Here is a 121,896-nt window from a genome sequence, read left to right on the forward strand (position 1 = left end):
CAAACTGTGCTGTATTTATGGATTTCAAGCAAGATCGACATTTCCTCCAGAGTGCATGACTATAATAAAGCAGAAAATACTGTGTATTTGTCTTGATTTTCAGTATCTGACAATCTGCTATTTTACCTCAGATTGCAAATAAAAACAATGATTATTCTTGTTTCCCGTTGTTTCTTATATCTGTTTTGACTCTTCCATAATCTGGCTTCAACATTGTGATAGATGAAGGGAGCCCATGTAAAGGTTAACTGAAAGCAAATGCAATTTATTAAAACTAAAACTCACAGAAGCAAAGACTGCGACGTGGAGAACAGAAATACTAAATGATGGCAGGAGTGGAGATGCATTCCGTGTGTTGTAGAGGTGTTGAAGGGGCAAAAGCAAAAGAAGGTGATGCGGAGAGAGCACATGTGCCAGCTTTTAAAGCGTGTAAGGCCCAAGTAAACAAGACCAACTACTCTTCCATGGTAGCCAGGTTTCTGCTGAGGTCAGCCAGGACAGCATCCAATACAAAAGGGGAGGGCATCACATAAACCCTTTGGCCATAAGAAACCAAGCAGCAATATTCTTCAGTAGTGTTTATGACTCACTAGTGTTGATAGATAGAACACCAGCAGACACAGTATAGTGTTTAAGAAAATGTCACAGTTGAATTGATCTCTTCAGATAAGTCTTTGTATAAAGTGGAGCTGGGTCCTTTATGTAAGCCCATTCAGAGATTTTTTTTTTTTAATTGACATTGAATAAGGCACGTTGGTTTGAGCCAGTGACGCTGCAGCAAATATTAAAAAGAGTTAAATATCTTAATGTTCCTCTCCATGGCTCTCAAGAGTTTGACTTCAACCTTGAGGCAATGTTGTGCAGATGAAATTTGTAGTTTCGACGGCTGCTGATTTTAGATGGCAAATGACTTCAGGCTCAGGACTCACCTAAGGTGCTGTACCAGCATTTTAACAAGGACTCAGAAGCCAGTTAAGAAAACACAATGTTGTTGTAGTAACAGCTAGGTCATTTATCAAGTGTTATCTACTCTGTTAAAGGTAAGAGCTGGGGCTCATATATACCTATCAGTGTTATTATTTGTTTTAAATCTGTGTTTCTATCATGTTTTGCTTGTTCTATATTAATTTTGTTTTGTTTGCTATATACTATTTGTGTCCTGCTTGATATCTAATTATCAAGAAGCAACATTAATTTAGTTTTTTGATTGTTGTCAGAGAACCCAGGAAGAACATTATAATTATTACTGTAATCCATTTCTCGCATGTATATGGTAAATGGTAAATGGCCTGTATTTGTATAGCGCTTTACTTAGTCCCTAAGGACCCCAAAGCGCTTTACACTACATTCAGTCATCCACCCATTCACACACTGGTGATGGCAAGCTACATTGTAGCCACAGCTGCCCTGGGGCGCACTGACAGAGGCAAGGCTGCCAGACACTGGCGCTGCCGGGCCCTCTGACCACCACCAGTAGGCAACGGGTGAAGTGTCTTGCCCAAGGACACAATGACCGAGACTGTCGGAGCCAGGGCTCGAACCAGCAACCTTCTGATTACAAGACGAACTGCCAACTCTTGAGCCACGAACACATGTATATGTTTGTATAAAGAAACCATCAGCTTTCTGGGACCCTGATTTTAAGTCTTGCAATCATCATCACTATATAATGTGGACATTCATTGCAGATATAGGTAACCTTGTTACTTTGTGTCCCATTTTTAGCTTCAACATTTTTCAGCACGGTGTTGCAACATAAATAGTGACATGGTGAGATTTAAGTGTTGCATTCAAACGTCTGAAAGTTGGTTGCTTTTGTATTGCTTTTGCCTTTTCAGCTGCCTGATTGTGAGTGCGCATTACACACAGCACGCACAATTTAATATAGTCTTATTTGTAGTCTGTGTTTTGAGTGAAGGCTTGGCGCACTTTAGATCTCATTATGCTTCCAAAACAATGTCAAAGAAAATGACAGAGTTGTTAATACACAATGAGCAATGAAATTGACTGAAAATACAAGGTTTCTTCACAACACTGTATACCATTTGCTGCATCTGCCATAGCTGGCTTTAACAGGACACCCAGGGTACAATATAGTAAAAGGCATTTGCATAAATATTATTTTTCTGTAGTGCTATTCTCAAGCACAAATTAGATTTCTGTGTTTTTTGGTTGCATATTTGCTCTCTTGTTGCAAGTATTCCACTGCACAGTATGCTTTAACCCAAGGTTCAAATACCCTGCACTGAAAATTACCATGGGCTTCTTCTCTACTATAATTGCTTGAGATGCTAATTGGGCTGTGGAAATGGCCTCCTGAGTTCATTTAGGAATCCCACAACCTGAATTCAAAAATAAGAAGCAAAAAGGTTTTCCAATTGCCACAAGACATCTGGATGGCCTTGCCCTGAAAGCATATTCATAATTAATACACAAAGTCTGGTGGAAGGTGGCTTTTTTTTTCTTTCTTTTTTTTGATTGAAAGGTCTTTCAGTCTTACCCAAGCTAAATATGAAAAGAAGATGCAAGAATGTGACATTTGAATTAGAGCATGCAGCATTCCTCATTAAAATTGAAAAATATAGAGACCAAATGTAATTTCTCTGTGCACAGCCTTGTCAGTAGATATACATACATGGTCATGAAACCTCATCACAAAAAATCTAAATGCCTGAAATCTTTGCTCAAGTAATGTGCATCTCAGGTTGCAGCTAAATCTAAACATAAAAACTGTTTAAACTGGAAGTAGCCAGGCTGTTGTAGCATTTTTTAAATTTTCATATTTTATAATGCCTAAATAATAAGGGATTGCAAATAAGATCATGCTCTCAATTTTATTGTATTATGTGGAAAAATAAAAAAATATGAGCGAAATGAAGGAATAGATCAATGTGAAGACACTGCCTTTGTATGACAGTCATGCAGCCTCAGACATAAAGGTCATATAGTGTTTTGCTGACATTGTTATGCTTTGAAAAGTGTAGCAATCTGAAAGCGATGGCTGCCTTGGATGACTATGTTACAGAAAGGGAAAGCTGCTAATGGAGACAAGCTCATTCCATTACAACACCATCTGTTCCACTGAAACATTCTGCTGGCAGCTGCACAGATGTTGGAGCTGTACCTTGAAACCAGACAGAAAGGTCTGAGTCCATGTGCCCTGTGAAAACCTGACAGTTATTTTATGGCGAAGATTTTAATTAGCTCAACTTAAGAGTGAAAGTCCTTTGATTCCACTGCTTGATGCGTTTTGTGACACCACACCATGAGCTAACCTTTTCAGAAGCTCTGATGTTAATTTGATTGAATAAGGTGAAGTATTAAAGACAGCAAACAATTACAGAATATTAATGTTTCTGCTATCATAACAATGTGTTTAACCAAAGTAAATGAAAGATTTTATCTACACTAAAGGAAAAGACTAGACTGAGCAAATCTAACATTTAAAAAAAGTAAAGTAATATAAAAAATAATATAAGTAATAAGGTACATTCCACACAGTGCATTTTTGTCATTGCTGCTCTATAAAATAAATGAAAGCAATAAACTGCGGCTGTTGATTTGGTCAGAAGGATTCACTGTGAAGCTATCCTTCCACATGAAACATTTATTTCTCCTAATTCTCCTTGTAGAACCTTTGAGTGGTAATAACATGTTTCTTTCCGCTTGGTCGTGCCAGACGAGCGACAGGAAGACTGTAGGCCATAATTATCCTGTTTGTTCAGAGGCCCAGTGCTTTTTATTATTTAAATCTCCTAGGGCTGTGAAAGTGCTGGGAGGCAATTCTTTCTCCCATTTTTCGCCATGCTGTGTTAGTCAGTGTTAATGCTGCTCTGTAATTTTTTGATGTTCTGTTTGCACAGTGTTCATCAAGAATGTGAAAGATGCCTTAAACAAGAAAAAGAAGTGGCATGACAGTGTAAACAAATAACTTGAACAAATTGCTTTATGCAGGCATAAGTACTGATGATAAAGGACATCAAATACCCCTATTATTATGAGGAATTAACTTTGGCGCTGAATGTACAATAAACCGATTCCTTTCAGCAGTGCAAACATTTCTGCCTTACAAAGACGGCACCATTTTTCTCCCGTCCCCCACACAGTTGTCACTCTATGTGATTGTTGCAGTACAACATTTATGAATTCTTATGACAAATACATCGGTCTTAACATGTGTGAGTATTAAAGTTTTATATGATGGCAACATGTCATCATGGCTAACTTTCCCTTTATAATTAACTAGATATAACAAAAACTCCCATTTTTAGTTTATCAGTGTCAAAATGCTTCTAACTCTATCAGCTACTACTACTACTAGTATCAAAACTGGTGTTTACCAGTACTATAAGGGCTCAGGGCATTATACACCGTTTCCCCCAACAATTCTTAATGTTATGGTAAAACTTTTATCAGATTTTAGGCAAAAAATATGAAATAATAAAAAACAAAATTGTTTAATAAATAAAATATCAAAATTGGTAAAGGTTAGAAATTTGTTAACTTTGTTACCAAGTTAAAAATACCCCAAGTGCTATAAAACAGCTTTCTGATGAGACTGTATGTTTGAGTTTAAAGTCTCGTGTTGTTTTTTAATCCATCTATCCTTTTTTCAGTGTTGCCCTGTACAGCACAACAGTGGATTTTAAATCAAAAAATCAAGTTGTAATTGAAGTGAAGACGTTCAGATTTAAATCAAGTGGCTTTAATATATAAGCTGTTGTCACATCATGACAGCACAGTAGCTTTTCCCCACAAATAAATGGACATCATGGACCTGAAATATGAGCAAGTAGGCATCAACTGGCAATCTATAAGTATTATATCTGTTCTATGTCATGCAACACAAAAAATTCAACAAATTCAGTTTAAGGTTTTGCAGAGAATGCACATCACAGGTAATCAAATTTACATAATAGGCTTTAGTAACAGCAATACTTGTTCATCTATCTTTGTTACTGTTTATCTTTAACAAGAAAAAAACATGCATTGACTTTAGCCATTACAGCCATTTTTATATACAGTGCTTAAATAACTTAGTGGTTGCGTACACGGTGCTGTGGAGGAGGAGGAGATCTGGCTGTTCTCATTAATATCCTGGTTATATAGGGCAAATTAGCACAATTCCTTATATTAACATGGCTTCAGCAGCAGAGAGTTGTCTGTCCAGACAAATATGATATAAGGAGTTTAAAAGGTTGGCACCAAGGATCATTGTCTCCAATTAAGTATCTAGCTAAATGTAATACTTTGTAACAATTCTCCTTCTTGTTCCTAAATCATGGCATTGAGTAACTGCAAGACTTCATCATCTTATCCTACTATATTTTGAGTCTTAATTAGCAAATGAATTCTTGAATTATGACGAAAAGCATTTCTCATTTAACCACCAGATTGTAATGAATAATCTAATTAGAAAATTGTCACCATAATCTAATTTACAAATTTTTCCTTGTGTACGAGGGAATGCTTGTATCAGAATCAATGAAATTTCCTGAACGTCTTTGTATGCACAAGAGTGGAACGGGTATGAGGTAACATGACTTTGACCTTTAAGTCACAAATCCAATCATTTCAACATTTAATCCAAAGGGACATGTGCCAGACTTGAAAGAATTCCCTGGATGTGAGGTCACTGTCACCATGACCTTTGACTACTGACCGCTAAAATCTAATTGGTTCCTTGTGTCTACATTAACATTTGCGCTAAATTTGAAGTGATTTCCTCCAGGCACTCAATCACGAGAACAGGTAAACAGGCAGACAGACTGGCTTGCTTGTATTTATTTAACTCAATCAAAGTTATCTTCGGCACATGGATTTCAAAATGATGGATCATAAAAGAAAAAAAAAAAGAAATGGCTACTATAAAATGTTCAGCAGTGACACTGCTACCTTATGTATATTGCTATCATTTGTATTACCGACAATAACTACATAACTTGAGTAGAATGTCATGTGAGTATTCATCTATTGGCAGTCTTATGTCCGCAGACCACATCTGTTGAGACACAAACTTTCAAGACAGTTGTTGTTCCTCTTCACATGACCTTGTTGTTGTCAATTATTAGTGACACTTAAGTGTAAATATATATTGTCAGTGAATCTTGCCGAACGCACCGATCCTATCATCTTTCTAAGCAGTTAGTAGGAGAGATTTTAAATGTAACACATTCCTAAATAATGCACTTATCTTTTATCCGCTAGTCCTGTACATTTTTGGAATAATACATGAAAAAAAAACAAAAAAAAAAAAAAACAACTCATATTATATGCAGCAGCTGCTGCTTTGATCTCCACCCCTTTAATCATTCCATGTCATGCTACCTAAGTATTTCACTTTTTATGTCTCTATAAATTGCCATGCGTTTCTGATTAAGATTTTGCAGTAAGTAAAATATGATATGAGCTTGTAAAACACTTTTTAAGATAAAACAAGTGCTTTCCACCCTTTTAGTATCACTTAATTGGACTCACTGTCATTGATTTTAAATGTTTACGATTTTTTGAACTTCTATAGGGGCTCTACTCTTAGAATGGAAATCAGGGGATGCCCATAAGCATTCAGTAAAATTATCTCCTCATCAACTATTTCTGTGCTTATGTGCTTGTGCTGTCCTGCATTCATATTAACAACATACCTTGATTATAATGTTGTTTGCAGTTATTTTGGTAATAATCAATCAGTACCCTTACAGAGATCTATTTTTTTCCTGTACTTGAAGAACAGAAAGCCATAATTCAATCCTACGTAAGATAAGATAAGAACATGTCACGTTTCTAATTTTAGCATTTAATTATCTCCTTGGCAAATCAGCAAATGTCCTTCTTCTGCCACCGTGAATAAACACTTCTGTACTGACACTTCCAAGAAATGCTATCAGACACTTTTGATTTTTGAAATCTTCCCATTGTTTTAACACAACATTTAATATACACTGTTAAAATATTTCTTTTCACCATGCCAAATCCCCCACAGACTTTCTATGAGCATTTGTTTAGAGCTGATTGTGGGCAGTCGTGCTTAGCACACAAGCTCATGCCAGACAATTGTACGCAAGACAGCCGAAAGAGAAAGAACCCAGAGCATTAGAGAGCAGGGATATTTGAGCAAACCTAGAGTCTTGCTGCAGCTTATGGTGCTTGGAATGAGAACCCAGCACAGTAGTACTGTATTCTCTGTTAACTCAAGTGTGTACCAGAAAGGGAAAATGACATAAAAGGTGAACTGGTTAAGCTGTTCCCATCATTTCTAGTCATGTGTGTCTTCCTATCCCACTGAGTGCTGTTTTATTCCTCTCCAGACAACACTTTGCAAGTTTTCAACAAACTGATTTCAACACTTGTTCTGCCGTGAAAGAAATTCATGCTTTGTTGCCCCTCATTAAGGGTTATTCTTCTGTCTCTTGTCTGTATCAGAGTCTAACCAGCATCAGCATTTTATTGCACATCAGTAAATTAGTAATGCCGAGGTACAGTCACACAACAATAATAAAACCTGCTCATAGATACATGTTTACTGGATCGTGTATGTGGGATAAAATGCACACTATTTCGAGTTTGTCTGCAACACATTTTATCAACACCTTTGTCAAACAAACTGTTTTTTGTTTGTTTTTCTGTATTTAATTTTTGGTAAACTGTATTTGGTTTATTTCATTTAAATATGTAGGTGTTATAAAAATGCTATTTTTACTTTTTTACATAAAAGCAAAAATGTTCACAAAATGGCCATCTAGTGGCTTTATACTACACGTACTGACCTTAAACTATGCTTCAACATTATAGCGGGTCTAGCTAAATATTGTGAAGTGGCTGATTATTTTTGTCTTGCATTGCTATATATTAGTACAGGATGTTTCAACTGAACTAAGATCCTGTAGTTAAAGGAGATATATATATATATATGTGTGTGTGTGTGTGTGTGTGTGTGTGTGTGTATGTGTGTATATATATATATATATTAGTCGTAAATAAATAAATAAAATTGTTTCTAGAATGTAAAGAAACAGCAGTTTTGAAATCATTCCAAACATGTGGCTTGGCTCATTATGGGATATGTTGTATCCCAAGAGCCGAAATGTAGTTTTTGTACTGTCCAGTCTGTCCACAGTCCAATATAAGGGGAGGAAGAGGTAGCATTGCTAGTAATCACATAAAACTTTCCCGCCCCTAAAAATCCATGTGGATAAATAAACTCTGACTTTCTCCACTGTCCATACGTCAATTGATCAGAGGGTAGATTTCATAAATCCTTGAATAAGGCCAAATTGAACAGTACTGTGCTTCAGGCTCCTCTATATGTATGCAAGATTAATGGCATTATATCAGACACATTTATGCATTGTGTTTCAGAAATATCTACTAAAGCCAGCATGCTAACCAGCATGTCCTACCCTTGCTCCTCACTACTCACACTTATACTACTATATACCTTAAAATAGGACATGTCAGTGTAATTTCCAAATGAAGAAGAATTCTAGAATCTGTGTTTGTGATTCTTTTCAATCATGTTTGAAAGAAATTCTGGAAAAAAAAAAAAAAAAAAACAGTAGACAGTGGTTGAACACCTTGGCAAGTAAACATTAAGGAGTAGGATTAACAGGAGAACTGACCCTTATTAGGATCGGTTTTACTTACAAATCCTTTCCCGGCCATCTCCATCAGTTCATATCAAAGAGTGCATGCCTCATTCCTACAACAAGCCAAGATAGTGTAGCTTCTGCAGGAGATCATCACAGGATGATTCTTATTCTGTTGCAGTCTGGAGCGCTTGTAGAAAATACAAAAATCTTAGTCTAAGAAAGAAAAGTAGCAATGCTTTGGAACCAGATCAGACTTTTTTGTGCTTTTTTGTCAGATAATAGCGACTTCTTCTAGAGTAACAGTCTCCCTCTTTTCTTTCATTTTTTTTTTAAAGTACAACCATTTATTTGTTAAGATCTCAATAATGAAATAAAATTAAACCTACATTTAGTTGCTCCAATATTCACAAAGGATCACCAGAGGGGGTAGCTCTTTTGATTTGCTTTGGGATATATTTACTCTGGATGCCTTCCTGACACAACCCCAAATTATTTTCTGTCTCCTCATGGGATCAAACTCACAATCTTTAGCTTTTTAGGTGAATTTGTAATTCACTACACTATGGATCTACTTTAAAAAAAAAATGATATCATAATATCAAATCCATATATTCAAATCAAATCAAATCAATTTATTTATATAGCACTTTTCACAGGATAAAAACCACAAAGTGCTTCACAGTAATATAAAACAGAAATACATAAAATACATTAATAATCAAACATACAGCACAAATCTAATTAAAAGCCAATCTAAATAAATGAGTCTTAAGCTGCTTTTTAAAAGAATAAATACAATCAAGACAACGTAAAGATGCAGGGAGAGCATTCCACAACCTGGGGGCCACCGCTCTAAAAGATCTATCACCTCTAGTCTTAAAACGAGTTCGTGGGACTACCAACAGCCTTTGATTAGAAGATCTCAGGCTGCGAGAGGGAGTGTGGGATTCTAAAAGATCGGAAATGTAGGCAGGGGCATCACAATTCAAAGCTTTAAAAGTCAGTACCAAGATTTTAAAATGAATTCTAAAATGTACTGGAAGCCAGTGTAATGAGCGTAACACTGGTGTAATGTGCTCTCTTTTTCGTGTCTTAGTTAAAAGCCTTGCAGCAGCATTCTGGACCAACTGGAGACGGTCAAGATTCCTTTTGCTCAAACAAAGAAAAAGGCTGTTACAATAATCTAAGCGAGATGAAATAAAAGCATGAATAACCATTTCTAACTCAGATTTAGACAGCAAAGTTCGCAGTTTGGAGATGTTTCTTAGCTGAAAAAGGCAATTCCTAATCAACTGGCGAGAGTGTTGTTCTAGGGACATGGCAGAATCAAAGATCACACCAAGGTACCTGAGGCTCAAGTGAACAGATGAGCCAAGAGAACCAAGATGCTGTTTGATTAGAGATATCTGGTTGTCGGGGGCAATAATTAATGTTTCTGACTTCTCAGAGTTCAACTGTAAGTAGTTGTCACCAAGCCACTGTTCAATGGAAGCTAAACAATTAATTAAAGAGGACAGTTTATGGACTTCCATCGGCTTAAAAGAGCAATAGAGCTGAATATCATCAGCATAGAAGTGATAAGACACCTCAGGGAACTGCCTAATTATAAGTCCTAGAGGTAACATGTACAAAAGAAAAACAATAGGACCCAGAACTGAATCCTGCGGTACCCCACATGTCAGATCCTTAGAATGTGACATAAACCGATTCGCAAAAACACTAAAAGATCTGTTGGAGAGGTACGACCGAAACCACTCCAGAGCAAGACCGGACACACCGACTATGTCCCGGAGCCTGTTAATCAGGATGGTATGGTCAATGGTGTCAAAGGCAGATGTCAAGTCCAACAAAACCATGACTGAGGATGCTCCGGAGTCAGCTGACATCATAATGTCACTAGAGACTTTAAGTAATGCGGTTTCTGTTGAGTGCCTTTTACGGAAACCTGACTGAAATTTGTCATAAATTTCATGTTTTTCTAAAAAAGTGGTAAGTTGATCTGCAACTACTTTTTCCAGAATTTTCAATAATAATGGAAGCTTAGAGATAGGCCTATAATTCTTAAGCTGAGTTGGATCCAAACTGCTCTTTTTTAATATTGGCTCAACAACAGCATGCTTACAGAACCTAGGAACCACACCTGTTAAAAGAGAGGCATTGCATATCTCTACAATAGAGGGGCCAATGACAGAGAGAGCATTTTTGAAAAGCCCAGCAGGTAGAATGTCATTTGCACAAGTGGTAATTTTCATTTTATCCACCAGGAGTGAAAGGTCATGTACGGTCATTGGGTTAAACGCTGACAGTAAATGAGGGGGAGGTGGCCCAGAGACACAAACAGATGATATTGGAGAACCAATGCTCATACGGACATGATCAACTTTATCCACAAAGAAATTCAGAAACTCATCACTCTCAGATATAGAGGTCACGGCTACTGGGTGGACCACGGGGGAAACAATAGAGTTTATGGAGTCAAACAGTACCTTGGAATTTCTCTTGCTTGATGAGATTAACTGAGAAAAATATCCTGATCTGGCTGTTTTTATGGTTTCATTTAAGGAAACCCAAAGTTCCCTAAGGTGGAGCCTGTGAACTTCGAGATTAGTTGCTTTCCAAAGCGTTCTACTTTTCTACAGAATCTTTTGACCTTCCTGACGTCATCATTTATCCATGGATGCGCTCTTTTTGAGGCAGCAATGACAGATTTCATAGGTGCCACTGAATTTAAAATCTCCAAGCAATGATTGTTAAAACACTGTGTAGCAGCATCAGCATCAGTGCAGCCACTGATCACATGAGGGTCCAACATATTAGAAAACTTCAAAGCAACATCCTGATTTATGAACCGCTTATGGAACATGAGATTAGAAGGTGGTGTGTACAGAGGGAAGCTAAGACTAAAAGTAACACAGGAATGGTCACTCACTTGTATGTCCTTAACACAGACATTAGTTATGTCTAAGCCAAGGGAAAACACAAGGTCCAAGGTGTGGCCTTTAACATGGGTGGGTCCAGAGACATGCTGAATAAAATTAAAAGAGTCTGTAATCGATAGAAAGTCAGAGGCCATACTACAGCTAAGATCATCCACGCGGAGGTTGAAATCCCCAATCAATAAGACTTTCTCCAGTTTAATAATGGAAGATAAAAAGTCCGTAAAATCTTGAATAAAAACACCAGCGGGGCCGGGAGGGCGGTAAATTAAAACACAAAATATATCTGAAGAACCAACCTTAAGAAGTTGTGACTCAAAGGAAGGGAAAAACTCAGAGTCCATAGTCCTGCAAGCGAGATTGTCTCGGTGAACAGTGACCAGACCACCACCACGACGGTCCAAGCGCGGAGTCCCGATGAAGCGACAGCTGACCGGGCAGAGCTCATTAAGGTGGATAAATTCATTCTCCCGCTGCCAAGATTCCGTGAGAAACATGAAGTCCAGACTGTTACTGCTAAAAAAGTCATTCAGTACAAATGATTTGTTGGCTATGGAGCGAGCGTTTAGGAGAGCGATCCGAAGCGGAGGTGACAGGCTGACGTCATCAACAGCTGATTGACGGGGAATTGACAGCAGACACCTGGAAAGAGGACGTAGTCTCCCGGTACCCCTAGCTGTGGAACTGTGGTCTTGTAGAATGAAAGGCCAAGGTGAAAACATCCCGCATATCCAGACAAGACGCCGATCCAGGTAATCGTTCTGTTCGCCCGTGATGAAAAGCCGAGTAGGCGGTAACCGATCGGCCTTATCCGCGTCCTGGAGGGGAACCGGTACCAAATACCGGAGACGTTCTCTACCATGGAGCGGAGGAAATCCCCTCTGTCGGGCGCGTTTCCGTTTAGCCTGGACACCAGACCTACAGCCCCTTCTAGACGATCTCCTTAACCTTGTTTTTGCTCCTAGGTTATTGTTTGGAGCTAAGAACAGATACCGGTAGTCGGGAGAGGGAGGAGGGCAGACAAACGGCGGAGGGAAAGCCTGGTGGTAGCTCTGCCAGCTGTCAAAAGTTTTTTCCATACATATTTTGATACTCAACAATGTATGTGAACTGTAGATCCAAGTAGCAAATAGACCTTCAGGATATAACACAAATGAGATGACAAGATAAAATACAATATACTGAAGCAGTCGACGAAAGCACGGAGCAGCAACAGCGGCCAAGCCGAACACAGGCGCCATGTTGCTCTGTCTGTCAAAGACCAATATTCTGTTAGGACTGTTTAATAACCCAATATTTCTTATATTTTAAGTTATGTTAAAGCTATAAAACAAGTGTTTAAGGTCTAGTGTCTAGTGTTATCTTTATTCCTACAAAATCTAGAGATACGTGCATGTCCCTACTAGGGATAGGAATCGAGAACCGATTCTTGTAGAAAATCAGTTCCTAGTAGTCTAGTTCCTGGGAATGGTTAGTCTGGCTATCGACTATTGATCCTGCTTATTGGTTTTTGCACTCCCACTGAAATCAGCTGAAAATGGTGATGCAGTCTACATCATGAACATGGACATTTATTACAAAAAAGGATGAGGGCACAATGGTAAAGGGGAGAACTGCATCCAGGAAAGAAACAGCTTGATTAACTGTTGCTAACACAACTTTGGTTCTTTGCAAACATCGGCACACACCACTATGCTAATGCTAAGCTAGCCAAGAACCCAGAGTGAAAGCTGGAAGCTCAACCCCAGCAGCCAGACAGTTTCTAAAGCAGAATCACTTTTTGTGCTGGTTTTCATCTTTGCTTTGTGGTCAGCTTTGTATTCTACTAAGAGAAACATCTTAGAGATGTGTGTCCTCATTATGGATTTATGGTGGTGTGGGGGGTTGTAGCCTCAGGTTTATATTGTTAAATGGTGATTATGAGGCAGTTTATTTCAGCTATTTTACAGAACAACATGACAATAATGTAACTAGTATTATAACAAATTACTTTTTGCTGGGAGTCCGCCAATGATTGCAACAAAGAGGAGAAATATTTCAAGACACATAAAAAAACATTTTACCTGCAGCATGCACTTAATTTGCATGAATCGAATTTCTTTATTGCTGCTTAGCAATGAAGGTTATTATCAAAATAGAGCCAATGAGAACCAAATGAGAATTGATTAGTGGTATCAGAAATGGAATTGGAATAGCTAAATTCTTATCAATCCCTATCCCTAGTCCCTATATGGCCACAGCCAGTACATAAGAATGCTTAATAAGTAGCAGAGCTTGCCTACTGTCGTAATGGTGGTCTAAGGAGCTTGGAAAGAAAAGCATCTGGACTTCTTTAAGTTGCTTGAAGACGTTTCACCTCTCATCCGAGAAGCTTCTTCAGTTCTAGGGTCAAATGGTGGAGAGTCCCAGATTTAAGCTCTGTGGGAGTAACCCACCGAGAGGGACAATGGACCCCTTAATGATCCTCTACCTAATCACATGAGCCAAGGTGTGAAAATGGGTGTGGGTCACAATCAGCCAAGGTTTCGGGTGAGCTCATTGTGAAACCTAGCCCCACCCTATCATGTGATTTCCTGAGGTCAGATGGCCTAGGATGTGAGTGGGCGTTAAGGAGTCTGGGAAGGTATCTCAAAACTGGATTATAGATGGCAGACAGTTGGTGTCGTAAACCACCGCCTCTGTTCAAAGAAGGTCCCTCACAGTGGACATAAATGGGTTCTTTTACTCCTCTTTCAAACCATCTGTCCTCTCTGTCCAAAATGTGAACATTGGCATCCTCGAAAGAGTGACCTTTGTCCTTTAGAGGCAGATGGACCGCTGAGTCTTGTCCCGTGGAGGTGGCTCTTCTATGTTGTGCCATACGTTTGTGAAGTGGCTGTTTGGTCTCTCCAATTTAGAGGTCTGGGCATTCCTCGCTGCACTGTACAGCATACACCACAATGGTGTATGCCGTTGTCGTCATCTGTTGCTGATCTACAAGAGCATCATGCTGAAAATGATAAATAAACCCTCAGCGGTGTAAATATTTGACATTTTTCCTATTTCAAACCTAACAAAAGAGCAAACTTGTATCTAATTTATATGTGGTAAGTTCTGGCAAATCCTAGAAGCTACTAAGAAGTTGCTAAGGAAACATCAGAATATTCTGCATTATTCTATCTGCCTCTTAAGTCTGACATCATTGGCCGTTTCCGGGTCCAAACTTCTCTTCACTTCCCAAAGTCACTATGGCATCTCTGAAAGTTTAATACTGTCTAACTGTAATATAACTTTAACATAATGATCTGTTGTGAAATCTGTTTATGTTGTCCTAGTAAGGCTACCATGGGGGCAGCCACTAGAGGTCGCTAGAATACTGGTGTGTTTATGTTTCGTTCGTGCAGCACTGCGAGTTCGGCGGCAGTAAAGACGAGCAGATCAGGGACCGTATCGTCATTGGATTAATTGACAAAGATGTTTCACAAAAACTGCAGCTCGAGACGGACTTAACTCTGGATAGAGCCATTCAACTAGCACGCCAGAGTGAACAAGTCAAACAGCAGAGTGCGGAGCGAGTGGAAAGCACTGTGAATGAGGTGAAACAGAGGCATTATAACAGCATGAGAAGGAGTTACTACCAACCTCGTCAGGTACGTGAGCAACAACATGGTGAGAGTAACCCAAAATGCCAAAGATGCAACAGGGTGCATGACAAAAGAGAAAACTGCCCAGCCCGCAATAAAAGATGCAGAAAGTGCAATAAGTTGGGACACTTTGAAGTTGTATGCAAAACCAAAATACTAAAAGAGGTCAGGGCTGAGACTGTAGAGGATTCAGATGAGGATTCATTCTTCATAGGGGAGCTTTTCCTGGGAGCAGTAACTGAGCCAAAAACAACAGTCATTGAGGAGTCAGGCTCAGATGCCGACTGGGAGCTACTGGTAAATGGCAGTCCAGTTGATTTCAAAATTGATACAGGCGCAGACACCACTGTTATGACAGAAACGACCTTTAATAAGCTACAGCAGAGACCTAAGCTTATCCAGTGTAAGCCAACTGTGTACAGCCCTGGTGGAAAAGTCAAGTGCATGGGTAAATTCCTTGCTACTACAGTGTACAAAGGCCAAAAGTACCAGTACTGGATTACAGTTATAAAAGGGCAATACGCAAGTAACCTACTGGGAAAGACAGTGGCGAAGCGCATGGGACTAGTCGCCAGAGTTAACAAAATCAGTAGTGACTTAACAGAGGATGTGTTCGGAGAAATTGGCCTGCTGAACTGTGAACCTGTAAAAATCGAGCTGACCGAAGATGCAGTGCCGTACAGTGTAACCACCCCACACCGGGTGCCTTTTCCTCTCCTCCCAAAGGTGGAAAAGGAAATAAAGCGCATGCTCAAACTTGGCATCATTGAGGAAGTCACCGAGCCAACAGGCTGGTGTGCACCCATGGTGCCTGCTCCAAAGCGCAACAAGGATGAGGTCAGAGTGTGTGTGGACTTAAAACGTTTGAATAAGGGTGTAAAGCGCGAACGGTACATCTTGCCCACATTGGCTGACATAACTCCCAAGTTAGCAGGGGCTAAAGTTTTCTCCACTTTGGATGCCTCCAGTGGGTTCTGGCAAATACCACTGGACCCCAGCTGCCAAAAACTAACCACGTTCATAACTCCCATGGGCAGGTTTTACTTCAGACGCCTGCCATTTGGCATAACTTCAGCACCCGAGATCTTTCAGCGGCTCATGAGCACCTTGCTCAAGGGCCTAGAGGGGACTGTCGTCATGATGGACGACATACTGGTTTTCGGGGCTAATAAAGAGGAGCATGACCAACGCTTAGATGCAGTATTACAGACAATCAAAGCATCAGGCCTTAAGCTCAACAGGTCCAAGTGCCACTTCGGAAAGAATGAACTACAGTTCTTCGGTCACATCATCAGTGCGGATGGTGTGAAACCTGATGATGGCAAGGTGGAGGCTATTGCTTGGATGCCCAGCCCCACCAATGTAGAACAACTCAGGCAGGTACTCGGATTAATAAACTATGTTGGAAAATTCCTGCCGGGCCTGTCCACGGTGCTGCACCCCCTCTCCAACCTACTCAAAAAAGAGACTGTATGGGCGTGGGGCGAGCCTCAGGAGCAAGCATTCAACAAAGCAAAAGCAATGCTCGTGGCTGCACCAGCACTTTGTTATTATGATGCAGGCCGACCAACAGTTGTCAGTGCAGACGCCAGCAGCTATGGCCTGGGTGCTGCACTGTTACAGGACCATGAGGGGGAGTTACGGCCCGTTGCTTTTTGTTCTCGCACGCTCACAGACGCAGAGAAAAGATATTCGCAGATCGAAAAAGAGTGTTTAGCATCTGTCTGGGCCTGCGAACGATTTGCCCGCTACATCCAAGGCATCGGTCATGTACGTCTACAAACTGACCATAAGCCCTTGGTGCCTTTGATCAACTCATACGACCTTGATAAAACACCACTGAGATGTCAGAGACTGCTGATGCGACTGATGCGATTCAATGTCACTGCTGAGCATGTTCCCGGTAAACAGTTAGTGGTGGCAGACGCACTCTCCAGACATCCACTGCACGGATGCTACCCGTCCGAGACAGACAGCCAGGTCAAGGCATATGTGAGCAACGTAGTGACAAGCAAACCTATCAAGTCACATAAGTTGGAGGAAATTCGTAGAGCTACACAGAGGGACCCAGCGCTTCAAAAAGCAATCATCTTCATCAGACAAGGGTGGCCTCGGAGAATGGCAAAGAGCTCACCACTGCAAGGCTTTTATGCAGCCAGAAGCCACCTTTCAGAATCAGATGGTCTAGTGCTCTACCACGATCGCATCATAATTCCCACAGCACTCAGACCCAGTGTCCTTGACCAATTACATGAAGGCCACCAAGGACTAACTAAATGTAGAGAGCGCACAAGATCAACAGTGTGGTGGCCCAACATTGGACTTCAAATAACACACAAGGTGAGGTCATGCATCTTTTGCAGAGCGCACAAGCCTACACAGCAACGGGAACCCCTCGTGACTACTCCTCTGCCCAATAGCCCCTGGCAAAAGATTGCAGCTGATCTGTGCGAGCTCGAGGGTAAGAACTTTCTTGTCGTTGTTGACTATTTTTCAAGAGACATTGAGATTGCTTCCCTCACTACAACAACAAGAAGACAGGTCATTAACAAGCTTAAACACATGTTCGTTAGATGGGGCATCCCGTTAGAACTGGTCAGTGATAATGGGACGCAGTTCACATCATCAGAGTTCCAAGACTTCAAACTGAGTTATGGCTTCACCCACACTACGTCGAGCCCTCATTATCCCCAGTCAAATGGAGCTGCTGAAAGAGCCGTCCAAACGGCCAAGTACATTCTCAAACAGCCTGACCCCTGCTTAGCCTTAATGAGTTACGGCTCTACACCAATTGCAGCAACCGGTGCAAGCCCAGCTCAACTTATGACAGGACGTCAAATCCACACCACCGTCCCAGTACTCGAAAAGACATTGCTGCCCAGTCCAGTCAATAGGGACACGGTGTGCCAAAGGGATGCTGCAGCTAAGGACTCTTACAGATTCTTCTACAACCGCAGACATTCAGCTCGTCCACTTCCTGAGCTTCTCCCAGGCCAGGATGTTGTAGTGAAGCTTGACGGGGAAAACGGGTGGACGACTCCAGCCAAGGTCCTCAGTAAGTCTAAAGAGCCGAGATCCTACTTGGTGGAGATGGCGAATGGGAACGTGACTCGCCGCAACAGACGACACCTTCAGCCTGTCCCAGGCACCGCTGATCCTGAGGAGCAGCAGCAGAGCACTGTTCCAGCTACACCGACTACTCCAACTAAAGGGGCGGCTGCTTCCCAAGAACCACCAGTAAGGCAGGCATTGCCAGTCCCTGTCCCGGGGTCTCCTCTCCGCCCTACCACACCTGTGAGAGTGACTTCCAGGGGGCAGGAGATTAAAGTACCTCTCAGATTTAGAGACTGAGGGCTATCTCCTTTCTATGTTCTAAGGGCAGAATAATCCCTTATCAGGACTGAGGGCAGTCTACCCCTGTGATGTCCTGCGTTCTGTCAACACTGTTTTATGTTGAAAGTACTTTTGTTAAAGGGGGAGATGTTGTGAAATCTGTTTATGTTGTCCTAGTAAGGCTACCATGGGGGCAGCCACTAGAGGTCGCTAGAATACTGGTGTGTATATGTTTCTTCAGAAATTGATGTAGCCACGTACACTGCTGCTACAATTCAATAAAAGCGGTTCGTGCTTGAGAACCCTGCGTCTTATTGCCTCCGATCATGACATGGTCAGTGTGGCAGCTCTACCAGGTGTAACAATAAAGTTTAACATCCAGGCATCTATGAAAAACTGGATATAAGAAGTTTAATAGAGTTAGAAGTTAGCAGGGAGTTAGCTCGCTAAAGATGATCTACCATGTTCCAACTGAGGGATTTCTGAAAAATTAATTAAATTAAAATGTATAGCTCTGCTATCACTTCAGACATACACAAAGACAGAAAACTAAAGAGCAGTGACTGTTTGTAGGGTTACTGAAGTTGGACTAGCTGCCATATAATTGTGTGCTACGTGATGGCTAGCTACAGAGCTATGGTTAGGATAATATAAACACATTAGCACAGTGAAGCTAAAGGACAAACGGTATCCCTTTTTCCCTTCAATAAAAGTTAACATGAGAGTCCTGGATGAGCAGAGACAAATGCAATCATAGGGCAGGAAAAATATGCTGAAAACCAACCTTCAGTCAAAGGAACATGTGAGCTGATTTGTCCTCAGCACTAGGTTAGTCATTAATGCATGGTTTGGATTACTCACTATGAAAACTGTCCAATCCTCATCTTGATGTACCCATTAAAGTCTTCCTTAGCCCCAAAGTGATTCTTTTCTAATCGTTAAAATATGTGGTGTCTGGCAAACCATGAGCCAGTGGGCTGTAGTTACATCATAAGGTTTAAAAAACTGAACTTTAAAACATGCTGCAGATGTATAGTGATATTAAAAACCCAGACAGGCTGATAGTGACCACTGACTATTTTTAGGGCCTTGTTCAGATTAAATAGAACAAGATACAAAGCATTAGAACACATTATAAAGACGATAGCCTTAATGAGCACAGTAAAGCTTGGACCTGGAAGGAGTTTATATGTCATCACTTAACAACCAGATTAGGCTAGTGCCCTCTTACTTCTCAAAATAAATAAACATGTGTAAGTAATTATAGCACAAAAAATATTAACAGATTTATAAAATTAATTATGTAAGGTATGATTTGTTTTTTAGTATCAGTTTAAATGTACCATCTGCTAATGTAATACCTACAGCATTTTTCTGAAATATATGACATTACAAGACATTATTTGTTCTTGATTTTATTTTCAGACTTCAGAACCACAAGTGTTTTACACATTGCACCTTTAAAAGCATAAGATGTGTTTTTTACAGACATACCTTCACACTAAACAGGCTAAACTAGAAATTACCTTCTAAAGAAATCCTGTCCTCCTGTCTTTTGACCCTTTTCCTCACCCACTCTGTGTAGCTGTCTCCAAAATGTTGCAGTCTGATATTTATAACCCTTAAAAGCCATTTGACAGTTCACCATAAATTAATAAGACATATTTATCAGCAGTACCAGGCCACTCATGGCATATTAAGTAAATAATCCTAGAAAGATGGAGCCATATTTGTTCTATGTATGTGACTGAGCTATGATGATAATAATTCCCAAAATAGTGTACCATACATTTAAACTTATGGGGGGGATTATCATTCCCATTTGAATTATGACATTGATGCAAATATCACAATAAAATAAACCTAACCTTCACAATATGAAAGCTACTGTTTGTCATAGATACACACTCCATATTTGTTTTTAGTCCTAAGACTCTAAATTACAGTATGACATTAAAGTACAAGTACCTGAGGGTAGCACTGTCCTTTGGTAAATGCTGAGGAAGCACAACAGCATCTCTTTCCCTCCGATTCTGGTTGTTTACAGTGGGCTCAGTAACAGAGTTTGAGATTTATAGGCAGTTGTGATATGTGCGAGCACAAAGACATGAAAATGTCACAGTTTGTCAAATGGTTTGCGACCTGGAAAAAGGAGCACTGTTTATAAAACAGAATAAACCAATACAATGTACAATATAGCATGCATAACAGTGTCTAATTTTCAAATAATCTTCAGTAATATCCTAACATACATTATAACAAATGTTCATAAATGCAAACTTCAGTTATTGGACCTTTTAGGCATTGTTTAAACTTGTTATAATTTACAATGTGCAACAAGATAAAAGAATCATCAACCATCTGCACAGGACCTTTGCTTTCAAAGCCTTTTATCCTAATAACAAATAAATATTATTTTACCTTCTAGGAACAGATTAAAAGTTTCTTTGAAGGTAGATGTAAATGTAACAGGGTGAGAGACCGTTTTTTTTAACTGGTCAGGGGAAAAGCAGAGGAAGTAAAGTCTGCACAGATACAGTATATCAACAAAGATGTGGCATAAATTGTTACATGAAAATCAACGTTGAAAATTAAAGCAACATTATATAATCTAACTACTGTTATTCAGCTGAAGAACACATTCGATAACACTAATACTGCCTATTGCTGTGGACATTAAAAGTGTTTAGAGCATAAGATGACACACCAGCTTTTTGTAGTAAACACTTGAGGCCAAGATGCCACTGCCAAATGCTACATTGTCATGGTTATGTTAAGTTTGTGATCTTAAAGAGGAAAAAAAAATCAACTACATGCAGTAATCATGTGTTCAGCAGCTCACTGTAAGTCAATAACTTGATGCTTGTCACCTTGATCGGGTTTGTGTTGACAGTCTGATTATGCACAGGAGATTAAAAGTACCCTGTCAGGTTAATTTCCAGCTCCATATTTTATTTCTGGGGCTATGTGCAGCCCTTCAGCTCATGCACTGTCTGCAAAAAGATGTTATAGTTCCAGTTCCCATTCCTTTCAGCCAACTTTTTTTTCTGATTTGCTGCTTCCCATAAAAAGATGTTTTGAACTGGGTAGTTGTAGATCTGGTATGTTCAGATCTACAGTGCCTGAGGTGACCAGATCAAGTATGTGACCTAAATTCACACACACACACATGCACACACACACTGTGACAATGTGACAATGCATACATCCGTTGATATTTTCCTGGATAGTACAAGTACTCGTTATGGAAGACGCTTTGGTAATTTGTTACATAAATTGAGTGTATTTTCTATACTGTAACTTGTGTATAAATACATATATATAATTAATATATCATGAGCGCTATCTTAATATGAACGCATTGTGCTTTAAGAGCCTATTACCAAGAAAACTTTCATTTAACTGATACTCTCACACTGGTGTCATAAATGCTCTGGCACATTTCTTAATTTCCTTGTGGTGATCCAATATGGTTAATGAATCTTGCTGAGTGGATTGTGGAACTTAATGGGAGCCAGCTGTGCAAATCTTCAGTTTTAATAGCTGATTGTTCAGATGGTTGTTTGCCTACTTTAAAATAAACCATTATCATTTTTATCATTATTATTCTGTGATGTAAATATTCACTTAAGCAATTTCCTAAATTAGATTTAATTGAATAGCAAAAAAAGAACTTGGAATAAGGAATCACTTCATGTTAAACTCTGGATGAACTATAACGGTGGCACGTCACGCTCACACCTCAAGGACGAGGAATTTGACTGAAAAGAAACTATTGCACTGGAGCAGAGGTGGACCTTATTAAGTTGGATGCCAATTACCAACATTTGTCAACAATGCAGAGGCACTGCCAGATAGCACCTCAATATACGTTTTCAAAGCTAGACGAGCCAGTGGCTAAAGAAGCAAAGAGGCTAAATCATCTGTGGTCAGCCTGAAGGCGAGCTGGTCCACCTGTACGGCTTTCATGAAATATTTATGTTATTTACCTCTGTATATTACTGGTCTAACATATTTAATAGGGCAATATTTTCAGTTGTCAGTTCCAATTGCTTTCTCCCCCTATCCCCTCGTCCTTACATCTAAACCAAATACCTTCTGCGTCCCACTTGAGTTAAAAGGCAATTAAACGTCAAAACAACAATCAACCTCCTAGTTATGAATGCTGCCCTCAAGGGAACCCCCTGCTGCATGTTTGGCTGGATTTGTGCGTGGTTGTCAACAGCCCTTACCAAACTTGTCTGCTGCAGTGATGCAGCATGAAAAGATCTGAGGTAAAAGGTCAAGGCTATATGACTGAGTTTAATAGAATATATTGAAGTACTGCACACAGCCTGTAGGAACTGCCTTGTTTTGCACCAATGAAATAATAACATTTTTGATCATTTCTTAGCTATTTCTGCTCTATGTATATGTGTGAATATGCGTATATGATTGAAATTGAGTAATAGAGTGTAATAAAATGAAATTATTTACCTGAACTATGTATCATACTTGCACCAAACACAGTCTTAATCTTTTTTCACATGTAATTCTTGGTCAACTGCAGTCCCACAGCATGTGTTTTGCAAGGTCAAACCAAAGGAATACAAAATGGAAGTTCCAAATTTCAGATATGCGGGCAGCAGAAGTACAAAATCCAACTTGTATGTCGAATCTCACTGCTTCAAGGTTTGGCACAACTCTCTCTTTAAACAATGGCTCAAGCCCAGCATGTAAACACTGAAACTGTATACGCTGCCTTCGAGCCTTATCGTTAATAGGACTTGGAATTGAGTTTCAAGTTGTGGTGTGGCGAGGGGCTTACACTTAATTCGGATGTTCAAACACTAAACAAATCAAGTCTGTCACTGCTGCAACTACTGTTTCTCTGGTAACTAGCTTCAGCCTTTTGCACATTGTATCATTCCAGTGGATTGAGACCAATAGCAAAGTGCATTTTTCAAAAGTAGAGCAAATAAGTATGGATTTGGCTGCTCAATGTTCCCTAACAGAGCACATTTATGAAAGCAAAGTCAATATTGTATTAAATGGGGCAAATGTGTTATATTACCTGCAATGAGGTGATGTTACCAGGAGATGGCAGCAAAACTCATTCATGCGCCAGATCAAAACAATTTCCTCTTGCTTGTTTTGACTAGTGTGTGATGAGAGAGGCGGCTCTCCATGTGTTGTTCATTTATTGTTTTTATTGTTTTATCACAACCTAGTGTTTCTTAGTTGAACTCACTGCACAGTAGCGACAGTGTAAGGCTCAAATGCATGCCAAACTCTATATCTGAACATTTTCTTTCATCTGCCATATTCCAATTTAGTTAATTCCTATTCAAATAAACCTCACTAGTATGTTTTTCCTTTCCTCTGCCTTCAGTGCAAGAATAATGATTTAGTCACATGAAATGACTTCCAAAATAAAATTAAAAAAATGTTGCTTTTCACCACTTGATGGCAGTGTAACTGTGGACATTTGATTTTCTTCATTTGATTAAAGCAATATATTAGATCAGATAAGGGGGGATATGCACCCTGTTTAATTCACAGTTTAATTAAAAAACAAAAAACCCTCATCTACACATGGAATAGGAATGATGTGTCCTAGAGATGTCAAAGAGTACCTCAGGAGATCTGGATCTACTGCCTATTGACCCAAAACAGAAGAAGAACTTTTGATTTTTGAGGAGATCTCTATGTGTCTGTACTTTGCCACTAAATCTGTGTGCCACAAAAATATTAAAAGCTGCATATATACTGATATACTCTTCGTTCTTTAGTGGAATCTGTCTTGTTTAGTTGAGCAGGAAGAAGTCTGAAATGGTTAACAGCCTGTTGTGAAGAAGTGTTAGGAGAACTAGAGGCAGCCTGCTGGCAAAGTTTTAATGCTTTAAAAAAACCACTGTGTATTGTGCTAAGATGAATATTTCATTATGAATGTCACAGCATGTAATGATGTGACCCCAGCTTTGTATATAGCCATCACCATTCTGTTGCTATCCGTGCAGTGCTTCGGGAGAGATAATTAGATGGTTCTATGCCCTGAAGTTGTTGGGCTGTTCTGGGGGCAAAGTGGAGTCCACTCCACTCCTAGATGAATGCAATGTAATTATGTACCTTGTATGCAACCTAGCAAATGTTTTTAGCTCTTAATGCTCTTATGTAGACAACCTGTGGGCATTTTAAGGTCACCAACTTTTCATCTGTGTGCTTTAGACTAAACCAGCATTTTTGGTCTTGTCAACAATAAGTAGACTGCCTGCATCAAATAAATACAAAATTATTTTTTTCTTGCACCTTGATGCATTGAGACCCCATATTCTGTTTTGTCAAAATTGTCAACCAATGTTGCTGTTGGGAAAAAATGCATTGTGGTGTGTCCTGCTGTGGAAGCTGCACAGAGTGCTTTTTCCTTTGCTTCTTAGTGAGTGACACTTAACGCTGAGGGAGAGCCTCGGCACAAAGTTCAGCTCTTAAAATACCCAGCACCTGGTCATGCTTGAAGAGAGAGTCAAATTGGCAGCATCTGCAACAAGGAAGGCACTCTGAATGAGGCGGGTTTTTAATAGTATAGCTCTCCTCACTACTTTCCTATTATTGTCATCCTTGATGTCCATTAAACTGAGTTGTGTTTACTTTTCTCTGTATAGTGTCTTCATATTATGTGGTCTGCCCCAGGAGAGTTCAACTGATTTCCCCTGTTTTCTTCCATTTCTTATTTCTTGGTCCCTGTCCTGCCACCTGAGACCGAGACTGAAGTTACCACTTTTTTATCTACGTGTATGTTACATCCACCATCTGTTTGTCTTTTCCTCTCTGTTATTGCTCCTCATTGTAAGCCTCAAAATATATATATTTTTCCCAGTCCTTGCTGTGTTGTTGTGTTGGGTTCTTTGGAAGCCTAATTTTCTCACTGTATATAGCTTTTGCACTTTTAAAACTGTGCACGATGAGCACTATAAACCCGAAACACACCACAAAAACTGGTCATTTGGGCTTAACAGATTGCAAAAATGATAATCAAGTGTCCAGAGCAATGCTAGGAACTTTATGAAGCTGTATTTGTCCATAACATTAAAATTCACAGTACGACAATAGTGACACACTTGCTTAGCAAGTAAAGTCATTACTAATTCATCTTGTAGGTAATGCAAATACCTACCAACTACCCGATAATTCAGGCGGTGAACATTTTACTCAAGATTAAAAGGACTAATCATGAAACTGGGAAAGGAATGAATATTTTTGTTTGCTTGTTTGTTTGTTTGTTTGTTTGTTTGATTTGGTTTTTTTAAGTTAAAATTGCAAAAAACAATAAATAAATAAATAAAATAAAACCAATTCAGAAAATAAAATCTGCTGGAAATTAAGGAGAGTATTGTGTGAGCATAAAGAAAAATATATGTGATTTTTACTAAGATATGCTAAGAGAAAAATGATGAGTGAGTCAGTTAAATGTTCTGAACCTGCATGTATTGGGGCTTAGGCATGCAGAGTTATTGCTTATTAGGATATGAGAATGTGACTTTGTCCATTTTAGTGGGTTCATTTGATTAAAAGATGCCCTATATTATTACATTTCCTATATAACCACTATAGCAGAAATGTAACACCCCAATGAGTCATTAACCACAGAGCTAGCAAATGAAGGCAACGTCGCTGAAATATTCATGCCCTCTGCAAGCCAAACTTTGCCACTTGAAAAAAAATAAAGCTATGTAAGAACTACATCTAATGTCACATAACTTCATATCCTCCTTTCAGCATTGCATTTCTGCTGGTAGCTCGCTCATCATAATACATACGAAAAATGCACGTTGCTCTGTGCCAACTTCTGTCAAATATATATCACTTGAGGAAAATTAAATCACAAGGAGACACGGCTGGATATGGATGGTTCACTTGCATCAGTGTTAATATTGTGTAAAATTACATCAGCCAGGAATGAAAGTGTCTACATCTCCTTTCCAATTAAGCTCCCTTTACGACATATTAAGAGCTCAACTTAAGCTGTGGGCAGCAGAGGATGCATTTCAGCAGATCTGGATTTCCCTTCATTCCGTCTGGCGTAGTGTATATGTGAAGAAATTACTAAGCCCCACAAGATTTTAGTTTTTGGAATAGAAAAAATACTGCAGCCAATTTGAGACTCTTCATCTGTAAGCTGCTTTAAGCCTCACTAAGAGCTTAGCTTTTCCTTATTAGTGCTGGCTGCTATATTCAACAGATATTCCTTTTACCTCTCTTTGCCACCCATCTATTTACCTCGGATGCAGTATTATGTGCTGATGACTTAAAGCAGACACCTTAAGCTCACTCCTGTCACAGAGTTGCATGTTAAATTCAGGGCATAGTGGTGATAACACTACAGGAGGTAGATCTTACTGACTGTTGGTTCAGCATGCAATGTACTGTATGTTCTTCAGCTATAGCTTTCAGTCTCAGAGTTTGCCTAAGAGTCCAGTGAAGGAGAATGTCCTTTATTTTAAGGAGTCTGTTCAAGGATGGATATTTTTTGTTTTGTTTTGTTTTGTTTTTAACATTTAAGGTGACATTACTCGGCATGAATATTACTTGCTCCTGAAGACAGCACCATATTTTATGTATGTGAAAGGAACTTTTTTTCCCTCCCTCTAAGAATCTAAGAATAGGCTGATTTTCCAACTAGATGTGCAGTGCGCAGCACCTCTCCAGGGAATGAATGCAAATCTGTTGGATATATTCCTTTGTAACTCTGCTGTCTTGAGAGTGCCATCTATAGTATATTATGTATCCGCTTTTCTTCCTTTTCTTCTGTCTGTTTGACACTCAAAACAATAGCACTGAATAACAAGTGTCTAGAGGCTGCTAGAGACACTGACGGCCTCTCTCATTTTTACTTTTGTAGATTTTTTTAGAATAGAATAGACTTCTTTTTTCTGAAAATGGGAAGTTATTTGAATATTTTAAAAAGTGCAAACAAAAATGCATAAACATTTTTTCAACTTAGTGAACAGTGGGTGTTGGAGTGGCAGCAAATGTGCAGTTTTGTAGAAACAGATGTCTTTGTAACATACCGTACTGTATTAAAAAAAGAGCGCATTGAATACCTCCTAGAAGGTTTATTTACCACAGCCCATAAGTAGGGGGCAGTAGTGCAATACAAACAATTAGTAATTGCTACAAAGGCAATAATCAAAACAACTGCAGAGGCAGACAAAGCTGTGGTAGAGGTTGGATAAACATAGTGTGTGCTTCTGTGCAGCTCAAAATTGTAAACACCTGTAAATACCTCTTAAATGTGCAGGCAAACTAGACTGACTGTGATACTGTGATATTCAGAGCTGGCCTATGGAGGAAATGTTGTGCTTTGATTATAAATATACACCGGCAGCATAGCAGGAAATATGATTTGTCTGAACGGAGAAGGAAAAAAGAACACTAAGCTGACGGTTGCCACAAATATTTCAATATTTTTTAGTACTTCAACAGCTGCTTAGCACTCTGCCACAATCTCTTTGATTGCTTACACTGTACTCAGTGTGTTACATAAACATACTAAAAATAAAAAATTAAAAAACATAAGATGTTAAAAAATTCTTTCCAGACATAAGTCTAAGCAACTAGGTAGGCTCAGTTGAGGATCCCGTCCAGCTCACTGGGTGGTTTTGTGAGATGGTTTATTATAAAGGGATTACAACATACAGGTATATATTAATTGTTCATTGTTGTTCCACATTATGTGGCATTTCTGATCTAGTGGTCTTCATCCATCCATTCATCCAACTTCAGACTTCCAAGGACAGTTCCACAGCTTCATGATGTCCTGGATCTTCCAGTGCAGAAGCAAAATTAAGGAGAACGCTAACAAGAGCGTGTTAAATAGTCACAAACAGCAAAGTTATGCAGTAAAATAGCTATAAAATAGAATTAAACTTGTCACAACAATTAATACCTTTAACATACAGTGTCACTCCCTCTTTGTTCACGTCTGCATAGCCTCGGGCAGTTCAAAATCATCTTAATCCACACTGTCAGCTCTCCACTGACACCAAGGGAAACTTTTCCCCATTATTCAAGCTGACATGACTGATATCTTTGCAAACTTTTGGATCTCCATTTGAATTTAAAATAAAGTTGTGTGGGTTTTAGAAACGGAACACACTGTGTTTGTGGCAGAGGTCTTGTCTAACATACAGAGAAAGCCACTATATTTCCTTATGTCATTCAAACATATGGAACTGAACAAAGTCTCAGACCAGCTTTTAGGATGAAAAACTGTGTTTGGAACAAAAGAAGCTACAGAAGCTAGTCTACTCAACCTGCTACAAAGTCATCAAAAAGGCTCCTTATGCTCAGCAGCAGAGAATGGCCTCTTACTCTGACTGCCATGATGACTGCAGCAAGTCACAATACTGGTGTCAGAGAGAGTGGTTTTAAATTTCTTGTATTGCTTTTTGGAAAACATAAATTACAACTCGATCATTTGGGGAAAAATGTGAGGCAATCTCCAGTGACAGATATATGACACACAAGCAACAGAGGTCACAAAACAATTTTCACAACAGTTCAAGAGCGATATCTACAGTTGGTTATGTTTTTTCTAGACCTAAAAAAAATGGCACATAGATCTGTGTGTGTAGCTTTTAGGTCTTAAGAGTACCAGCTGTCACCATAAATCTGCATAAGGCCTATTTCCAATGCATGCAAATGTTCTTCAAAACACTGGAATTTAGCCCAGAATCCCAGCACCTGGAAAGTGGTATGATTGCAGCAGGGATGCATACTTTCTTCCCTACTATTCACACTGTTGATATGAGTATTCAGTGCAGGGTTACAGTGACCAAAGGGTATTTAGGGCCACAGGAATCAACGTTCTTGGGTACAATTTTGGTATGAGTTGTCTTTAAACTAAAACATGTCATTATGCCATATTCTTATTATTAATTGGTTCCTTTGTAGACATGTATATCAGAGAAATATCCTAATCCATACAATCTATATGATTAAAATGACTTTGTAGTATTCGGATATAAACCATAATGTATTGTAAACTGCCTAAAGATTTAATTCAGAAGTGTAGAATAAAAAGCTATACAGGCCTATCTGTCCTTCAGTAATGGAGATATTGCTATTGGCTATTTCCCAACATTGTTTCTTGCTAAAAAATATTGAAAAATACAATTTTCCAACATAAATGTCCAATTTCATTCCCTTTTTTCAAATATTTACACAAAGTAAACTAATCTCATTTATACCAAGCCCTGAGGTCACTGCTTTGTTTTCAGGTTGCTGTGGATTACCAGAATTTAACACAGCAATAGCGCATTAGGCCTTATTACAGCTACAGAAATAATCCACCTGCCTGCTCATATTAGCATCATCTCTCACAGGAATATCTGAACAAAAATATCTCTCGTCCGACAAATCAACAAAGTTGTATTACAAGAAATGCACAGAAGTGCATACTTATTACAAGAATTCACCCAGCCAGTATGAAAATTTGTGTACAGTGTTAGAGACTGCAGCATGTAATATTAACAATACTTGACAGTGATCTCTATACACGTAGCCAACAGTTACCGCCGCCATTCACTGTAGGAATATCACTATAGCTAGGTCTTCAGTTAGAGTTGACAAATGAAGCTATAACAAGTTCAAGAGCAACAACTAATTTGGCAAATTAAAATTCCTTTACCAGCATCTCCTCATCAAATGTCTCACTTCTGTTCTCAGGCAGACAGCTTCTCAAGCCTGTATTCTTCTCTACCTAATCGCTCTCCATTCAATCTGAGTGTATTACCTGATTTAGCCACAAATAATGAGCTTCTCCTTGGACATTGATCCATTTAATGAAGATCTACCAAGACCTGTCTAATCCCTACTGGCTGTTCACAATCCGCAGTCTGTACTACCTTAGTGATCAGACTTGTCTGGTACATATCCCCCCACCCAAAAAAAGGGGGACATGATTGAAAGACATAGCCCAATTAGATGCCTTTGTTTCTCCAATAAAAACCCAACTATTTTACAAAATATGCCCTATATGCAGTGTACAGTGGCATTGCTGTAAAAGCTACATATCTGAGAATTCCTTTTCCTGATTTCCAAGAAATCCAAGGCCATTCTCTAACATATACTGAAATTTTAAAAAAAGAAATCTATATAACACACTATTTATGGAAAGGTAATTCTAAGTAACTTGCTTGGCCAATCATTACCAGCTTCATATTACTGAGAAGCTAATACATTGTATAGCTGTTTTCATTTGAGTATAAATCTGATATTTCTCTCACATACAACAGCCTTGTACAACATGACCCTCTCAGCTGTGTATTGCATATTTTTTAAGGATTAGAAGTATTTTTAATACTATGTGAGTAATATAAGACTATAATATGTATGCAGCAAAATTCGAGCAGGCTGCTGTATCCCATTTCCTTCAAGGTTCAATGTGCTGTGTGTTCAGAAAAACTGCATACCTTGATTGTAACGAGTGGTTATTTGAGTTACCGCTGCTTTCATATCAGCTTCAAGCACTCTGACCATTCTCCTCTGGCCTCTAGAATCAACAAGGCATTTTCACCCAAAGATCTGTCACTCACACAAAATTTTATTTTCTTTTTCGGACCATTCTCGGTAAACCCCAGAGGTGATCGTGCTGGAAAATCCTTGTAGATCTGCAGTTTCTAAAATACTCAGACCAGCCTATCCAGCAGCATTAAACATGCCACATTCAAAATCATTTAAACCACCTTTCTTCCCCATTCTGATGCTCAGTTTAAAATTCAGCCGTTTGTCTTGGCCATGTCCATATTCCTAAATGCAATTTAGGGATGTAGACATGAGTCAATATTTCATCCAATATAAATTCATATTACACTATAACAATTTATTGTAGAATTCTTCTTATTGGACCTGTTGAGTGACTTTCAGTACCATCACAACTGAAATGTAAAAGCAGCAGTTTTTGTCTTGTTTGTGTTATTTTAAAGGTGTTAAAAGCTGGGGTGTTTTAAAAAAATTTATTTTATTTTTTTTTTTTTATTTTGTTTTGGGGGGGGGGGGGGGTTAAGGTTATGGTTATGGTTTCCTATTTCTTACATAGGCATAAGAATGGCACACATTTTTTTAGCCAATGCTTCTTAAGAAGGCAGAAAATATTTTATTAGATTTTGAACCTTTTCTGTAAGAAAATAGGTTTCATAATAACAAACTTCACAAAGAGCGTTTTTTTTTACATTCATGAATAAAATGTTTTTAGTACATTTTCTATTAAACTTGGCGAAGGCTCCAGGGAGAAGCCTGAACAACCTCCTGCCAATGTGAGGGAGCAACAACAATATCAAAGTCTTTTTGGATCACTAAATCCCTTACCCAGTCACGCAAAGTCAAGCCTTAAACCTTCAGTGACTTATATCCACTGGCTCATTCTTTCGGTCACTACCCAGAAGCCTTATGACCGCAGGTCAGTGGCATAGAGAAGACTGACCAGAAAACAGAGTTTCATTTGATGCTCAAAACCAGCAAACTCACTGTTCCTCTTACTCCTGTTTCCTGACAAACCCGCACTGCTCTGCATGGATCATATCACCCCATTAATCGAGCGGCCCGCCATTTATCTAGGAGAGAACTTTTCCCTCAGAAGTAGAGGAGCTGTGTAAACTCGATAGAGTAAAATGAATGCATTTTTTTACTCAAAGAAATGCAAATTTATGCAGGAAAGTCATCCAAAATCTAATCAGATCATCTAGTATGGAGGAGTGCATGACAGATTTCAAGAGGAGACCTGTGGCGTAAGTACAATTTAGGTATTAGCTTTCTGGCGTGCATTGTTCTTGGGTTATTATGTTTCTCAAGACTGTGCCTACACACAAGCATGTCACAATGATGCATAATGTCCCACACCTATTGCACTGTAACAAGACACAGTACGCAGCAGTCCTCACATTATTAATACACATCTATCATCTGTACTTCTTATGAATTGGAATCCTTGGGCTATATTTGTTAATAAAACTTTGCGCTGTTAGGATCTCAGTGCAAACACAAACTTTAAATGGTTTAATGTACTAATAACAATTTACAAACTGCCATCACTCACTTAAGTTAATATCACATAAACTTTTCCACATGTGAAAATATATAACCATGAATTGTTTAAAAAACTGCTATGTTCACAACATAATTGTTCATAAACAATAATGATAAAATATATGGATCCAGTCACAGGAAGAGATGGTGCAGATTCATTTTGTCATTGAAAGCACGTGTAAACCTAACATGAAATTTCTTGTTTAATCTCCTATATTAAATTGGTTTCATACAGGAAGTTACAAGAAACAACAGAAAACGTGTTTGGGAAGTGGGGGGAGTATTTCAGCTGTGACATTTGGCCAATAACCTGTCACGTCCATCAGCAAAACATATATTGAATAATAAATCATATCTTTGTCATTAACAGAACCATAATTTTTAAATCAGATTTCAAATTACAAATACTGACACAAGCTTTCTGTCTCTCAATGTTTAAAAAACAAACAAAAAAAAAAACACAGAACCAGTGCTATTTTAAAAACATCTAACAAGATTAAGAGGTGAGTGCCACGTAACTCTCTCACCCATGACTAGCCGTTTGAAACACAGAAAGAGGCCATTTCTATGGAAATGCAATGTTTACACGCATGGGAGAAGTCTATTATCTGCCATTTTGAAAATGTGCACAGTGCTTCCTGGGGTTTCTACCTCATATTGCTCTCAGCATTTTCTTCCTTGTTTTCTTCTTTCTCCCCTGTGCTCATCCAGAGGAAAAACAAATGGTTTAAATGTCCTTTTGCCTGATTAAGCAAAAACCCTTTCTGCTTCTTCTACATCTATATATTGCCAGAGAAGTTTTCCACTAGTGTCCCCAAAGTACCTCTTTCAGAAGCTGAATGGGGTCTTTTTCACCTTGAAAGCATTTAAATGGAGTTGCTAGGATTGGACTCTTCTCTCCCCACTCTTGCAAGGTATGTCAGGAGTTCAATGGTGTCTTGTGAAGCGTGAAGTTATACAGGGGAAGCAATGTGACTATGGCAAGAGAATAAAGTGATAGTAATGCATTGACAACACCACTCATCTCCCAGAAAGTAAAATACATCTCTTGAAAAGAGACATCTTGCGATGTTTAGCTTTGATTTTTTAAGAGTCCTACAAAAGTATCCCAAGAGGTATGGTACACTTTGAAATTTAAAGAACAGGTTTGATCCAGAAAAGCACAGCAACACGGGAACTCGAAAGAACCTCAGTGGAGACAGTTATTCCCATGGTTTTTGATTTGCATTGCATACTTACTTTATTCACAGCCTGCTGGGTCTGGAGGATAAAATCTGCCTTCTCAAACTCAAGGAGACAAAGGGCAACATTTCAGAGTGAGGAGCCAATACTCTTTGCCCTTAAACAGGTGGGATGGCATACAGTGATGTCCCTGCGCATGTGTTAGATGACGGCCTTTTCTGAGCAGCATCTACTCTATGTACTGTAGTTGTTCTACAGCCTAATTCTGTGTAATTATTCCCATTTTGTTGTGTAAACTCAAATTTACAACTGGTAAATTCAGTAATCATGATGCCAATGCCAATCACGTTGCCCTAGCCTTAAAGAATCGAGGTCAGAAAGGAACACAGAGGTTTCCCCCAGCGGAACCTCATTCTTTTTCCTGTGAAGCTGTTTTTCTCTGTAAGACTTCAGACTCTTACTGTAATAGGCCCAAGTACAGTAGTCCACCAGTTGACAGACATTCCTTGTGACTGTGCCTGCTGTGTTGTTGTGTTTTTACAAAAGAGATCCCAAGAGAGTGATTTGTTCCTTGATAAGTCAGTCAGACCTTCACAATTTTAGATTCCCATTCTAGTTTTTTATAAGCTTCCAACTACATCATGCTGTATTTGGAAGGAAGGTCAGACCATTTTTCCATGACATGTATAAAAAAAACACACCCACACATGATCCTTATAATTCATGATGTTCAACTACATTTGAAAATAGGGGGAGGAGATGTAGGGAGAAACTTACTACCACAACAAAATACTTTTTTCATTGCAGCTGAAGCATTGCACTGTTTTGGAATACATTGATCCTTGAGATAGCAATGCAATGGACTTGGAACCTGTCCAGGGTATATTCTGCCTTTTGACCACCCGCCCTCTGGGATATGCTACGGCACTATCCCAGAGGGCGCCCACTACCACCCTGTATCCTAGCTGAATGAGCAGTTAACAGAATGGAAGGATGGATGAATCAATACAACTTCATGTATCTTGTGGAATAAATTAAGAAACAAAATGATTCAGTGATCTCCATTAACTAGTCTGGTTTGTTAACCTAGTATTATCAGTCCTAGAAATAATTGCTTTTAATGTTTATGTGATCTGTATTACTTAATTAAGTAAGACCATGTGTAGGATATTATTCTATTGACTTGTAATTGATGTTTTTGTTTGTTTGTTTGTTTTCTGGAAAGTATTTGGCTTTTATATTATAGAAAAAAAACAGTAAGCATAATATAATACTTACTTTTAATAGTATAAAAGCAAGAAAAGTAAAAAAAAATGCTCTTTAGAAATTAAAAATGGAAAATATATATATACACACACACACACACATATATATATGTATTATTATTGTTATTATTATTATTATTATTATTATTATTATTATTATTATTATTATTATTAAGGTGCTGAGTGCAATGGCAATGCCTTGAAAATCCAAAAAGTCAGTGATCTGAGCAATTTTTATAATAGTTTTATTATATCAATTACTCGGATCACTAGTTTGATTTTCAAGGCATTGCCACTGCACTCAGCACCCTGAGCTGTTAGACAGAGGTTTGACACTTGTATGCAGGTTTGGACTTTGTGGTCAGGACACATGTCTACTCTGTCTACTCTCAGTAAGGCTGAGCGTGAGCGTGTTGAGCACACTGTCACACACACCATCTGTTACCTCCAACACTCCTGGCTTGGACAAACACGGCTATGAGCAGGTAATGGTGCAGACAAAACTTCTGACCTTGACTCTGTCTCCTATGTGTGATCAGCGCGGGGAGAGAGGTAGATTGATGAGAGTCTTTTTGATTTTGGTTTGTGTGAGAAAGGCAGCAGAATCCCACGTTGCCTGGAAACCTGTCTATCTTGTAGTGTGTGATGAAAGATGGGGTCTTTCTCTGCCTCCCTTATCTTATTCAACTTCAAGATAAACATCAAATCACCACACTCAATAAATGTATTTCTTTTTTTTAACCTTATGCAAGATCTCACATGCCAATACACAAATGCTTATGCAACATAACCTTTTTCAGGTGCATTCATTCATCTATTTTAATTGAGGGATACTTAAAAATACTTTTACTTAATAAGTAACTTAATTAATAACATTTGGGATTTTAAAATAAAGCACAGAACAAGCACCATATTATAGAATATGTGTTTGCATGATTCAGTGTTAATGATGAATAGCAGCATTATGTATCAAGTTATTTGCCACAATTACACTCACCACGTTCTTGAAGATTCCTCTGCATGTCATTAAAGTTCACCTTGATGGATTTTGTGAGGTTATTAATTTCTTGAAAAGCCTATTTATTATCTCCTCTTTGTACTTCCGAGAGGCAGGGCTGCTGTGGGCTAAGGTCACTTTGAACATCAAATTTTGAAAAACTGTCATTTGGTGTCAGGTCACTTAAAGCGACCATTCCTTTGTGGTTTGGCAGGAATGGTAATGCAGTACTTTATTCCTCCCAGATGACACTTAATGACAGTAATCTAGTTTTGGTAAAGGCTTGCCCTTTTAAGGCAAAGAGTTATAGACATAAAAAAGGTCTCCACAACACCAAGAACAAGGCTGCTGCCATAGGAAAAAAAGTATTTTGAAAACACAATTGTGTGATAAATGAGATCTATCCAGTGTAAATAATTCTGTTCACTTTACACCCCTTTCATACAGACTAATTTTAGTCATTGTCCACAATTATTATTCGATCTACTGCTGTGAACACAGCACTAAAAAATGCTTTAATTTCACTGGCCAGATCAATAGCACCTGATACAGCCTCATCTCATTCTCATCTAACAGTGAGGCACTGCGTTTATAATGCTATTGACAATATTGAGCAGTATTGACGAAAAAACTGGATAAGCGCCTCAGGCAGCGGGCATGAATGAAGTGCCATTTCTTCACAGCTGTACACCTTTGTAATAGCTCTCTCAACCATGAACATGAAAATAAAATGCCAGCTACTAAAAATCAGACAGCTTTGTTTCAATCGTTTTACTCAACCGTTCGTGTCTTTTGGCGGGGTGATGCAGGGTCAAGTTCAGGAGGAGACAAATGATAACAGAAATGATGCATCAGCTCTGCGAGAGCACATCTGCAAGATAAAGGAGGAATGTTTGTGTGCTGGATAAACAAAATGGCTCTAGTATATCTAGTTGCAGGTGCAATGTTGGGAATGGGAATAATGTGTTGGGGGATCTAACACCGAGTCTCTAAAAGTATAAACCGAGCAAGTGTATGTTACGTATTCTGATGTTTTAATTCATTCAAACGGAGATGAACTAGCTAAATATATATTTATACATATATAATAACATTTTGAAATAACAGTTAGGAATAATAAGGCGTGCTTTAAGATATTATCAGTCCAAGGACATAAAAATTGAATGAAAGGAAATAAAATCTAATAGAAGCCAGCCAAAACAGCGCGCTTTCATTTACTCGACACTGATCATGTTGCTGACTATGCCTATGAGTATATCAGCTGTCTGTGATCTCCTTGAAAAACAGAAAGAAAGAAAACGACTCCTGACCATAGCTGTACCAGTTCAGATCTAAACTGCTGCTGAGTTTTAATGCTCAGATTTATTGTGCTTGTTACATTCGCGCGGCTTTTTCTCCCAGGGCAGGAGCGAGGAGAGGAGGGGCTGAGCTGTGCTGCACCGTTCAGCTGCTCACCTCTCACTGAATCCCGTCTCCACCTTTCATCCCTCAACTTGTCCCACGTAGGGATGGATGAGTTCCACCGCCGTCGGACCTTGTAAAGTATCAGAACAATGCGTCTGAACTGGGGGACCGACAGTCACTGGAGGGTCTTTGGGCGTCGGTGATGTTTCCAATTGGTGACTGCAGAAACTGCCAACGTGTCGGCGAGTCGACAGACCACAGCTTACTGGTGCGCTCTTGGAGTGGGAGAATGGACATGTGAATGAGAACGATTTCCCTCGGCGGCTACAATAACTGTTTTGGTTTTTTTAGTTCACTAACTCGCAGTAGTAAATCGTCACAAAGTCTCACAAGTGAAAACAGGATTGATGAGATTCTTTTTCATTTTTTCATTTTTTGTTTCTGCTTGAGGAGGAATTCATGCGCCGATAGCTTACGAGGCCAATATGCCAGAATGGGTCCTCTACAGTATTTATTTTTCTGTGGACTTCTGCACACCCAGACCTATGGTAAGTTCGTACAGTGCATGCATCTCTTACTTAGAGTCGTGGTTAAAAAGATGTCTTGTCCCACGTTATGCTATAGAAAGAATAGTCAACTGTGACCCGATGCGTATTCGACCACAGTGATTCCAGCTTAAGTCCACCAAGAAGATACTGAGTATGGTACGTGATTAACAGCTGGCACCCCTGAATTCTTGGTCGTCATATTATATAGTATATACTTTCTTCCTTTTGCTTTTTAGTTTAGCCCCTGTGTAAGATATTGTTCCAGACCAACTATTTAATGGTTAGGTAGACAAAGTTGATTATTTATTTATACGGGGTACCCTTAGCTGAATACATTTCTTACTTGAATTAAATGTTTGACAGCTTTTCAATATTGAGTAATCTGACAGAAAAAAAAGGTCCAGGCAGGCAAACTTAACTTTTCCCCCCTATATCATCTAAGAAATTATATTGTCTGCTCTGTTCAGTGTTATGTTCTACTCATGTCGAAACCTATAATGGCTCCCGCTGGACCCACATATTGCTTTAATTCTCTTTATCTTGCGTCAGTCCTCACGTTCAGGTTGATCAGTTAACTTAATGGACCTTCTGCTGTCTCAAATTTGAAATCTCTAGTCTGACGTGGAGGCAGTGTACCTTCATATAGTCTTAAAATCTGTCCCAAGCTGTGCATGTGTTCAGTACAATAGGCCTTTTAACATAAACACTGTACGTACAAACATTCATTTGCACTTTTACATATCAAGAATCTGGTGTTGTTTAATCTCCTGAAGTGTTTTGTGCTACTTTGTCCCATATAGCACAAATCTGTGTCAGTAGAGTAAATGTGTGCAGGTGTAAGCACTACACAGCACATAAAGTGGCTTTTGAAATGGGTGTTTCCTGTACACTGGAAATGCTGAGTTTATATGGTACAGTGTGTCAATGCAGCACACAAGAGCAACAATGACTCTGCTATCATCTCATCTTTATGAAACCTGTAGTTGGGGGGCGGGTGTTGATTGAACGCTGAGGTCATCATAGGAGTTGAAGTTTGTATTGGACTCCTGCTGACAGGTGTTTCCGGTGATTGGCACACCACATTTTTCCTTACAGATGTAGATATATGTTAATACACATCCAGCATACAAATTCTTATGTTTTCAGTTAAATGAATCTTCCAAGTTATAAGCTGAAGCTTGTACTGGTAAAACAAGCTTAACCTGGCTGACCAGTGTCCACTGGTGTAAGCTCCCAAATAACTGCTTATTTTCTGCAAGGCTTCGAGGATGTGCTTCAGCACCATGGATAGTTCCCACTAAACTGACATGCTTGGGAAGAAAAATGAGACTCAAAGCTGGACCTGGACAAAATATGCCCCCCCCCCCCCCCCCTTTTTTTATGGTTTTAAATGTATCTAAATTTAACTCTTTACTTTCAGAATCCATCCAAATTATATCTGCTTTTTTAACCCCAATTTAAGGAGTTACATTTTTAAAAATCCAAATCTTTCCCTTCTTTTATCACTCATTTACATTCAGGGTCATAGTGTGCATGGAGCCTGCCCCGAGTAAGAAATAGACAACCCCCTCCTGATGAGATGCCAGTCTATCACAGGGCCAACAGACTGACAGGACCCCACAGGACCTTCTTGCTGTTAGATGACAGTACCAACCACTGAGCCAATGTGCCACCCACAACTTAAATCATCTAATTTAAATTCTGTTGTGTGACAGCACAAGCCTCAAACTCTGCATTAGCTACTGTGGAGACCGGGTAATGGGAAGACCAATTAAACAAAGCCAGTATTTCACAAAATATGTGTTTGTGTGACTTTGTAGAGCCACACAAATGTTATAGATTATAGAGTTTTAAAAGTATTTTTAATACGCAGTGTATCTCCCTGCTTTGGCATGCTGGTGCCAGCTAATGGAACGCTTTTTGTCAACAAACCTCTTAACATTATAGACCATCACATCAATTTTTATTCACTTTTGTGACTTTATTTCAGTTGCTGTAGAGCAGCCAATGATCACGGTTGCCCCTCTGCAGTTTGTATGATTTGTCCCCCTCACAGTTAAAAAGACAAGAGAGTGCCAAACATCACTTTGATTTATTTATTATATATCTTATTCATTTTCTCCTTAAGAAAGTCGAAAAAGTATGTTCTAGCAACTCAAACACTACACACTTGACTTGTTTGTATGCACACGACAGAGAAGACCTTTTAACTCAGATATTATAATGTGCTCATACACCATGGAACAGATGAAAGTTGTGAGATTGTCATGTCGGTAAACAAACACAGTGCCACTACATTCGGGTCATTACTCTGTGACATTTAGAGGTGGAATATATGAAACACCAGTGAATTGGTCAATAAATGGAAAAAAAACAAATCTGGCATTCTCGTGACATTTGATGGAGATCAGCTATCAAATACTGGGGGTTAAAACGTAAATATTATTTATGGCAAAATATAGCCGTTGATTTGTAAAGCACATAGTGAACTTTGCACATCCTTAGTGTTAAAGTACAAAGCAAAAAATCCATTGTAGCAGTTGCTGTTATACACCCATTGTGACAACATGTTTGATGATGTCAGTGTTTGATGGAACGTGTTAATGAAAAAGTTAATGAGATGTAATGACTCCTCAGCTCCTGTCTGTGAAAGTAAATATGGAAGCTTCAGTTTAGTAACACAGCATATTGTAGAGCAAATAAAAACCTGACACTAATCAGCTTTCTTTTTTTTCCAGGTACTGTAATCACATTATACTTTGTGTGTTCCACCAATCATATTTACAAATTGATACAGAGGCATGATTTACAGTTTAAATTGCAGTGGAAATCATTATTTTAGTGACAGATGAAAACCATTACTTATTTTCCAACATAATTCCCCAAGAATTCTCTCTGTCATCAGCTGTCATTATTTTAATCAAAAGAAGTATGGTAATCAACAATTCCCTGTTTTTCTCCTTTTTTTTAATTTTAGAGAAACTGTGATAAGCCAGTATTGCTTTACTGCTGTTGTATGACACAGTGCATTCTGAGTGTCTATTAACTTTTAAAGGTTGCTCATTCGTAGTTGCTATTGCTGTTTTTGGTAACTCAGGGGCTACCAACCTTTATCCCAAACATACTGTTGGTTAAAAAAGAAATATATGTGTATATGAAATAAACTTTATCATCATTCCTTTCCTTTAGGGTCTCGTCTTCGCCAGGAAGACTTCCCTCCCCGCATTGTGGAACACCCTTCTGACCTCATTGTGTCCAAGGGGGAGCCAGCCACTCTCAACTGTAAGGCAGAGGGTCGTCCACCGCCTACGGTGGAATGGTACAAAGACGGGGAGCGTGTTGAGACAAACAGGGAAAATCCCCGTTCCCACCGTATGCTGCTTCCCAGTGGGTCCCTCTTCTTCCTGCGCATCGTTCATGGACGGCGGAGCAAGCCAGACGATGGCATCTATGTTTGCGTGGCCCGAAACTATCTGGGGGAGGCCAAAAGCCGGAACTCATCTCTAGAAGTAGCACGTAAGTTTGACTTTTCATCGTGTCCCTCTAGGCACAAAGGTAATAACATGGTCAAAGAAATCTCAATGTTGCATGAAAAAAAGGGAAATAAATGAATATGGAGCATGGGTGAGGGTGGTAACCTTTTGTGGGGTATATGAAAATATGAAAATGTGCTAATATTGCATAAAAAAGTAGAGGTTAAATTAAGCAAACAATGTGGGGCTGTTTTGCTACTGTATATGTCATCTGATGTCATCTGTCACAGTGCACGCAAGATCACATAACCTTTCCGCTGAACCTACAAGTGTGTATTAATTTACCCAGCCGTGTGCATAACGTGTGTGCGCATATGTGTGTGAATATGTTTCCTGACTGCTAGTGAGACCTGTTTGGATGACCTGTTTGAGTAATGTATGGGCAAAGCTGTGAATCGCTCCAGGGAGGGAGAGCAAAAGGAGGCAGGATTTTAACCCAGCGAACTCCCTTTCAGTGTTTTGGATTTGGAAAGAAGCGGCCAGCTCCCAGCCAGTTCTCTCCCTGTGTGGGAGAAAGGCGCTCTGGGCTATTCACATTTCCATTATGTGCTAAACTGAGCTGATTTCTTGCCATGAACAAGATGCACACACGCTCGGACGCACATGCATGCACACACAAACACCCACACCGTCTCCCCTGCTCTGTGTTTATCATTAGCACAGATGGGGAATTCCATGCAAACAATATATTGCAATTTGGTTTTAAAATAATAATTAAAAAATATTTATACACCCATGGCATTCTGTTATATTTGCTTTTTTAATTCCAAAATAGGTGAATATAAGACATGAACCTAATGACTTGACTATGATGTACTACAGTTACATTACTACAGTTAAAACAAGAACATGTCAGAGTCAGAATTATGGCACTGTTGTGGCTTTAGCTGATTTGTCACCCTTGGCTTTATGGGGAAGTCACAGAATAGGAAGGGGGGGAAAAAACTGAGATAAGAACCATGAAGCTAATAGTAGCTCAAGACATTATCTGAAATCTCTGTGCCTTCTTTTTGTGCACCACATGATCTCTTTGCCTTATTGCTGTATTCAGTCGCTGTTGTCTTCTTTTACTGATGATACCTCGTCTTTGTTTCAAGACAGTGAACTGTCCTGGAAGTGCTGAGGCTTAAGGAGATGCTGGCAATGTAATAGGACATACAAATCGAGCCATAAGAATGAGTGTGTGTCTGTGTGTATGTGTGCGTCAGAGGATACAACATTGGCTTCCCCATACAAAACGAGACATTGTGGTGTCGGGTATTATAGCTGGTATTATCTAGCATCCCTGTCTCACTGTAATCGGAATTTACACTGCACTTTGTATCACATTTACACTGCACTTCTTGAGCTGTACAGTTGTCTTTGAAGATAGTGAATAATTCTTTCTCATAAAGAAACCAGAGACCCAAAACTGTCGTTATAGTGTCAAGAGACACATCTTCTGGCGGCTTCACTGATTCCCTTGACTGAATAGATGCCTACTTTATGAGCACAGTGACTGTGTCAGAGTGATTTTGTGGGGATTTTCTGGTTCTCCCTAAACACAATAAAGCTCATTTGTATGTTGTAGCTCAAACAGGCATTCTGAATTCATTTTCTGAGTTAATTCTCACATTCTTTGTCACTGTTAAAGCTGCAGCTACTTCTAAATTGTTTCTTGGTTTGTTTTTTTGTGAGAAACCTATGTTATGTGTAGCAACCATACATATGTTGTAAATGTGACTTACCCAAAATAAAGTAGCAACACCTAAATATTAGAAAATATAGAACTCAGCATAGCTCAGCAAAGCTTTAATATTCTTTGAAATGCATGAAATGCATCCTAGGATACATTCTTGAATCCACACCAATTGGTTTATATTTTTTGTATTCAAAGCACCATCTTGATCATTTTGAGGACATTTTGAAGGATCAGTGTTGGCTCTAAGGAGTACACCTCATGAGTACACTTCGTATTTCTAGATCGAGCCATACATATTTGGAGAATGACACTTTTTTGTGTGTATTTTTTCTTTCTACACCACCTTAGTTAATTTAAATCACACAAGCGAGATGTGATTGAGTGCAAACTTATGGCAGTAATTCAATGGATTTACCAAAAGTAAATTAAATGACTGCCTGAATTCTACAACCCATGGACATCACTAAATGTTGTTTCTGCTCTCTAAGTCCTTTACTGCCACCACCTTTAGTTCCTGTTTTTTGTGGGTCTTTCTACCTTCAATTTATTTTTCTTTAATAAAAGAAAAGTACGCTCTATTGAGCTGAGATCAGGTGACTAACAAGGCCATTGAAGAGTTTCCCATTCTGTCGCCTTGAGAAACTCTTAGGTTGCTTTTGCTGCGCTCTGATTAATTATATATTTGCACTGTGAAGTGCTGTCTGATCAGTTTTGCAGCATTTGGCTGAGTCTGAGCAGAGAAGTAGCACTAGCATAACCTGCTAGTGCTACTTCTTTAAGCAGTCACATCATCAATAACCACTCGGTTCCACAGGCAGCCATACATGCCATAACATTACTTTCACCATGTTTGACAGATGATGTGGTATGCTTTGGATCACAAACTGTTTCTCTCCTTCGCCATACTTTTCACTCCTCATAATTGTAGAACAAGCTAAGCTTGGTTTCATATGTCCAAAGATTTTTTTTTTTTCAAAACGTTTCACATTTTTTCTGGCAACGTCAATTGACCAATATTTACATTTATGTAGACAACTTTGACAGTGATACACCTACCCCCACAAGATGACTTGACTTGGTTAGATGTTATTTTTTGGTGTTGCTGTTCTTGTCAGTGCATTTGTTCTTTTTTAGCAATGTATCAGATGTTTAATTTCCCAATTCTAACTTTATTATTTTGATTTCCACCCTAATAATGGCCTTCACATGAATCAATCTTCATTGATGTCCACTGCAGTGGTGTACAGAAGCAAAACTAAAAACAAAAAATAAATGGTCCAAATACTCATTAATCTATTTGTACAGCTCAGTATATCTTATCTATTATAAGGAAGCCCAGAATAGGATCCACGTATTTTCAGTATGTATTATATTTAAAGTAACTGCCTTGTGTACATAGTGTCAAGGGATAATTTTTGTTTTCCACGGCCTTTCTTACATAAAGGACAGTACATGCCCGGCAGATTTTAGTCTTCTCTGTGTAATTCAGAATATCATGGCTACAGGGATGCATAATCACATGACTCCTCCAGGGACTGCAGGTTCCTGCCAGTATTACTGCAGCCAAAGTTGTCATGCAATGCTCCGGGTGGGAGCAAACGGGTATATGAAAGTGCTGTGGGGATGATCTGACAGTGAGTCTAGCTCTAGAATTGTCTGTTTCTTTAGGAGTCCACACACATCCTCAGATTTTCTAATGGGCTGTAGCATTGTATCTTAACCAGTGGCTCAGAAAATGTAGCTAACTAGAGGGGTGCTGCTCCCTCGGGTACATTTGTGCTATACAAGCTCAATTTTGGTGGTTCGTCATGCATTTTGTGAGCTTGAGTCTGAGTGAAATTTGAAGAGACATTATTCATTCCGTGTGATGCAAAACACTTCAGCTGTTTAAGATGGCAGCAAAGCTTAAAATATGTAAATTATGCAGATATGCCAGACAAATCTACAGCTGACAGCCTGGCATCAACAAATGATGTACCTCACAACATTTGTTTGTCATATAAATTAGCCAGTCCATACTAAAACATCTATTTGCACACATATTCCCCCCCCCCCCCCCCCCCCCTTACGCCTTAACAGGGTTCATGTTAAAGAATTAATAGTAACAGTGCAAATTTAAATTACATGTTTTTGTGTTGTTGTTGAGAATCATCTAAAAGGACAGACAAAATGTTAGTTTTTCTTGAAATCTGAAGAAATTATTGTGCATAACTCACCATTTCTTTATTTCCTCCATTATTTGATTTGCTACTCACTTAACACATTGGCATATTTTAAAGTCTTTGCCTTTAACTTCCTTCTTGTGCCTAATCATCTAGCTTCAGGCTGACTTCAATACAACTGTGATGTCTACAGGGACAGTATTAACATATTTTCATACCATCTGCATGGTTATTCCTTACTTGTTAAATCTTTTAGCGCACTGTGGATATTTTCCAGCACCGTGGTTTTTCAGAGGAAATGTTTTACATTTACATTGACTCTTAGCTGAGCAAGACTGAACTAACCCTGAATAAGTAGAAGTGGAAAAAAATGAAGGCTAGAGAGCATAAATTTTATCCTGTGGACAATGGGAGCATATTTATTTTCTAAGCTGATGGACTATAGCAAGGCACGAAACAGAAGAATTTTCAGCCTTGTCGAGATTCTATTTCCTGTCTGTCTTATTTGGTGTATATCTGACACAAATGATAACATCAGCTATTTCAAAGGAAAAAAAATACCTGTTTATTATTAGAATGTCATGTATTTTTTTCTTGATAAACAAGACCCATTGTGTTTTTGCTACTGTTGCAACATGTCACCTGAATCTCACATCCAAGTATGTAATTTTAATAATCAACAGTCACCTGCTGTCAGTGTGTACAATCACACTTGGCCAACCACTGAGGCAGCTTTTTTACATATTCACTCTGTTAAGTTAGACATTACAGCTGAGCGCTACTTCTGAGCAACGTGAACAAACAACTGTGCAACCTCCAGGCCACCAGTGGACTGGCACTAATCATCAGAGTGAGTGGCTGTTGATGGAATTAGAACAGCTTCCTCAAACTATTAAGAGAAGGGACAGAAAGACATAAACGGTGATGTTTTGAAGGGAGTTGTGGGCGGAGAGGCGGCGGATGCGAGGGTATTCATTAGCACCAAACTCAAGAACAAGATGAGTCCCCTTCTGTTCAACTGTGCTAGGAGAATTAGATGTATAGTCACTCAGCCAGACAATCATCAATTAAATCCTCACAGTCTCAGACAACTAGTGAACTAAGCAGAAACAATGCTAGATAAATCTAGTGCTAGATTTTTATTTTTATTTTTACCATAGTTCCCTATGGTAATCGTTTTTGCTGAAATATTGAACACAAAATTTTGGAATTTTAGTATAATAGAAGAATAAATTCATTTACTGACAGTTTGATTTCAGACTGAAATCTGCGAGGTGGGACATGTGAAAAAGTCTTCAGCTGCCCATAACGTCTTTAAATTTTGCCTGGAAAATGGGAAAATAGGTGCAGTGATTCATTGAAACATGTTCAAACATAAATGGAAATAAACTATATAAGTTAAAAGGACAGTTTGTACAATTCTTGAAAGTCAGTATTTGGTAAGACTTTCTTTGTTTTTTAGCACTATCTGAATTCTTTTTGATTGTTGGATTTCTTGTAATTTCTTCAAGTAGTTTTCAGGAATAGTTCATCAGGCGTCTTTTATCTAAAGCTTTTTTTTGTTTGCTTTTGTTCTGTTCTCCACCATAGAACCAAGTCCGCCAGAGCTTCTCTTTATATTTTTACATGGTGTACTGCCATTTTTGGGAGCATTACAAGTTGCTATACATCAATACAACCATTATATCCCAAATGTAATAATATGTATGCATTAAGTCCATAGTAAGTACATAAATTGCAAAAAAAGTGCAATAAATTACAAAAAAAAAAAAAAAAAAAATAGTTTTTGTTTTTTAAACATATTTCTAGTTAGAGAAATTTCAGAGGTATATACTTCAAATCTGTAAATACAAAAAAGTTGCACAAAATAGTTTCCAACCACAGGAAATTAATTTTGAATGTCTTCATAGTTTTATTTTTTAGACACATCAATTTTTATATACTGCAGGAAAAACGAAAATAAATATTATATTACAAATTTGCCCCAAAAAAAACAAAACAGCATGTGCATCAAAATAAACTATTTCCAACAGTGCAATTTGAGTTCTAAGTGTCCCAGAAACTATACAGAAAAGCATAAACTCAAACGTGACATTTAAAACACCAGTATAGGTTTATAAAGGCCCTAAAGGAAAAAAATACGTTTTCCACGAAACATGACGTCACTTCCGGTTTTGTCAGGTAATGGCAGACATGCGTTTGTTCATGCTGAAGTCTATTCCAACATACGAAGTGCTATGAACAGCTGATTGGATCGGCAAAAGCGTGTTTCTGGAATATTATGTTTTTGTTGCTGCAAGTGCTCTTTTTTCAATTTTTGCAAAGCCATATGTGGAAGGAAATCGAGGACAAGCTGAATGCATAAGATGTAAGTACAACTCCTCCGGTTTCCTATGCAAAATACATTTTTGCGCTAGCTTATGTGGTTGCAATTCTACTGGGATTTAAAAATAGTTCCGCAAAGCGGGGAGTTCTGCTCCAATAGGCCTTAAAGGGTTAAGATGGTCCCACTCTGCTTCAATATTGTTGACATCTGGCCAATGAGGAGGCCAAGCTATGACTGATAATGTTCCACGGTGTGATCTTCTTTCTAGGTGTGCTTTTTGGAAGTGTGTTTGGAATCATTGCCAAGCTGAAAAATAAAGCAGTTGACAATTGATTTACAGGTGATATACATGCAGCCCCAAATCATGACAGACCCTCCTCCGGGTTTAACGGGTTTCCTGACCTTCTCTGGACATATGGATGAGGCTTTGGACCAGAATTTGATTCGTCACTTCACAAGACCTGTTGCTGCTGATTTTCAGTCTCCTCCTTGTTTATTTGGCATACCATAGATTTTTCTCAGTGAACAGTAGATAGATCAGAATAAATATCAGATCCATCTCTCAGGTCCTATGTCAGGTCTTTGATGGAGTTATTCCATTTTCCAAAGGGAATGACATAGCTTTTTAGGCCTAAAGCTTCTTTGTTTTGTCCTCATTTAAAAAAAAAAAAATACTGCACACCATGCCAAGACAGGCCAAGTTTTCAAATAATAGCTCTTTAGGAATCATCCTGTTGGTGCAAAAATATTATTTTCTACCTATTCTCTAAAATTATTGCCCACCACATGTTAAGTGGTCTTTTATGTGTTGACAGAACATTCCTCTGAATATGGTCTAGTACAAGAACTGCATAAAAAAATGTCCAAAAGAAGCCCAGAAAATATTACCTTTTGCTTTAGTCCAATTTAAATAATTTTTTAAAAAGGGTTGCTCCTTGGAAACCATATATAAAGAAGAGCACTAAAAAAAAGTTGAGCTACCAACTATGTTCAACATGTACAGTATGGGCAATATATTCAGTTTGCAGCCATATAGCTGTGCTGTGATCTATATCATCACTCACTGCTTCCTCGTCATTGTCTTCTTCTCAGTGATGTGCATTACCCTGAGCAACATAGGCTACTGGTTGGTATAATGTACTGTGAGAGTCAAAGCAATGCTTTCTCCAGGCATGAAAATATCTTCTTTCACAAAGTGCATCTCATAGAAGGCATCATTTATCTAGATCATCATATTTATGCTTTACATTTGGTATATATCATATGGGGAGGTTTTCTTCAGAAAGCTTTGTATGTAAGTATTTGGGTTTAGAGTTTTGCTGTGAACAGTCATTACTATTTTAAGGTACTTACCTGTAGTTAGAACTGATGGTGTGAATCTGAAAACGTAGTAAATCACTCAAGGTTTAGTAGCCATTCTATTGGGAGGCATTCTGTGGTGCTTCAAAAAGTGGCAACTTGCCATTAATCATGCATTTCACTGTTTTGAAAACACCCAGGGTTAGTGTCTGCCTGCCAGCCCTGTGTGTTTCTAGGCAGACTGTCAATGTTTTGTATGAGTAGATAGGTTGGCCACATTGTACAATCTGTTTCCAGTTCAGCAGCCCTTGTGTATCTTTCCTCTGTTTACCCTGCTTTTGTTAAGCCAGTATAGGGTTTTGAACCCAGCTGATAAGAAGTGAGCTTTCTCAGGTTTTCACCAAATTTAATCATTAGCATTATTAATACATGCCGTCATACTTTAGCAGGTTACATTTATCGTGCACATTTGGGCCAAATCGATGCAGTATTGCAGTATTGCAGTATTATGTGTGGTTATTCCACATTTTTTTCACTATTAAGTTAGTTGTATCTAATGCGAGCAAATGTAAAAAATAAATTCAAAACTGTGCAAGCGTATATTTCTTTAATACCTCTTAGAGGTGATTGCACAAAAAAAGGGATGCTTCTCCACGTGCATTTATGATCCCAATCACACTGATTCTTTTTTTTCCTCTCCATAGGGCCATTTTGGTGTTGCTAAGCAGCCTGTAATCAGCCATCAGTTTCTTGTATGTCAGTGAGCTACATACAGTATAATTTACAGTAACTATATTAGGACATCAAAAACAGAAACCTTGAAGTGAAAGAGAGAAACAAGCCCCCAAATAGCCACAAATGAATCATCATATAATTTCCAAATGAAAAACGAACAAAGACCATGGTGCAGTGTTAACACAGCTGAATCACAGCTGGTATATTCTGATTTTCCACCTGCTAGGTAGTTAGGCTTTTTCTAAAATAATGAGATTATAGTTATTCACATTACAAACTGTTCCAAACATGTACTCACTTTAGACAATAAGCTACAGAGAGAGCCTACCATGTCGTCTGTTGGTGTTTAACTATCCAGTCTTTTCCACAGCACTTAAAATGTGGCTTACATTTGTAGATCATTGTGAAGCTCAGACAGGGAAAATGGTATCAAGACTCCACATGCAAATATAACCTGATCACACTCATGTGGGCATTAGTATGCATGGGAAGCTTTTTGAATGTGATAATTATCAAATCCTTGAAGATGATGTGAATAATATGTATTCGAGTAGCTTTCAGGTTATGGTACGTGGATTCGTAAGGTGGCTTTATTTCTATTCAAGTTGTTTAGTATGTGTGCGGAGATCTTTTTTTTTTGCTGTTGTTGTTAATCATGTAAAATATATGCCATCATTTTATGACAAATGTTCCTCTAGGCATGGTGTATGCTCTTATATTTGATTTTTTTCTGTTCATCAAAAATGGATACTACACATGTCTATAGGTTTTCAGTAATCTTAGTTTTTTTTTCTTCATTTCTGCTGTTGACCTTGCATTTGGAAAGGCCAAACTCTTGGATTGTCAAAGTAGAGAAAAGCTGAAATGCTCAGCGTTGAACTTTTCCCTATCGGAGGTCACTTATTGAAAACATATCGTATATACACAAAAATAGCTAAATAACTTTTAAAAAAAATTATTAAAGAAATTCATTCTATCCAGTGCTTCAAAACTATATTTACTTCTGAATGAGAGTCTAGTCACATTTTATAGAATAGGTGTTGAATTCAAAGAAGACTGAATTCATCTGTACTGTATATATAGTCATATCTCCTATGACTGTAGAATCCTAAATGAACATGTTAGAATCTGTTAGATATGTTTCTCGATTTGTTTTGGGGTCTTAATAGTAGTGTAGGAGAATACTTTTGTTTCTTCCAGGTAGTGAAAATACAAACCACATATTTATTTTCCTGTCTTTTTAGGCAGTCTTATGTTAAAAGTATTTCTAAACTGCAGATATAGAGGTGGCCAGGGCAAGGAAGTAGAACTAATTTATGGATTTTTTTTTTTGGCTGAAGACAGTGAGTGAAGGGGCTAGCATCTGGTGCTAACTGGACCATGTTCACTCCTTGGAGGTCTGTGCATTATGAGGTTCGGTAAGTTAGCTAAGGGCTAGCATCTGGTGTTAATTGGACCATGCAAACACCTTTAAGAGCTCTGGTGCACTTTCTTACAGTTGGTTGGAAGAAACATATGCCTGGCGTGAAGAAGCACACTAGCTTGATTTGCTGTGTTCAAGCTTGTTTCAACTTTCTAATTTATGATGAGAATCAGTTATATGTAAGTGGAAATTCAAGATATAACATCTTACATTCCCCTCTCCATGTCTCTGTCTTAATTATACATCAAAATTTGTTTCCCCATATATATCCTGTCTTTTTTACCTTGTTTTATATATTTTACCCTAGTGTCATATTTAAAATGCTTGTAAGTGGTTATGTTTTTTCTTTAATCTAATGACAAGATTTAATAAGAATGAAAATGTACTTAAATATCTCACTGAATAAATGTTTCTTTAAATAAGCACTATTTTATTTTACTTAAGATAACACACTAACTTGCTAATACAACTGTTCCCCCTACACGAAGCACTTTTAATGTTATCCAGCAAAACGATGACTAAAGTTTGTTTGTTTTTTTAGAAGGAATTCTGAGTTACATAAGTCAGTGATAAACAAGGTTGCTTGTCAAACAGATGCTAACTATTAAATTATGGAATCTGGTTACTTTTTATGGTCAGTTGATCTTTACCCTCTCGGGATTTTATCATCCTGCATTTACAGATGCTTCATCATGTTTGGGACTATTATTCACATTCTTTCAAAAGGAAAACAACACTAACTCTGTCTGATAAAAACAAGTACTCTAAAAGACTTCAGGGAGTAGTGCTTGGCAAAGGCATTTAATATTCTAATAGTAGAAAATATCATCAATAGTTACAAGTCTGACAGATTATAAACAGACTATTTTATTCACAAGTTGAAAGTGTCTGGGTTTATAATGTCCCAGTAACTATAGAATTCATCCTAATGAAAGCAGCAGTCAGTGTCATCCTTTCATTTAAGTGATTGTGTTTACTGAGTCAGTGGCTAGGTCATATTGGGTCAAGCTACTCACATGCACCTGTCACAACCTGTGACTGGGGATTGCTGTTATGAATAAACCAAATATTGCTATCTACCTGAGGAGTCCTGCACACATATTGAAAATCTTCTTTCAAAATTGTGTTGAGGGTTGCAGCTTCCAGCTACAGATTTCTCATCCAGCGAGGAAAAATATGTGTTTGCTGTCAAAGTAGCCTTCAACTTTAATGCCTTAGTTGAGGACTGTGTGGTAAGAATTATTATTTATTTATTTTTAGACAATTAAATAACATACATGTAACAGTATTTGTCAGAAGAATTCAGCCATGCATACAACATTTTATATTCAACACGTTTGTGTTGAGCTTGCAAAGACCATGCTACAAAATCCATTTTCAATATGACGGATCACAAAATGATTCATTACACACCACCGTCTACTTTTCAAGGTATTATATTGTGATGCCAAACACAGTACATTACTGGCTATAATTTAATGCAGTCGTGTTCCAACATTTGAATTTGAAATATGGCTATACATCTCCTTTTAGATGAGTTGGCGCTGGCTTGAGCTACTCCATTAGCAGACCTTGAATGGGGCCTTCACACTATTACAGATATAGCTGTAACTTATTGCTTCTGTCATCTGTAGAAGCTGCTGCTGGGTGTAGCCTTCTGTTTTCAGAAAGCGACATCCAGCCATGTTTTATGACAAATATATAAAGCGGCATGACGCTATTAGGACGGGTAATGGATTATATCCAGAAATTAAATTAAGAATTTAATTTTCTTTTTAAAGTAAAAAGAAATCAGTAATTTAAAGTGACCCCTAGCATGATAATGTGTTCACACTGTATTTGTGTGTTTGCGTGTGGGATTGGGTGTCTTTACTCATGTGTGATTGTGTGTGCATCTGAGTGTGACAAAGCAAAGGCGTGTGTCTCTCAGCAAAATGATAATGCTTCATAATTGTTGCACTGCAGTTATTGATGTACAATATATGCATGTTCTCGATGTGGGTTAGAGGGCATATTTAGGCATATTGCCCTAATGCAAAAAAGAAAAAAAATCACCCATGAACTATAACACATGCAGTTTTATTAAAACGTATTATCATCATTCTTTTCGTGGTATATTAACCATCGCTGGAAGCCAGTGAATGTGTTGAAATATCTGCTGTTTCACTGTGTAATACTGCTAATTTGAGTGTGCCTATCCACTCCCTTCTTCAGTCTGGCTGGGGTGATGAGAGTGAGGAACATCACCAACCAGCCAGAGGGTCTCTGTAGTTGGTTTATTATTCATGTTGTCTACCCAACATTCTACCCAATCTAGGCCAAAGCGCTATTATAACTGCTAAGTGTCACACGCAAGACTTCCGTTTGCCCATTCATTCACTCCCATTGCATCAGTCTATGCTGAAGTCCATCCACCCTATACTCTGATTCACAAAATGTTGAGAGTGCTAGGTCCAGAGCAGCAATAAAATGACATCAGGCTTCCACAGTACACACCTGAATGAGTAAAGAGGAATGGGAATATCCGGAATCTTCATTAATTCATGAAATCTGCTGGATGTAGTATTTTTCTTTTATCTAACCCCGAAACTCACGAGCATCTGTCCGCTTGTGCTTTTACCTGGCTAAGGTGATTTCATAAATAAATGCTTTCTACAAGACAAAGTGGGCTGACAGAATGTTTCCTGTCACTACCTTTTATATCAGCAAATCCATAAAGTGCTGCACCCCTGTGTGTCTTAATTTATTCTCAACTGCTGTAAAGGGTGTAATTGCAACAAGGCACCAAATAACATTACATCTCATCTGACATGTGTCTGTTTGTGTAACGTAAGTGATACTTACACTTGGTGTGGTTAGATGGTAGACTCAGGACTAGTGTTTCAGGGGTCTAAGTGGGATTTCTGATAATCAGACGGCTACTAACCATCTCATACCGTGTTGTTGATTTATACTTTACAGATTTTAATTTCCTTTAAACCGAATAATCTATTTAGTTCTTCATTCAGTTGCATAACCCTGCTTTTTCTGATTTCATATTCTCTTCAACCTTGAAAGCTCACTTATCATTCCACTCTCTTTTATTACTTTCTCCTCTCCAGCGCCCAACACACACGTGTCCTATGTTGTTCTTTATTTGTATATGCCAGAGACCAGGTATACTATGATCCTTTAGATTCTTGATTATTCTTTTTATGTTGCATGTACAAAACAGATTTTCTAGGTTGTTGGATGAGTCAGGTGCCTTTTACTTCATGGATTTGTCAATGCAGCTACTATATCTAAGGACTTTTAAGCCCTCTACTGCAGCTGTAAAATTCCCTTATCAGAGTGAAAAGTGATGGGAAACATGTCGTGAGCTACAGAGTCTTAATTCCATACTTAAAGTAGTTCACAATGAGGAATGTCACGCCGTGAAATTTCATTTTTGTAGAAGCGAAAGATTTCATTACCAAAGACTCCTCAGAAAAACATTGTTCTTCTTCACTGTTTTTCCTGTTTGTCTCCCTCGACACTGGCTTGGCAGAAAAAAAATGCTTATGTGTACAATAGTAGTATTTTCATGGAAAGCACAACACTTTATTTCTTCTCGCTATGTTATCCTTGCCGTAACCATTTTTACACCTCAGGTAACTAATGGGAAAGAGCGAAATGTCACATTATAAATCTTATAATTAGAACAAATTCAGATATGCAATATGAGGGAGCTACAATGAGAATCACGAGTCATTACAAAATTAACATTTTGGTTAAGAGACAATAGGACTGTAGCACTGCAGAAACCTGTTTTATGAAGTGTTCCTCTGTAAAGGATGTTGTTCCCATGGTTAGTTAGTTTGCTTGGTCTCTCATGCTCCAGTAGTTAATGTGTACTAGTCTATTGCTGCAGATGTTGTCCGCATGGGGACTGGAGCTGAGGAGTGACCAACAGAGCTCAACGTGGGGAGGGACGGACAGTGTGTTCCAGAACAGATGTTTCCAGCCTTTGTGCATTTGTCATTTCAGCTTTAATCTGGTCAGTGAAGGGCATAGATGCTGCATGGATGGGGACCCCAGCTGTCAGCACTCTTGAGAAGTCACCCACCCCTCCACCCCTCGCCACAAATCCTAAATTCACTCGAACATTCAAGGCCCTCCTACTCAAATCCATACTCATGTACGCACGCAAAAGCAAACACCACACTTTGTAATTGGCTCAGAATTAGGGCACACGGACTATTGTTGAACCTGTGGAGATTATGCATCATGCTTGAATCTGTGGAGATTATGCAGTGCTGGGATATTATGCCTCCATTTTCTCTGATTGCCTCTTTGTATTATTTCCCTTGGTTGTGCCGTAGTGAATCCTCTACTTATTTCATCCCTTTTTCTTCCCTAATATTGTACCTCATTCTGTTTTTCGGTTTTCACTCAGTTCTCCTCTGTTGTACACAGTCTATTCCCCTGCTCTCTACCATTCTCCCCTATTCACCCCCCACCCCTACACACACACACACACACACACACACACACACACACACACACACCACCACCACCATCAACACCACCACTCTCCACCCACTCGCCTTACCCTCCTCCTCCTCCGTGCCTCTCCTCCTTAGGGCCTCTGGCTGTCTCCCCACAAGTGATGTTCTCCTGGCCAGATGATGCATGCATATCTCTTGTGTCTTCTTGATGCTAACTCACGTAGACATTTGCACGGCATTGTGGGATTCTGCTCTCGGTCATATTTCATGTAATGATGAAAATGATGATGGTGATGAGGAATCAGGGAGAGGCGGGGATGGGGTTGGAGAGGGGGTGTGCTTCTATTTTTTGCCCTTGTCTTTTCTTCAATATCAATCAGTGCATTGAGATTAGACAGTAGATAAATGGTGGTCACACAGAGTGAAGCATGGGTAATAAGTTTTGGTTCGAGTTTGGACGAGTTCCTTTTCACTTTCCATGAGATCATGAACAGCACTCAGTATTATACACAAAAAAAGTAGGCTTCATCGCTGCTTGTGTTTAGCATCAGTTTAGAATTATAAACTCCGACTTTCATGGTTGCTAATCTCTGGGTCAGTCACTCTTCTTCTGTTTTTTTTTTTGTTTGTTTGTTTTGTTCACTTCAAGGGCACCCATGATTGCTTGAACAGTGTGTTCTGAGGAAGAGACAGGAAGTGAAAATTATCCCTAATAGAATAACATTTTCCTTGCAAGTGTGCTAACGAAGGGAAATGTGTTCTGAGCAAAAACTGAGTAAGAGGGAAACAGGGAGGATAAACATATTCAGTGAAGAGAGAGGGGAGGGAGGTGTCATTATTGGATGAGTCTGGGCCATGGCAGACTTTTGGCCCTCCTACAGTGTCTCATCTGTGTGTATGTGCAGCACATTTGTGTGTGTTATAGAGTTAAAAAGATATGCTGGTGCTTGTGTGCACATTTTAGGGACTTGCTGCTATGCAAAGCTTTGTCAGTGGATATAGCATCTATGGAAGAGAGATTTCTTCACAGTCTACGCTACACCCTAATTAATCTGCTTAAACCTGCTAGGCCTGTCTCCAGCACTCTTACACATCAGAAAAGCCAGCTCTGAATCCAACCAGGATTTTCTCCATGGATGCCAGTGGAAAATCATTCCAGCTTCACCGCTGACAGCTTTCTGTCAGAATGTGCAGAAATGCATATAGAGTGGAGACAAACGTACACATCATCATTTCCTATCATGAATATTGAATAGGGAAGCAGTTATCAAGAGGGCTCATGAAGTCCCTTAAAAGGTCTAGTTGTTGGTTTATATTGTCTGCCTACAGCAAGTGCCTTTCAGATGACAAGCACTTCCACATCCAACAGATAAAGCATTGTAAGGTCAGTGCTGTTCTATTGGCTTTGCCATAGGGTATAGCTGTGATCTGGGTATGACAAAAACACCAATGACCAAATGGTGACAGTCTTTTTTATTTATTGCTGGAATAACTCCCCTGTAACATCTAATGAAATAAATTCAGATGGTACAGCCAAATGTTTTTTGGGGGGGTTTTTGCAAGCTGTTGTGACAAACTGTTCAAACTTTACTTCAATCCAACTTAGGTACCTAACTTCATTCATTTCTAATGAACAACACACTTTTAAAGAGTGCCACACTGAATATTGAATTGAAGTTGGAGATAAAGTTTCAGGCTTTTGGTAGCACTTAAGCAGATTATAGTGTGATGACTGCAGAATGAAGGAATCATCACAGCAAGCAAAAATGAAATGTTCAATATTTTCTTGGCAGTACCTACAAAATATAGACTAATGCTGGAGTGAGCCAGAGCTTTAGCAGGCACAATATTTTGCTGAAGATGTAACCTGGCCAGACAGATACTAGACCTAGCATGGTGCTGATATCACACTGAGTGTGTATATTTTCTTGTGGCTTACCAGCTTATTATTTAGGATGGATGTCTAATGACTGGAAGGGCGTATGCATTGATGGTTTGGATCTTATTCCTTTGTATAGTGCCAAGCACTACAGTATCCATGAGTGGTGCGTTGAGTCACAGGGATTCTTATTGTAAGCTCAGTTCTCCCTTGTCTTAGAGTCCCGATGTGCTGCTCTGTCAACCAGGAGGTGATTTGGGGCCCAGTGGTGTTATTTCCAATTTTTTCGACTCATTTGCCTACTCATCCTGGGTGCTACGATGTCTGAGAGGAGCTTCCATGTTGTGGAGTGGAGGTAATTGGTAGTTTGATACTATCATACCCATTATATGATATATCATGATATATGTGGCAGTCCTTAAAAATTGCTCTGCCCTGTGTCAATCAGTCCTGGTGCATACCTGTGACTGTTAGCAGTCACTTTGCTGTGAGGTGATAATTGAGAGTTTAGCTGCTATTGAGAGATTACTCTGAATGGATCTTTGGAAAACTGATTCTACAGTCTAACTCTTCAGCCATGTAACCAGAGCTGTGAGCCTTTAGTTGACAGTTTCTAGAACCTCAGTTATCTTGTTGTACCTCTTTTTTATCCAGAATGTGTCTCTTATGATTCCCTTCTGCAACTCAATCAATTAACATCCTCCAACTTTTTGGTTTCCCTGATTTTGGCTTTTCCTCTACCTGCATCCTGGATCTATATCCAAGTGATTTTAAGATTACTGTGGCAATAGTATGTATATATGACCTCAATGGTTTCAGTGATACTGGTAGTACAGATGATGCATTGACCAGTATTCATATTCACAGACATTTTCTCTCATGGGCAATCAGTGTGCCATATTTTTCTATGGTTGGCTACCTTGAGTTTTGCCACAATCTTCATCTTCACCACAGTACTGTAGATGCAACTGTCATTGCAGGTAGCTGGGAACCATCAAGTTTGTTACACTGCTCGTCTAGATGCATTCTCAATCATACAGGAAAGTAAATCTCCAAAAGTTGAATCTGTTCATCTGGACGTAGCGTTTTGTGGGAGAAACGTTTCGTCACTCATCCAAGTGACGAAACGTCTCAGCTCAGCTGACTGCAGGTTTCCCCAAACCTTATAAACAGTACATTTGCATAATGACTGAAACCAGCCTACTGAAGGAACAATGGGCTGTGAGGTCAGTTCCTTAATCATAATTAAGTTCCTTAATTATGATTAAGGAACTGACCTGACGAAACGTTTCTCCCACAAAACGCTACGTCCAGATGAACAGATTCAACTTTTGGAGACTGCTCGTCTACTTTATGTGCACTGTTTTTTTCTAACATGTTTGGCTTATTATTTCCACACTGCTGACTATTGTTCCTGTGGTGTTACACTGAAAAAAAGGTTGGAAATAGCTGTGGTGAAGATGTTTTTCAAGATGAGGGCATACCATAGGGTGGCATATAAGAGTAGAGGAAGGTGCACACACATGGACTGTATCCTATGTAGACAGTGCAGTCTAAAAAAGATGCAAGGGAGTGTCAGGGGAGAATGTAGCTAGTCAGAATGTAGCTGACTACCATCTGATGGTACCATCAGATGGTAGTCAGTAGGATGAATTTGGAAATCAAGAAGAGGAAGGGAGGGAAGGGAGAGTCAAGGGTTAACTAGTGGAAGCTGAAGAAGGAAGAATATTGCACAGACTTCAGGAACGCATTGAGACAGGCTTTGGGTAGTAGGGCAGAGTAGAGCTCTGATTTGACTAGAGAAACTGCCAAGAAGGTATTTCATGTGTCTTTTGAAGAAAGAAAAGAGGACGAGAGAACTTAGTGGTGGAATGAGGCAATATAAGAGGAAGAGGTTAATAAAAAAAAAAGTAGGATATGGGGAAGTGAGATACAGCAAAGAGAGAGGTGGCAAAGATGAAGGAAAATACTTATAGTTAGTTAGAAAATGACTTGTACTGACTGGCTAGGCAGAGGGATCCAGCTGGAAAGGACGTGCAGCAGGTTAGCGTGATTAAGGATAGCAATAGAAATGTTCCAATGAAGACAGTGCTGAGAGGGTGGAAGAAGAACTTTGAGAAAATGAATGAAGAAAATGAGAGTGAAAGGGTGATGGATGGATGAATGAATGGAGGAGGAGTAAATCAAGAAGTGCAGTAAACTGATAAGGAGGAAGTGAGGTCAGCTATGAAGAGGATGAAGAGTGGAAAGTTGGTTATGACATACTTCTTGAGGTATGAAGATGCCAGTGAGACAGTGGACTTGGATTTTAGTCAGACTGTTTAACACAGTTGTGGAGAGTGTTGATGGAGAAGTATAGCAATGGTCAGAAAAAGTTGCACTGTCTTTATGGATCTAGAGATAACCCATGGAAGGGTGGCAAGTGAGGAACTGTGGTATTGCATCACGGACTCAGGAGTGGCAGAGAAGTATGTGAAGGTGGTGCAGGACAAGTATGAGGACAACGAGACAGTGGTTACCTGTGCGGTACGAGTGACAGATGAGTTGAATCTGACGTGTAATTACTCCAAGGATCAGCTCTGAGTCCCTTCTTGTTTGCAATGGTGATAGACAGGATCATAGATGAGGTTAAACAGGAGTTTCTGTGGACTACGATGTTCACAGATAATATTATGATATGCAGTGAAAGTTGGGAACGAGTGGAGGAGTACCTGGAGAGCTGGAGGTATGCTGTGGAGAGAAGAGGAATCAAAGTCAGTTGAAGCAAGACAGAATATGTCATGAATGAGAGCGAGACACAGTAGCGGTTTTAGATACGGGCGACACGGGCGGTTGCCCGGGGCGGCATCGTGGTGGGGGGCGGCATCACGGACATCGGCAAAAAAAAAAATGCTTGTACTCATGCTGCCCTGACATCAACCAGCGCATATTGGGAATGGCATAGGCACCGATCGGTTTTCTATCGCCCATTTGCTGGGAGTAAGGGCGCCCTCCGTTTGTGAGGTGCGCCTGCTGCTTGCGGCACAGGGAGGAGAGGGCGGGGCGGCGGGGGATTCTCTGGCTGGCTGGAGCAGCATCTAATAACCAACTCGCAAAATAAAACAAAATAAAAACAAACCAACAAACACGAAAACACCAGACATCGTGATACAGACTTATAATTTGCACCAATGTTTTTTCAAAATTCTATACGCGAAAAGTGAGCGCGAGAGCCCTCGGTGCGCCTGTGCGCTGCTGAAGTCAAAGTAAACTTTATTGTCATCTCTGCTACATACAGTCCAGTATATAGAGAGACGAGACGACGAGGCTCCAGTTACAGCAGTGCAAGTAAACAAACAATAAATATTTAAGAGTAAAAAAATAAATATACACTTTAGGACCAGGGGTAAAGGGATCAATAACAATTTAAAATGTATATTTTATATTTTGTTGATTTAAAGTCTCACACACAACCCGTTTTTAAAGTTTAAAAAAAAAGAGAAAAGAAGAGGAGGAGTGTAGCGACTTCCACAGTCGCTAGAGGCCGGGGATTGAGCCTGCCTATTTGCCTGACGCGCTGTCAACTTTACGCAATAATGCGAGAGGTGGAATTGCTTGCTTGTTTATTAAAGTGCTTGAAAAGTTTACAGAGCAATGTGATCGGTTCGCGATTCAAACTCTTAAAACATCACAGGCTCTAATGCAACAAGGGGAAACTCGTTGTGCTGCGGTCAACAAAAACTACGGCTACCCAGCCCTCCTCTCTGTCAAAATCAAACCAGTGAATGACAGACTGACAACGCCCTCTTAATGTCACCGCTAGCACCCACGTGACTCCCGTTACACATCACCATAGCAACCAAACAAATGAAAACCCAGTGATCATTAAAATTCAATACATTTAATTATGGCTCCTACAAGGAGAAACGAGCAAAAGATACAGGTAAGCAGATGTGTCATTGGATAATGGCAGGTCATGTATCCTAAAACATTCAGAATCAGAATACTTTATTAATCCCTAAGGAAATTATGTGGGTTACAGTTCCTCCAAGAAGAAATGGTAAAAATAGTAACAGTAACAGACTAAACTCCAAACAATACATTATGTTACAGATTTTAATATTAATTAGTCATTGTTGATTGTTGATTTGTCCTGTTCTCATTGTATGACGAATTATGATGTCTGTTTAGTAGCCGTTTGCATACAATGCATACTCTCTCTCTCTTCATATGTGTGTGTGTGATGAGTTTAAATACCTTGAGTCAGTTGTTGAAAGCAATGCACAAGAGAAGTAAAGAAGGGGGTGCAGAGATGGTGGACCAGATGGAGACAACTGTCAGGGGTGATTTATCGAAGACGCATAGCAGTAAGAGTGAATGAGAAGGTGTACATGAAGGTAGTGAGACCTACTACTATGTACAGTTTTGAGACCATGGCACTAACAAAACGACAGCAGGCTGAGGTGGAGGGAGCAGAGCTGATGTTAAGACTTTCATGGACCGAAATGAGTACATCAGAGGGACAGCTCAAGTTTTTAGAGTCAAAGTTTGAGAGACAAGGTTGATTTTGTTTCGATATCCTCAAAGATTCATAGTGGATATAGTGGGTTGTACGTTTATGCCACAGCTGCTCTAAATTACCAAAATCCTTTTTATTTGTTTTTGTAATAATTCATCCATTACTATGCCCAGATTGCATTCTTGAACAAAGAAAACAGTTTTTGTGGTTGGTGCTTCAGTGTTATGCTTGATTAATTTTTGACTTCTCAGAAAAGTCCAGTGTGCTGTTTTAAATTTGGCTATAAAAATGAAAACTAAATAATTTTCAGTTTTAAATAAAAATAATGTTTTAGTTCTAAAGACATAGAGAGAGTAAGAGAGATAGGAATTGAAAGCAATCCTTATATTCAAACCTAAGGTAGTTTGTCCAACTACTTTTGAGCCTCTGAAAATGGATGACTATGTATAGTTTTCTTATGCATGGTTTTAGGAATGATGATGATAATTAAAAAGTTATGATATAAATAGTACGTTTACCTTCCATACAACAAAAAGTTGCAAGAGGAACAAACAGTGCTTGTTTTGGTCTATATAGACACATAAGCATTCATGAAATTAGGACTCTTTTTCACTTAAAAAAGGCACAAATGTTGGTAGGTGCAGTGGCAGATGCATCATGACTATTGTTTTTAATAAGAGCCTGAAAAAAAGGATCCATGGGATTAAAATTGCTAATTTAAATTCCTTTGTCTGCTGGTTAATGCCGCTCACAGACAACTTGCCAGTTCCTCAGTTTGACTACTTCTGTCCAAACTGAAGATGATGCCAATGTAAGTCATGACACAAATTAGCAGAATTTATTTTCTTTTGAAGCAGAAAAACATAGTCTACAGTTGAATTGACTGAAAAACAAAGCAAAGAATCCTTTTAGTGGTGCAACCAAATACTGGTTTCACATTTGTGTCCACGTTTAAAGAGGCCATTCCTTTCCTCTGACAGCCTCAGTAAGTTTCAGATAACCTCAGATAACCAGCTTCTGTGTTGAATCAGCCATAGCACAAGTTATTACTTGAGTAGTCAAGCATAAGTATTTTTCAAAATCAAATATGATTTTTTTTCTTGTCTGTTTTGCATATTTCATTGAATTATTTCATGTTTTTATTAAGTATTTACAACATTAGATTTTTTAATGATATTATTATATTTAAATGAGTACTCCATGTCACACTGCCACAATTTTCTTTTTGTTTTCTTCCTGTTCTTAAAATTGACTCATTTACACGTTTATACGTGGCTGTAAAAAAAAACAAAACAAAAAAAAGAAACAAAAATTCTATTGACTGAAGCATTTTGCAGGTTGCGTGGAAAATGGTCATGCATGTCATTTCATGTCCCCTGATATCATTAAGAGTAACACTTGTCTAGGTCAAAGATTTCTCACTCAATCAGTCTCATTTTAACAACATTCCTACTGTGAGCAAGATGCCTGTTTTTTTTGGGGTTTTTTTTGTTGTTGTTGTTTGTTTGTTTGTTTGCTTGCTTTGGGGTTTTTTTGTTATTTTTTTGGGGGGGTGGGGGGGGGGGGGGGGCTAGAAGACTGTTAATCACATTTTCCTTCCTTCCTTTCTTTTTAGTCTCAGAACTACATCAAATACTAGCTGACATTTTGGAATATTTGTGATCACTTTAGTTTTGTTTTTTTTCTCTTAAGCAAACATGACTCAGTGCAGTGAAAATCAAGACTGAAAAGACCTCGATAAACAACATTTGGCAAAATACTATCAGCTCAACATCCACCTTTTAGTTCTCTGAAGCTTTCTGTAGTATTGCACACATTGTAATAGTTCTGATCTCAAGTTTGAATTTTATCACTGCTATGGAAGTGCAGGAGTTCACACCAGGATCTTTATGCAGTGCAACTGCACACACAACACATTGTGAAGTTGTAGTGAGCAGTTAGGCAATCATTTAAATTATTTTTTAATTGGACATAGGACAAATGCTGAAGTAGAACAATTCCAAAGCCACCCTTCTCCTTCTCCTTCTGTGTTAGCTCAATTAATCCCTGATTGGAGCTAATTACTTGTGTAAAGTCTATTTGAAATAAGGTTGGATATAAAGTAGGCTGAAGACACTTGGCGATTTCTTCTTCACTCTTTAATGCAGTCTTCCTGCCAAACAAACCAAATATTTGATGACAGAGTGTCTAATTGCCTGCTTTCTATCTCACTCACTCTCTGCCTTTGATTAACAAGCATGGGCAGGTGCGTACTGTGCTGAAGTGTGCATGATTTAGATTTACATTCCCACACTATAGATTATACATTAACACTTTGATAGTCGTTCTCGATCACTAAATCATACTTGCTGTTTTCCAGCCATTAAAACGCTCTGGTCTGGCTTTACTTAGGCTATTAGAAGCTGTTAAGCGGGGTGAATAAACTGTGAGCTAATGACGAGAATGCATCTGCAACATCTGAACTCCACAGCAGCACATTTAGCAGCACTTAATTAATCTTAATGGTTTCTGAAATAAGCCAGCCAAACAAATATCTTATCCATAAATTACTTTTCTCTGTGCCGTAACACATGTTGCCACAAAGCACCCACTGGGGATGCTTATAAATTAATATATATGTGTGCAGTATATGTGCGCAGCCTGAAACCCTTACAGTGCAAACTGAGACACGTGTACTCTCTCCTAGTAAAGAGTTGTTTACCACAATATTAGCTGCCTAAATCAGCCTCTCTCCCATTTCCCCTTTCTCATCATTTTCATTCCCCTCTTAAATTTTTCTCTTCTCACACCATAATTCTCTGTCTGTCTTCTTACGAGGGACCAGAAAAGAGTTGGAGCCCGCACAAGTGCAGGCTCAGTTATTTGAAGGGATGCCATTTAAATTAGTGTTGAAGTTGAAGGAACAGTTTCAGTAAGTGGTGTTTGCAGGAGTATTTTTTTTTTTTATTTATTTGTTTGCATGTTTGTGTGTGTGTGCGCCGGGGTGTTTGTGTGTAGTGCCTGTCACAATGTTCTTATCACCTCCTCACACACCTGCTTCCATCGAAGACTGAGCCTCCCCTCTTCTCAAGCCTTCTCATCAAAGCCAGATCCAACCACAGTTGTCGCTTCCCTTTCCCTGCACGTGTTCCCCTCCCCCGTCTAGCTGGTTTGGCTTGTGTTCAGCAGCAGCCACTCCCCTTGTATTACTGCGTTGTCTAGGCAGTCAGACCTTGCTGGTATCATGCAATCCCCAAGAGGAAAATTCATGTGGCTCGGCGGATGCACGTACAGGTGCTGTAACTCTTGGAAGGGCTATTTGGGATTAGGGAGGATGATAAACTGCTAAAAGCACAAAGCCTCAAGTTGCTGGCATTGGAAGGGGAGAGAGAACATTTTTCTGCAAACTACAGGTGCAAATCAGATGCTTTAGCTAACAAAGTCACTGTCAATTTATGTGCAATACCGTCTATAAATAAACAAATTGATAGAAACTTGTGTGTAAATGAATGTAAGGCAAAGAATGATCCAAATGCAATGCACATATGCAATTTATTTCCACAGAGACAATAGAAACAGTCGCATGATTCAGTTCTGTCTAATTAAAAGCAATGTGTGTAGGTGGCAAAAAAATCAATTTGGTTTCCATACAACCTTTGTTTGTTCTCAGTTTTAAACAAAGCCCCTTGAAAACAGCAGCACACTTAAGAGGTGCTGCCTTGTTTAAATCGTAACACAAACATAGAGCTACAAAAAAAGCATATAAAACTGGAAATAGTCCAAATAGTGTATTTCCAAGGCTTTTGCATGTAAATGTGTTTCTTTAAATCACGTAGACTAATTCTGGATGTCAGTGTGATAAGAGCATGTGCTGCAGTGCAAAACCTTCAAGCAGAAATAGAATTTAAGGCTATTAATTCTCATAGTTTTCATAGAGGATGCTTTCACATAATGCCCCCTGGATGCTATGCAAAGACAGAATTATCACTTCCGTAACATGGCAACATTTCTTTCTGATTCTCTATTGACACCTTACCTCTGTCTTTCACAGGACTGACAGCTAATCTCTACTTGCCTTCCCGTAAAGGCATCACAGTACATTGACGAGCACTTTTATTTATATTTTTTGCTCTTCCCGTACTCTTATGTTTATCTACTGTACCTTGCAATAGTTGTGCAAATTTTGCTCTTTCTTAATTAACTCTGCCAAAAGAAAGACTGTCTTTTGGTTTCTAATTAAGAGATGCTGAGGTTGTAGTATATTGGAAATGTAAAATGACAATCTCATTTTCTTTGACTTCCTTGAGGCTAGGATTTTAGGAACAGTCCTTCCTATCACTAATCAAGCATTTGGTGTTTGGTGTGGTTATTGTATCCAGATACAACATTTTGATGATTAGTTTGATAATTGTGTGTGTATGTATGTGTGTGTGCGTGGGCTTTTCTATTTAATGAGAGATGGATATTTATCCAACTCCTACTTAATGGAAGTGCAAACCTTATCTATGTATGCAATCTCAAGAACCCTACCTAAAGACAGAACTTTATAGTAACATCTGTATGTGCGGTGTGCATACACCCACCCCCCACCCCGTCCGTCGCTGTCTGCTCTGTCCTCCCTTGAGAGCCGCAGCATTAATAACTGTAAGTGGATAATGCCCTCGTTCGAATTCCGATCAAGGTTTAATAAGAGCATGATTCAGTCGGCTACTGGCAGCAGAAGGCACTTTGTGCGTGTGCGCGTGCACGTATGTGTGTATGTTCTTTAAGGTAAAGTAAAGTGCATTACTGGGGTGCATTCAAAGGTTTTGGTGGTCAATTTCTGACCTTACTCCTCGCATTGACACAAATCAAAAGCCTAAAAGTGAGGTGCGTTACTATATCACTGTCACACTGGTGGCATGAGTCCTTAATAATGTAATCAAAGTGGCAGGAACGAATTAATGCTTATGCACTTGTTCTCTGTGTGCTTGCAAACCAATGCAGGACCTCTCATATACATTCTGGACTTGTGTATCAGTAAATGCCTTTAGAACTTGTTGTCATAAACGGTTATTGCACTGCCCTATGCTTGCAGCTATAAGGGGAGAATCGGTAAATATCATATAGTCCTAGATTCTTTACAGGCATCCTGTCAACAGCCAGTCATCTAATACAAGCAGACTGGTAGGAACTGCAACGCTTAATAACATAAAGCATTACAGCAAGAAGGACAGGGAAGTAAAAATGTACTGCAGCATCACATGGAAACACTTAAGAATTATTAATGTTTCTATGTATTATGTAATATTAAGTTCCTCATGGAAGCCATGGGACAATACAGAGGGAGCATTATTCATGTTGAGAAGACGTGTGTTATGCTGAGAGTCAGAGCCATTAAACAAGCTATCTGTTCATTGCCATTAGCTCCAAATGCTCCGAGAGAAAAACCTGACTTTGACATCTAATCCTCTTACTCGGAAGCGAACTAATGCACGCCGAGCATGTAGTACATCTCACAAACAGATCCATTTTTTTAATGCACATACCTCCGATGGCACAGTATCGATGAGAAGTCTGTTTTTGTTGTCTCCCCAAACGTCTTTAGACTTCCCCACTCTGGTCCTGTCTCCCCCTCCCTCTACCCAACCAGATGGCCTCCCTCTAACAGAGCATTGACACCAGATGTGCAGTTCCAGTGTCGACTCAGGGACCAGCTGGGTTGAGTGTGCCAGTGGTTCTGTTAATGAAAATGGCTATGCTGTGTGTGTGCGTGTGTGTTTGTATTTACTGTGGTTCAGTGGCATGTGACAGTTGGGGAACTCTCTGTGGGTGAGGGTTTTTTTTTAGAGTGAGCCACAGTGAGATGCAGTGCAGATCAACTCAGGCATGTAGTGCTCAACAGCTCACCCACCAAGGTTGGAACTATACAGCTACCCATCCAGAATTAACAAACTCTTTCTCTACATCTTGCTGTGCGCTTCTCTTTTTTCCCTTTTTTTATATCTGTAGAACTGTCAGTCACAACCTCCATCTTCCCTCATACATAATTATATATTCTTTCCTCTAACCTATTTAGCAGCAAGGGGATCACTGAGCTTATTACTAATTCATGCATACTCCTCAAACAAAGAAAAGTACACACGGTCTAAGGTAGAATTTGTTCAGCTGGAACTGCTTACAATGGAATGTCTTCTTTTTGTTAAATATTGCTCTAAGATGGATTGGTCATAGATAGGATCGTGAATGCAAGGTAACACTACGATGAGCATTTCATTTTGATAAAACCTCAAGCACCGGCTAATGAAGTTGTTACTACATGCTGCGCTCTGCCATTTATGAATTTGCTCAGAAACAATTCATTATTACAGATCGTTCCGCTGATCAATTAAATGATAAGGAAACAAAGAAAACTGTTTGCTTCGCAATAATTCTGACTGCTTGCATAGGATGAAGACAAATCAGCTAATGGAAAATGCTATAGTAAAGAAAGCCTTCCTTAAAATTGAAAGATATTGAAGCCTACCCTTATGTGATAGCCTAGCTCATTATGCTTTGCCCCTATCTCCTTGCACCCAGAATATGAAGGGGTAGTTTAATACCTACACCAAATGGCTGACAAGGTGGATAAGACTCCTCAAGGTCTTGCATGCGCCAAAGGAAGATTCTTGTGCTTACAGGATAAATCATAGCCTTTTGAATTTCGTTTTCGAAGGGAATGTAGAGTCTACTCACCTTCATGCGGTAATATTTTTGGCTTTTGTTGAGCCAGAAGTGGTGCAGAGCAGTAACATAGGAGCGAAGGTTCCCATAGGATTCAGTCCATTAAGCCGATGGGGGCAGAGATGTGATTCCAGATATTGGAAACTCAACAGTAATCTATCTGACTGCACCTCGCACATCCATGAATAGTTTTCAGCAGACTTTTACTGATGAAATTTGTCAATTTTCACAGGCCTTATCCTTTTCAAAAGGAGTGGCACTTATCACACTGACACACAATCAGTTAAAGCATGTGATATTAATGTGGCTGTCAAATCACCAGCCACAGCTGTGAAACAGGTCACATGAGTACAAATACACATTATGTGTATTTGCCACCTGATGTTCATTTTCCCATATACATATGTAGACATTATAACTAAACATGTTGCTGCAGTCTATTTGGTAAATGATGGAAGACAGGCTTTGATAAATCTAGCATTTAATACAGTCCAAAACACTAACCCCAACTACCATAACAGTTTCCTTAGTATGCTCTCAAACTCTCTGTTACAAGTAAATTGAAACTTCACCTAGAGGCACATGAAGGGGAGTTGCATAAACATTTGATCTGCCCAAAGTTTGGTTCACCCTGAGTGGAGCATGGATATCTCAGAATTAAACCCAACATATCGAGCTTTTGAAATATTTGATTGGTGAACCGATAAACAGTTGTTAGTCCTTAGCTGTCACTGCTTGCATGATAAACCTAACAAAAAAGTGACTTTCAACATTATGGTTTAGGTTTAATTTTTACGATTATTAGCACCTTATTAGCTGACTAGAGCACTTTGCTTTCAGGGTGGTGCCTTACTTGTGGTTCTCAGGGTATTTAAAAGCAGAATAGGAGGCAGAATCTTTTCAACTTTAAGGCCCCTCCTCAGTGAAACCTCTCTACTTTCAAGATTAAGCTTAAAACTTAATTTTTTTTGATAAAGCTTATAATTAGGTCTTGATTAGGTGATCCTGAATCCTCCCTTAGTTACCCTGCAATAAGCATAGGATGCTGGAGGCTTCACATGATACTCTAAGCTCTTCACCTCTGTATATACACATTTAATCATTAGTTATTATTAAACTCTGGCTCTTTTCCACAGTGTCTTTTGTCCCGTCTCCCTCCCCTTACCCCCATCTGGTTGAAGGAGATGGCTTCCCTTTCTGAGCCTGATCCCTCCTGTTAAAAGGGAGTTTTTCCTTCCCATTGTCACATATGGACTCACAAATACATTCCCACCTACAAGCAATTCATAATTTCCAAGTCACCTAAAGTGCACGTCATTGGACTGTAGAGGGAGGTATATAACCCAAAGGGAAAACATGCAAACTCACTTCAAGCCTGAGGCCTCCTTGCTGTTTGGTGACAGTGTTTACCACTTACTGCTTGCGCTTTTTTAGCAAAGTACACTTTTTACACATTGCTCACCCTGTGGATTTCATTCAGAGATGCAGAAATAATTTATTTACACATAGCCTCTAATATAAAGAATTTAGGGGGGGGAAGCGCATTATTAATGTGTGGCTGCTCAAGGCTCATGGTATCAGTCTGAAAGACGATTCTCCTGCTGCTGTGTGGATTAGACTGTCTATTGAGCACACTTTGAATGCAGCTCTGTTTATACACATCACTGCTTCCAGGAGATGTGTGATGCTGAAATGCACAAACATTAATCTTCACTCCAAACATGGCAATAATTACAATGAACATTAAGCACAATTAAACATTTGTACACAAAAAGAAATTAAAAAAAGGTTTGATTTTATGGTAGCAGATGTTATATAGTCACAGTATTATATATATTCGATATCTATGAGTCAAAGTATGTAATGACAAGGAGATATATAAGAAATGACAACTAGGTAGAAGCCGCACATACTGTAAGCCAAGTAATAATTTGCTGAGGGACAGGACGCTCCAGTGGGTGTGTTGTTCCACAGCGTCTCATCAATTACATTCCCTGAGAGAAAACACCCGGCTGTTTTCTGTTTCTTCGGATGCTGGGTTTAATGGTGCTTTTCTCAAATGCCTTTGCCAGCCAGTAATTGGTGCAACTTAACAATAATAAGTGCAGGCTTTGTAGTGCAGGGAGCACAGGCTGAATACTGCTTTATTAACTATAAAAAGCCAACTTACGTATCATGATTGACAACTTTGTTTTTTCTCTTTTGACATCCACTGCCCTCATAGTTTTGCGCCGTAAATGAATGAAAAAACACCACAAATCATAACAGGATGGCGTTGTTATGAAAAGATAATATTTGATCACTTTCTACTGTTTTTGAAAATTTCATTTCAAAGCATCTGAGCGCTTACCTAGAAGATTAGAAGATTTACTAATTGGCAGTTAAAGGAAACCTGTTCATTGGTTTTGGCATATAAAACCTACAGTATTTTTTAATAGCCAATTACAGAGGTGATTTAAATCTTTGTTGTCATTTTCCCACTTGGGCTTTCTGACTAAGATTGTACAAGCTCAACAATGGGTTAATAAACCAGTTTCACAATTGCAGATTACATCTAAAATACATTTGGTGTAATATCTGCCCAGTGAATTTAAAGAATATATTTAGGATGCCATAATTTTAGTGAATTCTGTCTTTTAACGGTTTCTCTCTAGATTCCAGTTGTGCAATAAAGAAGCTGTACAGAACAGGGTACAGTTTGTTTGCATTGCCGCAAGGGTGTTGGTTGTTTTTCCTAATCCAGAAGATTGAGACAGGATTGTCAGTTTCCTTACGCTGTGTACCTAGAGAATTTGAGTTGGCATCCATGTCTGTGCTTCCATCTGTCAGTCATTTATTGCATGTCTTACACTTATGACCTTTATTCTTACAGATACGTGGCACAGATGCTGCCGTGTCTCTTTCTCTCGCTTCTTCTCCTGACCACAGACAATCGGGTCTGGCACATGGCGTCGTATGCAGATCAGACTGTAAAGTCAGTGCAACTGGCTCCAGCATGTCAGCAACAGAGAAGTGCAGCACTTGCACAGTCAGCCTCTCAAAGCAGTCATTTTCACAGAGATTTAAAGGGTTATTATGATGCTTGAAGGAAAAGAACCATCCCTCTGTTGTGCACAGTATTTCATCAGAGGGAGCACTCACCAGTGAGTGATAGTGTGTCAGTTAGAAGCCGTGATTGACAGATTATGAAAGCATGAACAAATATGATTTGATAAAATCAGAGGAAACATTGGACTAGAAAATCAAATAGGTATTATCCTTCTTTATATGAAGAGCATCTGAGCTAACTGTACTGATGCACGTCATATGTAGCGTGTGTTTACTTTTTCCCTTTACTGCCAGGCTTAAAAGGATTTACTTAGTATTCACACTATAATTAGAGGAAGAAAGAGTGGAAGGAAAGCAACTGATGAATCAACAATAGATGGTTCAGAGAGCAAGTGCGGCTCAGATTTGTTTGTCGCTTTATTCAGTCATAGTTAGAGACAGGTTTGCAGGACATTCAAAGAGAATTCACTTTAGATGTTCCTGTTATAATACTACAAAAACATTACACTAATTTCAGAAGAAAGCTAAAGCTGAGCAGAGCATTAGCTGTCATTTTTTTGTTATTAGCATAGTGCCACTTCATAGCTTACAGCATCTTTTTTTAAAAAAAAAAGTTGGTATCTCGTACATAGTTTTAATTCAACCCAACACATCAGTGCTGTTTACACTGAAATTATTTGTCTTTTAATACTTGAATATTAACAAATGAAAAATTAATAATACCAGGTAAATAAAAATTGTACGCCACTCCTGTCGTGCACCCCTGTTTTCGTTTAGAAGTAGGATTTCTGTCAGCACAGATGTATGTAACAGGCATGATCAAAGGTAAGAAAAAAAATACATTGCAGCGATCTGGTGTTAGATTGCAGCATGGCCAGTGATATTTAGTCAAAGGCTGTATGATGCACCACAAAGACTGCTTTTAGAGCCCCGCTCCAGGGCTCACGGATTCCCGGCTTATCATGTCGAAAAGTGAGCGTCAGGCCAGTCTGCTGCCTTTAGCCTACTTGGCAGCCTGGTGGCTGTTGCTCATCTGTCCCCAAGCCAGTGTGAGCACATCACCGATCTGGACCAGGATTAAAGGACCTAATACTAACAGCTGTGCTGAGATTAGCCGTGTCAGTATTTACAGTTATTTTGTCAAGCAGTGCACCACACGCTCTGCTCAAATAATGAACTGTGATTTTTGATTTCCTGGTCTGTTTTGTTTTACATTTTTGCCGCTGGATTCATCGTGAAAAATCACATGCGCTTTTTGTGTTTAGGGAGGGATATGTGAAGGGATTCAGGGAGCATGGTTTGATGGAGATAGACAGGTTAGATTGCTGTGAAACAGAATAATGCCTGGTTACGTGGATAAACAGAACTTTCTAAAGAGTTGAAAGACGTCAACTCCTTTGTTTTGTTTTGCAAAAATGTACCACAGATGGAGAATGTGAGGGGAAAAATAGAAGACAGAGGATGAAGAGAGACATGAAATTGAAATGTGGATGTCAGCAGCAAGAATATGTTGATGAATGGAGCAGATTTGTCTTATGTGTGTGTGAGAGAAAGATAGAGGAGTTAGGTGTGATTGTGTTTGCACATGTACCTCCCTGTGTGTGGATGAATATGCTTGTGTGTGTTCATGCAGGAAAGGACGCCCTCTCTCAGCTGAGACCGATCACCCCATGATGGGCTATCACTGGAAGATTGGTCTGATTCTCCATACCTATCTCTCTATGGAAATGTCATATATGAAAAATTGATGCCATTTTCTGAAGTGGCACCAAAGTCTTTTGTCTCATAGATAGTGCTTTTTAATCTGCTTTATGTGATGGAGGACATACAGAGGGATCATAGGAAGGTACTGCAGGTAGCAGGTATGGATCAGCCACCAACACTTGCTCCCTTCCAGTCGCTGTGTACATACAGAGTATGTAACTGGTGACCTGGGGCTTACCAGAAGGTGTACATAGATGTGATTAACTGCAGTTTGTGGTGAATAATCTCCTAAACTGCTCAAGGGAGTATTTGTATCGAGGCTAGTTGGCTGTGGGAGAAGCTTAAGAATTACTAGGAGATATAACTGGACTCTTATCCTTCCTTGTGCATTCGGGATTTTCACTTTGAAATGCTAAATGAGGTTTTGACTAATACATCAGCATTGTGGGCAGTCAGTTTTAGCTCATCAGCTCTGTCGAATCAGTGTAAATGTTAGGTGTTAGGTGTGATTGTGTGTGTACCAAGAAATGAAAAATAAGTTGATTTTGTGCTGTTAAGTGGATTTTTTAAATTGATGATTTGTTAAATTGTCTATCTATATTCTAGTCAAAACTCTTAGCTGCTAAGAAATAAGTTTAGGCTTGCTGATGGTGATCCATTTTTATAAGAAATTATTTTACTATTATTATTTTTTACTATGATTTTTATTATTATAATTTTTAATGAGGGCATAGAATTGATAATAAGGTCCTGTGCCTTGTTGAAAACTTGAAGCCCGTAGAAGAGGGTCTCATGTGGCTATATAGTATTGGTAACTCACCTATTGCAAGTTAAAGAGCTTAGCTGCTAGCTTTCTGCTAAGTTTCCCTTGGCTAATTTGAGACACAGAATTCATCTTCTGTCCCATGTTTGTGGTGTTTTGGGAGAATCTTTAATATAAAAGTGTAGTGCGCATTTTTGTTTTTTGTTTCTAACTAGCAGATATCTGTGTCCGTATATTGCATCCATTCAGCCTGTGGTTACAGTTTGCTAACCAAGCTAAGTCCCGTTAGCTTATGACTTGGCATTTTACTCTCTCGTCCAAATCTGACTCCAAAATTTCAAAATGGCCATAGCCAAAACATTACAATTTATGTATTCAGATTCAGAGATGAGAACTCAGAGACCTGAATGAGATGGTATGTAGGTACATTTTTTACAGGCTATCAGTTTATATTCTGATAGCCTGTTATATATCCATGTAACCAACATGGATATATAACAGCCTTCATATATATTTGATTAATTCAGTTAATTTTCTCATTTAGAGATCAAAGGTCAAATCCGTGCAATCAAAGTAACAAAACCTCCCATATATCATCAGTTAATGTGTTTGACTGAGATTATCATATTAATTAGTTTTCTTTTTTGTGTTGAATGACAGCTGTAGTTGAGGAGCTGTGCCCTACATAGTTGTTCCAATAATTTATTCAAATTCAATCATATATTTCTATATATAGTCTACTACTACTATCTCTGGTGGACATCATTGTGCAGGTGCTTAGATCATGGCATCTCAGCTGGATTTTTCTGTTTCTGATATTCACTGACTTTTTTTTTTAGTTCAGTTTTTCACACATAACTCAAGACAGCTTGGAAATTGCATATGTTCTACTGGTATAAACAGCAGACAGTAAACATTCCCAAAGCTGGGACAAGGGTGTAGTGAACAGAAAAGTGAAGAGAAAAAAGTGGTTGCTAGAAAAGATCAAGCCTTTTTAACTTTTAAAAGTCTGCAATAGCTTTTCTTTTTACTCTGCAGTACTGTGATGATAACAACAATGATGAATATAAAACACAGCAGGGTGCATAAATTCAGTTAGATATAACTAGTGCCTGCAAGTAAGGTTTCTTCCCCTTGGTGACCACTGCTTTAGTGAAACAAGGCGAATCAAATGTGAGATTCTGATCCCTGACTCATTTTTCAGCTCATGTTGTACTTCTTCAAAATATTGCTCTAAGGGTCTATGACACCCATGGTTTTTGAGAAAAAATATTGTGATTGACCTTTTATATATCTTGCTTTCTTCCATTTTTTTCTCTCCTTTTCTTCTTTCTCCAATAACTAACAGTGAAGTATCAAGGCAGGTTTCTTTATCTGTAGATACCAAATAGAAAGATAGAACACTGGGAAGAATGGGTAGGAATTAAGTCTCCATAAATGCAAATTCACAAACTAAGGCCACACACAAATGTTTGCTGTACAAACAACAGTGCATCTGGATTTAGCGGTTTATATAGATGAGATTGAAACTGTGACTCTGGAGAGGAGGGAGAAGCAGATTTACATAGGTTACTCTTAGAGATAAAGGAATGTGTTCTTGTGAAGAAATTCATGCAGACAGGAGTAATTAATTATAGATGTGGAAATGTGGTCTGAGGGAATGCTGTTACAGTAACTAGAGGCAAAGCAAGTGAGAGATGAGGGAGTGGGTAATGGGAGGAGGGGTGATTCCTCCTATACCATCCACAACTTCAATTTACTTTACACGACAAGAGAACGGAGGTTAATTAAACATGACAATGGTATAGGGCATTTATTCTTAACCCTTCACGGTGGTTGACTGGTTCCTAACTCAAAGGCCAAAGATTTCATAATGACTATTTTTATAGCATGAGGTGTAAACTCTCATTCAAACGTTCCGTGGAAAGAAAGGTTACGAGTAAAGATATGGGTAAAATGTGCCCTGTGGTCGTGTGTCACATATCTGGTTGAAAAGGGGGGAAAAGTAAAATGTCCTTTTATGGTTAATAATTAAGCTAAGAAGGAGCGTTTAAACAAACAGCGATTCAAAATAGCGTTCACTAAATTCTGCCTGTGCTAGCTAAAGTCAGAGTAAAAACTAAATTGCATCTAAAACTCTGCTAAATTTTTGTGTTGCCACAGGCGTACACACATTTCACCGTTCATCTATTTTCAGCTCTCGTATTGACACTAATTGGTGTTGACACTAATGATGCCAAAAAAGAAAAGCAAAGCGGTGCTAGGGCTGTCTGAATATACTTTTGAAGGCTGCTGACCTCAGTTACTATGTACCTCCTGGTCTTCCCCCTCTATATTTCATGTTGCAAGAATGGAAATAAAATTGGGTCATAATTGGACTTAATAGTAATGTGCACTAATAAGTATAGTTGAATTAAATAAAGATTTTCACATATATATTTAAGGAGCTGTCAGGAATACAAATTATACTTGGAAAATGTGTAGAGATACCAATAAGGCTTCAAGCCAATGCAGTCTATTATTTTCTGCTACATTTGATGTCATCGATACTCTTACACCTTGCAATTATGGCAGAAATTCAAATGTATATAGTTCTATATTCAGGCTACCGTGTTGTTTATATAAAGAAGGGGGGCTTAATTTACTCATGTTGTGTCTTCCTGTTGGGAAGCCAGAACTATAATAGGTAATGCACGTTTGTACTGGGCTGTTAGCCTCAGGGGACATTGTGTAAATGTTCCTCATCTCCCTGCTGATCTTAGTCCTGACTGATTACTGATGACTTTTTTAGGGCACAGACATGCTAAGTTGTTTATTTATTCAAAAAAAAAATGCCCAATGCAAATAGCCTTCTTGACTCCATGTTCCCTGTCCCTGTTCCCTGAGTGCGTGTCGGCATAACTGTCTTGGTTTCTGTTTCTATCTCTTGAACAGTGATGATGTGTTGTGGTCATCAGCACAGTTTGTGATATAGGAACAGGGCAGCTGTTTTTCTGTTTGTTTATGTGTATATGTGCGTGTATGTCAGTGTAGATATTATGCATGTGACAGATATGGGACATCCTTGACTGCTGCTGAGAACATGACGTGTCCCTACAGGCTATCTTGTTCAAAAAAAAAAAAACCTCAAGCAAACTTGAAAAAGAAAACAAAAATGTAGTAGACCTCTGTCACAAGAAATGGCACGGCTGTAGTTTGTTTGCGGACACTGGATCATTGACTGCAAAAGGCTGTACAATAGTAGGATTTTCCTTATGCTCAAATACAATGTATTCACAGAAATAGAGCTGCTATAACAATTTCTATAAATAAAGGCTGATATGCTGTTTAAACCTGAATGTATAATATGTTGACTGTATGTGTTAAGCTTTGTCTACATGAAGCACCTCATTTCTTCACTGCATCTGTGAGTCCCAAATGGAAATCCAGCCATCTGTTACACACAACAACTCAGATGTCACTATCTTCATCTTTCATCACTAGTCATATACTTAGTGCACATATTCGTTTTCTTTTGGCTCCTGAGGTATAGCGCTGCTATCACAGCAGTTTATATAACATTGACTCATAAAGGCACTCTAAACACTATATGTTAGGAAATGAGACACAGAATCCTTCCTGTGTTAATTTGCTTGTAATTTAAATATACGCAGTCACCATCTGTCACTGTGTATATTGTACAAATGCCTTTTGTGATTAATTACTGCTCTGAAATGACTCGACTAGCAGGTCCACAATGATTTTTAAAAAATGTAATCTGCATTTTCTTACATTGACCTGAAAGTTAGTTATGGATTCATGACTAATAAAGGCTAAATGCATTTCTAAACAGCTTTCAGTGCAGCTGCTGTTTCTAAATTGTATATTTGAACTCATCTAGTGGTCTGGTATTGTGGGTATAGTAGGTATTTACCTAACAATATGAAGCACTTTGAGGTGTCTGTTGTGATTTGGCACTATATTAATAAAATTGAATTGAACTGATTTTTGCACCATGAAAAAAGTTATCTGCACTAAATTCTACTGTATCTTCTCGAGGAGTTTAAAAGAGAACATTCAGCTACCTAAGGTTAATGGACAGCCACTCTCATTAGTCTGACTTGTCTGTGTGAACATTACTTTGTGGGTTTCAAGTGAACATTATCAACCTTACCTATATCAGAGACATTATAAGGACTTTGGCTAAATATAGAATAGCTGCACTGCAATCCTTTTAGTATCCCGGCACACCTTTTAATTTATTATCATGCTATGTGAGCCCTGAAATTAGCAAAATGTCTCAGTAGTTTTATAGATGGGTGTAGCTAAAATCCAAATATCAACATTGCATTTTGTTTTCAGAAGGGATGCATTATGACTAATATTAAGCTGATGCGCACTCTGCAGTAAATGTATGCATGCCTAATGGGTACATGAGACAGCAGTTGTACCAGATAATGCAGCGTCTAATAAATGCCCTGTCTGTACAGAGCAAGGCATGTTTTGAAACATCACCTGCTGTAAGGCAATAAATACTGCTTTAAATCCATGTACTTGTGACAAAATGGAGATAATTTTCTATTTCTGAGTCATCTGGGCAGCTTGCAAACTGAGCAACATGCATCCAGTGCTCAAGTGGGATCTTCACAGATTTGATGTGCTGGTGAAATGCTGTAATGAAATTCAGTTGTAGAGTGAGCCTGTAGAGAGTCTCAAGAAATCAAAACAGTGAGATGGAATATCTCAGAATTTACAACTGCCACATTACCACCCTTTTTCTATTAATCATAGAATGAGCCTCTGTATAGTTATTTGTATTCAGACACTTCTACCTTGTCACATATTTTTACCACCCATTGTGCCACGAAATGAAGCCCATTTACAAGTCACTCTCCTTCTGATTTGATAAATGTAACTGGCAAATGAGTGAGTCCTCTGAATGCCTTGTTTGAATAATTGAGCAGTACTCAATCAGACAACATTAGGCAGTGGTGGCAGCCCACCATCTGAAATAATTACCATCTGACAACAGCCTACGCATGGATGCTGCCTCCACAGGGGTTCCACATTTAAGATCAACAGATTAACATCACCTTAACCTTATTCCTCTCATAACTTTGAGTTTAGCACTCACAGAAACCTGCCTAGACCTCTCAGTGGGTGTCACTAATGTCTGTGTAGAAATGTTCTTTCCTTGCACAGAGAATAAGTGAGCATGCAAAATTCAGGAGACATACAGAAAGAACAATTTTCTTCTTTCTGCCTCGTGTAAGTTAGGGAATCAGAATAATTTGAAATAGACAGGACGAGTCTGTGTACTGTGACAATCTTATTTCTCCTGTATAAGAAAACAAATTTACTTCAGTGTATCAGAGAGAAAGCAGTAGTCAGACTGCTGGGGTTTATTATTTTGCTTTATGTATAGTCTGATAATGTTCACAGAATGGCATTTACATAGCACTTCTCTGGTTTTACTGATACACTCACGTATCTCACGTCACAAAGTTTAGTATCAACAATTAACCTAACTTAGACATCTTTGGACTGTGGGAAGGAGCCAGAGTAACTGGACACTGACAGGTGATTGAACCAGGAACCTTCTTACAATGCAGCAGCAGTGCAAACCCCTGCACTACTACGCTGCGCCTTAAAGTGCATAATTTGTAACTATGCAGCCTTTATTAATGAGACCAAATTTCAAGTTTGCAGTAGCCCGTCATCAAGAAATTGTAAGTTACTCTCTTCCAAAACTATTTAGATAAAACCGATTGTGTGCACCATTCATGGCAAACCAAAGTAAATCAATAGATAAATTGTTATTTTAAATCATGTATGGCATCACAAGTAAAAATAGCCCAGAGACAATAGGTACAGTGTATGAGAATGTAACTGCTAGTTATATTCAGTTACCACAGAACATTGCTATTAATAATGGGAGTAATTGATACACGGATATTTGCTGCCCAGCTACTGGCACACAAGCACTACAATGTAATCCATCCATTATACAAATTTACCTCTTCCTCTTCCTCAGTCTCGATATGTTCAAGCAGAAGCCTAGGCCCACTTCAGTCTTTTATTATTTCCTGGAGAGTAATATCAAGTGCGCATTAGTTAGAAGGGTGTTTAGTGTTACTGTTTAGATGTATTAATATATTTATTTGATTGATATTTACTTGCATTTGGGGAATTGTCAATATAGATAGAAGTTGTAAATTGCTTTGGAAGTGCTTTTTATGTGAATATTGAGCATTTTTGTGTGTGTGCAAGAAACTCTTTCTTTATCTGGTATGCACCAGATAGGATTAAAGTAGAGTAGAGATTATGTTAGTTGCATTTTGAATTGGTGTCTGGCTAGAGGGTTTGGCTAGAAATATGTTTTCTTGTGTCTTTTGGAAGAAGAAATAAATGTGCTTCATATTTCCAAACTCCTCTTGGACTTGTGACCTCCACATTTCGGCTCTTGGCTGCTCGAACAAGCTCACACTGAGACAGGGAAAATTTGGTACTTTAGATTTAGATACTGTATAGCTGCAAGTGGCTGATAATGGATTAGTATCTGACACCAGACATCCTGCCTAGAATATGTTTCTTTTTTATGGTATTGCCAGTATAGTGTGACAGTTATAAACTCCACCATTACATTAAACCAGCAACCTTTGTTTAAGACAGACTGCCTTTTCCCCTGCCTTACTTCTTGTAATTGGGTTTTCACTTCATCTTCAACTAACTGGTTTTCCAGTTATTCCTGTGTGTGTCTGGGTTTCACGGTCTCTTGGGACAAGCTGTTAGAGAAGCATCTCTGATGTGACAACACAGAAACAGGAAAGCAGTTGTGTGACTGGATGAGTGCAGTGCTGCCTTCATGGAATGGGTCACTAAGCGTATAGTACAACGTGACAGCCAGCTAGGCATATGTCTGTGCCAAAGTAGTGTCTGCGACTGAGGCTCGTTTACTCTAGCTACTGGATGTGATTGACAGTTAGGCCAAAAGGGCTGTTGGCTCCTTCCTGATTTGCTTTTTCACTAGAGGTGTCCTCTGGGACTTGGAATTCATGTTACAGTATATCAGCAGAATAGCTTATGGCAGTAATGTGGATGAAAAGCAAACACAGGCTATCATCTAGTGTGGGATATGATAAAGTGCTCTAGTTTTTCATTAATTCATCACACTGAAAATTAGAAACAGCAGAATTGTATTAAACAACAGACAGTTATTTAATTTGAAAACTTCCCTTTATTCATTTATTTATTTTTAATTTTGTAAATCATCATTGTTGCCGTACAGCACACTTTGTAATTTAAAACAGGCCTAGAGCAAGACTTGTTAAAAAAATAAATAAATAAAAGACGTCAAAAGCTGTTAATGTAAAGAGGCAACAGCTCATTGCATGAACCAGATCATGATATCTATTTTTAACTGTTATTTCAGTGATGGCTTACAGTACAGTCAATCCTGTGGTTAGTTAAAAAAAAAAAACTAGTTTTAAAAATGATATGTGGAAAACAACTGCGACAGAACTGGGGAGTTTTTGAAGCATTAACCTTTAACTTAGCAGCAGCTATCAAATACATCTGTTCAAAATGCATGGTTTTTACAGGGACTGCTTGACAATCCTTGATGTTTCCGATCCTTTGAACACACAAAATCAAGAGCAGATATCCCTGCCGTGGATAAATTAAAATTTTGACAAGAGAGGAAGAAAGGAGAATGTGCTCATAAATGGCATTCTAATGAACTACAGGTCCCTAGATAGAAAATTAGAATAAACAAGGCATATTTTTTTAACCACCATACTTCATCCAGGTGTCATAGCATATCATGTCAGTATATAACTTCAAGTATAACGTGAGCATCTCTGTTTAAGATGTTGTTTTGAAACAAATTTTTATCCTTGGTTCTAAATCTAGCCTTGTTCCTGCTCCCTTTTTTTCATAGCCATCCACCAACAGAGTTTGATCTAATTGGTATCCCCAGTCACTATTTGCACTACCTCTCCTAACTCCTATATGCAGTGTTTCAACTTCTTTTTAAGAAACCAAAGTTTGACCCTGTGTCTGCTGAAAAATTCAGGCCCATTACCAACTGTTGTTGTCATCCAAGGTCTCAGAAAGAGAAAAAAAAATCTTTATTCAGTCAACCTAGGATATTTTATGTCAAGAAATATTACTGAAAATGTATGTATGATTATAATGAATTTCATAAAACATTGAAAATCATCAATTTTGTATGAGAAAATGTTCAATAACTGTTTGAATTATTTAAGAGACCGCTGTGCAGCCTTTGATGCAGCTTGGTAGTGTTTTAAAGTAAACACAATAATGAATTGGAGAGTGAATATTTTCAATCATCTCAAGGTGCCTGATTTCACCATAGCCATAACACACCGACGCCTAATATCATTTTGAACCATAGTATCCATTTTCATGAACTTTCATTAGCAAGTGAGTAAATAGTAAGTTCTGGCTATTAAACGTATGAAGATAGTTATTCATGTTTTTACTGTGCTGCTTTTGGAGTATTCATAATTCCCAGAATATGAATTTTAATGATTTAGTGACTCAGTGAATTTCAGGCCAGTGTGTACTTTACTATCAAAGTTTTCTAGAAAAATTAGTTTTAAAGTGCCAGGATAATTCATGGTACCCTGAGATTGAACCTGCTGAGTGTGTTTAGTTCGAGGAGGATACTGTGGTGTCCAGCACTAGCCCATTAGCTGTGGAGCCTTGCATCCCCTAGGCTGTAGGTGACCTCATGGAATCAGGGTTGTTTTGTGTAGATTCTACTCAAAGGATAACATTGCATTGTAGCAAGATGATCAAAGTTTTTCACCTCACCCAATCAGGTATTTCAATGTTGACCTGATCATTGCTAGTATAGAGTCACATAGGCTGATGTCTATGTCCGTATGCCAATGTCTTTTGTGCACTTACCAGAGTGTAGCTCACTTGCTTTTATCAGGTACTTTTACACTGAGTGATTCAGCCTCAAGTAGTCAGACTTATTACAGTTTAAATTTTTAATGCATGATCATTTACTTTACTTCTTATCTAGACTTGCCTGTTTGTGTGTCTTTAATAGTTTTGCTTTGCTTTCATGTCTCTTTCTGTGTTTTGGTGTGTCTTTCCTCTGCACATTGTACTGCTAACCCCACCTAGATATATACATGGTGTTGCATTTATCTGCAGAGCCCATACATTCAGTATGCCCTCAGAGTGATGACTGTATTATCGGAGACAGATGGGCGATTGTCTCCTGCGACAGTCTACTTGACAGAATTATCTTTGAACTCTTAAATTACAAAAAAAAGTCATAGAGTTCTGTTAGCCTGTGGCAGCTCAATCTTAAAGGTAATTTTTGGTTCACATAATGGAACAGCTGAACCTGAATGAAAATTTAAACTAGTGACCTGAAGTAGATTTTCTTAAAGAAATGGTAACGACCCTTGCTCTCTTTTCTTATATTTCTTAGTGTTGCGTGATGACTTCAGGCAGAATCCACAGGACGTGGTTGTGGCAGTTGGAGAGACTGCCAGTTTTGAGTGTCAGCCGCCACGTGGGCATCCCGAACCAACCACCTTCTGGAGGAAAGATAAAACTCGTCTTGACCTCAAGGACGACAGGATCACAGTGGGTTAATTCCCTTGGGGAGGGGACTCCTTTGCTGTTTCAGGACCTATACACTAAATCACATACTCAGCTACTCACATTAACCCGGAACTGTCACGGGGTAAAGGACTTTGTATTGAACCGGTTCATTCTAGTTACAGGTGCCTTTTCTTCCTCAGGTCCGTGGAGGAAAGCTGACCATCTCAAATACCAAGAAGAGTGATTCAGGGATTTATGTCTGCGTGGCAGCCAACATGGTTGGGGAGAGAGATAGTGAAAAAGCTCAGCTCTCAGTTTTTGGTAAGAAGTCTGACACGCACATATGCTCGGTTCAGAAAATAATAGATCATAGCTTTTTTTTTTTTTTTTTTTGCACCTACATCATTTAACCAGTATATCAAAAGTAAATTTCGCCTCTGTATTATCTTTCCTGCCGACATCCAGAAAGACCAGTGTTTGTGCAACGGCCAGTGAACCAGGTGGTCTTAGTTGACGAGAGCATAGAGTTCAGGTGTCAAGTCCACGGTGACCCGCCGCCTGCGCTGCGATGGAAAAAAGAGGATGTGGATATTACTCGTGGCAGGTGAGGACTGTGACTGAATGTGTTTAGTGCACGTCTGTGTGCCATGTGCGCGTTCGTGTTTGTGTGAATGTGTGTCGATGCTAAAACGATAATAGATAAATGTTTGAGGAGAGCTAATGAGTCCCATCAGAAAAAGAAGTTTTAACATACTGTATTACTCATGGGAGACTTTAATTAGTCTGTCAAAAAATAATTTATTAGCTGCAGAGAATCTCATTTTTTTGCTGTTTGAACTCCTCGGCCAAAAAACACATGAATGTCTGTCCTTGTGTTCTTTTTACTAATGCCAGCTTTGTACAATTCAATTGTGGCACAAAAGGCACTAAAAGAGATGGAAACACAATAGGATCCTATATACTGTCTATAGTATAAAGGAAATGAACTACAATAGCCTAGTAACTGGATATTCAGCTGTAATGGTGTTTATTTAATCATGTCATGTTTTAATCCAGTTTATGGTAATTCAATGGATTGCATTATAATATGTAGTGTTCCTGCGATTTGTTCCACACATTTAGACCACATCATATGCATATGCGAATTGCGTGTATCCCATAGGAGTATTCATTTTAAAAAGTTATTATTAGCCTATCATTGTTTGTCTTATGCTTTATATGCTTTAAATATATGATGTCTGTATAGAAACAGTGTGATTCAGTCACTACATTTTTCTAACTGAAGTTTGAAATCTGAAGACTGATAAATTGTCATTGTCTGAAGTATGTAACTTACATCAGCTCGTCATTTCAGGCATTTTTCAAGGACTTTACAAGATGTGATATGAATCAGATTTTTATCACAAACTGTAACAGACAATTACATTTAATTAAATTTAAAAAAAAAAACAACCATGGCGAGCATTCTGTCTAAACTATTTCATTATAAATATTATCAGCCTATCAGCCAGTACAGCACTAGGTACACTGCAATTATGCTAATTGCAACAGCAGTCTATAGTTATGACTGTTTAACTAGTTTATTTGTTTCTCTGAACTGCTTCTGAAATTCAATTTTGCAGCTGTAATGCAAAAATAATTATGGGTTTTGTTCTTGGAGATGTTTTCAATTACTTTTGGAGCTGCTTCCAAATTAATCAGCTATATTAGTTAATTAAAGCATTGAAGGGTATGTTTTCCTTAGCTAAAACATAGTAGTTCATCTTTTTTATACAAAAATGTGATTATTCATGTCGAAATGAATGCTGTTTAATGGCATTATTTTAAAAAAGAAATAAGCATGGTGTAAGCCATTAACATGCTATAAAGTGCCTCTATGTTAGATTATATTTTGAGTTAGGGCGGCAATCAGTTGTTATAGTCTATGTCTGGCAGTCTGTCTGCTTACCTATGTTATGCCCTGTACCTCAGTACCCCCTGACTCCAGAAACATGTCCTACTTTCAGGCCTACCTCGCCTCACTTCCCTCCTTCAACTTCTTTCATTCTTTTCCGAAACCCACCAGCCTCCTGGGAAGTCTGTATCTGGGTCAGGGATGTGCTGTGAATGGAGTCCTCACCAGACTCTGGACAGACCCCACAACTCCCATCGATATTCCGCCCACACCCTTTGGAAGAGCTATTTCTGATGTGACTTTTTCTCACCCCTTGTGCCATTTCTCTGCTCGACTTGTCTCCCATCTTTGAATCAGTATGGCTGGCTAGACAATTTCACAGGATCGCTCACGCCAAAAGGGACCCGAGAGAGGGAGAGCCCGACTCCTTGCTCCTTTACTCATTCTGTCTGTAGCCCCTATGAGGCACTTATCTAAACTCTGGTAGCTTAGATGTTTCTCTCACTCTAACTTCAGTGATGCTGACTTACAGTATGCTGCACTGGTGGATACACACTGATGCATGGAACATCTCTATGAATTAGTCATTTCTTACTGCTCAGCTCATTCATCATACTCTGTTTGTCAGACTATGCCACTCCCTTATTCTCAGACTGTTTGTCTATCTCTTCCTCCCTCTCTTTCTCGCTCTCTCGCTCTCCCTCTGCCTTTCTTTTTTCGTTGCTCTCTTCCACACTCATACACTTAGGCACACACACACACACACACACACACACACACGGCATAGTAAGTATACTGCACAGCCCACACCACAGTGGGTGGTTCGTCATTATAAATATTGAAAAAGTGGAACAGTCAGGGTTCCAGCTGAAAGCACCTTTCATTTTGCCATGCATTCATCGCAATATAATTACTTCCCTTTTTCTAGCACTGTAGAAATTGCCTTAGAAAGTCTGCCTTTAATGTATCAAAAAAAAAGACACAACCCTTTTAAAGCTTCCATCTAAAACATCACACGGTAGTTTATACAACAGCGATTTGGTATCATTGTTTGTTTGTTGTTTTTACACTACACTTTAAAAGTGAGATTTTTAATTTGCATATAACCGTTATCATGCTTCCAGCTTTATTAAATCAGCTGGGGATGTTACTTGACTTGCTGTCACTGTTCCTCTCTGTCACCAGGTATGACATTAGATATGAAAAAGACGACTTCCTTTTGAGGATAAAGAAAGCATCAGTGAGTGATCAGGGAACCTTCACCTGCCTCGCAGAGAACCGTGTGGGTAAAGCGGAGGCCTCTGCCTATCTGACTATCAGAGGTGGGTAACTGGTTGTGGACTCACACTTGGCAAAGCTCATAACCCATCCCTGATATTTTTTTTTTTTGTATCTCCCAAAGCAGGCCACAGGACAATCAGTCCTTTATTGCCCACTTTATGAGCATTATTGCCCCCCTGCTGAAAGGCTAGGCCTGGCCTCAGCTTTTCTTTCATACAGTGGGCTGATGTAGTTGATTGCTCTAGATCTCCAGCTAGGCGCCAGATATGAACAATCTTACCAGCTTTAAGTGAACTTTTATGACCTCTCCTGGGGGGCTAATTCTCCATCCAGCCACTCACTTCATATTTACACCTTATCAGTGGGAGGAAGCTATTTCATATTTGAAAAGCTCAAGCAAAAATTAAGCCAAATTCGGACCAATAACATTATCTCTGTTTTTTGTTTTTTTCTTTCCTTCTTTTTTTATGTATGAAAAAACATTGTTGACAGAGCTAAAAGGGGATACTCATTTGCATACACTCCACATTTTTGTTCCTGGACTCTACTGATGTAGCTTCACGTGACTCACACATCAAAATAATCCTTATTTTTCTTGTACTTGTCCTTGGTGTATTTTCTCCGCTGCCTAAAATGAGCTGGTTTAGCTCTCCTTCCCTCACTTTAAGCCAACTTTCTTAACGAAACATAACCAAAAAGGTTTGAATGGAAGGCGGATGCTGTGCCCACAACCAGACCTGTGTGTCTGAATTAACCATATTAGGATTATCTGCGCTAAATGACATCACACAAAAAAATGCCTAAAAACAAACTGTTAGGGAAGTCTAAAGTCTGAATTATGGATTCAAAAGGATTACATTACCTCAGCACATATTCTGGCCTTCTTATTTTAAACTTTGGACATGTTAAATGTCAGCTGACACTTTGATGATAGAGCAGACTGTATGTATGACAGAAGAAAGGAAACCAAGGCAAGTGCAGCTGATTTTGAATCACCTAAAATTATCTTCTTAACTTCTTAACAACAAATGCATAGAAAACACAGCATAATGTACACAACATATCTCATCTTTAATCAGCCCGCCCTCATCAATGATCCATTTCATTTACATGACTTTTAATCTACCAACAGATCTATTAAGTTTGCAAGTCTGTTAGTCTTAAAACTGATAAATCATTAGCGATATAACTGTTCAGCAGTTTTTGCCATCAGTTTCTTATCTCACAAACACCAACAAGGTACTATTTCCTTAAGGTCCACATCATCACCTGCTTTGGTGACTGATTTTTACCCTCCCTGTCCCTGAGTTTCATGGATGGAAACCCAACTCCATCTCATTCATCTCTGATTTTCATTAATTTCTTTTTTTTTCTGTCCCTCTGTTCTACTCCTCTGCTTTCCTTCTCTCTGTGTTGTGTGTAAATCTCACTCACACCATTGTTGTGTCATCAGCTCGCCCCGTTGGTAAGTAAGAGCTGATCCCATTGTGCATGCGCTGCTCTTTGTTTTTAATCACACACCTGTTCAGTATGCATGTACCGTTGTGGCATTCCACAAACGCAACCATCAAACTAATTTTAGACATGCATATATAGGTTGTTTTAGTCAACCACTGATTTATTCCTTAAATTTACCACGTCACTTTAAAAAGAAATAAAATGAGTTACAGATATGTGAGATGTGCCTTATTTAGAAAAAAATGAAGATATATGGGCACTCTAATGAATTATTATTAAATATTCTGATCCTTTGGCAGCTGGATTTAGCTCATTTTAGCTGTATAGCTTTTTAGTGAGTAAAACCCAGTGCATGAATCCCTTTAATTAGCAGCTGGACATTCAGTTTGAGGATTTTATTTTGAAAGTTTAACTGGAGTCCTGTTGAAAACCCAATCAGAATTCTGTAAAATTGCTTTGCAGTTGTTTTATGGTTTATTTTGCTTTTAAACTCAGAGGCACCTCAGTTTGTGGTGCGTCCCCGTGACCAAATAGTCGCTCAAGGACGAACAGCAACCTTTCCCTGTGAGACCAGAGGAAAACCTCAACCCACTGTCTTCTGGCAAAGAGAAGGGAGCCAGGTAAGGATAGAGACTGTGATTTGAACGATATGTACTTATTTTTATTTTTTTGTAGGGTGGTGTACATTTCTCTTTTAGGCTTGCATTCCTATACAGGCATCGATTCCACAACTATCATAATAATTTTTCAAAAAATGGTCAAAATCTGACTAAATGGAACAAGCCAATGGAAAGCAGTGTGGTTCTGTTCCACATGCATATAATGAAGTGGTCATTTATCATCAGTCTACACTGGTCTGACTAGCCAATTCACTTAGCAAGAGACAATGTCATGTACTGCATTAGAGTCATTAGACATAATGAAAGCAGGCTAATGTCCTTTCCTGCCCATCAGCTTGTCTGCCTAGGGTGCAGAAATGGACAACGCTGATGCCTCAGTTTTATGACCATGACTTCAGGTTATCACAGTAGAATTAGCACTCTTGTGGTAAACAGCTATTCAGACCTTGTAGGAAAGAGACATTGACCCACTTTTCTAACCGAATTGTACACAGGGGAGTGAATGTTCAAGTATATTGAAAGCATGTGTTGATGTTGTTTTGGTCTGAAGAATAATTTTGAAATAATTAATAATAACTATAACTATCAGGAATAGTGCGTATCATCATGTTCAACCACTAGGGAGCTAAACACATGACCCGAGCATTGTCAGAACACTCACTCAGTCCACTTAATTACATGAACATGATTAGCTGCTCTTTAACACAGATATCTAATCTAATCATGTCAACAACTCAATGCATTTAGCCTTCTGGACATGGTCAAGATGACCTGCTGAAGTTCAAGCCAGGCTTAAGAATGGGGAAGAAATTAGATTTAAGTGACTTCGGCATGGTTGTTGGTGCCAGACAGGCTGGAATAGCAACAACACCCTGATCTATTGGGATTTTCTTACACAACTGTCTCTAGGATTTACAGAGAATGATCCAAAAATATCCGGTGAGTGGCAGTTCTTTGAGAAAAAAATGCCTTGTTGATGTTAGAGGTCAGAGTAGAATAGCCAGACCTCTCCCAGCTGACAAGGAAGGCAACAGTTAGTCAGATAAGGTTGTTTTGTTACAATTATAAGAATTATACAGAAGAGCATCACTGAATGCACAACATTTTGAATCTTGAAGCAGGCTATAGCAGCAGAAGACCACATCAGAGAAACGCAAAACTGAGGCTACAATTTTCACGGGCTCAACATTGTCCAATTTTGGATAACACTGGAATTCCATTGTCTGGTCTAATGAGTGTGAATTTCTGCCGGGACAGTTAGCTTGTATGGTCAGAATTTGGCATAGGGATCCATCCTGCCTTGGCTAAGTAACTCAGGCTGCAGGTGTAATGGTGTGTGAGGTATGCTCTTGGCAAACACTGGGGCCCTAAGTACCAATTGAACATTATTTAAATGTCACAGCCTACCTGAGTGTACTCGCTGACCATGTCGATCCTTTATGACCACAGTATACCCATCTTCTGATGACTGCCTCCAGCAGGATGCTGGAACATTAAAAAGAGTTCACTGTACTCAAATGGCATCCACAGTCACAAGATCTCAATCCAACAGAACACTTTTGCAGTGTGGTTTAACAGGAGATTTGTGTCATGGATGTGGAGCTGACAAATCTGCATCAACTGTGTGATGCTATCATGTTAATATGAACCAAACCTTTGTGCTACTAAACAAGTACATCATCTAGTTTATTTACGTTTCTCCCCACTGTCCCTCCCAATAGGATCTTCTTTTCCCCAGTCAGCAAGCACAAGGAGACAGCCGTGTGTCTGTGTCTGTGAATGGAGAGTTGACCATCTCTCCTGTACAGCGCTCAGATGCGGGGTACTACATCTGCCAAGCCCTCACTGTGGCCGGAAGCATCATGGCCAAGGCCCAGCTTGAAGTAGCAGACGGTAAGACGAGAGTAGATATAGCAGACACCATCCTCACAGAGAGAGAAAATGTTTACCTATGAAGGAAAATACCACTTTTCGAGTTATGCAATTTATATATGCACAGTTTAGCTGGATTAAAGAGCAAATAGGATAAAAGAAAGATGAGAGATGTTAAAGAAAACTTTGCTTCCTGAAGTTACAGTGATTTCGCAATGTTGTGCAAAGTATATCGGCATAATAACATTGTGCATAACTTAAGAGTCTCATCAATGTTTATTATTTTGATGGGGCACATATAGCTTATAACATTACTCAAACACTGAACACCACTGTATCAAAGATAATTTATCTGCCCACACTTACTGGCAAAGATGCATCTGTATCTTCTAAAAGCCAGCCACTGACAATGAACCTTTCCATTTGCACCTTACTTTTTTAAATACTGAAAACATGTAAAATAAAACGATCTACTTCATGGAGAGACGCAACGCTTTTTTTTTTTTGACAAAGCTTTAATGTCAGCATTAAGTGCTGAGCTGCTGCCAGCTGGGAGCTGTTTATGCCCTTCTCCCCATTTGTTTCTTGGCTTTTTCTCCCACACATTATTAAATTAGCATCTGTTGAAGTGTTTTTTTTTGGAGAGGAAATGACTTCTGTTCTGTCACTCAGAGGAGATGGATAAATATCAAAATGTAAGGTGTAGAGCGCAAGGGATAGGAGAAATTCCTTTGACTGATGGCTGAAAACAAAGATGGATAGAGTTGGCGTGACGCCTGGAATGTTTGGAAGCTTGAATTGTATCGTTTTGTAGCATGCACTAAGCTTGTAAGATCAGCTGCCATACTGTATGTGTCCACTAGATAAGGATTTTCTGAAGTGCTGGTTTCTCTAATATGCCATAAATGTGTGAGTGTAAAAGTACTTTATAACTATGTAAGTATAGCTATAACTTTAGCTATTTTTTTAGCTGTGATGTTTGATTGAAGAGTACCAACCTGGACCAGCAGTGTAGAAATTGATATTCTTATGCATAATCAGTAATTAGTGTTTTGATACAGTTCAATAAGTAGCAGCAGGGACTAATACTGGAGAGTGTTCTCTTGCATCCCTGTAACAACCTTGGAAAGCAGTATTATAATTTTTACTTTTGTCACCAAGGTTTGTGAGTATGATTGCATTTTTCACAGAGCAGACTAAATCAGGAACAGCAATATCATATTTTTGTTTATACCGTAATCACTTGGGATAATGAGAGCGTGCTCTACAGCAAATGTAATATTAGAAAAAGTTTGCTAGAGCATCTTTTGTTAGATAATACATAAACTAATTTTGTGTTGAACTAGAAAAAGTAATAATGGCATCTTCGCATTTATTTAATGTTCACATTTACATCTAAGTTAAACCTTAATATATACTTTTTAACAACACAACGTGATAATATTGCCATATATGTGCAAACAATTTAGCTCTCTGAAAATCACATGCGGTTCTGCTTACTGTACACTATGCTGCACCTAGTTGTACCTGATTTTTCTGCTATTCTGCTAGAGTTGCTGTATTGCTCATTGTCCTGAAGGAGGTGTGATGAAAGATAAGGCAGGGGGAGCCTGCTGTAAACACTTGTGTGAATGGAGACAGCCCTGATAACAGTGGAGAGCAGCAGTGAGGAAATTGGAAGCGAGGGATAGTTACAAGGCCTAGAGAGATTCAACACTACCGAAATTACTGTTTGAGAGTGCAGAGGCTGTTTTCTGGATGATATAACATGCTCTAAAAAGCTTTAAAAGAGATGTATTGTTGTTCTGCTTGGCATGCTAATTCTGAGTTTCGTTCATGTGTGTTTGTGGGGGACTTGCCAAAAGGGTGGAGATAGAGCCATGAGTCACAGTGGAAAGAGAGAGGACAGGCATGAATGTGCTGAGAGGTGTTATAAAGAAGGTATGGTAATTAGCACCACGGGTGAAGCATCGTTAATCCTCACCTAGTAATTAAAACTCAAAGGTGTGATGCAGTGCCATGAACACTCCGCCCTACTGTGGAAAAGTGCTCACAAAACAGTCAGTTCCTCTCACAACAAATCCATCAGATTGAACTCTAACATCTCGGGCATGCAACCACAAATATAATTATTGCAATCACAAATTAACACCTTGTGATAAGGTCATGTATTTTTTCCCACAAATCTGATAACTACCAAGAAAACAGTTGCATGTTTCTTGCCAAGACTGTGACATTCAAATTACAATGTTAGGAAAGCATTCAAATAATAACACCGGATTCTTGATTGTTATACTCAGCCCTGAAGGACCGCCCACCACCGATCATCCGGCAGGGCCCATCCAACCAAACTCAGGCTTTGGGAGGCATGTCCCTACTCAGGTGTCAGGCGTCTGGGGACCCAGAGCCTACAATCACTTGGCGGAAGAATGGGGCCAATCTGCTTGGAAAGGACACAAGGTTTTCCCTTCTGGAACATGGCAGCCTGCAGATCCAGAGTGCCAGGGTGGGTTATGTTGAAGTAGCGAGCGATACATTGTATCTGTAACATGTACTGTAGTTTCTTCTGGGGACAGTGGCCTACTAACCACCAAAGAATAGCTTTAATTGCTATTTTAATTGTTTTTCCCATAACTTTGCTTTAAAAAATGATTGAAGTCCAGTTGGAAGAAGTTGATGGGTTAACCATAGATCACCGCTGAGTTTCCCACTGGTTTCTGGAATCTTATTTTAAAGGCATTTTCTCCAACTGATCTGCCACAAAATAGTCGTGAATCATGCTCAACTTAAGTGTTCGTTTAACTCTAAATGAAATTTAGAATTAAACGAATTTAAGAATTAAGAAACTACTTGCTGAGAGAAAAGTTGTATTTTTTTCTTTTTCTAGACTTCTATATAATTAATCTTGTTTCTAACAAATTACGTTTCTCCATGCCTGTCATTAGAAAGAACTGAGTTTTAAGAGACTCTTCACTGACATCACTTTCCAGTTACATCTAACTTTTCTGCTCAGTCTGTGGATGTTTAAAGCATATAGAGTAGTGTTTCTTTTTTCTTTTTCTTTTTTGTTTTTTAAATGCCAGGTAGGCTCCTGGCATTCAATCCATCTTTGTTGCCAGTCAGCTGTTTTCCTAAGTTTTAGTTGTTCACTTGGTTTAGTCTAATTATTTTTTTTAAAAGAGATGAACAAATTACCAAATATATGAAATGATAAACCACAATTGCAGCAAACATTCTGCCAGTTAACATTACGTACGACCTTTATATTTCCTCATGCCAGATGTGGCAGACGGAATTGAAGTGTCCTTTGCAATAGTTCAATCAGGTCCTCAGGACTAATTAATCAAAACAAAGGACAGTTAATTAATCTTGGAGACAGTGTTTTACCACCAAAATTAAAATGCCCTTGTTATCTTCTCAGCAGCATATCAGTTGAATCTCCTGTTGATTATTGTGCCTTCAATTAATCCCACTGCACATATTTCACATTCCTCTGACCTGCAAATTATTCGTATATTTTGCAGTGAAATCTTTCTCTTTTGGTGAGAAGGACATTGAAGTGAATGTGAATGCAATTCATAAACACATAAAAGCAAAACAGCATATTTAGTCTATGGGCTTTTGTTTGTTTTTGCATGTGTAGCTTTCACACCCTGCATTGCGTGTGAAAGAATAAAGAGGAATCTACGTATCTGATAAATTATGTCAGCTTTAATGCATTACAGATGAACAGGTACAGTCAGGTTGCTGTTAAATGATGAATAGTGAGTATAGATTTTTGTTAGTTTTTAAAGTCTTTTATATAGTCTGAATTCAGAAGTGTGATGGGGGTAATAAAATCTCCAATTTACTCCAATATCTCCAATATACGTATATTGGAGAATCTCCAATATACGCTGTACTGTCACAATGTCAAAGTGCTCCTCCTGTGTCACTCGTGTACTTTCTCTCGAGAGATAACATAGTTGTCAGTCTCTCCTAAGGCATTGCCAATATGAAATAGGTTGTCATATCTACTATTTCCTGTGTCAGCACTAGTGATGATAATGTCGATGGCTTTTGGAATGGCGGGTGACCATTACTGGAGCAAATCAATTAAGAAAATTAATGTAGGCTTTCACTGGGATCTCTCTTTTTTTTTTTCTTTTTTTTTTTTTTTTCATTGGCCAGCATTAAAGTTCCCTCTCATCCACTCTCCGGCTTTTCTCGAGCCAAATGCAGGCCAGTGGAGGTTAATGCATTTTTACTGTACTAGTAGGTGCAAAGCCCAGACTGACGTAAGAGCTTCTGGAAACCATCTGGGATCAGAGTTGGATTCAGCTGTACAAAGCAACAGAGTACAAGCTAAAAGCTGTATTATGATGCAGATGAGCAGAAAATGTTTGTTAGTTTAATAGACACAGTGTCTGCAATCATTATTATTATTTTTATCATTAGTTACTGTTTTTTAGTGTTGAATTTGGTTTCTGTTGCAGTTTTGAAATCTGCCCATTTCTTGTAGATTTCAGATTAAATGGGAGCTTGAATTAACTTGAAATTTAAATTGTGTTTTTCTTAGCTGTCTGACTCAGGGCTGTATACCTGCGTTGCTACCAGCTCCAGTGGAGAAACATCGTGGAGTGCCTACTTGGATGTCAGAGGTCTGCTTCAGTAGAAATGATTCACATGTTTTATGCATATCACTTATAACATGGCTTGCATTTGTTTTGTTTTTGTGGGGGGTTTTTGCTTTAATTGTGTCTGTCTTGTTTCCTTAGACGCTACTGACCTCGTTGACTTCATATCTCACAATTCGACCGCCCTCCCAGGGCCTCCCTCCAAGCCCGAGGTTACTAATGTTACCAAGAGCAGTATCTCGTTGTCATGGAAACCGGGACCAGAGGGGGGCTCCCCAGTGTCCTCCTATGTCATTGAGGCTTTTGGGTATGTCTGTGACCTATGGCCTCGAGCAACATTTAGTGACCCCGAACTTTCATGGCAGTAACAGATGTGGGTGTTTCTGTGGGCAGTCAAGCAAGCCTGGGCAGTTTGAAGGAGAACATTCATGAGTAGCTCTTATATATATATATATATATATATATATATATTTATACAGTTAATTTCCAAAGAGTACAAAGTAGCTTGTATTTAAATGTAAATAATAACTTTATTGGTTGTTTTTAAGCAGAATATGATTAGCACACTTTTTGTGTGTATGTGTGTGTGTTGGACTGATTATTCTTTCACCAAACAAAATGTTTTTCAAAGCCTTTCAATAGTTATTCTGGCGTTTCATTACTATGTGGCACATCATTTGAGCTCCCACTCTCAGCAATACATCTAGTTATCTCAAATAAATAGTCTGGATTTCTTACATTTGGAGTTGTTCACTGCTTATTTAATTTATTCTTTTTACAGTCAGTCAGTGAGTAACAGCTGGCAGACCATGGCAGATCATGTGAAAACCACAGAGTTCACAGTCAAAGATCTACGACCCAATACCGTCTACTTGTTCATCATCAGGGCAGTCAATGCTCAAGGGCTCGGGGATCCAAGCCCTATGTCTGAGCCTGTTCGCACTCAAGGTACAGAAATGAGAATGGATTCTAATAAATTTTTAGCGATAAGAATTCCTGTTCCCACTTACATTGCTTGTGTTTTGTTTTTTCTCTCTGTCACAGACATTAGTCCTACAGCACAGGGAGTGGACCACCGTCGTGTGCAAAAAGAGTTGGGGGATGTTGTAGTCAACATGCACAATCCTGTTGTCCTCAGCTCCACTTCAGTGCAGGTCACCTGGACTGTGAGTACCCACAACCCTTAAAAGATTTGTAAAAGTTTGGTTTATAGCCGAAGTGCCCACTGTTACCTTTGGAGCAGTATAGGAAAAACAAATCTGGTCTAAGCTTGTTTGAGAACTTTATACCTGGCACGTCACTTTGTTTTGGATTAGCTGGCACACACAGAGAATAAATATGAGGGGATGGATACACATTTGTAGAATGAACAGCTGCTGCTGCATCAATTTTGATTGGTGTGAAGCGATGCAGGAATCAAGACTAATGTTTCTATTCAGGACAAATACATCACCATTAGGCACTACATGTGTCACTTCTGGAAGCAGTTTGCAGTGCTTTATCTGGGAAATGTTATTTCTGTCTGTTGGGAAGGTGTCCCAGTGCCTGCTGCTGTAGGTTAATAACACACCTTGGATACATTTACTGCAGTCTGCTATTTCATGCTTGTCAGCATGACAACCGTGTACTGTCACACAGCTTTTAGACTGAGACAACTGTGTTTGTGGTGGATCTGAATAGATTCACAGGCGTTATTTGACCTGGCTCCATTTAACAGAAGTTTTTTCTGTACCCAAACTTTCTGTATTAAACAGTTGCAGCAGATTTTTTTTTAATTGTTGTCTTTTGCATGCTATTTGGGAAAAACAGCATTTCCCATTTTGTTTTTTGGATTTTACTCAACTTTAATTTCAGTAGTTTGTTGCTCAGAACATAAAGTTGTCAGTCACATTTGTCTGTGTGGTAGCTGAGAACCTCACTGCATACTTCTTGTTAAACTCGGATCTCCACATTTCTGGCCTATATGCACAACTTGTGCAGGATTACATCAGACATTACATTTACTAGAAACAGTTATTCCATGTGTAGCATTCAGTATCTTTGAAAAGTTCCACTAAGGCATCAAAAATCACAAAGCAAATTCTTCCTGCCTTATGAAAAATCACATTTCTATAAAGATAAGGGTTTGGTAGTAATGAGATTTGAGAACGCAAGAACCAGTGTGCACAAACTTCCACAAATTTGGATTAATTGTATTACTTTTTTCTATCTTTTGAAGAAAATAGGAATTTGTGTTTATTTTTTATTCACACTCCCAATAACAGTGATTCCTTTTTTAAACATAGGCAAAAAAGGAAAAAGAGATGGCTTATGGGACATTTAGATGCACAAATCATTTTGTTAAGAACATACAAGCTGAGGCTACAGACAGACAGCGAAAGAAAAGAAATAAGGCAGAAAAGAGCCACTCTTGCACTGTTTTGGTGATAATCCAGTGTGTTATTTTCCTTGTAAAAGCTTTTTCTTGCTTCTCCCCCTGTCAAGAAGTACCTGTCCTGAAAAGCACCTGGGAAAATTAAAAAAACAAGAGGAAAAACATATTCTGATCCCATATTTTTAGCCTAGATTTAACTACTTAGCAGCAGTGTGCAGATCTGGCAAATGCACTACTACTGTCTTTGTATGGTTTCTTGCTTCTCTTCTGCTAATTGAACTGTGTGATTAAATAAATGGATGTTGAGTCATAGCAGTTTTTATGACACCTTCCGCACTATTACAGTACAGCGTGTCTCTCTCTTTCTCCTTCTCCTCTCTTTTCAGGTGGAGAATCCATCCAAGTTTATCCAAGGCTACCGTGTTTTGTACCGGCAAACTTCAGGGCTGCCCTCCCCAGGGCCGTGGCAAATACAGGACTTGAAGGTTGCCTCAGAGAGGGACATAACTCTCTCTGGTCTGAAGAAAGGCATTGTATACGAAATTAAAGTGCGGCCGTATTTCAATGAATTCCAGGGCGCCGACAGTGAATCCATGACAGCGCGCACCATGGAAGAAGGTGAGCCACAAATTAATTTGCATTTCTGATAAAAATTTATTTCTCTGCTGACTTAATGTTCAAAAGAAGTAAGATATAGTTACTAATGCATGAGCAGGAGCTCTTGTGTAAATTTTTCTACCTACTTTCATATTTAGTTGCTCCTACTAATGGCTTCTTGGCTAGATAGGAATGGATAATGGCATTTGAAGTACACCCTCCCACATACGCACACTGCTGCAGTGCCATGTCCCCTGTGTGCGAAAGCAGGTCTCCCAGACAGCGCAGTAGGGCTCTATGACAACCCCGAGCCTCTGTGGGTTGGTGGGCAAAGAAAGCGAGCAGTAAAGCTCCACTGTCTCTCACCTCGTCTGTGCCTGCTGCCATGTCTCTGTCTAAATGTACATGATATGACCTCCCACCTCACTTACACTCACACACCAATGAGCTCTTTGTGTAATTACACTTCCTGGTTTCGTCTTTCTCCTCGTGTTATTCATCGGCTATTTGAAATGTTGTTAATATCAGACTTCTCTTTTCATTCTCAATTCTTTGCAAACAGGAAATGATAAGAATTATTTTGGCATGCTAATGCTATAATAGAAATTATTTAATGCTGCCAATGCAAACATCACAAGAGATGAACCCCAACTTTTATGTTGGGTTTTCTGTGATCGGAGATGAAAAAGCAGATTGAAGTGAAAGAGACCACAGTGCACAAAGCCCAAAGGTAGAGAATCAGGTCATGGCTGCGACTTCATTTGCTGCATCACTCTCATTGTGTTTTCTCATTGAATGGGCTCTTCACCTGTCAGCTCATTCAACCTGTCAGTACAGAGCTTAACTATAAAAATTCTAAGGAGCATTTGAACATTTGGTGGAAACTATCTCAGCTGTGGTGTCTACTGTCAAAAAACTGGCTTTTAGATGCACCAACTCAGCTGTGGAGTGAAGGATCTTAGGCAGGTGGAGTGCTGACTAAGGAGACAACTTTGAAAGAAATATGCACAAAATTTCAATTGTGCATATGAATCTTACAGGTGGAGTCACTGAATCAGTGCAACTCATTCAGGTTAAAGGATTCATGCTCTCATTGATTCTCATTAACTTTCTCTATACCTTCCAGTCAAATCACCCAATATTTATTATTTAAAGTCCCTGATGTGAAAATTCACTTTAACCTTGAATATGGTTGTGTGACAATCCCAACTAAACATCCACTCACTAGCTTTTTTTTCACCGAAATTGCAAGCCGTTACCGGCTCATCTGAAAATGTGCTAAAAGCAATGAGAGTTACTGTCCTCTCTTTGCAAAAGATCTCCATAACAACTGAGCAAACATGATCGGGTGATACAGGCTATGGCATTAAGGTTAACACTGTTTTCAAATTTAATCAATTCCCCTGAAGGTGAGACTGCATTTTGGACTTCAAGAGTAAAAAAAGTGAATGCACTGTATCATCATTCATTTACAACGGCTACATATGTTGCCTGTGGGTGAACAAGAGAATATCTTCACTTACTTCATTGCATCATTCAGGTGTTGCATCATTTGAACGGTGTGGAACTTGGCTTGCGCTGAAAAACAAGTCATGACAAGGCCATTAATGTCAGAGAAAATATTAGCCCAAAGCATCTGTGTTTGATGATGAGTGGATCACAGGGCTGCATCTTCCCCCCAGTAGGAGAACAGGGCTAGCTTAGTCTAGGGGATACAGCTGGTGGAAAAAAGAGAGACTCACCTCACTGGAGCCCAATTAAAATGGCCACACAGGATCACAGAGGTCTTTGCAGACGGGGGCATATGGTCTGCTCAGGGATACCTAGAAACAAGGCATCGTGGTACAGGGGAAAAAAATTGCCTCGCTCAACCTATTCTCTACTGCACAGAAATGCAATTCTTGCAAAAATTGCAAGAAAATCACTTGTTATCCATCAAAGGTAGATTGGAAATGAAGCTCCCTACTGCACAAGGGAGAATTTGTATACTAATGCACCTCACAACCTTTCAGTGAGTTTTAACAGGAGAGTAGGCTTTCAACCAGTATTCACAGCAAGTCAAATGAACCCATGAGTCAAGGTTCTATGCTTGTATAGCTGTTAAAATGAGAACTGTAACCTCTGCATGATCCCTGGTCTCATATGGACATTAGTGAAGCTAAAAGCTGAAATTCTCATATGAAACAGAGCTCCCTTCTCTTGCTAGATCGAGTTTATTACTGTTTTTTTTTTTGTTGTTGTTGTTGTTGTTTTTGTTTTTGGGGGGCGGGGGCAGATGTGTTGTAGAGTAATGTTCACCAATTCATGAATTAATTAGCTTAAATTATGCATCCATTTGCATAACAGGTTATGTTTACTACTTCATATCCTGCATAGCAGAACATTAAGCAGCTTTAGTAGCTTTTGTTTAATTGCACAGCTGTGGGTAAAAAAACCCTGAAATGTTTACTCAGACATTGGAAGCATTAATTGCTTGAAATTACTCTCTAGCTACAGTTCACATCAGTCCTAATATAAGTATTAGTCACATTAGTAAGAACATAATCTTTGACCTTTTCTTGGTTTTGCAGCCATTTATAGTAATATTATCCTGAGTCATTACTGGTATTCTAGCTATTATTCATCCAGGGGGATTGTTGTGGTACATATGGAAATTGTAGAACTACACTTAATGGTTCCTGTCTTCTCCTAATGCAGACCTTTGACTGACTGGAAAGGCACTGTTTGCTAAAAGAGCACCTCTGAAATGACATCTGGAAAGCTGAAAGTTACTTGGATGATTGTGACCCGATATTACCTTACTTGGAGCACTGAAGGCATTTAGTGGTCACTGCCCTCCTGCAGTTTTTTTATTGGTCACTCTACCACTACTCTAAGCTTACTCTAAGCTTACTAGGTGCCTTGTGGAAAGTGTATGAAGCAGCATTATTATAAAATATACAGACAGTGGTAGTATTTCCAGAATAACATGCAGTGACAAAAGGAATGAATACTTTTGAAATAAAATGTTAAATGTGGTATAATCAGAAATTATGAAGATTTCATTTATTAAAAAAAATGTGGAACCGTGTACATGCCCATTATTCTGTGTACTTTCTGACTTATAGTATACCTTCTGATTTTATCTGTATATGTGTATTTTCCTTTTTTCAGAAAATCGAAACTGAAAAGATAAACAAACAAAACTGACAAATAAACTGTTCCTGGCTGAGGTTTTGAAAGCCCCCCAAAAATCCTCAAACAGTTGTAGAGGTCTGTGTTTTATGGAATGTTTTGTTTGTTTGTTTTTTACTCCATCAGATTTATTATTATGATTAGATTTTTGTCTTCAGAGACAAAAGGATTGCCTCAAATATTATGAGCCCGAAGATGATTATTAGGAGCCTTCTTTGTTCAGACTGTTGATGACTTAGAAAGTTGAATTCCTTCCCCTGTAATCAAATTGGAATTACTTGTAAATGTTTACTTGAATGAAAGGAGTAAAGATTTGTGGCAGGATGATATGGTATAATATAATATCCTGTATTTTATATTTGACTCTTGCTTCATTGCGTGTGTATTTTTTCCTTCCTCCTGAACAATAGTCATCTCAATACTGGGACAGTACATTTGTGTGAGTCTGTTTAACGGTAATTGCTTTGGAAAGTCAATACTGCCTAAATGTCTGAATATAGATATCCTCAAACTGGGCTCAGTTAATTTGTTAAATGTAATAAAAATAAACCCCATCTCCTATGGCTGATTTAATTCCTTTGTCCTGCCAGCCTGTCAAGTACTTTGCAGACACAGCCATATCTGTTCATAGCCGCTCTTTTAAGCACAAGCTACATTATACAGGGAGATTTGTTTCATCTGGCAACAAAAGAAATCTATTGTTTTGTCATCTTTTTGCTATGTAAATTACCTGAGGCTGATGTTGAGCTTTGCAGATGTCAAATAACTGGCAGAGGTCAGGATCAAATCTTGCACAAATGCTCTGTCATACACTTCTAATATGCTGTTGTGTCATTAGTTCATATGCGCTAATACATGGCTTGGTGCTTTTGACTTTGAGTTGGCCGAGTACAGACATCATGTCCATTTTGAGAATTTGACTCACGACACCCATTTCCACAATGGCCCACCTGCCTTTACTTCTCAGTACAGTAAGACAGTGCCTTCCATATATTGAAACACTGTGATTAGCATTGTTATTTTACACCTCCTTAATCGGGCTCAAACTAGCTGTTTCATCCATTCAGTCAGAACGTAATGATGGTTTTATTAGGAATCGAGAGAGACTATGTGCCCAGGGATTGCCTGATTTGCACAGTTCCATAGATATGATCTTTTTGCCTCCTGCTGCCTATAGTTTCTTTAAATTTTACATCTATCTATGGAGGGTGCCACAATCTCTAATTTAAAAAAAGAACTATTAAAGTTTGTTTTTTATGCCCTTAGTCTCCACATACATACCAAGAAATCACCTCAAACTCATTATCAGACATGGGTACTGACCAATTTTATTCAAACAGACATGCTAAATTGAGTGCATCTACACTGGAAGCATTTGCATGTGGCCAATATGGTGTAGTGCGCGTAGGACATGATGAAAGTGATTTACTTACTGGGTTCAGCAACACAATAAGAATCTCACTATTAAGATAAGAAACTGAGATGAAGTACTCCCAGCAGCCATCTGCCAGGCTGGCTTAGGAAATAGAAAAACCCATGTTGTCTGGCTTGCTGAATTAATATGAATTGAGGTAGCGAGTGAGACAAATCCCTCTTTGACATATGAAAAAAGAAATAAATAAAACAAGACACACTCATTTTTCAGAATAAACTATGTGTAGTGATTTCATTCTTTCTTTATTTTTTTTTTACCTTTTCTTTCTTTAATCTTTTTACCCCCCCCCCCCCCCCCCCCCCCCCCCCCCCCCCCTCCGGTGTGACCCATCAGCACCAAGTGCGCCTCCACAGCAAGTGACAGTGCTGACAGTGGGAAACCACAACAGCACATCCATCAGTGTATCCTGGGACCCTCCTCCTTCTGACCAACAGAATGGCATCATACAAGAGTACAAGGTGAGCCTAGGCTTCTCCAGACTGAATAGTTTAGTGATTTAGTGATGTACAACCTCACAATGAAATCTGTCTGGTGTGTCTGTCTTTGTCAGATCTGGTGTTTGGCCAACGAAACTCGCTTTCATGTCAATAAGTCTGTGGACGCGACCATCCGTTCAGTGGTAGTTGGGGGTCTGCAGACCGGAGTGCAGTACCGTGTAGAGGTGGCTGCAGGCACCAGCGCAGGGGTGGGGGTCAAGAGCATACCCCAGCTCATCACTTTGGGTAATCCACTCTCTCTCTCACACACACAAACACATACACACACACACACACACACACACACACCAAACCTGGAGTCAAATAAAATGACCCCATGATAGGAGACCTAGGTCTCTATCACAGATTGGGGGTCTGGGAAAATGATTTATCAATTTATCGCACTTGAAGAAAGAAAATTGCGCTTTACAACGCCAGATGTCTATAGAGAAATCAATAGCAGTTCATTAAGTGTAGTGCCTGGTAACACTGTGCCAAGTACTGTTAGCCATATCAATAATCCTCTCCAATATGTGTGCAGCTGGCGCTAACAAAGTAGACAGTGTTTTTGTAGGAGCTTATCAGCCTATCACATCTTATGAAATCACTAAAGGATGCCCAGCGTATATAAGCCCAGAATCAATATGGGAGCTCAGGCCAGATGCTCTTCATCTGTGACTTTTGACTGATATATAATAACACCCCTAACGCCCAGAGAAAGGGAAACAGGCCTGTGGAATGAAGCTTAATGATGGGGGGGTGGTTCCTGCTGGAGACTGTGAATCTAATTTCACAGCACAGTAGCCGCAACAGAAAATCAAACTCTGTCAGAGCTGCTCTGTCAATCTTGTGTCTTGCAGCTCAAGTTGATAAGTGCACTGCTGAATTGATTAACGCTATATTGGATGCACTGATGCTGCCTTTTTTTTTCTCTGTGTTTGTTTTTTTCACGGGCTCATCTTTCGGTGGTCTCTGTAGTCCATGTGTCCTGGTTTGATACATAGTGTGTTCCACGCTTCTTTGATTTGCTTAAACTTGTACATTTTCACCATATTTATTTATCTCTATGTCTAACGTTGTGATGATATTGAATGAAATTTTGTTACAATTTAATTTCTCTGAACTGTATTTTTTTCTGCGCAGTATTTTTTTTTAAATCCCATTCAGTCACTGATACTGAAATTAAAATTCTAAATTCTTTCCCTTTTCTCCCTGTGTGGGTGTGTGGTGCCTCCAGGTGCAGAACTGAGGGACGTAATGACAGGATCGGACAGCAACAACAGCATCTCAGATGTGGTGAAGCAGCCGGCCTTCATCGCTGCTTTGGGAGGGGCTTGCTGGATTGTCCTCATGGGCTTCAGTGCCTGGTTGTACTGGAGGAGAAAAAAGAGGAAAGGACTTAGCAACTATGCAGGTAAAAAAAAAAAAAATCAATTTACATGGTTCTGCATCAAAACTGGCTCACAAAGCAAAGTAGGTCTCTCTCCAGCGGAAGCTGATGCCATCACAGATGTGACTCCATTTGAGCTGGCTAAAACGCAGAACAAAGAAAATATATTCAGCGCGGATGGAAATAGGCCCTATTTACTTTAATTCACTGTGCACTGATGTGCATCGACTGTGCTGCGTTCCATCAGCAGCACACCTCAACACTCTAATACATTCATGCGAGATAAGTAATTTAACATCCCCTTCCATTATCAGACCATGCCTGGTGTTGTTTGCACATTAACATGAGGTACATCTAGGTTTATGTATGGAATATTCTTTTATTCCACTGCGAGTCGAGCATGAAGCTGTGTGCAATTTTCATAATGCGTATTGCAGCTTTTATTTAGTGACTTGGGGAGAGAGCAGTGCGATTTCCTAATTCAGCAGGGATTTATGTGATTGAGGGCTGGTTCTCTGATCCCTTTCTTCAAAAAACCGCAGGAGAGTTTAATTCCAAAATTTCACATTTCCATTTGGAAAACAATGGATTCTTTTTTTTTCTTTCTATAAGAGCCATTTACTTAAAAAATTCATTGATTTCTTCATTTTTAAATAATTTATAGCAGTAGTTTAAAAATGCTATTGCATCAGTAATTGTCTTTCTTGTTGCACATGTATTGTTCCAGATGTATTTTGGAAGGATTTCATAAAAAAAAAAAATAGAATTATGATGAGAGTGCAGATCCTGAGGCGAGGCAGAAAAATAAAAAAAGGTTAAAAATGTCACCTTCATTTAAACTTCTCCCTCAGGGCAGTCAGTGTAAATCAGAAAATGCTGAAATGTTAGCTGCGTTATTGCCCAAGTTTCATCAAAATATGATCATAGTGCTGACATATCAGTGATGGATGAACAAACAAAGCAAAAATGAAGGCACTCAATCCACATCTTTTGAACACGAGAGCATTTTGAATCTTTTGAATATTTATACGCACTCTTTATGCCCTCTGATACGTACACTCTTTATATCTCTTTAAATTGCAGTTCAGTCCTTCACCTTCACTCGAGCAGGTATGTCTTTACATTGTGCCATTGTATATACAATATCCCGGCAATTTAGGTGCCTTCATTCTTGACAGCAGTAATGTATCAGCCATTCAAATCTGCAGTCATGCTGTTGATTACTTGACAGTTTAATTGTTTCTCTCTCCTCCCTCTTTTCCCTCCAAGTGACATTCCAAAGAGACAGAGGCCTGATCCGCAATGGAAGGTGAGAATTTCTCCACTAAAAACCTTCAGAAACCCTACTGCTAAAGCTTCCAAGCTGACATTTCGGTGTCACACGGTGAACTTTTTAATGACACCATGCTATTGTAAAACTTAATATGAAGAGTTCTCTCCTGATGAATGGAATTTGCATTTATGCCCCCCCTACCCCCACCCCCGCCTATTCATATTGTATCAGTGCACGATTTCCACTGTTGTTCACTGTGATGAAATCATTAATCACTCCTTTGAACTGAGAGCTACCAATTAATGCAGGTGTTTTAGTCACCGGCTCGCTTCTCAGTTCATCTGAGTGTGCCAGAGGTCAATAAAGGAGGGGAGAGGTGATGAATGTGCTGTTTAAAAAGCTTGGCCTAGAGTAAGTAGAGTCATGGGTTTTATGTGGAGACAGAAGAACAATGCATCGGACCTTGAGACTCCTCTCAGTGGCCGATAGAATTTCCAGACTGCTCAAAATGCCCAAAGCAAAGACAGCGTGTCGACAGAATATCAAAGTATTCCTGAAAACAACAGGGGGAAAGAGGTGAATTTGCTCTGTGGACAGTGGTTTGCTCTACATATTTGTTACACCTAAGCAAGCAGATAAGCCCAAAGCCAGAACAAATGTTGCAAGTAATAGACTAAAAATAAACGCTTTCTTGTAAAACCCTTTTGCATGAGTGCCTTTCTCCACACTGAAGGTGCACAGACTGCTCGCGCTACTGTGCATAGCTTTGCCCTGTTCTTCTAAGGAAATATATGTAAATATATGTATTATGCTTGTGTAGTTTAAAATGGAAATTATTGACGTAATTGTTTGAACACCTTTGAGCCATCACCAAGTCAGCTGTGAACAACTCCCCTGGCACTTGGTAAATCAGGCTCAGTGGAAAACTCACTGTAAAGCTGCACATTAAGTAAACATATGCAGACACACGGTATGTTTACTTAATGTGCAGGCATGTGAATGTTTTGCCATTTTTACAGCAGCTGATATAGAGGGGGTGTAAATTGTCTTTTTCTATTTGTTTTTTTTCCTCCCTGAATTGCTGCCCACAACTTTCCTACCTTGAAGCGAACGCCTTTATTCGTGGACGTTGTACTTCACAAAGACAAAATGACATGGTAGCGTTCCTAAACCACCTAATGGGCTTTTGCTGTCTCTGTTGCTATGGAGACTGAGCAGCAGTGTAGCCGATCTGCCAGAGGCTGTCCATGATTCTCAATTTAAAATGTAAATTTCTGTTGTGCTAAGGCTCTAAAGTGGATTTAGTGTGTATTTAGGCCTGCCTTGCTTCTCCAGGGAGAGTTAGGGGTGGTAGAGTCGAGGGGAGGCAGAAGTCTGATTTATAGACTTGCCATTTTATGTCTCTCTGTTGTTTATTGTTGCCTGCGTGCTCGGCTGCTCCACGGGCGAGAATATGCTGAATGAGTTTTCGCATCAATTTGTTGTTGATGCAGCAGGAAGAAAATGAGCAATACCGTTGCAGGGCAGGCTGAATATTTAACAATGTCACTGGTTCTCTGTTGTCCTTTCCACCTCTCATCCACCTTTGTCTGACTTTAAACATTCTCTCACAGCCGTCCAGGGTTGTTAAAAGCAGGTGATCCAGGCCTCCCCTGGTTAGCTGACTCCTGGCCTTCCACAAGTCTCCCAGCTAACGGGGGCTTAGGGAGTCCAAAAGGCGGCAGCAACTTTGGCCGAGGAGGTAAGAAACATAAACAAGCCGGAGCAATGAAGAATACGGTTTAGCGATGCCTAGTTGGACAGTTTTGATGTTGATCCCTTGGGAAGCATGCTGACAGGATGTCACACTTAAGCACATATACACAAATAGGTTAACACACACACGCACAAATTAAAACAGCCTTTAAGGGCTCTGTTTTACTAATTTGATGTGACAAGCCTGATATCTGGCTTAAATTTGCACTGTTTAGATATATTTTTTTCCCCATCATTCTTTGTCATGCTCTGCCATTGTCCGTTTTTCGAGGTTGTGCACAATGGTTGAAGTATATTGGTTTCCATTATGTGTTTGTATGCCTACATGTTCTCAAAGTTCAATGGAACCCTGGTGAGCTTCAGGCTTTATTCGTGCAAGACTGTTGAGCTGAAGGTTAGCACTGTTTGAGCATCCCTCTTGTGAGCACTCCACCCGGCTCCCACAGAGCATTGCATGCTAATTATGGTTGTTGATAATCACTTTCATTTATATCAAGTCCATTTGAGAAATGTATTTAACTAATACAGAGTGCTGGAGCAGCAGGGAGTGTTAATGACCTTAAAGATCGTTAACTTCATGTCAACTTATCTCTCCATGATGCCTTTTCCATTTCCCTCCCCTCTCTGTGTTCATCCTCTTTTTTGCCTCAGATGTTTTACCGTCTGCAGCGGTGGAGAAAACTGGTACCATGCTGTCTGATGGTGCCATCTACAGCAGTATCGACTTCATGGGGAAGGCAGGCTACAGCAGCCCAGCACGAGGCACTCAGCCCACCCCCTATGCCACCACTCAAATACTTCAGTCCAATAGTTTCCACGAGCTGGCGGTGGATAGGCCAGATCCCCGCTGGAAGGCTTCTCTTCAAGCCCAGCAGGAAATAGCAAACCTGGGCTACTCGCTAACTGACAGACGCCCTGGCAGTGGTATGAGCCACGATGAAATGATCAAGATCTTTGTTTATTTGATTGCTTTTGGTTTTGTTTTGTTTGTTTGTTTTTTTTTCATTTTGTGATAAACTCCTTGGGTCTCTGTGAACTAAGTGTAGCATCTTTGCAGCAAAATCACAAGCACTTTTTTCCCTATCATTTAAATTACTGGGAGCTAAACCAAGGAAAGACCAAACTAGGAAGGAGAGAATTTGTTTACATATTCACTAAAAATAAACCCTTAGGATAATGTCCTTAATTACTCTTCTGTCTTCATCACAATTCTACCCTGGGAGCTTATCTTGCCTAGAAATGTCACGCAATCATGACACATTTCTTTTGGGTTAATTTGATTAGATGGAAGAAGAAAATCCCTCCGTGTTTGGAGCTATTTATGTAGCTTCTATACATTTAGTAAAGTCATGGAGGCTTCTCTGTGTTGTTTTTTTTTTTTTTTTTGCACTATAGGCCATGTGCTCAGTTAAATGTCAAGCTAACCACAGATAAAGAGAACAAGTGGAGAAGCAACTTAAAGTGGTTTGCCGCAGGTTTTGATGCCTATTTAAGAACTGTCAACATTTAGAAAATGTTGTAATGTGCTGTCAGCACACAGAAAAGAAAAAATAATGAAAACTGGGTAGAAGACAGGTTGGGAAAAAGTTCACAGAGAGAAGCAGCAGAGAAAGATAGAAGGTACCTTTTTCCAAGCAAAACCGAATGTGCGTGGACTGAGAGTAGAATAATACTGTTGCACTTACGTTTTTTTCAGTATTTTGTATAGAGGAAGCTAAACATCTCTTTGCCTACCCCCAGGTGCAAAGGCTGGGAAGAAAAAGAAGCTAAAAAGTGGAACAAAAACCTCTAAATCAAATGGGACATGTTGGGCTAATATGCCTCTGCCACCACCACCCATGAACCCCCTGCCTGGGACCGAGGTTGACCTTGACTGTTACCCCCAGGAAAATCATGGAGGAGGGTAATGTACTTTCATATGTCATCAGTCTCTGTACTACAACACATAAAAACAGAAAAGAAACACATGCAAACACAGAGCCTGCACTTGGGGCCCAAGCAGAGTGTATGCATGGGTGGCTTTGTGTTATTATCAGAATTTGGATATAAGCTCCCTGTTTAATTTACCTTGTGAAAGAAAAAATAATTAGCTGTATTAGCCTGTTAACCGCTAGTACCCTAGTTAGCTGAATGACTGCTGGCCTACATTTAGCCCTCTTGGCTAAGACTAAGCTAAAGTCTTTGTTATGAAAAATGGATGTGGTCGCCATGCTGCCCCACACTAATTTCTGAACTCTGCAATGTGAAGCCTTTTTGTTTGTTTTTTGTCTATGGCATGTTTTTTCGAGTTAGAAGTGACTATATCTAAACCGCATGATGAAGCACTAACAGTGTGAGCTTAGTTAGCAAGCTATATCCTTAACATAGCTGCTAATAAGTGCTAATTAACATATAAACAAAACAATAATTTAACTCAACAAAATTAAAAAGTTCTTGGAGTGAATTAAATTTTTTTGTTATTTATCTAGCACCATTTCTACAGTTTGAAACCACTGGGTGTGTTTGAACCCAAACACTAGCTGGGGATCTTTCTGTGCCTGTCTGTGTAGGTTCACACCAAAGATATCCACATTAGGTGCTTGTCTTTGGATTATGATAAATCCAAACAGGGAGCTGGTTTAATGGGGGAGGAGCCTCACAGCTGAAGGCTCTGTCTCCCACTGTATTGTTGGAAGCTCTAGGAACCACAAGTAGGCCTGCACTTAGAGAGCAAAGTGCTCTATTGGGATAATATGATATGATGATGAGATATGACAGATTCTGATTTTTCTGAATGGTGGCTAAAGTGCTACTCTCTGTGTGGTAAATCTTCTAGAGCAGGTGTCTTCAGGACCACATTTTGCCATCCTGAAATGCACAGTCACACTTGCATTGTAAAGCCTAAACATATTGTGGCTGCTATTTTCTGATCATTTAAAAGTGTTGAGAACACTTTTGTTAGTGGGATATTTACAGGTATTTTCTGTCTTTGGCATACATCTCTAATCAGTTATTTAGGAAAGTCAATGTGATGATTAACATGAAAACATTTTGTCCACATGCCAGATATGACAACGGCAGCTGGGCACCACCAATGTCTGTCCAGACCTACCGCCATCAGAATTTGGAAAATGAAGTAGAGGAAGAGAGAGGTCCCACTCCTCCCCTGAGAGGAAGGTCCTCCTCCCCGGCGGCAGCTACTTTTAGTCAGCCTTCATCGTCCTCTCTCAGCTCTGCCCACCATGAAGAAATGCAGTCCATCTTGCAGGCTCACTTGGATGAGCTGACTAGAGCCTACCAGTATGAAGTGGCCAAGCAGGCATGGTAAGAATTCCTTGTAAAGCTAGGTTTTATAAAAATGTATTTATATAGCACTTTTCAATATACAGTAAGCATCACAAAATGCTTCACAACCAAAATGCTAGAACACCAAACAAGGAAAAGCAAAGATGGCTTTTTAAGACCATCTTTCATATTCTTGTTTTTGGTAATAATGTGAAAGTGTGAAAGCTTTACATGGCAACGCAGATCCATTCAACTATGTTTGCTTTGCTCTGTTAGAGAGATGCATGTAATTTTATTCATTTTATTCTGGTGAAAGTTTGGATTTTGCATATCAATGGAAAATGTCTGAGCGCCTTTCAATGCTGGTATTTACATGTGTCAGCTCAGACCTGCGGCCCGTGTGTCTTGCAAGCGATAAAAACATCTCTCCATTGATTACACCTTTGATGGAGCATTGGAAAACTTGACAAGTCAGTGGCGACATGGAGGGTAATGACTGGGTTTAGTCTTACATGCTGTTCTGACATCAGTAAATAGAGTTAGTAATTATGCATGCATCTCCTCTATGGTGGGATGTGAGCCATCATGGAGGACAGCTGTGCGGGAGATAACAGGCATGTTGGTGACAGCCCTGCCCATCCAGATATCCTTAATCCAGTCCAATTACAACTCCATTGTGTTAGCACAACACACACCAGCACTGAGAAAGTAATCAGTAAAATCACTGCAGGCATTCATAGTGTATGCACATTGCATCTCCACCCTCCTGAATATCTACTGATTCTGAATTTGTAATGCTTGTTTTGCAGCATTTTTCACGCCCATTATCTGACTTCTGTTGCTTTAAAAACATTTTATTAATACACACTGTTTCCCCACATTTAAATAGGCATATGAAAACCAGTCCAAACGTGTCCAACTCCCCAATCGACTTCATGTCTAGTACACTGGGTTCTGATTTGGGAACCACTCTCCTTTCTGAAGACGAGGAGGAAGAGGAGGAGGAGGATGAAAGATATGCTGTGGTGTCAAAGAATTTGTGTGGGTTTGAATACACTCCCGGTCACAGCATGGATAACCTTGAGGGCTCAGGTAAAAATGTTTTAAAAATTAATTGCTGTCTTCATTTTTAAGTGAATAGACCACTGAGTCATTGACACTATGAGGTCATGCTCACATGGAAATATGCGTAAATAATAATGCATAGGTGCTGAAAATATGACAGATATTAACATGCATGCTCTAATTATATTTTTATATGCCTACACCAAGTTCACCGATAGCACTTTCATTAGGAATATGGATAATTTGTGAAACTGAGGTATGATTATTACTTATTTATGGCGCCCATTTTTAATTCATAGCTTTCACTTGATGTGTTCTCACTGAAGGCATGCCACTTTTAAGAATAATATCATTCCCATGTAAGAATGTAGTTAATAGAAGTTTTTCATCTTCAGTGTAGTCGATGAAAAGCATAATGATAAAAAGAAGGAAAGTACAACCTCTCTCAATTTCAAAATTTTGCGTTGGAGGACATAAGAAAAAAAACATTTTTTAAAAAATACAACCTCAGATGAACAACAATGCATATTACACCATGTAGCAAAAAATAAGCCAAAATGCCGAAGCAGTGTGTGAAAAACTAAGCCATGATTCAGTAGCTTATACAATTACCTTTAGCACCAAGTTTTAGCTGTTGGACAAATGGCCTCACATTTGACTCTAGAATACTTTGGAACACAGATGAGTCCATATTCGACTCAGTGACTGCAAGGTTCCTGGGTCCCATGGCAAACTACAAGCCCAAATTATCCCACTTCCATTACTGTGCTTGACAACTGGTATGACGTGTTGGTGGTAATATACTGTCTTTGGCTTTTGTCAGATGTGGTGCTGGGCTGTATGGCCAAACATCTCCACTCGGAAGTCTTCAGATTATCCAGATGCAACTTTACAAACCTAAGCCTTGCTCCTGGCAACCTGTTTTCAAACAAACCACACATATTCAGTCTTTTTCTAATTATACTGTCACAAACTTTAACTTTTCACATACTGACTGAGGCCTGTAGCATCTGAGATGTAGATTTTTTTTTTCTTTTCTTTTTTTCAGTTTCTTTGAGGTGAATTTGCTGCAGCGTCCACTCCTGGGAAAATTGCAACAGTCTTGAATGTTTTTCACTAATGAATAATTTTCTCACAGTGGAATGATGGACTTCAGATTGTTTGGAAATGGCCTCATAATGCTTTCCAGATTGATTGGCAGCAGTAACTGCTTCTCTAGGATCACTGCGGATGGTTTTCCTCCTTGGTATTGTGTTAACACACACCTGAATGCTCCAGACTAAAACTGCTAAAAGTAGTTGCTGTTAATGCATTTGATTAGTAACCTAGTTAAGGCTATAAGTGAGGCTGTATTTAGACTTTCACACATCATTTCAGCATTTTTCCTTAATTTTTGTCAAATAAATAATGGCACTATCTAATATCCCATGCATTGTTGTTCATGTGAGGTTGTATTTAAATAATTTTAAGACATGCTAAGGAACAGATGATTATTTGTTATGTCCTGATACGGAAAACGTTAGAATTGAAAGAGGGTGTGCTTTCTTTTCACCATGACTGCATATGAATGGGAGACATGTGGATATAGTTATGATTCACTGAAAGGAAACATGTGTTTTGCTGTCATCACTACTGAAAAACCACAAAAGTGTAGATTTAAAACATATAACAATACAGATGTCAAAATGCAACAAAAGGAAATCTGTCTCTTATCAGAGATTTTGAATGGGGTACTTAAGAAAAGGACGATATCAAAGAGGAGACAATTCTGCTTTTCTTCTTCATACATTCAGCCAATCTGAGAAACTGCATTCATGTCAGATAGTTTCTGAAATACATTTTTTAATTCGTAACAAGAAGAAGTGCCTTTTATGGTGGGTGACAACCAATATTGTCTTTTTAACAATATCCACTATCCAATTATCACACATAAATAATGTAAAAACAGCAGTGAATAATCAAGAAAATCAGCTTTCTAACTATCCAAGGCATTGCAGATTTCTTCAATATCAACACTCTATCTGCCAATGTGGTTGGGCCACTGAAGCTTGAAGTGAAAATGTTTTGCAGTGTGTAGCCTTGCTAATCAATTATGGGTCGGCAACACAAACACAAAAGCATAAAATGGATCATTTAATCACATGCATGCAAGCCCCCCGTACACTGTTCTGGTCTTTTAGGACATTGATTGGTCGTTTGGACCGCGATTAGCGCGCAATGTGATGCAGACACTACATTTGGGCAAATGTAAAACAGTTTCATCATCTCAAGGATATTCAAATAGTTTAGTCTTAACCATTAATACCCCTTTATTCTTTTTCAAAGAAATATTCAGACAGTCTGTTAAAAGCTGCTTGAAGTCCTCCGTGGATAGATGTCAAAGCAATAATATATGATATTTCAACATCTTTAGTAGGGCTCTACTGAAAAGAAACACATCTTACATTTAAGATTTGATGCATTTATAAATAGGTTTACTGTGTGAAAATGTTTCTTTAAAGAGAAACTTGATGGCTTCTCCCACAGGGACAGGATTGTACCATTTTTAGACTCCATTGTTTGAAAGGTTAAGATTGAAATGTGCATTGAGAATATGTGTTTTTTAAGCCCTTTTATTAACCCATTGCAGGGCAAAATGCAGGTCAGTGTGACTAAAAATATTTACCAACATTAGCAATGCAAACATTTTATGAACTCATATTTAGCTGTCAAGAGTTCTTCCTATTTTAGAAGTGCATTCAGTCACAGCGAGGGAATTATTTCAGTCCAGGGAATCAAAACATGAATAAGGTTTTTTTGTGGTGGCAGTATTTCCACAGCGGCTGCCATATTGCATTTGGGGAGTTCTTCTTTAAATAGTTTATTTATTTTTTTTCAAATGCTTGTCTGGTTTTAGAGCTTGATTTTATTGTCACTCAAACAAAGAAAAACAGTTCTGTACTCTGATTCTGGCATTCAGTAGCAATATGCTCTCATACCTTCTGTTTCGACATCACATGTAGGCTAGGATGTAGAACAGACAGTTTTTGAAATTTCTAGTATTTGTTGATTTCAATCGCAGCTTTGAGTTCCGCTTTCATTCCAACTGACACGTTTGGCTTGTTAATAGATCTGCTGATCCTCTATGGGTTTTCCAAATACTTGGTTTTGAATTCATACCCAAACCTTAATATTCAATAACTGTCTCATTTCGGTCCATTATAGGTAAGGCCTCTGAGCAGTGTCTCTCAGATAGCTTTGGCACGGCAGACCATGGTACACAAGGCTCGCATAGCCTTGGACACAAGAGGGCGCCACTCACTGCTAACAAGCCTCAGACAGACAAGGTTGGAACTCTTCCCAGACGAAGAGACACTAACACAGACGGTGAGTCTGGACTTTAATACCCCCAGCTATTACTTTTTATTTATTTTAAGTCTTTTTAGTACATTTAATGAGAATGCCCATATCGTGATGTCTGATTCGTATCCTTTGCCAAACACCCTCATCTACCATCCACTCAATAGCCCACACACCAGCCATGAAGTCCCTGCACGGCATGGGTTCCCACATGCACAGTTCGTGGGCAGCTGCTCCCTCAGACCCCTCTGAGGAGTGCATGGTGAGTGTGTCCACGCTGGAGCGGCAGCATATGGCATCCTGGAGTGGCACGACATCATCCAGCAGGGCCACCCTGAGTAGGGGTTCAAACAAGAGAGCTGGCATAGAACCCTCCCACAACGGGCATCCTTCCACAAACGGCACAGAGAAAAGGGAACACTGTGAGTGTTCATCCTCAAAAGGATCTACTGTATTTGTGTGTGTGTGTGTGTGTGTGTGTGTGTGTGTGTGTGTGTGTGTGTGTGTGTGTGTGTGTGTGTGTGTGTGTGTGTGTGTGTGTGTATGCGCGCACACATGTGTGCAAATTACAAATATTGGATATCTCTTGTAAAGCAAACACAAGCAAGGAAGTAATAACATGCAAGTTTTTATGAATTCTGATGCATTTAATAATTTTCACTCTGCAAAGATTAACATTAGACAGGTTCAATTATATACTACATATATACTACATACACTGATCAGACACAACATTAAAACCACTTCCGTAATACCGTTTAACCTCTGAATATGACTGGTGGCATGTAAAGGTAAGACTCCCACAGATTGGACTTTTTCCAGGACATCCTTCAGATGCTCAGTTGAGTTGAGATCTGGAAAATTTGGAGGACAGTTAAAAAACATAAACCCTAGTCTTGAATGAAATTTACAGTATGAAGGAATCATCAATCGAATTAAAGGGGACAGGAAGGGGTGTAGATAGTCTCTAAGAATGTTTAGGCAGTTGATATATGTTAAAGGAACAACTACATGAGTGCCTTTACATAGTGTTACTGAGAAGAACATTGGCCAGAGCATGACACTCCCAATGTAAAATAGCTTCCTGTTGTGCACCAGTGTCTTTCCTGCATAACAGGGAAACACACCTCACTGAAAATGTGATGTATCAGATCAGGCCACCAAGCATAGCTCCATTGTGTTTTCACCTTTCTCTCACAAGCAGCCTTAAGGCTTTCAGCAGTGGATGCTACAGGCTAGAATTCACTCTCCATGCCACCAGTTCAAACTTATCTTTTGTTGTATTTTTTGTATGTAATGATCAAAACGTAGCATCTCAGTCATGTGGGATCAACTGACAGGACTGAGATGCTCTGACCAGTAGTGTAGCCATACCATTTTGGCTATTGGCAAAGTTCCTGACACTCTTATGCTTGCCAGTTTTTCCTAAATCTAACAAACACTAAGTGTTCTCTGGAACAGTATACCACATTCAAGGGTTTGCAATATTAGCAGTGATGTTATATTCTACTAACAGTGAACCCCAAAGTTAAAAAGGCTGTTCCTATGAATGGTAAAATTCAGTTAAAAGAAACTGTAGAATCTGGTGGAAGGGGAATAATAAAATAAAGTCAGATCACCTGGGTTTTTTTTTATTAAATTCCATACATAACCTAGAAAAAAAAAACAAATACAGTTTTGGTATAGATTAAACAAAAATCTTTTGTCTTGTCACATCAGACACATCCTGAGAGTGGCAGCTGAAAATCCAGATTGTGAGAGTAAAGTTTTTAATATCATCCAGACTTTACATTGTTTCCTTTGTGTCTGTCTGTCTTTCTTTCAGAGTTTATGTGAAGCATCATTCCCCGCAGTTGCTGCCTGTCCCAGGACACCTTGTTTATAAGCGCTATGAGATTTTTCTCTGCGAGTGACACTGTATGATGTTTGGAAGATGGAGAGAAGACAGAATAAAGACAAAGAAGCAAAATTGTGCAGGATAAAATGCAGAGCTGTAAATGTCATGTACAGACACAGACACCACTCTCACAGTGTTATTTTCATCCCCCTCTTCAAAAGAGTAAGAGTGCGTTATATGTCCGCTTCTATTTTCTGTCACATGGTGTACAACAATTCACACAGTGGAGATGAGGAAGAAAACACACAACTAACAAAATGACTAATGATTCAAATGAAAAAGGACTTGCATAATTTGTAAATAGATTTTTTAATGTTTTTCTCTTTCTTTTGCTTTGCTATGCAAGCCAAACCCAATGTTGTCTTTTTTGTGATTTATTACCGTGAGTCCTTTTTTTCATTAATGCTCAAACTGTTAGCTTGTTTTGATGAAGCTACTGTATCATTGTATTTTTGCACAGAGCATTTTGGTGAAAATAAGCACAAACCCATTGTCAGCTAAGCTGAGGAGGAGAATCATAATGGCAAAGAGGGGAATCGAGAACATAAACAAGAAGACATGTATACTTGGCTGTGCTGTATTTTTTGTTTTTTGTTTTTTTGAGAAATGTTCATATATTGAGAATTATGAGGCAAAAAACACAGGCGAAAACTAATATGCCAAAATAACTAACTGTGTTTCATACTTCTTTTGCTGGGAAACCTATTATGCATTATACTAAAAATGTTTCTCAACAAATGGTTAATAGAAGATTTTGTATGGTAACCAAGTAACACATCAGCTGTGATATCCAAAGCAAACACAAATGGAAATATACTTCTCTGCCATTCCCAGCATTAATCTCTTAATACATATTTATATATATATCTGTTCCTTTTACAGTTACATCCAGTGACATGATGATAGTGCAATATTTAAAAATACAATATGACAGTTTGTGAAATGAGAAGATGACAGGAACTTGGAGCAGGTCACCTATAATGCATTGGATAGATTAATTAAAAATGTCCAATGTCACTTGTAGAGAAATAGGATCTTTTAATGACATGTGTTTATGATGTTAAACATCAAAGAAATGATACTGTTCAAATTTGTTGTTATGAACGACACAGCAGAATGGTTATGGATTTCCACTATCATCAACATGTATAGACTTGAATGACTGCCAAATTGAAAGATGTTTTGTAAAGTTTTAAAAAATACAGCCAATTATCATTTTCTGCCAGTGAGATTGGGAATGTGATGTCTTTACATTTGTTTGGATGGTTATGTTCTGACCGTTGTTCTGGTAATGGCTCTCCCTATGAAGAATCTTTACATGCCAGATTGGTTTGCCCTCAGGAATACACAGCCACATACAGTAGGGCCATTTTTTTTTCCAATCCTATGATGCAAAATAAAATGTGTATGTGAAAATTAACAAATTCTCTTCTCACAATTGCCTGAGTTTGAAATATGATTTGTATTTAACAAGAAATGCCCATTTTGGATTTTTCTGAAACAATTAACCAATTTTTACATTACAAATGGTTCTAAAATATACTCCACAGTTACAGTTTAAACTAAAGAAATGTCATTCCATATATATATAAAAACTATGGTAAATTGTTTAAATTATCCAGGGAATCTTAAAACAAACTTTAGAAACCACACCAATTGTTCTTCAGCAATAATTCAAAAATAAGCTGCACACCAGTGCATAAATGTAAAAAAAAAGATGTATTATAAACAGTGTAACATCAATGTATCTACTTTTATAGGCATACCTGTATATGTAAAAATAGTGTACCCACTTCAAACACTGGCTTGTCTGGCATGTCTTAAAAACAACAAAAAAAAATACCTCTTTGCCTTCTTGTTAACTTTGTCTGACGCTGGTTCTTTTTCAGAGTTTCAGGCTCAACTTCCATCATCATTATCTCTGGACCCCATGACAGCTCCATGTTACATAGAGATAGCTTTTTTTGTTGTTGCTGGAGTCGATCGGCATTGTGGAGACTTGCTTCAGGCAATGGTGCAATAGGTGCTATGCACAGGGTGGGCCAGCCTGTCAGCATTAGTAACTCGAAATGGATGGACAGGGATTAGGACAGGCTGCAGATACTGTGCAGACAAGGAGTACAATGTGCAATTGACCATTTAAACTCTATATCCAACTGCTTAGGTTTCCAGAAGCGCCACAAGGATAGATAAATTAGCATCATGTTGACAATTTTGTCACACTTTCACTCAATTTAGCTACCTATCATCCCATCACAAGGACAACCCAGCACACAGACACAATCCCATCACCAAATGTGACTCCTCCTAATTTACCCAATTTGTACTACATGTGACTTTAATACAGGAGCAGACTCACAACCTAGCCCACAGAGCCCAATTACAAGGTCCCTGCATTTCAATACCTACACCTCAGTCTGATAAAAGCTATACATTAATATATCGGTCTAGCGGTGATGTTGCTGACTTTGTGGGTCATTACGGCTTTTGGTTCAATAAAAATTCAGTTTACTGTAACAAATTTATTGCTGAGATACATTTTCAGCCCTCAGGGGACCGATTTGGCCCGAAACTGCTTCACTTCTTCAGATATTGCTGCGAACAAATGAAAAATACTCATAATGAAGCCCCTGTTTTACTGTGGTACAAGTAGTAATAATGACAACAAAACAGCTAAAACAATTTGATTAAAAAAATGAAATAATCCACTCTGCATATTATTTGAACTCTAGTGTAGTAATAACACTATTATGAGAAAACAACACTGAACTGATTATAGAGGTTATATTTCATTTCTTAATGGAAAATCCATTTGGAAGTAATCTACTGGGTAAAAAATTAAGTGTTCAGAGGAATCGTTGGTGGTTTGCAGGCTTGGACACACTGTTGAATAAGTTTTATCTTTTAAGGATGCGTAGAGTATATGTTTTATAATGTTTTGTATTTATAATAAATCGTAGGGCTTGAAATGTTATATCTCTTCCAGCTTTTGGAGGGGATCTGTGCTACCACAAACTAGCCAGGTTGCAGGTTGTTAGTAATTTCAGCTTGGTTTGTCACTTTAAACAGCAAAAGAGAAATATTAACAGTCTGCTATTTACACTGACAAAGTCAGCCTCACACAGTTCTTGTTAGTAGACATTTTTATTTAAGATAATGTCAACATGTAAAGTGATATTAACACATTTCAGTACAGGATATTCATATCTGTGGCGCTTTCACCCCAGAGCAGAGCCAATTTTAGACACATGAAATGTCAGAATAATCCATTTTCAGAGGAAATGTGGATAGAGTGATTAAAGGGCTTGTAAAGAGCCACTGTATAATTTGAAATGCAAAGAACATTATAAAGTCCAATATAAGCTACTACATGGTATCAGAGTGAGCTGCATTCATTATAATGCATTTTTGGTTTAGAAATAGTGTACATGACAGCTCAACTTTACACTAATTACACAGTAGCTGTTCAGATGAACAGCTGTGCAATTTTTGTTTGGTATTTCCACTTTCAAAGGAGAAAAAACAGAACTATTCGCTCGCTTTTTTTTAGATCGCAGTTCAGCATGAGCGGTGTCATTTCATGAAATTTTCCCAACATGTGGTGGACAACCTTTTCAGTCTGATTATGTGTAACCTTGCCTCGAAAGGCTGAGTTGTGACTCATGACATTTGGCTAATTGCAACATTCAAACAGTGTGGTGGTTTACATGCACCCCACCTGAGACCCCAAGTCCTGCTCTGTGGCTCCGCTACCCTGAGGGTAAGCTAAAGGCCAATGGCCTTCAGCTCCCTCAGTGGCCAATTTATTTTCATCTTGTTCACCCTAATGGTTCATCTTTCATGTTACCACTTCACATTGTGCCACCGACATGAAGCAGTGAAGCCTCTCCTGGCAGTCTGTGATACAAGGTATCTAAGTAAATCCAAATGCATACCAATATTGATATGTATCTTTGTCCATGCCTACTTGATCTGACTCGCGGTGTACAAGTGTCAGCCAAGATAAGTTCTGCTGTTTATCCTTGGCAACAAAATCCATCTCTAGTTACTGGAGGACCCCCAGAGAGTAAAATCTGTATTTTAGCTTCTCTTGTTAGCTTGTCTCTGTACTATTGCCAAAATAGCTTTTTTAAGAGCCTTGGCTTTATTGTGTTCTGCTGTTCTCATGGGAGTTCCTTTGAGCCAGGGCAAGCCTGACATAAGAAGGCTGTTTTACTTTCACATTTATGTGCTAAAGGGTGTTTAGCTATGTTCACCTTGAAGTTTAAGATATGCATACACTGGCGATTTACAACCTGGAAGGCAAACATGATGATAAAGAGCATACATAAATGTCATGGAAAGTATGTACTCATATGGTGCATGTAGATTTTTTTTTCCACATTAATGTATTTTGGGTTAGTGCAATTAAACT

The 121,896-nt window shown here is 38.9% G+C and overlaps 1 protein-coding gene across 2 annotated transcripts; it reads left to right on the forward strand.

The window, feature by feature from the left end:
• Positions 1–37,427: 37,427 nt before the first annotated feature.
• On the forward strand, positions 37,428–119,975 carry LOC134635744 (roundabout homolog 2-like). Of its 2 annotated transcripts, XM_063485249.1 has the most exons (28): positions 37,428–37,937; positions 41,127–41,453; positions 83,587–83,744; positions 83,903–84,023; positions 84,168–84,306; positions 86,782–86,918; positions 88,331–88,342; positions 88,831–88,955; positions 90,677–90,848; positions 93,128–93,333; positions 95,386–95,467; positions 95,585–95,750; positions 96,225–96,391; positions 96,488–96,609; positions 98,204–98,435; positions 103,357–103,481; positions 103,574–103,745; positions 104,737–104,913; positions 105,973–105,999; positions 106,159–106,198; positions 107,776–107,903; positions 108,569–108,841; positions 109,658–109,820; positions 110,963–111,220; positions 112,071–112,273; positions 115,451–115,612; positions 115,753–116,007; positions 117,411–119,975. In XM_063485249.1, coding segments are annotated over exons 1-28 (4,398 nt in total). In that variant the 5' UTR covers positions 37,428–37,690; the 3' UTR covers positions 117,413–119,975. The 2 variants fall into 2 exon arrangements, with proteins under 2 accessions (XP_063341319.1, XP_063341320.1); XM_063485250.1 differs by lacking the exon at positions 88,331–88,342.
• The last annotated feature ends 1,921 nt before the right edge of the window (positions 119,976–121,896 follow it).

The sequence above is a fragment of the Pelmatolapia mariae genome, linkage group LG10_11 (genome assembly GCF_036321145.2).
Source record: "Pelmatolapia mariae isolate MD_Pm_ZW linkage group LG10_11, Pm_UMD_F_2, whole genome shotgun sequence".
NCBI lineage: Eukaryota > Metazoa > Chordata > Actinopteri > Cichliformes > Cichlidae > Pelmatolapia > Pelmatolapia mariae.

Coding starts and splice junctions, on each gene's coding strand:
- LOC134635744 (XM_063485249.1), top strand. CDS start 37,691: ATGAGAACGATTTCCCTCGGCGGCTACAATAACTGTTTTGGTTTTTTT. Junction 83,745..83,902: donor TCAAGGACGACAGGATCACA/GTGGGTTAATTC, acceptor TTTCTTCCTCAG/GTCCGTGGAGGAAAGCTGAC. Junction 111,221..112,070: donor GAAGTGGCCAAGCAGGCATG/GTAAGAATTCCT, acceptor ACATTTAAATAG/GCATATGAAAACCAGTCCAA.